This window comes from Anastrepha obliqua, chromosome 2 (assembly GCF_027943255.1).
Source record: "Anastrepha obliqua isolate idAnaObli1 chromosome 2, idAnaObli1_1.0, whole genome shotgun sequence".
Classification (NCBI taxonomy): Eukaryota; Metazoa; Arthropoda; class Insecta; order Diptera; family Tephritidae; genus Anastrepha; species Anastrepha obliqua.
This window is the reverse complement of record NC_072893.1, coordinates 22,456,913-22,583,426: the sequence shown is the minus strand read 5'-3', so window position 1 is coordinate 22,583,426 and position 126,514 is coordinate 22,456,913. Positions and strand designations below refer to the sequence as shown.

The 126,514-nt window shown below is 37.4% G+C and overlaps 6 protein-coding genes across 6 annotated transcripts; 4 read left to right on the top strand and 2 right to left on the bottom strand.

Moving 5' to 3' along the window:
- Positions 1-7,168: 7,168 nt before the first annotated feature.
- LOC129238985 (zinc finger protein ZFP2-like) lies at positions 7,169-9,277 on the top strand. Its single transcript, XM_054874240.1, has 2 exons — positions 7,169-7,720; positions 7,815-9,277. The coding sequence occupies exons 1-2, from the start codon at positions 7,280-7,282 to the stop codon at positions 9,198-9,200; spliced, it is 1,827 nt and encodes a 608-aa protein (XP_054730215.1). The 5' UTR covers positions 7,169-7,279; the 3' UTR covers positions 9,201-9,277.
- An 816-nt stretch (positions 9,278-10,093) lies between these two features.
- Positions 10,094-12,619, top strand: LOC129238976 (gastrula zinc finger protein XlCGF57.1-like). The gene is made up of 3 exons (XM_054874228.1): positions 10,094-10,700; positions 10,789-11,380; positions 11,441-12,619. The coding sequence occupies exons 1-3, from the start codon at positions 10,224-10,226 to the stop codon at positions 12,238-12,240; spliced, it is 1,869 nt and encodes a 622-aa protein (XP_054730203.1). The 5' UTR covers positions 10,094-10,223; the 3' UTR covers positions 12,241-12,619.
- A 4,429-nt stretch (positions 12,620-17,048) lies between these two features.
- LOC129239255 (platelet-activating factor acetylhydrolase IB subunit beta homolog) lies at positions 17,049-20,585 on the top strand. The gene is made up of 4 exons (XM_054874622.1): positions 17,049-17,283; positions 17,388-17,598; positions 19,564-19,686; positions 19,763-20,585. Exons 1-4 carry the CDS (start codon positions 17,222-17,224, stop codon positions 20,042-20,044), a joined length of 678 nt encoding a protein of 225 aa, XP_054730597.1. The 5' UTR covers positions 17,049-17,221; the 3' UTR covers positions 20,045-20,585.
- A 4,353-nt stretch (positions 20,586-24,938) lies between these two features.
- On the bottom strand, positions 24,939-55,633 carry LOC129237553 (transmembrane protein 41 homolog). The gene is made up of 5 exons (XM_054872370.1): positions 55,127-55,633; positions 54,938-55,062; positions 54,598-54,859; positions 38,933-39,061; positions 24,939-26,601 (listed from the first exon to the last, which is right to left on the bottom strand). Exons 2-5 carry the CDS (start codon positions 55,032-55,034, stop codon positions 26,094-26,096), a joined length of 996 nt encoding a protein of 331 aa, XP_054728345.1. The 5' UTR covers positions 55,035-55,062; positions 55,127-55,633; the 3' UTR covers positions 24,939-26,093.
- A 2,914-nt stretch (positions 55,634-58,547) lies between these two features.
- Positions 58,548-61,695, top strand: LOC129238620 (N-glycosylase/DNA lyase). Its single transcript, XM_054873701.1, has 4 exons — positions 58,548-58,738; positions 58,794-59,141; positions 60,743-60,860; positions 60,929-61,695. Exons 1-4 carry the CDS (start codon positions 58,548-58,550, stop codon positions 61,412-61,414), a joined length of 1,143 nt encoding a protein of 380 aa, XP_054729676.1. The 3' UTR covers positions 61,415-61,695.
- Positions 61,490-114,182, bottom strand: LOC129238619 (period circadian protein). Its single transcript, XM_054873700.1, has 14 exons — positions 113,854-114,182; positions 90,917-91,263; positions 83,832-83,915; positions 83,541-83,701; positions 82,374-82,499; positions 78,784-78,875; positions 76,359-76,779; positions 75,928-76,284; positions 74,553-75,865; positions 74,366-74,494; positions 74,170-74,268; positions 73,893-74,033; positions 61,728-61,937; positions 61,490-61,658 (listed from the first exon to the last, which is right to left on the bottom strand). The coding sequence occupies exons 2-13, from the start codon at positions 91,006-91,008 to the stop codon at positions 61,872-61,874; spliced, it is 3,081 nt and encodes a 1,026-aa protein (XP_054729675.1). The 5' UTR covers positions 91,009-91,263; positions 113,854-114,182; the 3' UTR covers positions 61,490-61,658; positions 61,728-61,871.
- Positions 114,183-126,514: the final 12,332 nt, after the last annotated feature.

The window sequence follows — 126,514 nt, the reverse complement described above, 5'->3', positions numbered from 1 at the left end:
GAAAAATGTACAAAAAACAAAATCGATTTTTTGAACCCGTCACACCGGGCTGCTACCTTAAGTCAAGTCATAAATTCTGCGGATCTTCTACAATGCAACTTTTTTGACTCGCCCAACTTTTGCTTTGAAACCAGAAAATGTCTAATCTTTCGTAAAAAAAATATATATTTAAATTAAATTGGATTCTAAAGCTTTAGCTGAAAATTTTTTATTCATTAAATTAAAATAAATTTTTCGAAAATTCGGAAAAATATAAAAGCATTAAATTTAATGATTGAATTAAGTCAAGTCATAAATTCTGCGGATTTTCTACAATACAACTTTTTTGACTCGCCCAACTTTTGCTTTGAAACCAAAAAATGTTTAATCTTTCGTAAAAAAAATTATTAAAATATTTAAATTAAATTGGATTCTAAAGCTTTAGCTGTGAATTATTGAACATTAAATATTACTTTAAGCCCCCGTAATGCTTAACAATTCGAACGTGCTAAGTCGGGTTACATTTTTTGTTTTTCAAACTTTTTTTGTTTTATGTTTTTTTTTTCTTTATAAATTTGGTATGTTATCTGTACCTTATTTTAGATGCATAAAGCTGAGAAATTTTATTAATAATCAGAAAAACGCGAAATTTTATTTTTATAATTTTTCTAACGTGCTAACTCGGGTTAAATTCTTTTTCAAATTTTTTTTTTTTGTTTTGTTTTTTACAAATTTAGTAAATAATAAGAAAAGCGCGAAATTTTATTTTTAAAATTTTTCTAATGTATCAACTCGGGTTAAATTCTTTTGTCAAACTATTTTTTTTTTTTGTTTTTTTGTTTTTTATAAATTTATTATGCTATCTGTACCTAATTTATGATGCATAAAGCTTACAAATTCAATAAATAGTAAGAAAAAGGCGAAATTTATTTTTATAATTTTTCTAAAATTCGACTCAATACTATGATTCAATTGTATACCTACTTACATACATACATATATGTATATGTACATATATACCTAAATTACCATTTAAATTTTGCAATTTGCTTTTTAGAAATATATTTTTGTAATATACACCCAACAACAGCGCTGAAATGATGATACGCGCGCATCCTTGTAATTAAATAAATAAATAAAAAAAAATGGTGATGAGTAGACGTTGGTCGTCATGTAAGAAATACCACATACATTTAACTGATTTATTTTAATTTAATTTATCAAATGTAATTTTCAACTGGAGATTAATTAGTACTTGTAAATCAACTGCTCCGGAGTTGAATATTTAGCTCTAATTGTACAATCCATTTATCACTAAAAACAAAAACAAAAACAAAACAAGTTTAGTTATACACACTCGTATAAGCAACTCTGTAATTATAAAAAAATCGATGATTGCACGATTCTACCAAAAACCATAGGATTACATTTGATTTATTAAAAACTAAGAAACTACATTTAATTGGTAAATAATAAATAATAATAAATAAGTCTAAAATTAATGTGACATCGTAAATAATCAAAATTTAATGGATTAGTTTATAAAATTTTAGCATAAATATATATAAATATGTATTTTTTTTACGTTAAGCCTAATAAAATGATAATATAAGGCAAATGCTATTAATACACACACACATTACGTTTGTAGTTATTTAAAAATGAAATTTGTATAATAGAAAAATAGAATAATTCAATTACACCAAACATTGGATTTATTATGTAAAATTCTAAATTAGTGGTACTCATAAAAATGTTTAGGTTATGGTTGGTTTTTTTTTTTTTTTTTTTTTTTTTTTTGTTTTCTTGTTAAACTAACGTTGCTTAGTCCAACGCTCTGCATCTTCTGTTTCACTTCAAATATGTGAAAGAAGTGACACGTGAAGTGAGTTTAAAGTACGCCGAAATATTCACCACTGCTTAACTTTACTTTAAGGGGGAAACCGGTTTAGGAGGCCAAAATTTTGGTATTTTTCGAGAATTTTTTTAAACAATGAAGGAATAATCGGAAATTGTTTAGGTTTAGAGGATATTTTATTTATATCTTTAAGTACACTTTTAAATTTTTTTAAGCTATTTTCGCGGGAGATAGTGGCGTTAGAGCGTGCTGTCCATGGACGATCGCCATCCAAGTGTCTTGCTGGTGGGAATTCCTGAAGTTGCAATTTTTCTCTGAAATCAACAGTAATTTTTTTTTATTAACAACATATTTCCTAAGAATATGAATCTAATTGTGGTAAAAAAATATTGAAAATTGCATGCTTTTGAGGCGCTTGAACACAAAGTAGTTTTTTTATACCATATTTTTCATCTATTTTGCTTAAAAAACCGTTGTAGCATACGTATAATTTAGCATTATGTATGTATTACTTTTGTAGCAATGGCAACACTGTAAATAGAGATTAGCATTACATTCTACACGATGTTATGTAATCCACAAAAGCTTGAATTCTGCAAGAATGATTATTCTTTGCATCATGGGCGCCACCTCATTATTCTTTCCATCATGGAATTCTGTAAGCAAAATCTCTATGCCTGAAGGTATAAAACAGCGCTCTCGCGTGATCGTCGTTCACTTTGCGAAAGACGTCCACTCGAGAGGTAAATCAACTAACAACAGTATAGTAGAACAGTTTTCGCTCGGGTTATTGAAATGAAATAATTTTTTTTTTGACATTTTTTTTATTTATTTAAGGCGGATTTTAAAACAAAAACAGTGAGAAGCTACGCAAACTCACACAAATGTGCACTAAAATATTAAAAAAAAAACAAAAATGTCTACTTACTAATACTACCTTGCGTCATTTTATGAGTACCCTATAATATTTAAAACTAAATATAGAGGCATACGTAAGTTTGCAATTGTGCAAAAATACAAAAATTTAGCTGTTTCTTATTTTGTATCGTTTAAAAGGACGGAAAATAATTTGTGGCCAAACAAATGTTGTCAATTTAACAAAATAAAATTACGCGAAACAGAAGCGCTTAGTTGGGAAAACACCCAGTTGTTGTTGTGGGTGTAGCAGCATAAACATTACCGATGCATTTACGGGGAATGCCGCTGGAATGACAGACAGTCCTTGGCCGGATATGAATCCGGGTAGTTCCGCTAACATAGTAGAACCGACTGTCGTGGGAACAACGTATTCCAGTAATTTCGCTTCATGCAACCAGCTTTCGGGGTAATGTGGAAAGCATTTGTTATATTCAGTCTCACAATGGTACTACAAAATATTGCGAGAGTTCATCTGCATGATTGACTCTCTTACATGTTGACTTCGGGTTCTCGCTAAAGCTGCATATTTAATGCACTGGCTGCAGAAATCTGTATGTATTAAAATATTTTGTAGTCGAACAGGTACTTTCACGCGCCTTTTTGCAGCCGTCAATAGCACTGTCCAACTACATTTAAAAGGTATGTTCAAGAAGCAAATAATTTGTGACAATTTTTACAAATTAACAAGTTTTGATGTTCATATCACCAAAAAACTTACAAAGTAGGGGCAAGTGAGAGAGCAAAATGGCATTTCATTTTGAGGGGAGCTGCAAGTTTTTATTGTATACATTTGTACTTGTAGGAATTTGAAAGTGAGAAAAACAACTGACCGCAAAGTAAAAAAAAAAACAGGAATTCAAATTTGCGAATTGAGTCAAAGTTCTAAATTTAAATAAAAAATGTGGCTAAAAAGGAGAACGTAAGTAAATATATTTTAGACACAATTTATAAAGTTTATTTGAAGTCATACAGTGTCGGACAAAACATATTGAGCTCATTCATACTTCGATGTAATTATATTTTCCTAGCGTGAAATGTCATTTCGAATATAAATTTAATACCCAGAAATTAAGACGAACTATTTATTTCTTGAATGCATAAAAAACTTAACAAATAGTTTACTTCATAAAATTATAGCATAACCATTATTTTTTATAACTTCACTACATCTTTTTGGCATGGAAGCTATTAGAATGTTGATAACGTCGAGTGGAATATCCAACCAGGCTTGTTTGGCCGCTTCAAATAGCTTCATTTTGTTCTCATTTACTCCTTGCCTGTCTATCCTCCTATTGAGTATCCCCCAGAGGTTCTCTATTGGATTGAGTTCCGGAGATTGTTATACCCGGCGAACTCTTCTCATTCCGTCTGAGTATTTCAAGTTGAATTTTGATTGATGATGAAAAAATATAGTTCTCCATCGTTTCACTGACCAGTTAATGTGCTCCAGATTCAATGTGCTCCGAATTTCAACCGCTTTAGCCGATTTTTTGTGGAAATAAAAGGCTTTTTTGCTACTCTATAACTGTACATGCTCTGCGTTGTACAGTTCAGTTGCTAACCTTTAGGTTCAGCTCTTTAACTATACTTGCTGCCGACTTATCTGGATCTTTCTTCAATTCTATCAATATTTTCGAGTCTTCGTGCTGTGTAGTACCTTTAGTCATGTCAAAAAAAAAGTCGGACATCTGGCATTATTTCGATAGTTTGGCACTTTAAAACGGGGAATCGCACAATTAATTTGCTCTCGGTAGAACAGTGCAAAGAAAGAACCAAACGTAATAAATTAAAATAATACTTCAGTCGTGTTTTGTTGAATAAAAATCAATTTAATAAACATGGGCAGACAGCTCAATTGAAGTCAGAAATTTAATTAATAGTCATCATGAAAAGGGTAAAACCGTTAGAGAAATCACAGAAATAGTAAATAAACTCTGTTCCACTGTATACGACGTGATAAAACGTTTCGAAGAAAACGAAATCCGTGGAAAATAAGAAGAAATCGGGACGACCAAAACTGTTTTCGGATGCAGATGAACGATGGATGGTGCAAAGGAATAATTATAGTTGGAGAGTTGCACGAAAAAAACCTTTCATCAACGAGATTAACCGGCATAAGAGAATAAAATTAGCAAAGCGTCATGGATTTCGAGTTCTTAAAGCACATTTTATTTGCAGATGAAAGTAAGCTTAACATATTTAGGTCAGATGAACAATCATATGTGGAGAAGACCTAATGAAGAATTGCTGGAAAAAAACCTACGTCCGACCGTCCGACAGTTAAACATGGGGATAGGCCGGTAATGGCATGAGGTTGTATGCCCGCTGCTAGTACTGGAAATTTGTACCTCATTAACGGCAATATGGAGCACAAGCAATACCTAACAATTATAAAAGAAAATTCGATCCAAAGCGCTGAAAAGTTGGGAATTAAGTACAATTTCCAGTACTATCAAGACAACAATCTCAAACATAAGACACTTGATGTCCATCTGTGGCTTATATAAAACTGCGCTAAACTACTTGAAACACCTCCACAACCTCCAGACATTAATATAATTGAACATCTGTGGGCTCATTTGGAAAACCAACTGAAAAATCATGTTATTAGAAACAAGAAAGACCTAAAAGATGCGTTGAAAGAAGAGTGGGGGAAAATACATTCCTTGACATGCAAGACTCTACTCGAATCCACGCGAAAAAGACTGAAATCTGTGAGAAAAAATAAATGCTTGCCGACTACATATTAATTATATTGTTTTTTCTCAAATATTATTTGCCTTACTCTACTTTATATAAATGTCCGAGTTCTTTTTTGTCATGTATATATATTAGGCCGGGTCGATTTGTGGGGAGGCAAAAAAATTGCCCATTGCTCTGTGAAAATCATATTCTAGGGATCAAAATAAGAAACTTTGCCGAAGGAACCATACCTCTAAAACGAATTCTGATGTCCCCCAATTTGGGTCGAACTTTTTAGTTTCTTTTCTCATGTGAAGGCCAAAAATGGGGATATTTTGAAATGATTGTATGGGGAACCCCCCAGGGGAGTTGCAGGGGGTGTGCCACTAGCATGGGTGGATCGGCCGTCCAAAGTTAGTGGGAGTCGGTCATACATTTGGACTCGATTGGAGCACTCTAAATGGGTCAAATGGGGATTTTGGGGGACATCAGAATTCGCTTTAGAGGTATGGTTCCTTCGGCAAAGTTTCTTATTTTGATCCCTAGAATACGATTTTCACAGAGCAATGAGCGATTTTTAAATCGACCCGCCCTAATATATATATATATATATATAATATATATATATATATAAGGCGCGTACACCCTTATTGGATGTTTGGCCGAGCTCATCCTCCTATTTGTGGTGTGCGTCTTGATGTTGTTCCACAAATGGAGGGGCCTACAGTTCCGACTCCGAACGGCAGATATTTTTATGAGGAGCTTTTTCATGGCAGAAATACACTCGGAGGCTTGCCATTGCCTGCCGAGGGACGGTCGCTATTAGAAACATGTTTTTCTTAATTTGGTGTTTCACCGAGATTCGAACCAACGTTCTCTCTGTGAATTCCGAATGGTAGTCACGCACGAACCCATTCGGCTACGGCGGCCGAAAGACAACTACTTTTAAATGTTAGCCGCAACTGCGCCGTAATTCGGCCATCCTGTAAACATCAATTTTGAATGACTCGCTGGAGAACTTCGGTCGGTATCTCGTGAATAACTTAAGCAATATTTTTGTCTGAATCACATAAATCTGCTGATCGATCCAATTTATGGGCAACACTCGATTCGATTAGAGGTGACATGCCTTAATGCCATAGTCATAACCGTAACCCAGGCCCATGCATTTAAGGCGGTGTCACTAAACCAACAACACTGTTCTGTACGTTTGATTGCCAAAGCAAAGTATTGAGAAACTTGAAAACATGTAATGAATTCACCTTGTTTCATTCCGAGCTGACATGGACACGGCGAATAAAAAAAACAACTCAGCTGATTTACCAACACCACCTTTAATAGATTCGCCTTGACCGTAACCGTACAGACCAATTGACTTTTGGTTTTTCGGCCTAACCATAAGCAGCTGATTGTTGATTCGCTGCATTGTGGTATGCCAAAGCCATTATATTAATGAATAAATTACTAATTACCTAGTCACGGCTCATGATGTTATGTTTTCTTTAGTTTCTGCCTTTTGGATATGAACAAATAAATGCCAATTTATGTAAATATCAGTTGTTTATGATATGCCACCCATAGTACATAGATGACAGAAAAAATCATTGTGGTTAACAACACAGTTCAAGTTATTACGTTATGGTATGCCACCTCTAATTCAATCATAAATCTGGCAGTGCTTCAAATGCAACACTGACAAATATGTATGCAGTAGTTTTCTGTCAAACAAAACAGTTGATATTTATTTATATTTTTTATCAGTAATTTTAGAAATAGGTGGAATGGAGTTTTAGTATAAATTTGTTAGAGTCAAATTGTATTGTTTAAATTTTATTTTGGCAAATGAGAGAAATAACGCATCAAAGTTGGCACTCTTTCTGTCGTACTTGTCTCCAGGAATTGGCAGAAAAGTCATCGCTATCGGGTGAAAAGTATAGACTGCATGATAGTGAGGATCTCGAGAAGCTAGTAATAGCGCACAGTTCAATGGCATTAGCGGAAGATGTTGAATTACCCGAGTTCGTATGTGATGTCTGTTATGAGAAGTTGCAGTCTTTCTACGAATTTTCTTGTAAAATTAAGCAGTCAATTTGCATATTATCGGATATACTCAAAGACAGCGATGCCAATAAAGCCATCGAAGAGAATAATATGTTGGACAGTGGTCAGGTAAATGAAGAACACCTGGAAATTAGTGATAATGGCGGTTTGAGGACAGGAACTTACTCAAGTTCACATCCAACAAAAAGTCGGGACCAACTTCAAAACATCATCGAAAACACGGTAAAGGCAGGAATAGTTGTAAAAATGTTCCACAATTTTCTGTTAAAGCTTATAAAGCAGGTTAGATTTTAATATGCTTACTCTTCATTTACAGGTTGTAAAAGATTTAAACGATCCGCTTGATTCCTATAAGGACATGAAGAATGTCTATAATGAGGAAATCTTCTATGAAATTGGAATCGGACTGCAAAGCAATATAAGCAATATAAGCGGCACTAAATCAAATGCAAAAGATTGTACCATCATAACACCAGAGTCTTCAAAGCATGAAGATGCAATAGATGATTTAGAATTTTCTACAGATTGTGAAAATTATGAGGATAGATTAGCGAGTCTAGATATTTATACACAAACGCCAGCTTTGCAGGACAAAGAGGCTGCCACCGACTGTGATAGATTAATTGTAGAACGTACGAATAAATCACCAGGGACATCAGGAAAGGGAAAGAGTGGAAAATACAGATTAAAAAATAATAAAATTTCGCCACATAAAGAAACGAAAAAAACAACAAAAGCAGTTAAAATCGTGTCAAGAAAGAAAGCCACTAAACATGGTCAGAGCGATATTAGTGGTATAGCTAAATTTCAATGTGAACAATGTCCTCGCCGTTCAGTTACGTGGGAAAATTATGAGGCTCACTTACGCACCCATCAAGGTCTCAAACCATATCTGTGCAACGAATGTGGTCACAGCTTCAATAGAGCAGCCCATTTTCGTGCCCACGTACGTGAAGTTCATGCACCTGTGACGCTACAATTTATCTGTTCCTTCGAGGGTTGCAGCAAAGTTTTCAAACGAGAAGGCTCATACAAAATGCACTACCGCCTCAAACACTCACCGGCTTATGTTAATCGCGAACCTAAGAAATATATTTGTGAGGATTGTGGAAGCACATTCAAAAATGGAACGAAATTTAAAGAACATCGTTATAAACATGCACCCGTCGAGGAATATCCATTCAAATGTAACGAGTGTGGCAAACGATATCGTTCGAAACGTACTTATAAGGAACATCAGTTGCGACATTCGGGCATAAAAAATTTTGTTTGTCCACATTGTGGCATGAGAAAAACTACACAAAATGAATTGCGTTCACATATTAACTACCATACAAAAGAGAAACAATGGCCATGTTCAAAGTGTCCAAGTGTATTCAACAGTTCAGCGAACCTGGGTATGCATGACCGTATTGTGCACAAAGGCATACGACGTTTCGCGTGTAGCTATTGCAATCAAAGTTTCGGAAAGCAAGACACTTTAAAGCATCACGAAATGCGTCACACTGGCGAAAAACCTCACGGATGTGAGTTGTGCGGTAAACGATTTATTCAAGTGGTTGCGCTACGTGCACACATGAAGACTCATAATAAACAAACCTCACGAAAGTCCATTAAAATACCAGAAAGAGAAAAGCCTGAAATACTTGCGCAAAGCGTTCTGCGATACGAAGCAGAAGGCATTGTGGTAAAAATAGATTAAAATATGTTGTTGTTATGGAAACTATAATTGTGTTTCTACAATTTTTTGTACAAATAAATTAAACATTTGTATTTGAACGACCTATTGTTGCCTGCCTCGGTCAGCTGAAAGGAAGTTTTGTTTTGGTAAATGGTCATACATTTTTTGCTAGCAGTGGGTGCAAGGCAAGGCGCATTTATTAAAAGTGATGGCACTAGACCAAAAACAATGTTTTGTACGTTTGATTGTTCCGGCAAAATATTGGAAAGGTAGAAAACAAAAAATTAATTCGCTTTGTTTATTCTGTGCTGACAGCCACATGGACACAGCCAAATAAAAAAAAAACAAATCAGCTGATTTACCAACACCATCTTTAAGACATTCGCCTTGGTGCAAGGCGAATTTATTATAAATCCACCTTAAGTTAGTGATGCCAACAATAGGTATATTTGCCTTAGTAGTACTTTCCAATAAGAAATTTGCTAAAAGAACAAAAATATAAAGTTTTCAAAAAGTACGCTTTTCATGTATCAGGCGTTATTTAAGAGCTAGAGAACTTAATGATATTACAAAACAGAAATATTCTTAGAATGAATTATTTTTATTATAATTTGATTGATCAATTTTCGGCATTTATTTCTTGAATATGATATCCGGTATATGTCCGCCGCAGCTACGAGTTACATGGTCCATTCGATCAGTCCAAATTTTTCCAACAAATCGGGCCACATGGCGTCAATGGTGACTTTAATATTTCAATAATTCGAGTGTTAAGTGAGTTGTATAGCAAGTTGGGTTTTACTTATATGTGTTTGCTGTCACCTGTAATAAATTCGCCTTGGTACGTACCGTGCGCTCAAGTTGCCATCGCTGATAAATAAGAACGTTGCCTGGTACTATTGTGGCAACACTGTTCTGCTGTTAAATATGACAACAACGCCAACATTCAGTCAAAATCGATTATCTTGAGAGAAAATTTATAATTCTGCCAGGAGTAAATTGAAAATAACAATTGTGCAACGGTTTAATTGAAAAAAAAAAACCATGAATCAATTATCACGGAATAATATGCAAGAATTTTGTCGAACCTGCCTCAGAAGTTTGCAAAAACGTCGCCGGCAAGAGAGGGAAACGACGCCCACTAATTTGGAATTGCTGACGACCTTCGGAAATGATTCTGATTCGATAAATAGTTATAATCTAAGCCTTTTGCCCCAATTGCGAAAACTATTCGTATTATTTACCTCATTGGATATCGCTGAGGAAGGTGATGAAGATGCTTATCCGCGAAGCCTCTGTCAGCTGTGCTATGACAAGATGATCGACTTTCAAGAGTTTCGCCAGTTAGCGATTAATTCAGCGGAAGTCTTGTACAAAATTGTAAACAGTTTAGATGATGATACGATAAAATCAACTGAGGAAACTGCCAACCTACAGCCGAATGAAAATCATGCAATAGCATGCAAAACAGAACTTTTAGAAAGTGGTTACCAAAATAGGGACGATGACGACGACCAGCTGGTAAGAAGCACAAAAAAACTGTAAAGTAAACTTTTTTTAACATTATATTATTGTCAACATTTTTTTGTTCCCTGCTTTTCCGCTTCAGCTTTTACCCGAACTTGCAGATTTGATGGAAACATCAATAAAAACAGAGCCGTCTATTGAAATTAATAGATCTAATATCCCTTCTTCTGAAATAATACTGCCGAACATTGATATTTCGAAAAATCCTTTCACTGCGGTTGTTAAGAACGAAATTGAATCGGAGTGTGAGGAGGAAGAAAACAATTCAATCAGTGATGATGCCGATGACGAGGAACACACGTTAAGAAATGAGACCAACACGTCCAGGAGATTGCGTAAAAATGTATCATCTACTCTCGGAGTTAGACAACGGTTTTATGGCCAGCCACGAAAACGTGACCGCAGCAAGAAGGCACTGAAGTGTCCTCGCTGTGATAAACAGGTGTACAAGCAGGTTTACTTGGATGCGCACATTCGCGCTATACATGAAGGCTATGAAAAACCATTTCTTTGTACGCAATGTGAAAAAGCATTTACACGCTACGGTCAATTACATACGCACATTGAGTCGCAACATTTATCAGAAGACAACTTTTCGTGTGACTTTAATGGTTGCGATGCTGTTTTTAAATCGAAAAATACGTGGGAGACACATAGACAAGTGGTACACACGAGTAAGTTTATAGTTTACTAATTTGCCTCATTATATTAATATTAGCTTCCCTATAATTAAGCCCTATTTCGTTGTGGCCTCCAAGAAATGTTAGAGTTTCATAATACACAGCTCAGTAACGAAATTGGAACGGATCACATTTGTCATCAGTGCTTCAAGAAGTATAGTTCCAAACGCGCTCTCACTGAGCATCTGAAACGACATGCCCAAATCAAGGATCACGTTTGCAAGGTGTGTGGTGCAGCCAAGGTGACGCGTACAGAGCTGCTAACACATATGCGCACACACAAACCCAATTTAGAAAAGTTCAAGTGCAGCATTTGCCCACAAGAATTTAATCATAAAAACGCTATATCCAGACATGTGCGAGTGGTGCACGAAGGTCAACGTCGTTTTCCTTGCAGCTATTGTCCAAAGCGTTTTGGGACCCGCAATTCGCAAGTCTGTCACGAACGTTTGCACACTGGTGAACGTCCTTTCAATTGTAAGCTATGCAACAAACGTTATGCACAGGTGGAAGGACTAAAATCACATATGAAAAGTCATGATAAGAATTTGCGTAAATATGTATGCTCATTTTGTTCGCAACGATTCATCACAAGGAAAAATCTGATAGATCACGAAAAGCGTCATCGAAGTGATAAACCGCATATATGTAATGCTTGTAGTCGAGGCTTTTTTTCGAAGGAAGATCTTCGCGTGCACAAACGGGCACATACCGATGAAGAACTACGTGAGAAGACCGAGCGGCGGAGGCGTTATGAGACGTTTCAAGAAGTTGGTGATAGTCTTGGAGAGCAGGCGACGGAATCAGCTGGTGAAGGAATTTTAGGCTATAGCAGTTCGCAGAGCAGTAACTGAAGGAGTGGATTATTTTTCATAAACATGAAGACTTTATGGAATAACTCAGCAAATTTATACGCATGTATCAATCAGTACATAGATATAGATGTGCTATATAATGCCATAAATAATTTTAGTTTTAAATATGCAGTTTGCAAAGATATATGAATTGAATCTACACAGAAAATGTACCTCAGAAAAGCTTCAGGCGAGCAAAGGGAGAAACGAGATTGTTAGTATTCTTGCTTTGTTCATTCTTGAAGATCTCATAAAATTTATTCTTGAAATTTCAATACACTTTAGCATTACTTTCAGCTAAAACTGTTTTTGTGACAACCTTTTTTTAATAAAATTGAGCCAAAAATTAAGAATCTCGGAACTGTCATTTACGACTTAACCAGTTCTTTCATATGAGCACAGAAAGGCTTATCTGCCTATTTGAGTGCGGCATATTATTATTATGTTGGGGGGGCAAAAGAAGTCTGTTATTTTTCCGGTACATGACTGTAATGATCAATATCACGTAAAGATTATCTATGTCGCAAAGTACCGATTAAACATTTTAAAGTTTATGTGCGTTGCCAAAGTGACATATCACCATAGATAATATATCACGCTAAAAAATTTGAGTTGCAGGGTGTTAACAATGGAAGTCAACAAAGAAAAAACTCGGTATATCTTAATAAAAAAATGGCAAAACTTTCCTTTACTACCACGATATATTTGAATGGGGGGCGGAGAAGAGTGGGCGTGGCACCACCCACCACGCCCATTAGAAAGAGCAAGGTCACACCATTATAACTGTGAAAGTCCCAACCTCCTAGGGTCCCTATAGAACCCCCAGGAGAAGTTTAAAAATTAGGTTTTTTTCGACCACATTTGCAGTTTGTACTGAAATACAGTTGAAGAGAAGAGAATACAGCAGTCGACAACCCAGCAAGCATTTAACTTAGGTTTTATAATTCATAGCACTTATGAAAATGTTGTTTTATCGTAAAAGTTATGAGTGCCGATGGCGAAAATTTAGGCGATTTTTATTCCAAATTTTCAGCTTTTGTAAAAATATTTGTTTTTGTAATATATATGTATATTTGAAAGCAAAAAAGCGCCGCAGGCGAAAATTTGGACTAAAAATCGCGCGATTTTTATTCCAAATTTTCAGTATTTGTAAAAATATTTGTTTTTGTATATGTATGTATATTTGTAAGCAAAAAAGCGCCGCAGGCGAAAATTTGGACTAAAAATCGCGCGATAATAATATAAGAGTTATTCTCATTTCGCTTTGTTCTTCTCTCTCTCATCGTTTGTTTGACAGTTCGCTCCTCACATTTATTCTGCACGGCATTACAAACGTTCAGAAGAACATTTGTAATAATAAAATTCTAATAGAATTTGTAGTATTATTTAGTGAAAATAGCTTTAAATCAAATCTTCAATTAATAAAGAGTGTTTATAAGTGAATTCGTTACTTTTCTGTGTTTGTATTTAAGTGAAATAAGCGTCTGTAATAGGGCATTTTTTAAAGCTTATGCAAAAAAGATGCATTTTTAACGTTAAATATTGCTATTAAATCTTAATTTTAATTTATAAAAAGTAATATAAATCAAAAGGCTGATATAGTGACTACATTTGCGTGTTATAATATTTAACTTCGGTCCACGCACTTAGACATTATAAGCAAATATATCGTGGTAGAAAAGGAAAGCACAGCCAAAAAAATAAATTGAAAAAAATTTACTTCAAAATTTTAAAGTTTGTGTGTAATTTTCAAATTTCTCAAAAATCGCGTTGATTTTTGAAATTTGTTTCTTGCATACGACGCTGAGATTCTTTCTATTTACGGTCGCCCATCGGCAGGCTTGCGATTAGTGGAGCTCATATCACACACTACAGCTACGACCGGATAGCTTGCATTTCGAAGTGCCAAAATTATAGAAAACAAAATGTCTTTGGTCATTTGACAATCAAAATTATAATATACGGGCTGCTTCCACAACTTTCGCAAGCCACGTGCCATCACTACTTGAACGTAGTTTGCGGGCTTTCGGACGTGGTCTCCTGCCTGCTCATATTCATATGATTCGACGACTTTCATTTCATCGAAAGCGAGAACACAAATCTTGTCATCATCACTAAGTTCAGACAATTGTTTCATGGAATCAATTGAAGCAGTTAGGAGACCCTCGCTTATATCAATTTTGCGATACCAGCGCTGTAGTGTAGTCTCGTGAGGAAGCGGAAATCTCTTGTCATACAAATGGTTGTATGCCGAGGTTCCGCTGCGTGCAAGCATATGGCGCTTGATATGTCTTGCCATAACCACACCAGCTTTCGATCTATAATAAATAGATTAGTATAAAATGTTTTTTGGAAATTAAAAATGAGACATACCGGGGAAAACTATTTTCCGAATTTGGCCTGCGGTAAAAATTCTTTTAAAATTATTCACTACTGCATTCGCTTCCTCCAATTGGATTCTTAAGTCCTTCGTCTCTGCTTTCAATCGCCGCATTTCCTTTTTGCGCTCGGAAATTTCTAACCTCATTGAGGAACCCACTGCAAAACTAGAAGCACGTTTGAAAATTGTTATGTTTGAAATTGTCAACGAATAAATGCTGCTTTCGTTCACTTACTCCGTTTGAGTTTCATTATCCTTGACCGACACTTTACTTACGGGTAAAGAAATAGGCAACCTAATTATACTAATTAATATATAATATAAGATTACGTTATAAAATTAATTAAATCATTATTTTATACATACTTATATGGCGTATCAAAATTTTGTTCAACGTTAGGTATTTCTTCTACCATCGCGAAATCGGAACTGCATTTCAATCATTTATTTATATTTTTTTCTTTTTTCAACATATACACTTACTGTGTTTTCATCAAAATACCGGAATCAGGTATTTGCCACTTCAAACTAGTCCTATTCAAATCATTAAAGTTGAACTTCTTATGAACTAAAAGATCACCACTTACCCTAATTGTTCAAAATCTTCCACTGGAATCGGTGGCATGTAATTTGACGTACTTGCGCGAAGGGGTGCAGGCTTGGGAATGGCTTTTGGCAACAATCGTACGGTTTGTCCCGTGTGGGCAATATCCGCCTAGGCAAAATGGTTTACACACATTACGTCTTTCCATCGTAGATCCATTCGACACGAATTGATCCATAGTTGCCGTTTTCCTTCTTCAGCGGGAACTGCAAAAAAAGGTCCTTTGCCCTTTTTAACTACTTTTGCACATACTTTACATTTTTTCATTTTGGTATATATTATTTTAATACTGATTTCAATTCAAATTTAAAAATTTCAACGTACAATCACAAATGTAAGCATACAAATGTATACATACCAATACAAACAAAGCATTTGTTCATTTTGACGTCAGCCATATCTACGGCGAAAAATTCAGCTGGGTGAATGCTGTCACCTACAATAAATCCACCTTGGCTCTGAGTGTCGCAAAGTACCGATTAAACATTGAGTATTTCTGCCATGAAAAAACTCATAAAAAGCATCTGCATTTGGAGGCGCATAAAACTGCGTGTAAAATTGTAAAATAAAAATTGTCGGTTTATTATGCAAAAATATAACTAGATAAATTTGCCTCGAACATACATACATATGTAACCAAAAGAAATGAAACCTAAGAGGAAAAGCCAAGGCGGAGTCATTAAAGTTGGTGGCACTAGACCAACAACAATGTTTCGATTGTCAAAGCAAAGTATTGGCAAAGTAAAAAACAAAGAATGAATTCGCTTTATTTCATTTTGTGCTGACAGCTATATGGTCACTGAACGAAAAAAAAAAATCAGCTGATTTACCTTCGCCTACCTTCAGTAGATTCGCCTTGGGAAAAGCTATAACGAAATATTTTGAGAAAAGCGAAGTGGTTTTGAGTTTTTCTCTTCATTTTTGATATCATATCCGAGTAGCTAACTGCCAAACTTAAGCCAAAAATCTTCTATTCTGCCATTCTGGAGTTAAAATATTTCTCTCTAATTAAATGATATGCGAGTTGTATTTTACACTGATTTCATTTGTCTCTTTCTCAGTAACTATCGCCAGGCTTATAAATAAATGAATAAATGGTGCGTACACTTCTGTTGGTTGTTTGATGTTGTTCCACAAATGCAGGGACCTACAGTTTTAAGTCGTCTCCGAACGGCAGATATTTTTTATGAGGCAGTTTTTCATGGCATCGTTAAGCTTAGCAAACAAATAGTTGATTTGGTGCATGCTGTTAGGGCTCATCTTAGCTACATAAATAAATACGCACAAAAATACAATAAATGCATTTACAAACACACACCACAAAAAAACTCCTCTCTTCTTTAAACAGCCGGATTCAAACAAAGCGCGTTCATTGAATGTGGTGGCACTAGACCAACACCATTATTTTGTACGTTTGATTGTCTCGACAAGGTATTGGCGAAGTAGAAAACAAAAAATTAATTCACCTTGTTTTATTCTGGGTTGACAGCCACATGGACACAGCGAAATAAAACAAACAAATCAGCTGATTTACCAACACCACCTTTAATGATTCGCCTTGGATTCAACTATAAGTTAAACAGGTACAACTTTCAAGTGAGTTTCTATTAAACCGAATTTATAACCAAGTGCAAATTTTTTCTTTTCCATGTGATTCATGATTCATATCCAATGAAATATTTTTAGAAGCGCCAAAAGCTTGTTTGTTTGTTTCGAAATACCCCTATATTTATATGAACTATTTGTAACTGTACCTTAAATTCAATTAGTAAAAAACAAAATACTCGCAAAAAGCCTATTGTGAACTGGCAGTAATAAGTGAAGAAGCATTGAGTAAACGTCAGTCTGATTTGCCGAAATTTCTTTTTTATAAATTGGTTAAATTAAAAAGGACGTAAAACTTTGTATTTAAAGCAATTCATACAAATTTAAAAAGTGTTTTCTTTTAATTTTAAGAAATCATAAGTAGTGTGAAAGCTTTTCCTTTAACAAGTGTGATGAACCCCTGTGCTGTACCAACGCAACGCCCAGACGTGGATGGCGACGAACGCTGGATTTGGTATGAAAATTAGCTCCCGATCTAATTGACACGCTCTACAAGCGCGTTGAATATCTCTCAGTTGCTAATCTTCTTTTTTTTTTGTTTCGTTTAATGTTTTGTAGCATTCATCGTCGCTTCATATCCGAATGTCGTGAGAAAGATCCTGACGTCATATTTCTAGGGGATTGTGTGTTAGAAACACTGCAGGATACCGAGACATGGAATCAATATTTTGCACCAATGCATTGCCTTAACTTTAGTATACGCGGCGATCGAACGGAAAATGTGTTGTGGCGCGTAGAAAATGGGGAACTGGACAATGTTAAACCCAAGGTAAGATCCTACACAAATCACAGGCCATTTTTTATATACCACTCACTTAATATAGGCTATTTCCCACTGGAATGGAAAACAACAAAAATAAAATGCATTCCGAAAACAAACACTGACCTTAGTTCTCTTGTTAATTACCGCCCAATATCTCTTCTTTCAAATATTAGTAAATTATTGGAAGATTTTTTGCTTGAAAAAATAAAACAACATATTGAAGAGAGACGTGTCTTAAGAGACTATCAATTTGGGTTCCGGCCATATCATTCAACATACCACGCACTAACTTTAATCTCTGATTTTATTTGTAGTAATTTAAATTGACGACAGGCGACGATATTAGTCAGTCTAGATTTGGAAAAAGCATTCGATACTGCTTGGGTAGAAGGAATCTTATTTAAAATGTACAGGAAGTTCAACTTCGAAAAAAATCTTTGCATAGTGTTGTATAGTTATTTAAAAGAGCGATCATTTTATGTTAATGAAGGTATATTTAATTCTTTGACAAGAGACGTTAGCTCAGGTGTGCCACAAGGTTTTTTGTTGGGGCCAATTCTCTATAACATCTTCTTAGCTGATTTCCCTGACCCACCATTAAGTTCCGAAATTAATAATTGCGATATTAAAGTGTTCATATACGCAGATGATATAATTATATTGGGATCTCACCGACGCATAACCAAAGCTAATGAAGCCGTTAACTCATACCTAAATGAATTAAATACATACTTTCACAAATGGAAGCTAAAACTAAACTTCAATAAAAGCGAAACAACTATTGTTAAAGGAATACGTAAAAACTTATATCCAAATGCTCGTAAATATGAGCCTCAAATTAAAATAAATGGATTCAACATAAAATACAAAGAACAAATCAAATACTTGGGCATAATTTTGGATAGCAAATTCACCTTTGTAAGACATATAGATTTCATTTTGACAAAAGCAAAAAAATGTTCTTTAGCTATTGTAATTTATTAAGAAGGCAGGGTGGACTATCGAACTGTATTAAAATAAATATTTACAAACAAATAATTATAATTAGCCCAATCATATCTTATGCTCATCCGATATGGTTCAACATTTCGTCGAGCCAAATGGAGAGACTCAAACAATTTGAACGATATGTTTTAAGAATTTGTAGTAGTCTTAACCGCCAACCTTACAGAAGTGGTACTTTTCGGAAAAGAGTTTCTAATAAAAGTTTATATCAAAAATGTAAAATATCACGCATAGACTTTTTCTTAATGAAATCGTCAGTAAGATTTGTTGATAAACTGACATTCATAGAAAATGAACTGATAAACAAATATCTGTCAAAGGCAAGGGAAATATCATTACCTCTAACAGAAAAACATTTATCACCAATATATTTAAAAATACTAAAAAATAATAATATGTTACATAAAAATAGTAAAGCAATATATTATCATAGGCGATACAATACTTACAACTTCAACGATGAAAATTTAGTTTACAACATTGATCAATTTATAGCCAAATAAATTATAGAAGTTTAATATACGTTATCTCCTTTTTAAGCCCTTTTTGGGAGAATATAAATAACTTTTAAAATTATGCCAAAGACATTCCAAATAATAATGATAACCTATTGTATAATCAAAAGAAAAATAAGTTTTAAACTCCTAGATAAATACAAATGTATGTTAGGATAATGCTAAATAATCTAATTGTATCATAACTTTGTAAACTCCTATGTTAAAATGATTTTGGGCAATGAAATGAAACCAATTTGGGTTCTGATTAAAAACAAAGGATGGCTAAGTTAACATGCTCTCGTTCCCTATAACCGGTATGAGAAATTATCAGACCCATACAGCGGATTGAGGGCATTGAACATTAGACAAGAAAAGCATTAATATAAAAAAATTTAGCCAACATTTACTTTAGTTCCTCTTAATGCCATTTACCACTCAATTAACCTAAATGTTTCTAATTAAAATACAGATTATTGTGTTGCATGTGGGTACAAATAACATTGAAAACAGTGCTGAACAGATAGCAGAAGGCATTGTTGAAATAGTACATAGAATACGAGCGAAACTACCGGGCACATATATCGTATTACCAGTAAGTTTTAAATAAAAATATTTCAACTACATATGCACATATGCATTCTTACATCTAATTTATTTTTTTTTTGCAGACTTTACTGCCTCGTGGCCATCTACCGAATAAGCTGAGAGAGAAAAACGCCGAAGTAAATCGAATTGTTAAGGAAAAGGTGATCGGACTGAATCAGGTGCAAACGGTTTGCATCGACAAAGGTCTGTTGCAAACAGACAATACCATTAGTCATCATGATATGTTCGATTATAAGAACTTGACGAATAGTGGAGCGAAAAAAGCCTTTGAACCGGTACACGATTTGCTTTCACAAATTTTGAATGAAAACGAACCGGAAAAAGATCTTACTCCATCGGAATAGTTGCTTGTAAAAACGGTGTTCGAACCATCGAAAGTCGCAAACTGTAGACACCGTCTTCAGCGTTACGGCAACGGCATCACAAGAATTGATTGAATAGAAAAAAGACTACAAACGCCAGACGAAAAGTTTTCTTGGCAGCTTAAAGCGGCAACTGGTCATTTTACAAATGCTCACACACTAACGCTAATTTATTTACACAAAAAAAAAAAACAAATGTCTCATTAACTAAAATATATTTTATATTATTTATTACATATATTAATTTAAAATGCATGGATTTATAATGGAACGTGTATATGTAAATTTTCCAAAGAGTATGATGGCCTCTGCGCTTGCATAAATGAAAAAGAAAATTCTCATATCTACTTTTGATAGGAATATGCTTAGAAAAGATCTCAAAATCAATTGTAGATGTGAAAAGAAGAAAACATTCCACATCACATACATGAATAAAGAAATAAAAATAAAAAATTAGCGCCACCTTACGAATTAAAAGAAAAATAATAAAAGTCATAAAAATAAATCAATATACATACATATATTTATATATATTCTTTCATATTATTTTGTCTATCTGCATCACACCATATTTGTATCTTTATTTTTTTGTTTTCTTATTAAATTATAAATTCCATAAATATACTTACTATTTTAAGTTGAAAATAAATAAAAACAAATATTTTCCATGCAGAGTTTAGTTGTTGTAACAACAGAAAAAAAACGTTCTCCATCAGTTTTTGGTAATGCTGCTGCAGTACGTACTTAGCCCCCGAGCTATATTAGCATCAGAAGCCCGAATTATCTGTGTGTGAGTAGTTATTGCTTGAGTAAATTTGTCTACAGAAATGAGTAAACAATAAGCAAATGTTGAAAAAAAGTGCGTATAGCTGCAGGCAAAGAAAGAGGGAGAGACCCGAGAGAGAATGAGAGAGAGAGGGAAAGAATATTTATCTAAATAAATCTACAACATTTGCAGAGAATAAAAATGGATAACATTTACAAAAAACGGAGAAGGGTCGACCGGTGTAGGTAAACGCCGGACACAAACCGTGGCAACAACGCGCACTACTCCGAGCGTTTATCAGCCGCACAAGCGCAGCGATTCCAGAACCGCAGCAACGGCACAAATTAGCGCAAGGCAATACCAATAAATCCGACGCCGGAATGCATAGCACTTTGTAGTACGCACAAGCATTAGCCAAGAAACGGAAATAATTGCCAAAAAATAGGCACCAAAAATATATTTCCTACAAGTTTGCACCAACAAACAAGCGCCAAAAAGTAGGTAGTGTAATTTCTTACCAGAAATTAGCAACCACTACAAAAACCCAGGAAAAATAATCTGAAATGTATCTAAGATATATATGTATAAGGTATAGCTCTCTCTCCTCCTTTGCCTCTACGTTATATATTTTTTCTCTCTCGCGGAACGAAAATGCCCAAAACGTTGCATGGCCTTGAAATTTTACTCTTCAATCTCGCTCGTTCATCGACGCCTAAGAAGTTTCACTTCAAAAATGCATTGGCTGTTAGAAACACCAGTACTCGGAGAAGCAATTAATATTAAAAAAAAAAAAGATTTAAAACTGCTGATGACAAGAGAGTTCAATAAAAATAGCGGAACTAATATATCAAACAATTGCCGCGTACACTTCTGTTAGGTGTTTGGCCGAGCTGCTCCTATTTGTGGCGTACGTCGTTTAAGTCAACTCCGAACGGCAAATGGTTTTTATGAGAAGCTTTTTTATGGTAGGGCTAGTCAGACTTTTCAAAAAAAATTTTTTAAGCAAATGCAACTTAAAGTATATCTTAAAAATATTGGGTGAAAATTTGAAGTGAATCTGCCAAATACTTTTCGAGTTATTCAACAATTAATAAAGGGCGCTCCGCAGCGTTTTGGAAGCTGCTATGACGGCTGAAGAACTATTATATGGCCCAGGAATAGATGACACAGTGTAAGCGATTAAATAATTCGTATAACTCTACATAAATCGATAACAAAACTTTCAATGCGTTTTTCTCAAAACTATGTTTTTTGAACTGGTGATCACTGCAACCTAAAACCCGCTTGGTAGATTCCAAAGAAATTTATACTGCTTTTGAAAAACATAAAAAACTCGTGCCTGATCGAATAATTTTTTTTAACCTCTTCAGGGACGAATTTCTTAAAGTGAAAAAACGTTAATTTTATTTTTAATTTTTTTACTAGTTATTCAAGCTTACATTTATAACAATTCAGTAAGATAAGAAAAATATAATAGAAAATAGTAATTTTTACAAAAAAAAAAAAAAAAAATAAGGTCCACAGGTAGAGTTCATCTATGAATGGAAAGATTTCAAAAAACCTAAACGTACACATATGTGCCGATGTCCCTGAAGAGGTTAAATTTCGATTGCTTTTAAACAATTCATTGTCGGTTTTTTTCTCGAAAATTTTAAAAATATTTCCTGAGGCCGTCATACTGTTAATTTTGAAAAAAAAAAACTTCGATCAGGCACTTGTGATGATCAACGCAAGGGCTTCTGGAGAAACGGACTCCACACAAACAGCGATAACTTTTACAATTATTATTATTATTTTTTGTTTTTTGAAATTTTGCTGAAGTCAAGTCGAAACATGATGTATTAATGCTACGTTTTTATTTTTGTAAAATAAAGCAACTGATTAGCAAAAAAAAAAAAAAATTATTGAAAATAATTTTTTCGGGCCTCTGACTACCTCTAATCCCTTAAGTCGACTCTGAACAGCAAATGGGTTTTATGAGCAGCTTTTTTATGGCAGAAAACAAGTCGGAGGCTTGCCATTCTGCCGAGGAGCGACCGCTATTAGAACATTTTTTTCTTCATTTTAATGTCTCATGGCGGTTCGAACCTACGTCTTCCAAATGGTAGTCTCCCACCAAGCCATTCGGCTACGGTGGCTGCTTTCCGAACTTTCTTTTTCTTCTTCTTGATTGACGCGATTCTGGCCGAGTTTAACAAAGCGTGTCAGTCGTTTCTTTCTTGTGATAACCGGCGCCAGTTGGAAACATCAAGTGAAGCCAAGTCTTTCTCTACCTGATCCATTTGATCCCACGCCGAGGAGGCCTTCCTTTTCCTCTGCTACCACCAGCTGGTTCTGCATCGAATACTTTCAAAGCCGAAGCGTTTGTATCCATTCCAACGACATGACCCAGCTAACGAAACCGCTGAATCTTTATTCGCTGCACTATGCCTATGTCTCTGTAAAGCTCATAAAGCTCATTGTTCTATCGCCTGCGAAACGCGCCGTCTCTAACGTGCAAAGGTACAAAAATCTAGCGCAGAATCTTTTTCTCAAACACTTCAAAGGACGCCTCATCGGATATTGTCATCGTTCACGCTCCTGCGCCATACGTCAGGACGGGCATGATGAGAGTCTTGTAGAGTGTTAGTTTTGTTCGTCGAGAGAGGACTTTACTACTCAATTTCCTACTTAGGCCAAAGTAGCAGTTGTTGGCAGGAGAGATTCTCCGTTAGATTTCAAGGCTGCACGGAAATGTCAACACAGTTTGCCATTCTCAGCTGTCAAATTGTCTGGCTATCGGCATGATGGAAAGAATAATGAGATGGCGTTTATCCTGGTACCGTTACTTTGCTCTCAGCAAATTTGACAATGAGTGACGTTGTATTAGCAGGAGTATGGCGAGATTACCGTTTTCATAACTTAAAAGGAATAAAAAATTAAATTTTCACTTTCAAAATATAACATTTTATAAGAACCAACAAATTTTCATTAACACTAAAATCTTCTCAGAGTGACTCTTTTTAACATTCCTTTGTTTAATAATACATTTCTTTGCGGTAGCTTTGAATTAAAAAAAGAAACAAACACAAAACTTAAAAATTTTCGCATTTTGGGTATAAAAAATGCACCAAATTTATCGCGGAGAGCAAATGGTTGGCAACACTGCACAACTCAGCTAATGCGCTCTCTGATGGGTGTATTTATTTTTATTTTTTATTTTTAAAAGCTTACATGATAATAAAATTATAATTAAACTAAGCAAACGCAGCGCTAGCAGCAGAGGCTTTCGGCTGGCTGGTGATGTATGTTGAATCAGATATGACGGAGTAGGTCGGTGTCCTGCAGAAATTTGTAAATATTTTTGATGTTTTCTTCAGTGGCTTCTTTTAGAAGTAGAAGGAGATCTGTCTTGCTGAAGTGGTGATGCCTTTGAGAAGCAAGTTCTGGGCAGGATACCAGTAGATGATGTACACTGACTGTTGCTTGGCACAAGGGGCAGGTGTTGGATGTATTACCCTGTAATAGGTGTACGCTAGTAATTATGGTGTGCCCAAAACGGAGTCGTGTGTATGGGGTAATTTGGTTGGTGGGTACCTATGATGGATAGGCAGGTTTTGAACGTTTGGGGTTAATGTTGGAATAATGGTGTTTATAATACGACCATTCACGAAGTAACTTAGTTTGCCTCTGTTCATGAATAAGTCGGTGTATGTCGCTAGGTAGGATGACTTCTGATGTGACTGTTGGTGTAATGGACATGTCTTTGGCATTTTTATCTGCCAGTGTGTTACCCTGGATGCCGGAGTGCACAGGTATCCACATAATTTTGATGCTACTCCGATGGGCTATTAGTATGTTTTTGATACTGTCGATTATTTTGCTTGATTTTTTGTGGTTTTTAATGGCTTGGAAGCAGGACAAACTGTCGGAGCAAATTATATATATGTTTACCCTTACTTTTGGCGCAGTATTGAACGGCTTGTAATATGGCGGTTGCTTCAGCGGTGAAAATAGAGCAGAATGGGTGTAATCTTGTTTCTATAATATCATTCTTGGGCTATCGATATCGATAGTTCTCACGCAGCTAAAGAAGCACCCGAATATCAAAGAAATAAACACGAAAAGTCATACTTTTTATTAAAGCCGTACAATTTGTATTTATTTATTTATTAATTTTATGTCTAAAGTGGTTTATAGCTTTTTTATTTCGCTATTAATACAAACTTGAATCACTTAACTCATTCAAATGGAATTTGCAATGCAGAAAAATGGTTTTCAGTTAATTTTTCATTAGCCCGCGTACACCTCAACTCTGAGAGAGCTATACATTCAATTTTAACACATCCGTGTGATAATCCAACTATTTATGGCATTTCTAAAGGTGCACAAGAGACATTTTTTAACTTATCTACATATTTACAGTTACACCATCTGTTTGAAGTTTTTGTTTTTTGCTTTACATTACAGTGATATTGGAGGGGAAAGCATTCCCTATACATCTTTCTTTACAGTACAGTGATATTGGAGGGGAAAAACATTCCACACATAGGCAAACTTTATTGGGTATTCGTGCTTTATTATTTCATTTTTGTTTTAATTCTTAGTGCATTATACCGTTAAGCATTGGAAAGAGATGTTAAGCATAGCAAATAAAAGTAAATCTAATCTAAAGCAATTCAGATAATTCATTCAACAAACGAGCGAAAACAAAATTAATTCGAATACTGCAAAGCTGTGTATGTACTAGAATTTGCATGGTTTGGAGTCAAGCAAATAAATTCATTTAATTTGAACTAACTTAAACTAGATAGCAGCTAAAATTATCATTGGAATATTACAACAAACACACATACGTACATGCATATACATACTTATGCATATGCACCTTTATGTAATATCAAACCAGCTGTACAGTTCAGCTGTACATTTACTCCCATGTAAAATTCATTGTATGTAAGTGTGTGTGTGTGTCTACAGAGCGCTAATTCGGATAAATATGTATGTATATCTTTTATTTTATATGTATATAAAAAAGCAAATAATTGGTACACATCAAACATCCTCATGGGCATCTACATCTACATACAGCCATCTATTTTTCTTTGCTGTTCTATTATTTTCTTATCTTATTCGTACAATATGAAGAACGCAGCACACTTAAAACAATCGACAATCAACCAAATAACACAAAAATCCCCAGTTGTATAACCTTTGGCGGTGAGCAATCCAGGCACGCTCCAGTCAGCCCGCCGCCCATCGAGCCAGCTCGCACAGCTAAACGCTTTACTCGATCTTCTTTTTCAGCTTTTCCTTCAGTAGTCCAGGCAGTAGTGAGACGAGTGCGCATATGGACAGCAATCCCATCGATGTCCATGAGAATGCCTCGCTGGAGCTAGTCATCTTTTGCAATGTTTTACCTGCCTGTATGGCGACGATAGAGGGTGGTGCCACACCGAAGAACGTGCCCAAAGCGAAGGTGTATACAGGCACACCGATCACGGGCGATGCCAAGTTGATGAACCAATTCGGCAAGATGGGCGTCATGCGTAGGAACAGCATATAGTTGAGCAGACTGTCCCGATGCTTTTCCACATGCTTTGACCATTCGCTTGTCTTCTTCGGCCAGAAGTGACGAATCAGTCGACGGCCAACCAAATTGGAAAGGCTGTAGCAAAGTGTTGCGCCCAGCGATGAACAGAAGCAAATGAGGAAGAGAGCGATGGGGAACTTGTAAAGGAATCCCAATAGAATGGATAGAAATAATGATCCTGGAATGGCAAATGTTTGTAGGCTGTGTGTGGAGAAAGTTAAGTTAAGGAAAACAAATCGATTTATGTATAAATGTAAATATATAAAATACTAGCAAACCCGGCACGCTTCGCTGGACAAAGACACGGCGGGTCCACGTTTTGGCATATATTTCGAGACCCTAGTCATCAATAGGTATGAAAATTACCCCGTATTAAAGCACTTATCCACAGCTTTCATTTGATATCCATATTGTACAAACACATTCTAGGGTCCACGTTTTGGCCTCTATCTCGAGACCCTAGTCACGGAGCGGATGGAAATACTCTGAACTAAAGCATTCACCAACAGCTTCCATTTGATACGCATATTGTACATACACATCCGAAGGTTACCCGGGTCCACGTTTTGACCTATATCTCGAGACCCTATCTACCAATAGGTATCCAAACTATACGGAAACCATCTTCAATACCTCCTTAACAATGTGTGTAAGTTTGGTTTAATTCGGTTTAAAGACACGGCGGGCCCACGTTTTGGCATATATTTCGAGACCCTAGTCATCAATAGGTATGAAAATTACCCCGTATTAAAGCACTTATCAACAGCTTTCATTTGATACCCATATTGTACATACACAACCAAAGGTTACCCGGGTCCACGTTTTGACCTATATCTCGAGACCCCAGTCACGGAGCGGCATGAAAAATACTCTGTACTAAAGCATTCACCAACAGCTTCAATTTGATATCCATATTGTACAAACACATTCTAGGGTCCACGTTTTGGTCTCTATCTCGAGACCCTAGTCACGGAGCGGCATGAAAAATACTCTGAACTAAAGCATTCACCAACAGCTTCCATTTGATACCCATATTGTACATACACGTCCGAAGGTTACCCGGGTCCACGTTTTGACCTATATCTTTATTCGAATTTTTCTCACCTTTTAAACCTTCCCTAGACCTCCACGAATAATTCAAGACCAAGATAAGATAAATCCGTTCAGCCGTTCTCGAGTTTTAGCGAGACTAACGAACAGCAATTCATTTTTATATATAGATATATTTTAGAAGAGTATATAAATAGGAGGTATGGCTATTTTTTTATTCATAATTGGCGCGTACACCCTTTCTGGGTTTTTGGTCGAGCTCCTTCTCCTATTTGTGGCATGCGTCTTGATGTTGTTCCACAAATGGAGGACATACAGTTTCAAGCCGACTCCGAACGGCAGATATTTTTTTTGAGGAGCTTTTTCATGGCAGAAATTCACTCGGAGGTTTGCCATTGCCTGCCGAGGGGCGACCGCTATTAGAAAAATGTTTTTCTTAATTTTGGTGTTTCACCTAGATTCGAACCTGCGTTCTCTCTAAAGCCCGAATTGTAGTCACGCACCAAGCCATTCGGCTACGGCGGCCGGGCTATTAGGTTAGATTAAAATGGTTGCCCAAGAAGTATGCACAATTGGACGAAGAATTCGACCAATAGGACGAAAGGAGAGGTGGGAATGGGATGGTTAGAAGGATGGGTTCATTATATGTGGATTATGAACGATGACTGTGTTGTCGTTGCGTTAACCGCTTTATGCTGCTGATGAAGTTCATCAGATTTATAATGTCCAGGCCTGGTATATTAGCAAGCCTAGCAAAGTAGTAAGAGCCACGATGCCTAAATCTTAGCCCCAGAAGAGCAGAGCAACTAAGGAGAAGGTGCTGAAATGACTCCACCTTATCCTCTATACAGCTGACGCAAAAAGGACTCGAGGTAATTCCAAGTCTCACAGCATACACACCTCGCAGATAGTGCCCCTTGAGGACGCCTTGAGGACGAAGCTCGAGAGCTGAGATTTTGTCAACCTAGGTAGATCGCTCGAGCGCTCCCGATGCGTACGTGGCCAGAAGGATTTTGCCACCTTACAAGTTTGTGCCCTACTTGCCCAACGCTCGCTGAGTGAGCAGGTACTCAAGGAGTTCCCAATTCTCTCGCCCAGGAGCCCAGATGAGCCTTGAGTCAAAGAATTCGGATGCAATCGAACGTCAATCCAGGCATTCCCTGACCAAAAATACACCATCATTGACCCGAGATCCTATTAAATAACCAGATTAACTTTGCGAAGGATTTTAATATGAATTTATAAAAATGTATTTATTATTATCACCTTCAATATACATCCCTACTCTATCCCTGCACCGCTCCATGTGAGTCTGTCATTGTTTTAAACAGAGCTGGAAGTCTTGTGCCGTCAGCTAAGGATGCGTACATGTCTCACGGTAACAAATGAAGTGTTTCTATAATTCACAACTGTTTACATTCCCATACAATCCCAGGTGAGGAGGGCTATCTTAAGAACAGCCAAAGCTACGGCTCCCTTACTGGGTGAAGGTATGATGTCTGGACCGGGGAAAAAATATTCAGAAGCGCTAGGCAAGAATAGAATAGAATAGGGTCGGACTCAACGCGTTCCCTTTGCTGTAACACGGCGCAAACTGAAATCATTAACTACAATGTCTTAGACTCACGATTTCTTCTGAAGCGTTCATGCCACTCGTAAACACTTTCCCAACACTTTTAAAGTTTTTGCACCAATGAATCCATTTTTAACGCAAAATTTATCGTTGTTACAAATTCAAATGCATTTTTAAAACTGTAAAAAAATCGGAAACACGTGCAGAGGAAGGATTACTCAAAAGGGCTTAACTTTCACAAATGTCAAGCTATGGGAGAAACTTAAACAGATGTGGCAATCTAACAAAAAACAAAAACGGAACTCAAATCAGTTGACTTAGAGGCACACTTGGCGGTTGTTTCGAGATCATTTTGAGCAAGGTGGTACATATATTTTTTTTATAAGCATTGTAACATAATTCTATATCCTCTAAATTACAAATCGGCATCCCTAATTTTGGGTTTTAGATCATCAAAGGAAACTTAAGGAATCGGAGTCCCTGTAACGCATACAATTATAAAAGGAACATTTGCTCATGCGAGTCCCTTGCCTCCTTCATCATCCCTTACTATTCTCGCTTCCCAATGTAGTTATCGGAGTCTAACCACCGGCGACAATTGCAGACGAAGAGCATCAGTTGCCTCGTGTGATTCGCGTTCCTCTGGCATAATTACGTTCTGGATATTGTAGCGCATTAAACTCTTATCCAGAATTGTTCTCGACAACTCAACATACATATGTATGCTCGTTATGTGAAGGTACACCGCATGACACTAACCAACTCTTCACCTACCCACTGAAGCTCATTCGCCTAAAACCCTTTTCCTTTTGGTGAAGACGTGGGTTCATGAGTACGACATGAAATTCAGACATCAGGCTAGTGAGTGGAGAGCTCTGAATGAACCAAGACAAAAAAAAACACGACGTTTTCGATAAAATGTGGAAGTGCTGCTAACGGTTTTTGTGGATTACAACGGTGCTGTACACAACAAATTTTTGACAGAAGGTTAGACAGTTAATAAGGACTATTATTTGCGCGTAATGAGACATGTACGTGAAACAATTCGTCAGAAAAGTAAGGATTTGTGGTAAAACAACCCTTGGATTTTGCAACATGATAACGCACCGTCGCCTGGTGTCACCATTATCCGTGAATTTTTGACCAAGAACAAAACGAATATCATCCAACAGCCATCGAATTCACCTGATGTGGTGTGCTGCGATTTTTGTCTGTTTTAAAAGCTGAGAAGAAGTAATGGAAAAATCAAAGACGGCTTTGAGGGTTATACCGAAAATAGAGTTCCAGAAATATTTCGCGAGCTGGATCAAACGCTTGCAAAAGTGAATTGCAGTTGATGTGGGAGGAGGTAAACTAATAAGTATTTTGTATTTCCTGAATATATTCCGGGAACTATTTGATCAAGGTGGTTGATATGGTTTGTGTCTATGATGAAAGGAAATTTCTCTCAAAAATCAGGCAATCGCTTGAATGGTCTGCACTACGGCTACTGTGAAACATTATTTCAGCATTCTAAGAGGAATAAGTACTTGGTTGAGTACTAAATGATGGAATTTCGCCTAAATGATAAATAAAATAATTTTTGAAGATCACAAATATTGGAAATATATTTTTTTTTTAATTTAAGGTTTAGGTGTGCTGAGTACTCGCACAAAGTTGGTTGTTGAAATTGAGGCGGCATTTAAACCTTATTTTAGATGAGTCAGCAAAAAATACGCGAAAACTTGTTTTCATTTAGGTTTTTTTTTTAATTTTTTTTTTCTAACGCTATAAATAAATTTAAGTATTCAGAAAATTATCATTAGAATGCATTAGTAAGTGTTCTCAAGAAATTGAAGTCAATGTCGTAAATTAACAATCAAGAGTTTATACCCATCGATGCGAATTTTCTCAAAGTAATTGCTCGTGCATATTTTACACTTTTGCAATTGTCATTGGCAATAAAATAATGAATGCATAATGAAAAGTAATCAACTTTAAGCTATAGAAACTTAATTGACAGCAAGTTGCCCTCTATTTTCATATACATACATAAGTAAAGTATAGGGTGTCATATTAACAGCTGCTCTAATGATCCTACCTATTTAATGTACTTTGATTTGAATGTGCCTTGGTTTGTGCACAAACTATTTCAAGTGAAACGAATGCCTGGTTCTGTAGAAGTAATTACAATAACTTATTCACCAATTACGAACCACTTTGCAGCTCATGGCATCGATATTTGTCCTTCTTCAGAGAGTGAAATTGTCAAAGCAAAATGTAGCAAATGCAAAGAAACGCCCTTTTCGATCACTACGATCGTAATCTTGAGAAGTTACCCGCATAACTTATTCGGGTCGGTACGGACAGATGATATGAGCTTCCAAATTCAGTACACACATTTTAACAAAATATAAACTAATAAACTTAGGTACTCATTCTAGAGTCAGATCAGTGAACGTGGGGCAAGATCATTGACTTGCCGGAGTTAAGCGTCCTTCTCACCGAAGACTGGAGCCGGTCGATGGAGTTTCTGAAACTATCAATGCCGCACCTCTCATTAGTAATGGGAGCTCAACTGCACGCTGACTATGAGGAATCCATCCAATGAGATACAATACAACTTAGGGTCTCTTTTGAAGTAGCGGCATGGATAATTACGCGATGAAGATTTTCGAACTTCTACTTTTCAGCTGACATGCGTTTGCGTGGTTGAAATGCAAAAATTTTGTATCTCACTTTCTACAAATGCTTAAGGAAGTTTAGTACCAACGCGTAGCCGCGCAGATCCTTTGCCTATATCAAGCGATAAAGGAAGAGTTTTTTGTTTTTTTTTTTTTAATCTAAAAGTGCTCCTAGGGGTTCTAATTATGATTCTAAAGTCATTAAGAGCGCACTTTGTGGAGTTCCCTCTAAGGTGTTATCATAATGTGTTTATGTATACTTTAAAATAATCCCAACAAGACACTGCTAACCACTTTAGACACCGGGTTGTTTGTGATGAGAACACCGGTTAGTTTTTTTTCAGCAGTAATTACATTGTAAACACGATGTAGAGAATACAGAAAGTGGCGCCTTTCGATAACCGCTAAATTATTTTTAGAGAATTTTACAATTGAGAGTGGACAGTACAGAAAATAAACACACCTTTGTGTGCAACTGTATGCACGTGTAGATGTATATCCTATAAGATGAGGTCCAAAATAAACAAGAGTGATGTGAAATAGGAACGGCAGGATAACTTCGAGTTTATTTATTAAAAATAGTCCCCTCTGGCCTCGATAACCTGTTTTGTGCGATGTAAAAACTTTTTGAAAGAGTGTTTCAGGTAATTAACCGCAATGCCTTTCAGGATGTCGGTACAAGCCTTTTTGATGGGACGCAAAACGTTCTCCTTTCATGGTGAAATGCAATTTTCCGAATAGGTAGAAGTCATAGGGAGCCATATCAGGTGAATACGGTGAGTGATTGATGGTTAAAATGGGATTTCTAGTCAAAAAATCAGTCACAAAAATGGATCGTTGAGATGGTGCATTATCATGCAATAAGCGCCAGCTTCCTCCTTCGCGGTATTCAGGCCGAATTCGACGAATGCGATGCAACAAACGCTTTAAAACGCCAAGACAGAAAATTGCAATAACGGTTTGGCCCGTTGGCACGAGCTCCTTGTGGACAACTTCCTTGGAATCGTAAAAACAAATGAGCATCGATTTGATTTTTGACTTCTCCAAACGCGATTTTTTGTGTGGCGGCTCGTCTAGGCCGTCCATTCGGCACTTTGACGCTTAGTTTCCGGTTCATGTTGGAAACATCACATTTCATCACCAGTTACAATGTTGTAAAAGAAGTTCTCGTCTTTTCTCGCCTCTTCAATGAGATGTTTCGAATGTTGAATTCTGAGCAATTTTTGAACCTCAGTTAACTTATGCGGAATGAAACGTGCACAGTTTCGTAAGCCCAAATGATAAGTTAAAATGCGATAAATCGATGTGTTGGAGATATTCAACTCCAATTCCATTAATTTCAACGATAATTTCAGTCCATTTTTGATAAATTTACGAACAATTCGGATGAAGGATGGATGATTACTGATTTTGGTCGGCTCGTATTTCATTGTCATTTATGTCCTCACGTCCTCATATCCTGAAACGTGTAAACCACTCATGAACTCTGGCACGAGATAGACAATCATCGCCAGGAACTTTTTTCATCAATTCAAATGTTTCGGTAAAAGTTTTACCGATTTTAAAACAAAATTTGATATTAGCTCTTTGCTCGAAAAATTCTTTTGTACCGATGACACAAACATACTGACACTTTAGATGCAATAACTTCGCTTCTACTGAACCGAATGTCACCAAGCCTTCACTGGAAGTCAGATAGGGATGTAACTTCCAACGCTCTAACTCATTAAAATGATGGCGCCATCAAAAACATTTTTATGACGCTAGTCTTGTTTATATTGGACTTCACCTTGTATATTCTTTATTCTATATTATTTTTCTACTACCGAATTTTCTCCTTCTTGACTTCCACTGTTAACATCCTGTTAACAGCAAAAAGTTTTTTTAGTGCGAAATGTCACCTTGACAACCAGTATACATTTTAAATTGTTTGATAGATACTTTACGAGACATCCATCTACCGCGAAAATAATGGATTCCTTTTCCCCAAACTAATTTAATATTGCCAAGGGGAAAGTATTCAGTTTTTTCCCGAGACTAGTACAAAAATGAGTAGCTTGCTAAGCACTTTGTAACTAATCGCAATCATAACATAAGCACTTATTCGGCACTCAGTTGCCTGGCAGGGAAGGTATTTGCGCACGCGTACATACATACAAGTGCTATTTTCAACAATTCATTCCTTCACTGTGTGCAGAAGGCATTTACTTTATAAGTAGTGCTCGTACATAATTCAAAATTGGCATTAGAGAAAAGAATTTGAGAAGAGAAAGAAGAAAAATTAAAAAAAAAGAATAGATGTTAAACAATAGTAAAGACATACTGAAAGCAGCAATAACAATATCAATGAAAGTCGAATGTGACATATGTATGTATACGAGTGTGTATAAGTACAGACGAGCACAAGCAAATTAAAATGGGGTCAAGGCAATTGCTGTTACTTGGCTAGCGTCGTATTCGGTTTACTGGCCTCAGTCGCTGTGCTGCGACGCACCTTTAAAATATAGACAATGAAACCTTTAAAAAATTGTATAATATTTGGTGAGGCGGTAGCACACATACATACACGCATACATATTCGCATATACTTAAGTGGTAATTTGGCAACTATTTGCAAAATGTTTGTAGCTCCAAGTATAATAACTTAGCAATTAAACTCTACTTATAAGTTCGGATTGAAAAATGAAAGTAAAAAAATATGTATGTATGTAAGTATATAAGAATTATTATCAAATTATTTTATATATATTATTATTATTAAACAAATTTAATTGGGATTGTCGAACGTCAATGCAGTTTACAGGTCCACGAGCGAGAAAAATTCCAGTTGCCCAATTAAAAGATTTATCCTATTAAGGGGTTATGTACAAATTATTTATTTTTTGTCTAGTTAGAGCAAATTAAAATACGAATTTTGCAACGTTCCCACGATAGTCGGTTCTATGTTACCGGACCGGTTCTATGTTACGACCCAGATTTATATTCGGCCAAGGACTGTCAATCCAGGAGCATTCCCCGTATGTAAGTATGGGGAATGTTTATGCTGCAACAACAACAACAACAACAACGACGAATTTTCAACGCTCCCACGACAGTCGGTTATATGTTACCGGTGCTTAGGTGCTACCGCCGGTCTTACCTATGTAGACACCTTCTTGAGTCAGAGCCGCCTCCCATGCACGTCAGGGCACACCTCCTCAATTACGCAGACGAGATCCAGGGCAAAACGAACAGACAAAACTGCTGGACCAGACAGTGTTTAGACAGACTGTAAACGACATTCATCGGGAGACTCTTATCAACTTCTTAAGCTACCGTAATCGGCGTCCAACTACAACCTCCACCAGATGAAGAATTCCAGGTTACCCGTGAGACCACCGTAACACTGGCACAATTACGTTCTGGATATTGTGGCAGGTTAAACTCCTACTTATCTAGAAGTGACCAAGACATACCAAACATAAATATCTTATTTTGACAATCTCCAGGCGAAGACAAATGAAAAGTTCAAATCAGCTGTTATACTGATATCATCTTGAATAGATTTGCCTTGAGTTGTATGTTACAGCTTTCAAGATAAATGTAAAAATCCAATAAAAATTTACTTTTCATCCTCGTATATGTATCAAGACGCATTCATTAAGGGGTAACACCACTGTAGAAATTTCAAAAAATTGATTTTTTTTATAAGCTTAAAAAATTCTTTGAACCTTTTAAAATACAGAACAAAAAGTTTTATACGTTACCGAAGTTTATTTCATAAATATTTTAAGCTTTTAACCAAGCGTTAGTGACTGCTACCTAACGACTTCTCCAAATTTCCAAACTTTAAACGCGTTTTTCTCAAAACACGTTTTCTGAAATTGGCACGCAGAATAACTCAAACAATTTTAAATATTTTTAATCAGGTTTTTCACTACGTCTGTATAATAACCTTCTTAAGAGAAGAGCGTAGGGGATTTTCGATAGATTAATTTAAACGATTGTTATAATTATTTAAGTGCCGCTTTTTTAGTCCAAAATAGAGTTTTTTCCTTCAAATGCTTGCTAATTCCACAAAAATAAATATTTTTTAAATCCCCTACGTGTTTCTCTAGCTATTCTTATCTAGATTAAGAAAAAAATGTTTCTTTGTTCCAGATTAAAATTTGCACCCTCTGTGCTGCGTGCCGCGGAGCTCCTTCAAGAGAAACCACATTACAAAAATGTCTCCAATGCCGCCATTTTGTAAAATTTTTCGATCAAACTTTGTAGTTTTGTATTTTAGTATATAAGTAATAACTTCCCAAATCAGAGTGATTGTTTCCCCTTTCCTTCTATACAAGAAAATTCTTTAAAAATCGTGTTTATTTTACGCGTGTACAGTGGTGTTACCCCTTAAAGGTGGTGGCACTAGACCAATAGCAATTTTTTGTAAGTTTGATTGTCACGGCACGGGGAAAACCACTTAGAGTAACAGAAAGGACAAAATATCTAGGACTTGTACTAGATAGGAAGCTAAAACGGGGCTCACAGTCGCAGACAGAGCACGCAAAGCTATGACCACGTAGTACTCCTGCGATAGGCTAATTGGGAAGAAAAATTCTGGCTGGCACTTTGGGGCATCCCGGACTGGTGGACTATGCACTCCCGCCTCTACTTGTCATTACACCATTTACGACTCTCCTACCCTCAAGGGAAGAGTGGGAACTGGACGATGTAAGACAGGGCGAGTTCATCTATGTGCATACAGATAACTCAAAGGTCGAGGGCAGAGTGGGCGGAGGTGTATATTACGAACATCTGGGAATCTCCTTCAGTTTTCGGCTCTCCGACTACTGTAGTGTCGTGCAGGCTGAACTGATGGCAATAATGAAAGCCATGGCACTGGGACAATGTGATGCGATATTTGGAAATGACATCTACATTTTCACTGACAGCCAGTCGGCGATAGAATCCCTCACAAAATAGCCGACAAACTCCAAGGTAACCATGAAATGCCGCACATCTCTTAACAAGATGGCTGAGTCATTTCACCTAAAGGTAACATGGGCCATCCTGACCATCGCGACATTGAGGGTAACTGTAGAGTCGATGAACTAGCGAGATTCAGCACCAAATTGATCGATGAGTACATAGACAATGACATAGGGATACCCTTACAAAAATGTAAGCTACTCATCCTTGAAGAAATCGTAAGGAAAGCAAACGAAAGATGGCCCGCCAACTGTGACCGACTCTGAAAGTTAAGCGTACAGAATCTTTGCTAAGCCAAAATAAACACAGTCTTACCACATTGATTTCCGTCATAAAGGGACATTGTCTAATAGGTAGGCACGCCCATAAGATGGGTATGCAAGCACATGATTTCTTTAGAAATTGCCTAGATGAGAACGAGGAAGAAACAATCTCGCACCTACTGTGCCACTGTCCTGTTCTATCCAGATGCAGGTTTACTATCCTAGGTACACAATTTTTTAATGCGTTGGAAGATCTCAGTTCTGCAGAAATCGGAGATATTCTAAAATTTTTGAAAAGCAAATACTGGTTTTAGGAGAGATAGGAGCGTGGGGAGCTTACGCGGCATCACAATGGGCTATGAGCCTGAGTGTGTCCCACAGGACAACCGCTTCAACCTAATCTAAGCCTAACCTAACCACGGAAAAGTAGAAAACAAAGAATGAATTCGCCTTGTTTTATTCTGTGCTGACAGCCACATGGACATGGTGAAAGAAAAACACAAATCTGCTGATTTACCGATACCACCTTTAATAGATTCGCCTTGTCATATACCAATGGACTAAAAAGTAGAAAATAATGTTTCTAATTTAAACGCAACGAATAAAATACATATTTTGGTATATGTTCCTAATTTTCATTTCAAGTAATTCCCCACAGACGTGAGCAGCTGATTTTGGCATTCAAATTAGCAAAGGGCAAAAACAAAATAAATGCAAATGCTGTTGCTCCAGTTGTTGCTCTTGTGCCCCCACCCTGTATGAATTCGCCTTGGCCACAAGCGATCAAACCTAGGGGTCACTGTTTTCTCAATTTTCCCTTTCTATTTGTGTTTGACGAAATAAAAATATTTTAAAGCGAAACACTTTACGCTAAACAACCAAATCAACTTTTGCCTTAGTTCGTGTGCTATATATAAAATTAGTGACACGAAATATTGGCTGAAACAATATTTTGAAATATGTATGTATGTTTGTAGGTACATTCATATGTATGTAGGTATTTAAATGTGTATGTAAGAAGATAAAGGGTGATTTTTTACCTATTATCTTTTTGAACAGTTGTATTATACAGTTGACGCACATTTCGTGTTTTGTTTCACTGTCAAACATCTTCAGTTTGGTCTATAATTTAACCATGAGTCGTCTTACAAACGAACAACGCTTGCAAATCATTGAATTTTATTATAAAAATGCGTGTTTTGTTAAGAAAGTTTACCGCGCGCTTCTTCCATTCCAGTGATGAGGCGCATTTTCACCTCAGTGGATTCGTCAATAAGCAGAATTGTCGCATTTGGGCGAATGATAATCCAAGAGTGATTGCCGAAAAACCAATGAACCCACAAAGAGTGACTGTTTGGTGCAGTTTATGGGCCGGCGGCATCATTGGGTCGTATTTTTTCCAAAATGAAGCCGATCAGGCAGTTACTGTGAATAGTGTTCACTGCTATCGTGAGATGATAACGAACTTTTTAGGCCCGAATTGGAAGATATGGATGTGGACGATATGTGGTTTCAGCAAGACGGTGCCACATGCCACACAGCACGTGTAACAATGGACTTGTTGAGAGGCGAGTTCGGTGAACATTTTATTTCACGTTCGGGACCTGTCAATTGGCCACCCAGATCGTGCGATATAACACCTTTAGATTATTTTTTGTGGGGATATGTTAAAGCTCATGTCTATTCAGACAAGCCTGCTTCAATTAACGCATTGGAAGACAACATTAAAGCATTTATATGTGAGATACCGGCCGAAACATTGGAAAGAGTATGCCAAAATTGGCCTAAGCGGATGGACCATTTGAAGCGCGGTCGCGGTCAACATTTGCTTGAAATAATCTTCAAACATTAAATTATATGGACTGTACTATCGATTTAAATTTAAATAAAAATTTCATGCATTTTTCTGAATTTTACGTGTGTTTTTTTGAAAAACTTTTCTATAGCTCTTAAAAAATCATCCTTTAGATATGAGCTGTTTTGATCAAACCATTGTAATAATTGGAGCAGCATTTCAAAAAGGATACAATACATAAGCGGTGACTACGCCAAACATCACTTCGAAGTAGTACATGTCCTTGTACCGGTCCAAAACTTTGGCTAGCATTTTAGCATCTTGAATATCACGTGGTATTTTAATATGTTGCTTTTCCGATCTGAAAATAATAGAAGGAAAAATATAAATGAAAAAAAAATTTATACAATGTGTCAGACATGCAAGAAGAGCAGGGTGAGAGAGAGAAAGAGTGAGAGAGCGATTTAGAATCGCGTGCCCGAATATATCGCATGCGAAAAAATACAAAAAAAAAAACACAGCAATCTTGTAGATGCAACAGAAGTGCCACATATACAATCAGAAGGAATAAAAACAGAAATAAAAATTTATACAAAAAATGTTTATTTACACTTTTCATTGCTTGGCACCGCCAAGTACCAGAGTGCAGCTATCAAAACATGATAAATTCTTTGAAATTTCATTTCGTTATGACGTGGCGCACGTCGAAATACGCTTTTAATTTACACACAACAGTCGTACAAATTTAAAATAATCAAAAATGTAAAGGAAATAGAGTAGAAGTGGCATTGAACAGAAACGTGACAGTCGTGTTCGCAGAGCAACGAGTATACGCTATAAATAATTTGCAGTTGTTGTTGCATTTTAATGTGACACGTGTCAAATGAATGCGGTGACTTTATATAGGGTGTTTTTTTTTTTTTATTTAGCTGCATGAGAACTATCGATGGTGTTGTTGTTGTTTTAAAAGTAATAGAAGCACCGTCAGTGTAGGGTATATCAACAGTCGTCTTCGTCTGGCTCATCTAAAGGTAGGCCCAGGAAACTTGCTGTTTCGACAAGTTGAGTCCAGAAGGAGACGGGTGTTAGATGAGTAGGTTTTAAAGGGCATGTGAAAAGGTGGTTAGTGTCGTGCGGAGTATCTTCACATGGCGGACATATGTTTGCTATGTCGGGGTCAATTCTGGATAAGTAGGAGTTTAACCTGCTACAGTATCCAGAACGTAATTGTGCCAGTGTTACGCGTGTCTCACGGGGAAGCTGGAGCTTTTCATCTGCAATAGGTGGTGGTCGGACTCCGATTACGGCATTCACAGGCAGCCGATTCTACGTTACCGGAATGACTCGGGATTTTCCCGACCAAGGTCTGCCGCCCCAGTAAATTAGCCCTGTCCAGTGAACAGAACTATCGATGTCGATAACTGTGGTTTGACAACTGAGAATGACAAACTGTGCCAGTGACATTTCTGTGCCGGAAGGTTTGGCAAGTTATCATGAAACGTTTAGCGTCAGCACAACGCTTCCAAATTGTGGAAATGTACTTTGAAAAAAAAAAAAAAAAAATTTGTTCGCGAAGTTCTTAAAGCACTGGCGGCATCATCGGTACTTATTTCTTTGGAAATGAGGAAAGAGCCGCTATCCGCTATGCTGACTGAATTTTTGTTTCGAAAAATTAATCAGCTAAAAATCGACGGCATTTGCTTCCGACAAGACGGCGCGGCTCGACTCTTATGAAGCGCTGGATTGGTCTAATCATCACGCCAGACAGTTCTGTAAGAGAATTGAAAAAGTGTTTACCGAGACAACCTGCTCTGATTTTAGCTAAGGCTAGACAATTGCAAAGGAAGTGCTCAAATGTTTCTTCCTCTTCCTCATCTCTAAAACTTGTACAATATTCATGGGAGAATACTCTTAGTCTCAAGGAATGCCTGCCAAAGAGCCAATGACCGGTGACGCAAGCCACGACCTTCGAGATATCATCTCTTGAGAGACTAAGCAATTCCTTTGTCATTCTCTTGTGTATTTGCGGCTATAGAAGCCTAGCTGTTACGCATGTATCTTCATCTTCCCATGACCTATTGGCCTCTTGGATAATTTTGTTTTTCATTATTAGTTTACTCGTGCCCATAGGCATCCCAATGGTATTTTTGTCACTGAGCAGTTGTAGAGCAGTACTTTTCTTAGCTAGCTCATCGGCTTTACAGTTTCCCTCAATATCCCTGTCCCCCGGAACCCAAATAAGGCTGCCCTTGAATACGACACTAATATCATTTAGGACTGCTCGGCATTCCTGTGCAACCTTTGATCTTAGCATATCCGCATTCATTGGCCGCTTGGCTATCCGAGAATATACATATGTATTTATAGTCGTTTTTGTTGCGGCATGCGTATTTAGATATGTAGCCACTTCTTTTATTGCTAGAAGAGCGCGGCTAACAATCGATTTATTGCAAAATCAATTTAGTGGCAAGTTTCTTTCAGAAGTGGTCCTTTTTACCAGCCCTTCTTTTGTACAATTTAACGCCTCTGTATTGCTTTCTACGGGGTTATGTTAAGTCATTGGCTTATGCCGACAAACCAGCAACTCTTGAAGTCAATATTAAATCCACCATTGACGCCAGATGGTCCAATTTGTTGGAAAAAGTTGTCGAGAATTGGACTGATCAAATGGACCATATAACTCGCAGCCGCGGCGGCCGGATTTCATATTAAAAAAAAAAAATTCCACGAAATTATCAACCAGATATAATAAAAAAATTCAACTATTTACCACATCATAAATAGTCCAGTCAAAAGAGGATTTAACTTCATAATTTTAGGAGGATGCGAGTTTATGGTTTTATTATGTAAAGCCCATCACTGTGAACTTAAATTTGAGTTTTCGGGGTCGGGGGTTGTATCCCGCGGCCGCCATCTTGGAAATAAGGGTGCAACTAGTTTTTGCGATTATCTCGTGAATTTCGAAAGTTACGAAAATTTTGTAAAATACTTTTTTGTAGATAATAATATTATCTACAACTTTCATTCAAAACTTTTTTTTGTAAAATTAATAATAAAAAAGTTATAAACAAAATTACGCGAAAAATTAAGGGATCAATTGTTTTAAAGCGTAATAACTTCTTTTTTTATAGATTTTATGGAAAATATACTTTAGAGCTTTTTTATAGAGCATTCTTTTGTGAACATTTTTGTCTATAAGTTTTTTCCGCTATCTTTATTTAGTCGTATGATTTTGAGCTGCTAAGCGGAGCAACCAACACATTAGCGAAGCGCGTACATGATTACACAGGCCGACAAAATTTAACCAACATTCAGACCCAGAAACCAGACTATATATTTCCGAAGGTTTATGATGCGCTGAATCCAAATCTGGCCTCAGAATTGCTCTATCTGCTCTGGTTTTCGAGATATCCTAACCTAAAAGTGCAAAAAACTCCATTTTTGCCCATATTTGAGGTTATGTACCCTTGCAGATGTTTTCTTTTACCAAAATTAAAGGATGGCATCTTTAAATACAAGCCTTCTTTTTTCAAATGGCGTTTTGTTTGCTCAAATATCATTTTTTTTCGCAGAGATATCGCATTTTGAAATTTTCATGTTTTGAAATTTTCCTACACCTGAAAATCGATTAAGATAACATAGACATGATATAGTCGATTACTAATTTTCTTGGGCTTGAGGGCCTGATATATATGGATTAATAGTATGTAAATTTGGAGTTTGTGGGTAAGCCTGCTTGCGGTTAAGTGGGTTACCCTGCTCGCGGTATGATAGGGGTGGTTTCTAGGGGTTAGGGCTGTGTGTGACACACTTATGGTGTGAGACAAAATTTTAAGAAAAATAAGACTCAATTCAAGAAAATTAGTAATCGACTATATCATGTCTATGTTATCTTAATCGATTTTCAGGTGTAGGAAAATTTCGAAACATGAAAATTTCAAAATGCGATATCTCTGCGAAAAAAAATGATATTTGAGCAAACAAACCGCCATTTGAAAAAAGAAGGCTTGTATTTAAAGATGCCATCCTTTAATTTTGGTAAAAGAAAACATCTGCAAGGGTACATAACCTCAAATATGGGCAAAAATGGAGTTTTTTGCACTTTTAGGTTAGGATATCTCGAAAACCAGAGCAGATAGAGCAATTCTGAGGCCAGATTTGGATTCAGCGCATCATAAACCTTCGGAAATATATAGTCTGGTTTCTGGGTCTGAATGTTGGTTAAATTTTGTCGGCCTGTGTAATCATGTACGCGCTTCGCTAATGTGTTGGTTGCTCTGCTTAGCAGCTCAAAATCATACGACTAAATAAAGATAGCGGAAAAAACTTATAGACAAAAATGTTCACAAAAGAATGCTCTATAAAAAAGCTCTAAAGTATATTTTCCATAAAATCTATAAAAAAGAAGTTATTACGCTTTAAAACAATTGATCCCTTAATTTTTCGCGTAATTTTGTTTATAACTTTTTTATTATTAATTTTATATTACAAAAAAAAGTTTTGAATGAAAGTTGTAGATAATATTATTATCTACAAAAAAGTATTTTACAAAATTTTCGTAACTTTCGAAATTCACGAGATAATCGCAAAAACTAGTTGCACCCTTATTTCCAAGATGGCGGCCGCGGGACACAACCCCCGACCCCGAAAACTCAAATTTAAGTTCACAGTGATGGGCTTTACATAATAAAACCATAAACTCGCATCCTCCTAAAATTATGAAGTTGGCTATTTTTTTCGTCTCTTTTGACTGGACTAAAAGTAAAAAAAATACATTCCAGCAAAATTTCTCTTTTGTATTATCATTTCAAGTTCTCAAGCTCTTAAAAAACACCCAATACATAACGAAATCGATTAAAATGATAATAATTTCAAATTAGTAGCGTAGTAAATGTTATCAGCCGCTACCAAATTTGTAAGGTTATTAAGGCGCCTATTATGCTATGTATATATGTATGCATGATAGTATTTTAAACTACACACTGTGGTCATTAAATGATTAAATATGGGAAATCGCAATGAGATCTGCAGAAATGAAATTAGCTTATATGTCACGTTGCCGAGTGCGCTTAAATCTGGAAAGTTTACCGAATTTTAATATTATATTATCGAACTCAGTCTGAAGATACCCAATCTTTAAAAATTGTTACTTTTATCTGCACATATACACGTAGACAGTGAAACCTCGTTATAAAGCACCTTGGTAAATCGAATTTTGATAAACATCACAAAATAGGAAAGGAGTAGGACAAAGGTAGTTCTAATGGAAGAATGGGAGAAAATCGGCTCTGATTTTAATAAAAAATTGATACAGTCAATGCCAAACCTATTGCAAGAAGTCATATATTCTGCTCAAATATGAACGAGGCTTTATTAATAAAACGGTCCAAAGGAAGACAAACTAAATATGAAACACTAATACTTTATATTGTTTTTGTTAATTAATTGTAAGTGACGACCTTTTGTCCATATGAATCAGTACTTATTTATTTTAGTAAATTTTTTATGAGCAAATTAAACATGAATACAAAATTATTAGTACTGAAATAATGCAAATGTTTTATAGAAACTATTAAATAAACAAAGGAAAAAGTTTTAGGAAAATGTAAAATTTTGTATTTTTTAAATAAAATTTTTTTTTTTTATTTTTTAAACTAAGAAAATGTAAAATTTTGTATTTATTAAATAAAGATATTTTTTTTTATAATAAAGAATTTTTTTTATATTTTAAATTTAGAAAATGTAAAATTTTGTACTTTATGAATAAACAAAAATTTTGTATTGTTTTAATTAAGAAAATGTAACATTTTGTATTTTTTAAATAAATATTTTTTAAATCAAGAAAATTTAAAATTTTATATTTTTTAAATAAAGAATTATTTTTTATGCTTTAAATATAGAAAATGTAAAATTTTTTTTTTATGAATAAACAGAAGTTTTGAATTTTTTTAATTAAGAAAATGTAACATTTTGTATTTTTTAAATAAATAATTTTTTTTATTTTTAAATTAAGAAAATGTAAAATTTTGTATTATTTAAATAAACAAATATTTTTTACTTTTTAAATCAAGAAAATTTAAAATTTTATATTTTTTAAATAAAGAATTTTTTTTTATATTTTAAATTAAGAAAATGCAAACCTTTGACTTTTATAAATAAACAAAACTTTTGTATTTTTTAAATTAAGAAAATGTAAAATTTCGTATTTTTTAAATAAACAAATATTTTTTACTTTTTAAATCAAGAAAATTTAAAATTTTATATTTTTTAAATAAAGAATTTTTTTTTATATTTTAAATTAAGAAAATGCAAACCTTTGACTTTTATAAATAAACAAAACTTTTGTATTTTTTAATTTAAGAAAATGTAAAATTTCGTATTTTTTAAATTAAGAAAATTCAAAGTTTTTTACTTTTTAAATAAACAAAATTGTTTTATTTTATTAAATAAAGAAAATGTAAAATTTTGTATTTGTTAAATAAAGAAAAATTTTGTATTTTATAAATAAACAAAAATTTTGTATTGTTTTAATTAAGAAAATGTAAAATTTTGTATTTTTTAAATAAACAAATTTTTTTTACTTTTTAAATCAAGAAAATTTAAAATTTTATATTTTTTAAATAAAGATTTTTTTATATTTTAAATAAGGAAAATGTAAAACTTTGTATTTTATAAATAAACAAAACTTTTTTATTTTTAAAATAAAGAAATTTTTTTTATTTTTTAAATTAAGAAAATTCAAAGTTTTGTATTTTTTAAATAAACAAAATTGTTTTATTTTATTAAACTAAGAAAATGTAAAATTTTGTATTTATTAAATAAAGAAATCTTTTTTTTTTTTTTTAAATTAAGAAAATTCAAAGTTTTATATTTTTTAAATAAAGATTTCTATTTTTAGTTTTTAAATTAAGAAATTTACACTTTTTTTATTTTTTAAAGTAAGAAATTTTTTTATTTTTATGTAATATATATATTGTATATTTTAATGACAACATTTATATTTTGTCATAAAAAGACGGGCAATTTTCCACTAAGCCAATTACTTTTTCGTCGTTCATTTCTGATATTCAAATTTTTATCGCAAATATCAAAACAAATGTAAAGTATTTCATAGCTGCTTACGGTTATGGCGGAAAACCGAGATTCAATAGATACATACGGCTATGGTTATGGTTACGGCGTTATGGTGCGGCCCCCATAATCGTTTATAGTGATGCCCATATATTTGATCACAACAGCTGATTGCTAGGGTTACGGTTAAGGTATGCTTCACTAATGGCAAATTTACTAAACACTGACTTTAAAGATACAATTTTCATATTGATAAACGCTGCTAGTTCTTTACTTATTAAAATATATTGAAGTGAGGACGGAATCCCCTTAATTATCTATTTAATCTCCAAACTGAGCATATCCTCAGTGCCCTATTTACGCGCCAACAAATAGTTGTATTGTGTATTGTTCTGTGTATGATTTCTTAGAACTAGAAGAAGATAAGTGAAAGGTGTTGGTGATAAGGATTTTGTGAATACAGGCATGTTTACATATTTTTCGTTATCTTGATTCTTTTGTACTTTACCCAAATTTGCTAATCAGCATAAACACAAACTATCATTTTTTTCTCCTCGATATTATGATACCCAGAAATGACACAGTTTTAGTAAATTTGCCGCGCATTGCCAGCATAGGAACCATAGTAGAAAGCTGCTACCAAACAACAACAACCATGGGACTATTATTAATTTAAAGAATATCTATTTAAATTTTGATTTGTTTTTTCTATGTTTATGTCGACCAATGCCGGTAGGGCCGGCGTAGCACATGCACCAATGGCATAGAAAAAATTAAAATCAAATTAAAGGTAATTAAATTTGCTATTTTTCGACTATTAATAATTTTCACTTTAAATTGTAAAAAATATATATAAAAAACGATTTTTGCAAATAACTGATTTATTGAAACTAATACATTCATAAAAAAAATAATACGTTAATAAATAAATTGACAAGTAAATATATAAATTTTAGACCGAAATTAGTTTTTAATCCGAATTAAGTCACAAAGTGTGTTGATTGTAATAACTTTTTCCCCGTTTTTGATGGACTTTGAAATGTCAATTTTTTTATTTTTTAAATTAAGATAATTTAAAATTTTATATTTTTTAAATATATTTTAAATTAAAAAAAAAATGTAAAATTTTATATTTTTTAAATAAAGAATTTTTTTATTTTTTAAATCAAGAAAATGTAGAACTTTGTATTTATTAAATAAAAATAATTTTTTTTGAAACTAAGAAAATGTAAAATTGTGTATATTAACACACTTTTATTAGGTCGGGTTGTATGTATGTATGTAACGGAATCTTTGAGCTTAATTTTCACTGGCTTCTAAAAATCTGATCGGCTTGAAATTTTGCATACCTATCAAGGACCGATGACAATGCAATAATTTGATAAAAGTTTTCCATTATCCTTATTAGGATTGCCAGGATTAATATTTTCTTTTTTTTACTGTGGGCAAAAAGTAAGGTGAATTTGATTGTAAAATGAAAAATCTTTATTTATTCTTGTAAATCAGTTTCTCAGGCTCCCTCCACGAAATAAGTTCTTCATCCCGATTACTTCTTCATCACGGCCGATAACTGCATAGCTTTAGACTCACAGTCGATAAGAAAGGAATTAAATATAACACGAATATATCGAATCATTTATTCACTGACTGCAATGATAACAATAATTTTCATTCATAATAAAAAAAAATAGTTTAAAGAAACTAAAAAACACGCTTTTTTGCTAATCGAACTAAAAAGTAGAAAATAAAAAATAGTTTAAAAAAACTAAAAAACACGCTTTTATTGCTAATCGAACTAAAAAGTAGAAAATAAATTTTAATGACAAAGGGGCCTATAATGAAGTAATAGCAAATCGAACGATCAGTCATAGTCAACTACCTCAGAACAAAATTATAACAAAAAGTAAGATACAAATAGAGTAATTAAAATTAGAATTAAAAGCGTGGGATGCATTTTGCTTCACTTTCATAACCTTCTGTACACAGGTAGTTGCCAATAGAATGATTGTAATATTTACTATATCAAGCATCCCACGCTTTTAACTCTAATTTTAATTACTCTATTTGTATCTTACTTTTTGTTATAATTTTGTTCTGAGGTAGTTGACTATGACTGATCGTTCGATTTGCTATTACTTCATTATAGGCCCCTTTGTCATTAAAATTTATTTTCTACTTTTTAGTTCGATTAGCAATAAAAGCGTGTTTTTTAGTTTTTTTAAACTATTTTTTATTTTTAAATAAAGAATTTTATTTTTATTTTTTAAATTAAGAAAATGTAAAACTTTGTATTTATTAAATAAAGATTTTTTTTAAACTATATTAAGAAAATGTAACAATTTGTATTTGCTAAATAAAGAATTTTTTTTTTGTATTTTTTAAATCAAGATGTTTTTTTATATTTTAAATTAAGAAAACGTATAATTTTGTATTTGTAAAATATGTAAAATTTAAACTTATTTATTTTGAATTAGCCATTGATGTTGGGAACAATATATTAAAATTTCAGACGATTCGGTTGAAAATTTTCATTTTTTTTTTGTGATAACACCAGGCCGAGATAAATGAGTTTAAAGTTTGAGGTAGAGGAGCGCGCGGACCGCTCTCTACCTAGTTAATGGGCTGTAGAAGCTATAATATTGGGAATTCCCGCATGAAAATAAAATAAATATCGAAAAAACAGAAAATCAATTTTTTGAAATTTCTAGACCACCGGGTCCCCTTAAGCGCTTACTGAGATACACATATTTCATCATAATTTGGCGAGACCACGCCCATTTTGAAAAACATTTACAAAAACAATTTCTTGTTTAGAATTCATTCTCCATATAAATTTTTAGCAATTGAATTCCAGTATTTACATAAACTAGGATCGCCCATACGTCGAAATTTCGACGTTATATAAATACGGAGAGCAAAATTTTGTCGTACTGTTTTTTAGTATTAATATTATATATAGAAGATATCACAGTTTTTGAAGCTTTCATAAGTACCGTTATATGGAAGGCGGGCTTGGGTTTGATCATAACATATTTTATCTATTTGCATAATTAAACCAGCCTGGACAGCCTGAGTAACCAGGGTATCAGTTACATAGCAAAATGTAATTTAGTTTCAGAGAAAACGATTTGCGAAACAAGTGGTTCCACTATCAGGGTTCGGCATTTTGCACTACCACTAATTTTTTATATATTATACTATATACCTATACTCGTATGCAATTGGCGCTTACCCCCGTTTTGGGTGTTTGGCCGAGCTCCTCCTGGGAGGCGCTTCTTGATGTTGTTATATATATTTTTGTTTGTATGAGGAGCTTTTTCATGGCAGAAATACACTAGCGGAGGTTTGCCATTGCCTGCTGAGGCGCGACTGCTATTAGAAAAAACTTTTCCTTCATTTTGGTGTTTCACGGAGATGCGAACCTACGTTCTCCGAGTTCCGAATGGTAGTCACGCACCAACCATTCGACTACGGTGGTCGTATCACGCTGAAAACAATAATCCGATCGCCGAAATTAAGCAGCGTCGGGCGCGGTTAGTACTTGAATGGGGGACCGCTTGGGAACTGCGCGTGTTTGTTGGCCTACACCAGACATTTTTTAGTGGTAGTTAATATAAGGGTTTCAAAATCCCTAAATGCTCAGTTTTTCAGTTGTTTAACTATTAGCTTATTGCAATAATTATTTAGTGCATGCACTATGCCCAACTGACCACTGTGCACAGGAAATGTGCACATATATACGCCTTTTAAATTTTTAAAATTATTATGGATTTATGAAATAAAATATGCATATATTATGTGTATGTATGTATGTGCAGAAATTTGTGAGCTTTAAACCAATTGACGCGGAAGAAACGATGTCTCTCATCTCTTCTATAAGAGATACTGCGCTCATAAACTAAATAAAATTCCGCCCAAATTTAAACACTTCGCAGCATGTTTCTTTTGTTGTCAAGATAGTGGAAAATATACAGATAAGCACCGAATTGAAAGTAAAAACTAAGCATGATTAAATGATGAAACTGAATGGGTTCTAAAGTGTACTTTTATTTGTGTGTATGTATGTATGTATGTATGTAAGTATCTATTTACGTCCATAATGCTCTGAATAAAAATGTATTATTGTGTATGCTTTTGAATATTTTCGCCCTTTGATTGCACCTGTGCAAACTAAACAGCGCACAGACGGATTATGTAAGTATACGTACATATGTATGTATGCATGTGTGGAACGAGGAGGAGGAGTTATATTCTATTCAAACGGTTTAGTTTTCTTACTAGTACTAAGAGAATAGAATATATATAGCTGGCAAAACCCACTTTTTGCTCCATGAAAAAAGACTTGGCGTAAATGAATTCTATTTTTAAATGTAAGAAAATACACCTGCCTAACAACATTGATAAAGGAGAAAAAACAAAACAGACTTATAAATTGAATTACTAGTTTAAAGCGAAACGCTCGTTTTACTTCATATTTCATGGTACAAACAGGGGGGAACGAAACATTTATTTATTTGGAAATTTTCCTTAGAAATTCTGCTTTTAATTACCTGAACAGGTTCAATGATGTAAGCTAATAACCCTAAATGGAGAATATGAATCTCGTTTGAACATTTGATCAAATATTGTACAATACATACATAAATATACATACAACTTATACATAAACAGGGACGCTTACTTGTACATGTCTGTAGATTTTTCACAAAAGTACCTTAATCGGTTTAGCCGTCAATCACTTATTGAATCGTTGAATTATTAACTATTCAAAAATACTTCTAATAAAATCAGATTTAATACATCAAAAGATTTAATCTAAATAAATTTAACTTTCTTTAAACAGTACTCGCATTGGGTAATTTTGTTATCTTCAGAATTTAAGGCAACTGTGCAACAATCGCTTAAACGGTTACCGCGCTAGTCAAGAAGAGCAAGAATTATCAGCCTTTTGTTCGGTGCCGTCAAAAAGATAATTAAATTAGTTCAGATCAGTTAATAATTTATTTGTGTTAAGTGTTTCCGAATGTGAAGTGGTCTCTATTACACGTTTTTCATTGCAGATATTTTTTAGGAAGTTTGATATTGCCTGCTTGCAGACGCACACTGGTAGAGCAGCTCCAAGTTCTCATACAAATACTAAATATTAGTTTGGGGAAAAATAAATCCATTATTTAAATCCATTGATAATCTATAACTCGTAAAGTATCGATCAAACAATTTAAAGTTTATGCTCGTTATCAAGGTGACATTTCACACTAAAAAAATTCCTTTGCTATTTTTTGTTTCTTCCATTCAGTTGTGCGTAACAGGGTGTTAACAATGGAAGTCAACAAAAAAAAATTCGGTACATTTTACAGTTTTCCTTTGATAAAGGGGAAAATGCAAGTCAGGCCACTGAAATTGGGAATGGCGTTTATGGTGCTGATACTGTCACAGTTAACTACATATGTATGTATGTATGTGCAATTTTGGTTTCGTCGATTCCGTTCAGGTATTTTTGACGTTAAAGAAGATGTCTATAACGTTGAAGATATCGATCAAATCACAGAAATAATCGAAGTTGATCGGCATGTTAGCAGTCTTACATCGCCGGGAGCTAAGGATCGACCATAAAACAGTTTTAAACTATTTGCGTAAAAACTTTACGCAAAAATAATTGATTTCTTTTCGCCCCAAACTAATATCTGAGTTCAAAGACATTAATAATAGCGAAAGTCACCAAAGGAATGTTCAAATTTCCGATTGAATCCTACAGCGTCCGGCAAAGGCCATAAATTTAATTTGGAAAATTACTTTTATTCAATTCAAAGTAAAAAATGTATGAAAATAATGCAAAATTAAGAATCAATTTACTTTTGCTCGATATAACCACCTTTTGACTCGACTATGGTCTTGAGACGGTCCAGAAACGAGTCGCAAGCTGCCCGAATGTGACTTGCAGATATTTTGGCCCACTAGCGGACAATGGCTTTTTTCAGCGCCTCGAGACTGGTGAATCTTTTAGTTCGGACTTTGTTCTCCAAAATGGCCCAAAGAGATTAATCCATCGGATTCGGGTCTGGTGAATTTGAGAGCCATTTTGTGGACGGTATGAAGTTCGGAGCTTACTCGAGCTTGTGTGGAAATGTCAATTACAAAGTTCATGCTCAATTAAAAAATTAATTTGTGGGAAGATTTAATTAAGTATTTTGATTAAAATAATCCAAAAATTATCGTTAATCATTTACCAAAAATCCTGACGTGATGGAGCATTTTGAAGGTCAGATTCGTTTTCAGCGCATAAAAAACTACAAGAAACAAGTACAGCCATTCTAGAAACTGAAAAAAGTTAAATTTCGCAGGCCTGTGTAATTAAATGTTGTTGTAGCAACATATGCCTTTCTCAAACATATACGGGGAATGCCGCTGGAGTGACAGTCCTTATATATATATATATAATTGGCGCGTACACCCTTTTTGGGTGTTTGGCCGAGCTCCTCCTCGTATTTGTGGTGTGCGCCTTGATGTTGTTCCACAAATGGAGGGACCTACAGTTTCAAGCCGACTCCAAACGGCAGATATTTTTATGAGGAGCTTTTTTATGGCAGAAATACACTCGGAGGTTTGCATTGCCTGCCGAGGGGCGACCGCTATTAGAAAAATCGTTTTCTTCATTTTGGTGTTTTCACCGAGATTCGAACCGACATTCTCTCTGTGAATTCCGAATGGTAGTCGCGCACCAACCGATTCGGCTACGGCGGCCGCGTCCTGTCAGTGACAGTCCTTAGCCCGATATAAATCCGGGTCGTTCCGGTAAAGATTGTCGTGGGATCGAAATAAATTAAATCACTTGGGCTTTTTTAACAACCATCTCTCTGCATTGCATAACAAGCATCACACACATGAAGCAATAATTAAAGGTGATGTAAGTAGCCTAATTTTCACCCTGTGTTAGCCATCTTGAAGCTACTTAATAAATCCGTGTTGTCCTCTTGGAAAAGCTACTTTTTATTTCAGAGCAAATTCTAAAGAAAAAGTACTCAAAAGCGTAGAAATTAAAACTTTTGCTGAAAAACTTAGCAGGTAATACTGTTTTGCCTATTCCATTTTGCTTAGACTTTCGCATCTTTCAATTCTATTGAAAGTTCTGTGAAAATCATTGTGAAAATTACATTGCATTAATTGCATTTGAAGTTTTGGGACTTTTGATAAATAGCTGCCACATAGCCACATTTAGGTACGTCTTTCGTTGCAGATTATCAATCTGATTTTTTGTTAATAACTCTTAAAATTTATATACACAGGTGTGATTAGAGCCCGTTGCTGCCACCAATACTTTGCGTTTCATCAAAAAAAAAAGAACCCAGTTTTAAATAACAGGCATTTATCCACGTAAGCATGATTTCTGTGACAAAAAATAACACTGACACTTAGCATCTTTTGACCACAGAAACATACGAGGGTTGCTATTAATATTTCTGGTCTACAAAGTTTTTAGCAGTTTGACATTTCAAAAAAAAAAAATTACTTTATCGGCTTAATATATTTAGTAATCATTTAAGTAAATTATAAGAAAAAAAAATGCCAAAGAATAAGAAAATAAACGGAAAAAAAGATTTCTTGAAGTGCTTTATTTTTAATAGCTTAAGATTTTTCGTGAAATAACATTTTAAGTAAATTAATAAAATTGAGATTTTTAGAATACTTTGTTTATATTTAAAGTACAATAAAGGATTGAGTGTTTTCCTACACTACATTTTTCTTAACAATTTTCGGGAAAGATTTTATCAAAAATGCCTGTGTTTTCTTTACTATTAATTTTCGGATTGAATCCTTTAACAGACGAAATATGCCAAAACCAAGCTATGTTTTGTACCACAAAACGTGGAGAAAAGAGAAAGTTATGTTTGTTCATGTTCCCAAAGACGAAGTGAATAGAAAAAATTGGATAAAATCATGCAGCACTTCGTTGAAGCCAGGCGAAAAAGTTTGCATGTATCACTTTTCGGCAAAGGATTTCGAGATCGGACCAGATCAGAAAAGGGCTAAATTGTATAGTGATGCTCTTCCGATGCCTATCGAAATTTTGCATTGTTGGAATGAGCCTGAGACAGCCCCTCATTTAGTTGACGCTTCTACGCAGAGTAATTTCTTTTCTATTTGAAAAGTAGTTTTACATATAGATTCCAATCCGATGCATGGTCAAAATACATATATATATGACACAAATCTATGGGAATAGTTAAGTTAAAAATATAAATAATTAAGTACCACTCATAAAATAACATAAAATTATTCTATGGCTTACAACGACCTTTTCCAATTTTTTACTACATTTTCAGAAAGGGGATAAACTTTTGCTCTTTTTTCCCTTGCTTCCAAATTGCATCAATGCATTAAGTAGCATCCGAAATCAGTTGTCAAACTTTACTTAACCTTGTGTAATTGAATCATGCATCACACATACAAATGTTAAATAGGCAAATTCTTTCCGACTGACTTTTTGAAAATTCGAAATTTAGATCACATTTATTTTCGATCCCTGTCTATAGCATCTGACATATTATATGTATGTATGTACACACGATATGTACCTTCTGCGTGGAAATGTTGGAAAAATGTGTCACAAAAAGGGCGCAACACTCAAATTTCTATAAGATATCTACATACATATGTACAAAAGCATGCATGAATCGACAAATATTTTACACATGCTAATAAATAAAACTAAACAAATAAAAGACAAGTGGCGCAAATCAATGACAAAAAGCAACACAACAATAATTTGTATGCTGATGACTTTGAAGCGATCACCCCATCGACTCGTAACAAACTACTACTACTTACTCATCCAATTCGGGAAATATCATGTATACGTAGGCCATAGCGAATAAACTCGTAATAAAGATCGCGGCCAGTATGACTAGAGATCGTTTTGTTGCATTTCTCTCATCGGCAGACATTGCCTGCTTCTGCATTTTCGGGGGGTTTTGTTTATTTTCCAAAGTAGCGGCGTTGGTCGCTGTCTGCGAGCCTACCGTTGTCATTTCATTGCCATTGGACATTAAGCGGCCGGAACCGGATTGCATGTGCTCAGTGACAGTGAGATCTGAAACCACAACCAGTACATTAAAACAAGAATATCTAAATTTTGCATTTGAACATTCTCAAAATCGCCAATTATTACCTTTTGCTATAGTTGTAGTTGTTGCTGACGCTGCGGCTGCTGTAGCTGATGTTGTTTCCGCCGCTGCTTCTAAAAACTGGGTGTTTTCAAACTCCATCAATGTAGTTGTATGAATATTCACTAGACTTTAATAAACTTATTAATTTCGATAAGTTCCTATTTTTTTAACTTTTACTTTAGGTTACATACACGTTCACAAATTGGCGATTTATTCGTTTCCCACGCACACACTGCAAAATTTATTTATTTTCTTTGTCTGTCTTCCACTTAGCTTTTTCGCTATTTGTTGACTTCCGTATTTACCTATTGCACACTTGCACACAAAAAATTTGTTGCTTTTAAGCTAATGTAATCACTGAATATGGAATAGAACGTTGTTTTTTTTTAACTGCAAGCGGAAAACTTATTGCGAAAGGAAAATATTTGCTTGTATGGCACTTGCACTTGTTCGCGTTATACATTTACTACCGTGCAGATTCTGGTATATATAGATATACGTTTGAAATCGATGTTTTTGAATTTATACTACAATTTTTTTGCACATTATTTATATGATTTAACTTCGCCTTAAGGCAATCACAAAGAATTTTATACCTAAATTTATTCTTTTGCTATTCACGTTGCGAATAAACTACAAATGATTATCGCGTAGCACAAACAAACCAAACGAAATCCAATCAACGTATGAAAAGGGAATAAAAATGTGAAAATGTGTGACTGAATGAACTTCTTCTTGTTCGTTACTGTGAACTGTACATAAATACAGGGGTGGCATTCAATGTATAATTGTCAGTTTTTAATTACAAGCAGCAGCATGTGGGCAAAGCGGCATGCAATGAATAAATTCATTTACATACTCGTATACCTTATAGCCGATACAGACGGAGTTAGTCGGTGTTAGCGGCGCAGCTAATTCTGATTAAAATTGTAGCGTGACAGACGGTTGTTACGCCAATGAGTGAGCAGCTGATTTGCTTATTGGATAGTTTTGTCAATAAAGTATGGACCGCAGACAACAAATAGGGGCATTAGCTTTCCTCATGCTAAGAAATAATTATTTACTTCTCCAGCTCAAAGCCCCCGTTGCTAGCGTTGCGTTGTCCTTTTGTTTATTTAACAATTCTATTGTTATTTAAAAAAAAATAAAAATTATTTATTTAAAAAAAATTTTGAATTTGCAATTTCTCAAATTACTCCGAAATATCAAAACAAATAATGTGATTTTGAACAGTCTTTCTTGTTCTTCTCTTTAAAAGTTCCATTATTTTTCATTCACAGTAGATATTAACTGAAATATTTCAGCAAATTTGTCATCGAAAATTCCCTAATCCGTTTAAATTATGAAAATTTAAGCTAGTTGTCGATCCACATTAGCTGCCTTTAATTCCTGAGATAATTCCGAATTAAGTCGTTAATCCCGATTAACGCCACCGTTTGCCTAGGCTATTAGGCTATTTTCCCAATGTCTGATTAAACATTTAATTCGAACATAAACGAAAGATGGATATAAAAGTGATTTCTCAAGGATTGGCTATCGAATATCTCTGTCAGTTAGCTTTTCGTAAAGCTTACGTGAAGGTGAGCTGAAAAAATGCCACAGAAAAAAAATAAAAAATTTAAGTCAGAGGCTTTTAATTATTGTAGTTAATTTATATGAAATGAAAAATTGCCCAATGTTATTGCAGGACTTTTTTAACATTTTATTCAATTGGCCAGTGATGTTAGTATTTTTTTAATCGGCGCTTTAAAATTTTTTCAGTTTATTTCTTTTCTTGTTAACTTTAAATTATAAGGAAAACAAACAAATGACAGAGTTAAGCACTCAAACCTGCAGCATAAAATACAAAAACATAAATTGTAGAAGAAATCAGCCAATATGGAGTTTTCGTGTGTTCGCCAATAAGGTTCTGTTGATTATTTTGTAAATTATCCGCAATGATCTGAAGCCACTACAAGGAAACCTAAGAGTCAAGCTACATCTGGTACCACTAAGGGCCAATAGGTCTATGTGATGGCTTTCAGCCATCCAGGTTAACTCAACCTAACCTCAATGATCGAAGTAACATAATGCCAGCTGTCTTGACCTTGGTGAATATGGAATTGTCATTTCAAGTCATCATTCGGCCAGTTACCACCGGTTTAAGGTAATACTAACTGGACATTGAGAAAACAGCCCGTAATAAAATCGTTAAAGGGTCTTCCATTTAATTTTTAACTCTGTTGGCAGTGACCACACTTATTCCACAAAAACAAGCTAAAATGTTTGAAAAGATCATCAAAGAAATCAATTCAGTCACTAGAGGTCCCCTCCATTATAGAAAAAAAAACAATTTCAAATTTGTAAAATAATAGCAAAATCAAATGGTTTCCTTTATTTCCACTGCTATCAGCTGCCAGTTTTGTTACGGTAAGCAGACAAACGGCGGCTCATGCAAAAAACTTAGTGTGAAGTGAATTGACAGATGTTCTCAAGCCAAATCTTCCGAAATCACTTTTTTCAGCTGCCTACTGATTGTGGTCCCAGAAAACTATCTAAAAAATAAAAGAAAAAAATTAAGTCAAGGTGAACAAAAAAAATAAATTGAAAATAAAGTTCATTGTGCAGATTCATAAGTAAAAACATTCTCAGCTGGTTATCACGAAATGCCCACAGCTGAGATCAGCTGATTCCAAAACGCTATTTTATGTAACTTGGCTGCATAAAAATAATTTAATTTCATAGAAAGTCATATCAAATATTCTAAAAAATAACGCCAAAATTGAAATATTTCTCAATAAAAAGCATTATTATAGCTAAGGAATATATTAAAAATATTTCTTATTATAAATTTTCCAAGCGAAAGATATTATTTTGTATTTAGTTTTTTGTCGATATTCTATTGTTTTTCATTTTGCCATAAAAAGCCAATAAGGCCAACCACTTACACGGTCACATACTTGGCTGCCTGTCAAAATCACACCAAGGGTGCCTGTCAAAGAATAGGAAGCAGACGTTTTTTTTACTTGTATACAATATGCTTAATCGATTAATGTAATTTGGCTTTAAGCCGATTTAGAAATGTATTACCTAGCAGACCGTTATTCGGCTCTGAGTGAATTTGACAGATATCCCAACGGCATTCGTTTTGTGTTTCACAAAATATAGCTTCAGCTTATTGAAACACAAAACGAATGACGTAGAATCCAAAGTTCCCCTCAATTATTTTTTTCACCATACCTTACGAGCAAACCTTTATCCTGTCAGGTACTGCTACAACCACAACAATAACAACAACAATCAAACCTGGTATCTCTCATCCAAGGCGAATTTATTACAGGTGACAGCAAACACATATAAGTAAAACCCTACATGTATTTGTTGTTGCGTTTGGTGAAACCATCACGTCAAAATCAGCAAGCAAATGTAAACATACGAATGTAAACATACCAATACATACAAACAAAGCATATCATTTTGACGTAAGCCATTCAATTCAGCTGGGTGAATGCTGTCACCTTAATAAATCCACTTTGCTCTCATCCTTGTTACGTTCCTCACGCTTGCATACTTTTTCTTTGTTCTTTTTACTTTAAATTTTACTTGAGCGCTTCGCAACACTGTTTAGTCAATATGATTAGTAAATCCCGCTCAGCTGTTCCAATTTTAGCGTTTAAACAAATATTTCGATTTAAATTTAAGCAAAGGGCGGGTGATAGCATCTCCTACTGCCCCGAAATGGACCATTGCTTCAGCGGCGAAATTGCGATACCCGAAAGCCAGGTGAATTTGGAAGTCTCCCTACTGGGTGGACAAAGTTTTCGGTTAGAGTAAGTGCTTGCAATTTGTACCGCATTATTAATTAATTATTTATTGCAGCTGGAGGAAAGTAGAACAATCAACTGCATCCAAGTTGCCAGAATTGCATGGAGTGGCCTACAATGCATTTTGGCAGTTGAGCCAAAGTGCTGCCTCTATTTTATACAAAGTGTATCCAGCGCAGGGGATGTTCAATAAGAAATCCTGCAAAAATGAGTATTTTAGAGACCTACTGCGTCGCTATTTGCGCCTGGACTTTGATTTAAATAAAAATTTGGAGAGTTGGCGTGCAGCGCACGAACACTTTGCAACTATCACGCCGCACATGAAAGCGGTGCGCGTGCTGGATCAAGAACCACTCGAGAATATATTGTCGTTTATTTGCAGTCAAAATAATCACATTAAAAGGTATGAATTCGAAGTATTGGACACTGTTTGTTTAGTTTCTTGATGAGAAAAGCCAGCCACAGTTCGGAAACGACCCGATTTCATATCTGGCCAAGGGTTGCTACTCCAGTACCATTCTCTAAACAATTATGGAGAATGGTTAGGCTGTTACATGTTATAGGATATTCGGAGTTTGTACAATTTCTTCCTGACTTATGGAACAAAAATATTAAAAAAAAAAAAAAAACATAAACTCGAAAAACATTGAAAATATTAAAAAAAAAGAAATAAAAAAACTTTAGTTCAAAAAACATTGAAAATATTAATAAAAAGAAATAACAGACCAATTTTAACTCGAAATCAATGCAAAAATAAAAACAAAAGAAATAATTATAAAAAAAATTTTAACTCGGAAAATATTGAAAATATTAAAAATATTAAAAATATTAAATATAACAAAAAAAACATTAACTCGAAAGACATAGAAAATATTAAAAAAGCAGAAATAGCAAAAAAATTGTAACTCGAAAAGCATTAACAATTTTAGAAAAGAAGAAATAACAGAAATATTTTAACTCGAAAAACATTGAAAATATTAAAAAAAGAAAAGAACAAAAAATTTCATCTCGAAAAACATTGAAAATATTAAAAAAAAGAAATCACAGAAAAATTGTAACTCGAAAAACATTGAAAATATTAAAAAAAATCATCCTGCACCACTGTAAATCTGGGGGACGTAGAGTCGATAGATTAATGATGTTGTTGTTCTTGTTTTAGCAGCTTACGATAATGACATCAATTATATGTCATTTAAATTTTATTTCATCAAAATTGGTTTAGTAGAACCGGCTATATCTGTGTCAATTGTCCATGTGAAGACCATTTTTTGAAGGCTGACAACTTTTTGAACGAACCTCGTAAGGCAAAAAAAAATTGTTTATGTTTTTTATGGTACAAAAAAAAAAAAAAAATACTCAAAACAAAAGAGACGTTACCATCTGCAGAATTTCCTAACCTCAATTTTTGGTAGTTTTTTGTAGTTTTAATTTTGTTCCAAAAAAAAATCCTGAAATAAATTTGTGAAACGAAACTGTAAACCAAACTACATCCTTACATCCCCCATATAAAGGGTGGTTAAATTTCAAGGGCCGATGTTGAATGTGAACCAGACCTAAAAGTCAACGGCACCGTTGGACTTCTGTCTTTGGGGTTATTTGAAAGAAAAGGTGTACGTCGATAAGCCAGCAACAATTCAAGAGCTAAAGGAAGAGATAATTCGGCACATTAACGGCATAGAACCTCAATTATGCCTCAGCGTTATCGAAAATTTGGACCATCGGATGGAGGTGTGCCGCCGAGTCCTATATTTTGTTCCATACGTAATTGAACCATACCAATATTATCATAATAAAGAGAAACGACAATAATTTCCTAAAAAAAATTGTATTTTTTTCAAAACCAACACGGGCCCTTGAAATTTAACCACCCTTTATATACGGGGAATTCTGCTGAAGTGACAGTCCTTGGTCGGATATAAACAACTGTCGTGGGAACGAAAAAATTAATTAGTTCCTTTGCCTTCTTATTGTTGCCATTTTCACATCCTTTACGTATCTTTATAGAATTTCAACAATGATTGACTGGTTTTGCTCCAAATATGGCCAGCGCATCGGACACTTTAACGAACGCGAGGAATATACATTCCCAACTTTAGCAGTTTTGCTGGAGAATCAAAAAGAGGTATGTATGCCGCTACTTATTAAGATTTTTTTTACTTTTTTCACAAACCCCAAATATATTCCATGCAGCTGGAACTCATGCTACGTGAAGCCAAATTTGGCTATCGTGCAAAATTCATCGCCCAGACTATTGCGAAAATTGTCGACTTCGGTGGCGATGCGTGGTTTGACAAGCTTCGCGCCATGTCCTATGCCGATGCGCGTAACGAATTGGTGCGCCTGCCTGGTATTGGTTACAAAGTTGCCGATTGCATTTGCCTTATGTCGCTGGGCCACCTGGAGGCAGTGCCTATCGACACGCACATTTATAAAATTGCACAAACTGTTTACATGCGACAACAATTGGCGAAGGTGAAGACAGTGACGCCGCGCATTTATGAAGAGATCGCAAATCATTTGCGCACAGTTTACGGCCCGTATGCGGGTTGGGCGCAAGCGGTGCTATTTTGCGCCGATTTGCAACAATTTCAGACAACAAAGCAGTCAGTTAAGACTCTCAGTCTCAAGGAGAAATCGGAGAGTTGTAGCGCAAAGCCGAAAAAGAAACGAAAATGAAAGGTTGCATGTGGTACAAGCGTTTTTTTCTTGTTTTTTAACAAATATATTCTATGTTTATTAGATTCCACTGTGTTTCGTAACAGAGTAAATTTTTTATTTTCTTCTTTTTTTTATTTTGTATAAACTTTTTGTATAAATAGTACGCCATACGCAGTATGTGTTGTCTCATTCGTTATGTCGCCTTGGAAAAATTGTGATTCTCAGCATTTAATTGCATGCCAGCCGCATTGTTTACGCTAATCTGCAATTCGGAATAAAGTAAATCATATTTTAAAAGATGTACCAAAGTGATTTTGTATGCCACACTTACACTTTATTCGTCGTACGGATTTTCTTGCAAAGTGCACTTGTATGGGGTGGTTTTTGTAAATAAAATTGCCGCTTACTAGTCGTCACGTTGCCTCAATACTTGTCGTCATCAGTTTGATGCGATGCTCACGTGCCCGACGCGTATTTAGCCATCACCATGTAACGTTTGGTCTTCTTCTGCATTGTCCATTGACTTGGAGTCGCCTTGCACCTGAAAGGAAGGCGAGAATTAAGGGAGAATTAAAACACAAATTTCATGCCAGCTGTTAAATAATTATTCTAGATTATAAGCATTACTATGTACATATATGTATGGTATGGTTAGGAAGGAAACAGATAGACTAATCATAACGTGGGTTCTCAATATGTAGAGGAATAGAACGACAATCTTTGAAACTACAGACTCTCGCCGATCTCGGATACGAAGTTCAGGGCAATGCTGATGATTTAGTCATCATGGTTAGAGGCAAATATGACTTTACTATAACTGATCGCATGCAACTAACTGTCGACATTACGCAAAACTGATGTCGGGGGAAAGGACTTTCGTTAAGGGGGGGGGGTAAGGGATAAACGCTAAAAAAAACACTTTTTCCATGAATTTATTGTAGCGAAACGGTTCAAGTCAGTTTATTAAAAGTTGTTGCATATTATAAAGTAACATTTCAAGAATATTTGATACAATTTTCATGTAAAAATATTGCAAAATGAGCGAATGAGAGCACATTTACGTAGGCGTCTTTTCAAAAATACATTTTGCAGTAGTCAGCATATCTCAGCGTAGAATCATCTGAAATCAAAAAAATCGAATAATTTAGTTAAAGTATGAGTTAAACTTCCCCCCAACGTTTATTTTGACGATTTATTTTCATTTTCAGCCATTTGGTAGTCGTTTGAAGTAAAAAGTGATTTTTGACGAAAAAATGCCGCCATTTTGTAGGTGTAAAACCACCTTAATATAAAAAAAAATGGCGAAAAAAAAACGTTGGGGGGAGGTTTTTTATATGTAAAATATGTGTGCAAAATTTCAAAAGGATCGGTTGAGTAGTTTTCAAATGCCAATGACTACGCACTTTAAAAAAAAAGGTTCGAGAAAACCGCGTTTAAAGTATTAAGTTATCTCGGCAGATGTTTGAGGCGGCTCGGCTTTATGCTCTATAACTTAAAAAGTTTTGCTCGGATTGACTTAAAATTTTAACACGGAATTTTTGAAATGTTTTACTACAATAACATGCAAAAAACAAAATCGATTTCAGTTTTCGGCTCTCCGACTACTGTAGTATCTTGCAGGCTGAACTGATGGCAATAATGAAAGCCGCGACACTGGGACAATGTGATGCGATATCTGGAAATGACATCTACATTTTCACCTTTGGTTCCAACAAGACGGCGCTACATGCCATACAGCCAACGCAACAATTGATTTATTACAGGAAACTTTTGGTGAGCGCATTATCTCGCGCCGTGGACCTGTGGCGTGGCCTCCAAGATCGTGCGATATAACACCGCTGGACTATTTCTTGTGGGGCTATGTGAAGTCGCTTGTCTACGCAGATAAGCCCGAGACGATTGACGTCTTGGAAGAGAATATTCGGCGCGTTATTGCTGACATACGGCCCCAATTGCTGCAAAAAGTGGTCGACAATTGGGCCTCTCGGCTGGAATTTATTCGAGCTAGCCGCGGCGGCCACTTGCCCGAAATCATTTTTAAAACATAACGGCAAACCCTTATCTTTATAATAAAGCTAAATTCTTGGCCATAACATTAAATTATATACGTTTTATTTCATCTTGAAAACCTAACCTCTAAAAAAACACCCTTTAATTTTTCCAGGTCAAGGTTTTATCAAGAATTACTCCCAGATATTTCATGTCCCCAGATAGAGTTAAGTCGGCATCCCCTATTTTATTGGACCCTACACTTAATTTCCTTCTTCGGGTGAAGGGTATCTCGCATGTTTTGTTCGGATTTAAGGGGGGGTAATGGATAAAAATCGAATTTTGCATGTTATTGTAGTAAAACATTTCAAAAACACCGTGTTAAAATTTTAAGTCAATCCGAGCAAAACTTTTTAAGTTATAGAGCATAAAGCCGAGCCGCCTCAAACATCTGCCGAGATAACTTAAAACTTTAAACGCGGTTTTCTCGAACCTTTTTTTTTAAAGTGCGTAGTCATTGGCATTTGAAAACTACTCAACCGATCCTTTTGAAATTTTGCACACATATTTTACATATAAAAAACCTCCCCCCAACGTTTTTTTTTCGCCATTTTTTTTTATATTAAGGTGGTTTTACACCTACAAAATGGCGGCATTTTTTCGTCAAAAATCACTTTTTACTTCAAACGACTACCAAATGGCTGAAAATGAAAATAAATCGTCAAAATAAACGTTGGGGGGAAGTTTAACTCATACTTTAACTAAATTATTCGATTTTTTTGATTTCAGATGATTCTACGCTGAGATATGTTGACTACTGCAAAATGTATTTTTGAAAAGACGCCTACGTAAATGTGCTCTCATTCGCTCATTTTGCAATATTTTTACATGAAAATTTTATCAAATATTCTTGAAATGTTACTTTATAATATGCAACAACTTTTAATAAACTGACTTGAACCGTTTCGCTACAATAAATTCATGAAAAGTGTTTTTTTTTAGCGTTTATCCCTTACCCCCCCCCTTATGTGAGAAGTTTTCTCATGACAACCATTCGCGCGCGTCCGCTGTGGTCGAATGGGTTAGTCAAGGGTTTGAAACTCACTGTCGGCACAAAATATCAACTTACGGAGAGATTAGTCTTTTTTACAGCGGTCACTAGTAGGCTAGTATTGGCATACCTCCGAGTGGCTCTCTACCGCGAAAAGGTTTTTTTATACTTAACACTCCAAGGGGCGTAGGAGCAGCTCGATCAAGCTCCCAATAGAGGATGTATGAGCCAATTATTGTATTTAATAAATTATATATACAGTGTAACATCTAACGGACACCTCCCTTGAGCGGACATTTTTTTCTATACCAAATCTTATGTATCGGAAGAAGTTACCCTCTTTTGAGTGGACACCTCTGTTGGAGGGACAAAAGCTGACTGACGATGAGCGTCCGCCCAAGGGAAGTTTCACTGTATATACTTGGAGGTTTGCACGTTTGTCATGCCGCGCTCCACGTATTTTGCGGAAGTTTTGTTTCATTTATATCAATGCATAAAGGCCGGGTTCCCATCACTACGTCGAAATGTGTGCTGAGGGACGTTCTAACTGCTTAGCAGTGCATACTATTTAGCGTTTTGTTGTTGATTTGTTGTAAATCGTAAAACATTTTCCATAACGTTTTGAGGAATGCTGCTGATTTGAGAGTCATTGGCCGGACATAAGCCCGGGTAGTTCTCATAACATTGAACCGACTGTGGTCATTGGAATAAAGGCTTGGAAGTCAGTTTTATCTTATTGGGATATATTTTCCCAAAATGTTTGAAGAATTACGATTTGGGTGTCTGGTTTATATTTTTTTTCAATGCAATAGGATAAAAAATACTTCCCAAACAATTGGCTACCGGAGTGGCAGAGCTTTGGCGGTGCATGCTTTTCCTGTCTGAAGTCCTTTAAACGTTTCACCTAACGACTTACCGGTGTATAAGCTTAAATCCGCTGATTGCTCGTAGATGGCGTTAGTGAGCATATCAAGTTACCATAGAAATGCCATATTTTTTTTTGCATGGGTTCGACACCTGTTTACATCAATCACTGCACATCATCAGTGATTTCATACAGCAACACACTTTTTTCCTTGCGTAATCATGTCTAATTTTGTGCCAAAAAAAGAGCATATGCGGGAAGCTCTACTTTTTTGCTTTAATTTGAAGAAATCGGCTGCCGAATCGCATCGAATGCTTGTGGAGGCCTATGGTGACAGTGCATTATCGGAAACAACTTGCAGAGACTGGTTTCGTCGGTTCAAAGACGGTCATTTTGACTTGAGTGACAAGAAGCGTGAAAATCGGCCCAGAAAAGTTGAGGACCATGAATTGCAGGCTCTTTTGGATGAGGACGATACCCAATCGCAAAAAATGCTTGCCGAGCAGTTAGGTGTCACTCAACCAGCCATTTCCATGCGTTTACGTGCCATGGGAAAGGTCCAAAAAGTCGGAAAATGGATACCCCATGAATTGAACGATAGACAGATGGAGCGACGCCAAAACACATGCGAAATCTTGCTGGCTAGGCATAAAAGAAAGTCGTTCCTGCGTCTTGTGGTGACTAGCGATGAAAAGTGGATATACTTTGAGAATCCTAAACGAAAAAAATCATGGGTCGATCCCGGCCAACCATCAACTTCTTCATCAAGACCTAATCGCTTTGGACGCAAGACGATGCTGTGCGTTTGGTGGGATCAGCAGGGTGTCGTTTACTATGAGCTGTTGAAACCTGGTGAAACTGCTAATTCTCATCGCTACCACCAACAACTCATCAAATTGCGCCGTGCTTTGCGTGAAAAAAGGCCTCGTTATGAACAAAGACATGAGAAGCTGATTTTCCTCCACGACAACGCCCCATCGCACACGTCAAGAATGGTCCAAAACTACTTGGAGACAATCAATTGGGAGGTGCTACCTCATCCCGCTTATTCACCAGACCTGGCCCCTTCGGACTATCATCTGTTTTCATCGATGGGTCACGCGCTCGCCGAACAGCACTTCGATTCGTACGAAGACGTCCGGAAATGGCTTGACGAGTGGTTCGCCTCGAAAGATGAAGAATTCTTTTGGCGTGGTATACACAAATTGCCCGAGAGATGGGAAAAATGTATAGCTAGCGAGGGCAAATACTTTGAATAAATTATTTTTTTGCTTTCTATAAAAAAAATGGGTTTTTTTACTAAAAAACAGCGGATTTAAGCTTATACACCGTAAGGCAACTTCTTTTGCTTTCAAGTTCTGGTATGAACATGTTAAGCGAGCTCCTCGCCACGATCCGCAACAAACCGAAATTTTAAAATTTTTTGCTCATTTGTAGTCTTGTCTTAATCGAAGACATTAACTTGACTAAAAATTTTGTGGACGAATGCTTGAAGTGCGCTTATTTTGCGATCGTAAAATCGTGCTTATTGATTTCACCGGTGGTAATAGGCCTTTATTTCTTATTTGTTTTAGTCTCAATGTTTAAACTTCCGCCAGTCAAATGAGACATATCGGCTTCATCAGACCTTGGATTTGCGGATGATATTGCGGTGGTAATAGTGATAAAACACATCCAAGATATTGAGAGGATCGCCAGCGACTCAGCAAGTAAGATCAAGGCTTGGTTGACGTCCATGAACGTGAAATTAGTTGAGCGCAAAACTGATGGGGCTGTAATAAGCAGCAGGAAGGCAGTATAATACATGAAGTCAAAAGTTGGGACTGTAACTATCGCTTCAAAACACGCCATTAACTACCTAGGCGTGATGATTGTTAGTCGTCTAAACTTTAAAACGCACCTAGAATACGCTGTGAAGAAGGTATCCAGTGTGCAGTCCTGTCTGGCATGAATAATACCAAACAATGGTGGCCCGGTAGTTATAGCAAAATAATACTTTATAGTAGAGTTGTCAGCTCCGTGCTTCTGTACGCGGCACCGATCTGGGCTGATGGAATGAACCTAAATTCTTCTTCTTAATTGGCGCGATAACCGCTTACGCGATTTTGGTCGAGTTTAACAAAGCGTACCAGTCGGTTCTTTCTCGTGCTAACCGGCGCCAATTGGACACACCAAGTGAAGCCAAGGCCTTCTCCACCTGATCTTTCCAACGCAGAGGAGGCCTTCCTCTTCCTCTACAACCACCAGCTGGTACCGCATCGAATACTTTCTGAGCCGAAGCGTTTGTATCCATTCGGATGACATGACCCATCCAACGTAGCCGCTCGATCTTTATTCGCTGCGCTATGTCTATATCCTCGTTAAGGGGTTAGGTGGGTTTCAAAATTTCAAAAAATCGATTTTTTTTTTGTCTTATTAAATAGTATAATATGTTTAAAATATTCTCCTAAAATTTCAAATTGATCCGAGTAAAATTCTACGAGATAGACCCTTCAGAAGTTCCGCCCATCAGGCCATGTCAGTGCAGCGTTTCGTTTTTAAACGCGTTTATCTCAAAACTCGATTTTTTAAGTCGGTAGTCACGATTTCTCGAAAACTTATGAACCGATCTCTTTCAAATTTTGCACACTTCTTCAAAATAACATTATCTCGTGCTTGAACGAAGGAATTTTTTTTTTCTATTCCAAGTAATTTTTCAAGGGCATGAAGGGTGCAAATTCTACTCAAAATAAGGGTTTTTTGTTTTCAACGCCGCCAAAAATGTAATTTTTGTTTTTTTTTGTTTTTGAATTTCAGATGAATCTGTCATGAGTTATCCTGACTACGCCGAGAGAACTTTTTTTTGAGGGGTCATAGGAGACGACGTGTCCACGCCTTAATTTTCAAAATTTTTCAATGAAAATTTCACAAACTACTTATAAAATATGTATCTTTTATGTGTTAAATTGATGGAATGAAATAATTATTCTGTTGATTAAATAAAAAAAAATTCATAAAAATGTACCTATTTTGAGCTTTTGAAACCCACCTAACCCCTTAAGCTCATACAGTTCATCGTTCCATCGCCTGCGATATTCGCCGTTGCCAACGTGAAAAGGTTCAAAAATCTTGCGCAGAATCTCTCTCTCAAACACTCCAAGCGTCGCTTCATCGGATGTTGTCATCGTCCAAGCTTCTGCGCCATACGTTAGGACGGGCATGATGAGAGTCTTGTAGAGTGTTAGTTTTGTTCGTCGAGAGAGGACTTTACTACTCAATTGCCTACTTAGTCCAAAGTAGCACTTGTTGGCAAGAGAGATTCTACGTTGGATTTCAAGGCTGACATTGTTATCGGTGTTGATGGTTGCTCCTTAATATACGAAGTCTTTTACAACCTCGAAATTATAACTGTCAACAGTGGCGTGGGTGCCGATACGCGAGTGCAACGACTGTTTGTTTGAAAACAGGAGGTACTTCGTTTTGTCCTCGTTCACCACCAGACCCATCCGCTTTGCCTCTTTATCCAGTTTGGAGAAGGCAGAACTAACAGCGCGGTTGTTAAGGCCGATGATGTCAATATCATCGGCATACGCCAGCAATTGTACGCTCTTATAAAATATTGTGCCTGAGCGATTAAGTTCTGCGGTTTGTACACAATAGCGAGTAACCCGTTCTGAAACCTCGTTTGGTATCAAACGGCTCGGAGAGGTCCTTCCCAATTCTGACGGTGCTGCTGGTGTTGAGCAACGTCATCATGCATAGCCGTATTAGTTTCGCTGGATACCGAGATGTCTGAATTTGGTATTCCCGCAAAACTAATGAACATAAATAGCTATGCAAAAAAACTAAAAGCCGTCTATCGGCTAAACCCTTTGCGAACAATCTGCGGCTTTCACATAATTTCTGATGTCGCATCGTTCGTCATTGACGCATCACTTAACATTTTGGCTAAAGAAATGCAGAGCTTATTTATAAGGCTATCCGAACTCGACGATAGAGCAAGGCATAAAGAAATCGCTGAAGAAGAAAGGCGTCATTCGATCGATGGAACAGGTCACCTAAGGGTAGATGGACGCATGAGATAATACCTATCCTTACAACGTTATTAGAAAGGAACCACGGGGGAACAAACACCACCTAACTTAATTCCTTTCAGGACACGGGGTATTTAGAAAATATCTCCATAGATTTGGCCATGACAGTTCACCCAACTGTCCAATCTGCACGCAGAGGGAAGATAATGTTGAACACGTCTGGTTCCAATGCTCACGCTACGCACCCAGAACCAATAAATTTCTAAGCGGAGAAATTATATGGATTGTATGCTGAAATCAGCTAATAACACAGGTCGACACTGAAAATGATTCAAGCATCGGACCCGGCCTATCTTATAGATTTTTCATCGCTGAATACGAATCTGACCTTAAAAAGTTTCCATCACGTCAAGATTTTGAGAAAAATTAGTTCAAAAAGTCAAAAACACGTGTTTTTGACCATTTTTGACCAAATGTAGTGGATGAACCTGAGGTGATGGAAGCTTCTACCTAGCCTTAAACTGAGCCTGAACCTTCAGTTATAAGATCCAAATCGAAAATACCCTGAATTAATTGTAAATTTTGATGTAGCACAATTTTTTTAACTGCTCGCGCACGATTTTCATAGGTGCAGCCATGCAGGCTAGTTAGCCTTATCATAGCGGTGCGCTGACTTGTACCTTTTACCTATCATGTTTTTAGTTATTGGGTTTGCTTAGCACGATTCGGAAGTTGTAATTTCAAAATTGAAAGTGTCGGATTCAAGATGGCGAAAATAAAAATTTAATAAAATCAAATAAAAATTTGATTTTGCAGCTTGTCTTAGAATTAAAGGAAAGGCAAAAATTGTATGTAGAATTTCGTTTGTCTAGAAATTTAGTTGTTACAGTTAGAAATATTTCTAGCTATTAGCTATATTTCTACCAAAGACACATATTTCTAACTGTTACACCTTAATTTCAAGCTAATCGCAATTCAGCTATACGGTTAGCTGGGTCAGCTAAAAATTTCTTTCAATGTTTGGTTTTATGATGCGCTGAAGACAAATATGACATCATAATTTTAAAAGGCAAAACCAATATGGTGATCTAAATTACTTTTTACTTTACGAACAACTATTGAAAGATGAAAGTATATAGTTATATTAGACTAATTTTTGAAAGTAGTAATAAAGTTTTATAATCTGACATTAGCTGGTGAACCAATATTTTAGTGCATAATAAATTTATTAAATTCACGACCCCAGAATGTGCCACGAGGAGGCTGTCAGTATTTTACACTCCACTTTTGTTTTTTTTTGTTCTTTTTTATTTTAAAAAATTTTTTTGTATGTTTTTTTTTCCTTTTTGTTTTTTTTGTTTATTAATATTCTCGCATTTGTGGTAATTTTTTGTTATTCCTTAGAAAGGAATTTCTTCCTTCTTTGTTTGAATTTTTTGAATCCACAATTTGTTCTTCAAATACAAGTTTCACGGATGCTTCTAATCTTTGTAAGTTTTCTCAAGGTTTTAAGGAATAAGAAGAAACACACAAAGGATAAAGAATTTAGTTTTGAGTACTTTCATTTTCTAAAATTTGATTTTTATTCGGCAGACTTGGGAAGGTTAATCTTTGTGACTTTCTAGAGTAATTGCAATCATCATCTTTTAATAAGCCCCAGCAGTAATCAGCAAGCATGCTAGGATTCCATTTTCCTTGATATCTTTTCTCCATAGTTTTTATATCTTGATGAAATCTCTCACCATGCTCATCGCTAACGTCTCCACAATTTTGTGGGAAAAAATCCAAATGCGAGTCAAGAAAATGTATCTTCAAGGACATGTTGCAGCCCAATCGTTCATAGTTTTTCAACATATTTGCAACTAACGTTTTGTACTTGTCAGATCGTCTGCTACCCAGAAAATTCGCGCATACTTCCTTGAATGATATCCAGGCAGCTTTTTCCTTAGCGGTGAGCTTTTTTTGAAATTCTTCATCTTTTAACACTTGGCGAATTTCTGGACCAACAAAAATGCCCTCTTTCAACTTAGCATCACTCAGATATTTAAATTTTTCTTTTAAATGTAGAAATCCTTTACCAGTTTTATCCATGGCTTTTACAAAATTTTTCATCAGGCCAAGTTTGATATGAAGTGGTGGTAAAATGATGTCATTTGAATCAACAAGAGGTTTACTTGAGACATTTTTGGCTCCTGGAATAAATTCCTTTCTCTTAGGCCACGCTTTAACTTTGTAATGCTTATCTCTTGCTCTACTGTCCCATTCGCAAAGAAAACAGCAGAACTTCGTATATCCAGTTTGCAAGCCAAGTACAATTGCTACAACTTTTAAGTCTGCCATTTGTAGTTTGAATAGTTAATACAATCTAGAAGCACTTTCATATTTTTATATGTCTCTTTCATTTTAGCAGCGTGAGCAACAGGGACAGATGGATATAAATTTCCATTAAACAGAAGAACTGCCTTTAAACTGTCTTTGGATGCGTCTATGAATAAACGCCATTCACATGGCTTATGTTCTCTTCCTAATTCCATCATAAGGCCGTCAACATCATTACAGTAGACAAGTTCACCACTCATAGAGAAATACGATTCCAAATTTCTCTGTCGCTTTCTAACGTGAGTTATAAAAGTTCCGGGTTCAAGCATGTTCCATTCTTTTAGCCGAGAACCAAGTAACTCACTCTGAAGTTTTGATAATTTCAGATCTCTAAATCATTTAGTTTTGACTGATTTATAAGAATTGGTTGATCAGAAATGGTATCAAAACACTCAGAATCGGACATTTCTTCTGGTTCTTTACAACCATCCACTGATTGTAAATAAGTACATTTATCTGTCACTAAATCGTCTTCTTGAGCAAGTTTTGGTAGTTTTGGTACAGGTAAGAGTTCACTGTGATTTTGCGGGTAAGTCACTGAAGATACATTTGGATATTCGATTTTACATTTATTCTTCCCAGAATAACCAGAAGTATTTATACTACAAAAGTAACAATTAGTAAAATGATCTATTGGTTCTTTCCATATCATTGGAGTACCAAAAGACATGGAAGGACGCTGTCCTCGTCTCCATAAAAACAAATTTGATGTACAATGATTACAGCAAAAGTTTGGAGTCCAAATTTTATCAAAATTTATTATTTTTAAACTAAAATAATATTCATATGACTCTTTAGTAGCAGGAGTTAATGTGCGCCTCTGCTTTCTTGTCATAAACTGTCCACAAATGTAACAGAATAAATTTGGATCCGTTTTACAAACTCTAGGCATAGTAAAACCTGAGGAATCAGTTAAAGTATAAAAACCAAAAAACTTATATATTTGAAAAATATCTGATGTAGGTAAAGATCAGATTCTAATATTAAGAAATTGAGATGTAGTCCTGAAAAAAACTGATGATAAAGAAACTTCGAAGATATTGATTGACCAATTTATGTTGAAGTGTCAATTAAAAATGAACTTTTTATCACAAAAGATATGTAAAGTGCAGTTCTGATAACATATATATCTAATAATTCCGAATCGTGCTAAGCAAACCCAATAACTAAAAACATGATAGGTAAAAGGTACAAGTCAGCGCACCGCTATGATAAGGCTAACTAGCCTGCATGGCTGCACCTATGAAAATCGTGCGCGAGCAGTTAAAAAAATTGTGCTACATCAAAATTTACAATTAATTCAGGGTATTTTCGATTTGGATCTTATAACTGAAGGTTCAGGCTTCAGTTTAAGGCTAGGTAGAAGCTTCCATCACCTCAGGTTCATCCACTACATTTGGTCAAAAATGGTCAAAAACACGTTTTTTTGACTTTTTGAACTAATTTTTTTCAAAATCTTGACGTGATGGAAACTTTTTAAGGTCAGATTCGTATTCAGTGATGAAAAATCTATAAGATAGGCCGGGTCCGATGCTTGAATCAGAAAAATAATCATTTTTTGTCGACCAGTGTAACTGGAAGAGAATCTGCGCGCATCTAACACAGACTCATAACGATCTAAGACGCGCAGAGTTTCGCAGGCGTCAACAATAAGAAGGAGCCTGTATGCTGCTACTATAACATGTATGCGGCACCTTTAGCTTGCTCGAGGTGGCATTTTCGAGTACCTCAGCCTTGGGAATGTAAAATAAATAATTTCATTTTTTAGGTAATTGGAAAAATCAAGCGGAATGCAGAGTTTGCGCTTGGTCTCACTCGAGGTAGAGGTGTAGAAAAATTCTACTGCCATGCTTTGCTAAACAAAAGGCTGTAAATAGTCGGCTTCAAAGGTTGATAGCTGTGCGGGATTAGTTTATTGAGGTCTTTGATGTGCATTCAAAAATGAAGGCGTAACGGAACACCTTTCGTCAGAAGAGCTGAATTGGCTGTAAGGTGCTTCTGACCTAGGGCAGAATACTATCGGAAATGTGGGTAGGCTTTTAGAAGTGGCCTACCAGAAGTACCCAGATATGAGTTCCTGCTTAAGTTCGGAAACCTTGGGATGGTGTTTGAGTTCTAGCTCGCTGATTGTTGGACTCAGTGGTATGTCATAACTATAGTGAATATCAACGAAATTGCATTACTAAGCTAAAAACATACTTTATATTTTCGATGTTTTCCCTCCTTATCGTTTTCTTGCGGGCTATCCGATCCATCGGTAGTTTTTATAAAAGATGAGTAAAAAGACGAGAAGCTGGAACCATCCATGTCGTCGCTGTTTCCATTGCTGTCTGTATTGGGCTACAAAATATAACCAGAAAAATTATATGAACTACTGGTTTAATACCAATTGGGTCTAAAAATTAAATTTCCTCCGATTTTATATAGGTACAACAAACAACCAAAAAACAAAAAAATCCAATTTCAACTTACGCACCTTCAGATCATTTGGATTGTGTTGATCCGAAACGTAATCGCCAACAACCGATGGAATTGGCGAGTCAGCTATACCCTTTTTGGAGGAATCCGAAGGTGCCTTCATAGGTGCACATATAAATTAAAAATTATAATAATAATAAATAATACGAATAATACAAAATATTCAATTTAACCAAGGCTTGAAATTCCCTCACCATATTCGAACCCGGTTCGGCCTTTATAGACGTCGCCTGCGACGATGGACGTTGGGGTTGAGCTGGTGTGATGGAATGGAAAGCGCCTTGTGTCTTCGTTGGCGTTGGAGCCAGCATAACCGGTTGACTCTGCGAGTTAATAACGCAAAATTAATACCGTTAAAATTTATTTATTTCATCCACTAACCGTTTTAAAAGCGTTCGTACTGCTCGACTGCTCTGACAACGCCAGCGAGTTGCCAATATTCGAAAAGGACATGGGCTGGTACATCATTGCCGTTGCGGGATGTGTATAGAATAGAGACGGGTGGGGATACATAAGTCCGGTCATGTATTGCAACGGCAGCGCCTGCGCCGACGTGCTTGGCATATCGGACACGACTGGCTTTGCTGGAGCTTGTGTTGCGGCAGTCGCTGTCACTGGTATGTAGTAGAAAGTCGGAAAGATGCTGTGTTGAGGTGTGAAACCGCTTTGCGCCACAGTTTGCGATGTGTGCGAAGATGTGAGACCGACCGAGAAGGGTGGCCAAAGATTAACGTTGCGCGAACAGGAGAGACCGGCGGCAGCGTACGATGTATCGCCCAGCGTCGTTTGTAGTGTACCGTAAGCTTTGTTGCTCGAACTCACCGCCAAGTTGTGATGATCTACATATTCGCGTTGCGCATCCATTACGTTCGTGTGCTGATGTTTCGGCTTGTTGGCGTCGCCTTCCCAAGAATGTGAGCCGCCTCGCTTTAGTCCATGCCCCGGTCCGCTATACTCCATCACCTTCTCGGAAACCTTCTTACTCTTCTCACCACAACGACCACGTGCCTCTCTATGTTTCTTCAGCATAAATTTCTCCATTTCATCATTGTGCTTGTTCAATAGCGATTCGGTCAATGTCACCAGCTGGGCACTGCCCGACGAGGTGCCGGTGTTGCTTGTGTTTGCAATGCTGCTCATGTGTATGTTGCTGCCGGAGGTAAAATTTCCCGACGACCCACTACCGCCACTACCTTCGAAACATTGCACCGGGCTCAGTGTATTCCGTGCATCGGCCGAAATACTGTAAGATTTCTCGTTCTTCATGGGATCGTCTTCGACGGGCGCGGTGACAGGCTTGCTGTTAAAAAAACGTTGAAGATTTTCATTATAATTCAATTGGTTGTAACTAGGCGGCGTTTCCGTTGAACTTTTGCTATCGTAGTAGTCGTGATGTGGTGATATCTCGCCCAACATTACCGAATCTCGTTCAGAGACGGTCAATTCGTTTTCATGTGGTAGTTCTAACTTGAGATCCGTGCGCGTGACCTCGTCCATTAAAGTTTCCATGAAGGAAGCTAACGCTTGACAACGACGTGAAACCTCCTGCTTTACCGTGTCCGAAGGTCTCGATATTGTTTCCTCGAGCAATTTGAGTATCTCATCTCTTATGCGCATATTGCGACTACGCACCTCATCAGAAAGCTTTGGCTTGTTGGTCGGCGCCAAATCGAAAACATTACAATGCTTCGGACCTGGAAATACATGAGTGATTGCACTAAGTGATTTGCAGCTTGCCACTCACTTTATCGCTTACCTTGAAATACTCTATGATGGCCTATAACAAATTCCAGTTTACGAGACCACGGATTTACGAAACTGGTCCACTCCGTCTCCATTAGTATATAGCAACCGTTCTGTATCAGAAAACGATACGGCTTGCTGCAGAATGAAGCGCCCGCTGTTTGTCCCTTTTTCATGACAGTTTCATAGATTTCCTTTAAAACCATCAGATCTTCTGGATGATAAAAGTCAAATATTGTACGTCCAATCAGATCTTGCGGTAAATAGCCCAACGTCGACACGGCAGCGCTATCCACATGTGAAATGATACCCGTTGCTGTGTGTCGTATTGAGAATTTCGGACTCTTGCGCGAGAGTATTTCATCTGGCACTGAAACGGGAAGTGCAATCGAGTGCGCGAATGTAAAAGAGCCAAGAAATACCAAACCAAAAATCTATACATACCAATATAGGAGCTCTTAATGGGCGTAGCACATATGACTAGCAACATATTGGTTCCATTCGAGACCAGGTTGTCGGGACGCGCTTCTTCGGGCGCTTCGCGGAATGTGAGTCCCAAACGGAATGGCTCATAGCTAACAGGGCGTCCAATGACGCCATAACCTCGAGATTTTAAGCCGCGATAACGGCGTAGCATCACACAGAAGGTGGTGCGCGCATCCTTGGGCTCGCTGTTGCGGGACTCTGCAATTGGTATGCCGGTAGTGATTTGACTAGCAAAGGTGGCACGGTCTTTAGGATGTACGAAATCGATGAATGAACGTCCCAGCCACATGTCACGTGGAAAACCGAGCACATCTGTTATGCTGGGTGTAGTGAAGAGCACGATGCCGTCATGCATTGATATGACACAGCAGAAACTCTCCTGCGATTGAGAGGGTTAGAAGGGGATAACAAAGATTAGAGGTACAGATTAAACAACAGAGATTAAAACTAGATGCTATTTTTTTTGCAACTAACTGGCACAAATAAGTTCCTGTTTCTACAATATGGGCTTTTTGCAATATTGAATGACGTAGGAAGATTTCGACGTGGCGGGTCCCATACCCAGCGCACAATCAGATATGATGGGACGCTTCGCCTTCTCACATTAGTTTGTTCTGAAACGGATGTTCGTGAGTTACCCATAGTATACTTGGGCGAAGTCCCGAATTCGCCCGTTGCTGCTTGGACTGTATGTAGAAGAATCGTCCCGGCTACTCCCAAGTGACTGGCAATCAGGTCCTTTCCCCCCTTGCGTGGACTTCTATACACGGAACCATCCATTGAGTGAAATATTCTGCGGAAGATTTTTGAACCTTTGCACGTTGGAAACGGCGAATCTTGCAAGCGATGGACAAAGCGCAGCGAATAAAGATCCAGCGGCTTCGTTGGCTGCGTCATGTCGACCGAATGGATACAAACGCTCCGGCTCTGAAAGAATTCGATGCGGTGCCAGCTGGTGGCAGCAAAGGAAGGGGAGGAAGCAGAGGAAGAGGAAGGCCTCCTCTGCGTTGGAAAGATCAGGCGGAGAAGGACTTTGCTTCACTTGGTATTTCCAACTGGAGCCGGTGAGCACGAAAAAGAAACGACTGGCGTGCTTTGGCAGACTCGGCAAAAATCGTTTAAGCGATAATCGCGCCAATTAAGAAGAAGAAGTATGAATACCCCTAATATCCCTATGGCTATTACTATCAGTAGTATCGGCAGTGCCTTTCTAAAATCTCTATAGGTGCAATCATCATCGATAGTTTTGCACAGGGGTAGGTTAGGTTAGGTAGTGCTGACTGTCTTTTAGGGGCCATAGTGTTTTCTGTCTGTGTTGTCCATCGCGAGTTTTATCAAGCCGTTCAGACTTTTGTAAGCAATATCCTTAAAGGATGAAAAATATGTTGATCCTAGGCACATTTGTCGAGTCCTACAAAGAGCAGGGCAGTGGCAAAGTAGGTGTTCCAAAGTACCTCTAGCATTTGTTTCGCTCTGGACTAATCCCATTTTGGCTGCGTGAAGTGGGACCAGACAGTGATAGGTCAGTAGATAGGTAAGTAGATGAAATGGTTGAAGTGTCAGTCTGGCACTCTTTAAGTAGTACTAAAACGCCGTTTGATACTATTATGAGACCTCCAACAGGCAGATATCTACAGCCAGCCTGAGTTGTTGATATAATGGCGAAGATTGATGGGATTTAAGTTGGCGCACTGCCCCAGGCTGTCGAAGAAAGGAGCACCCAGCGACCTTAATCGGAAATTTACAGAGAAAGTGCTCAACAACCTCCTTCTCTGAGCGGTCCCTACAGCTTCTGCAATGGGAGTTAAATGGTAACCCTAGCTTTTCCGCGTATATGTCGATCGTCCAGTGACCGGTTAACACAGCTACGAGTTTGTACTCCAACCAATATTTGGCAACCTTTCCTAGCAGTGATAAAATAAAGTTTGCAGTTTTCGTATTCCGAGTGCTTAGCATAATTTTGTCAGTTTTGCACGGGGTTGAGTGTTCCCATAACCAATGCGTTTCCAAAGCAAGTTCCTCATTTGCAGAGGGGGAACTATGACTTTGTTCACATGAAGGCTGATACTCAGGTCTGTTGAGAAACAACTGGCAACACTTATCGATATAATTTCCTATAAAAAACCCTTTAAACGAAGAAGCAACTAATTAGAGTCTTTCAAAGGATCTCCGGTTTCTTTGTACAAAACATTTTTGTTGAAAAGTATTTGAGCGACTAATAAAAAAAAAGATTTGAGCGATCAAAAATCGAAACTGGATTTCAAAGCTTTCCAAGATAATCTGCACTCCCTTGATTTATAAATATCGATATTTCTATTGCCTGAACTTAGGCACTTCTAAGAATATTTGCTAGAAAAATATTTAAGTTCATATTTCGCCTCACCTCTTTAAGTTTCTCCGCCTTGCCGGAGTTTTCCAATTTTCCTGGTGCCGATTCGCAGGTTCTTTCCGATTTTCCGCCTTGCTGTGTGATAGCTGAAAGTAAAAATATGTATGAGGGAGGATATTAACACTGTGCGACAAAAAAAAGGCTGGAGAATAGTGGGATGGGAAACAAGTTGGAACCATGTTTCTATTAATTTGGTCACCCCAACTGCTGACTCGAGAGCTGTTGTGTTGCTGTGATGGAAAAGGGAAACCACTCGACTTCCTCGATTGAAATAAATTGGTATGGGTTCTTTTAAGAGCTGTTACCAACTAAACATAACATCTTCCTATTTGCGGCGTGCATCTTGAAGTTCTTCCAAAAACGGAGGGACCTACAGTTTTAAGCCAACTCTGAGCGGTAAATGGTTTTTATGAGGAGCTTTTTCGTGGCAGAAATACACTCGGAGACTAGCCTTTGCCTGAGGAGGGGCTGACAGCTATTGGGAAACTTTTTCTATAATTTTTTTTGTTTCGTCCATGGAGACTCGAACTTAGGCACTCCCGAATGGAAGTCACACACCAACCCATTCGGCTACGGCGGCCGTTCCAGAAACGCATTCAGTGTGTTTGGGAAGTGCTTTACCAAATAAAGGGTAATAAGCGCTTCAAGAAACACTTTCTCATGTATAGAAGTTCATATCTACCTTCGGCCTACTCTTGAAAAGAAAAACTCTAATTTTCGAAAAGCAATTTCGCTGGATAAAAAGAGTAGCACTTGAGACGCTGCTGCTGCATATACAGTTCCATCTCTTTAAAAATATGCTCGTTTTTGCTATGCCTGCGCAAAGCAACAGCTTTCGTTTGCCATATCTCCATCAAAAGATGTTCACGCTTTCGGACCATAGATTTCTCTTTTTGTTTGAATTTTTCCGGATTATTTCTTTTGATGTTTGTTGACTAGCAATCAAAAATGATAATGAAAATGTAGATATTACAAAACATGCTTTCCATTTCGATTAACCTATTGGAAGAACTAGCGCAGACACAGACTTGGAAGAGTGGAACGTAAGTTTTCAAGTAGTTTTCAGCGATAACTAGTTTTTGGTTTGACAGATTTTGCATGGGTAGAAACACGAATTTTCAATCGAAAACCGCAAAATCACATAGCTGCCGGCATCATCGCAAAGCTGATCAAGAAAGGCCATTTGCGTGACTGCGGAAACTGGCGAGGAATAACTCTACTCAACGCCATCTACAAAATTGTGGCCACAATCATACAAAGCCGACTCCAATGTATCGAACGCCTTTTAAGGGACGAATAAGTTGGACATCGCTCTCATCGAAGCTCTGTTGACCAAACCAATACTCTTTGCGTCATAATAGAGCAATAAGTTGCGTGGCACACCGAGCTTTTCATGCTGTTCGTTGACTTTAAGAAGAGATTCGACACAATCAAATGACACTCAATATGGTTGGCGTTGAGTAGAAAGGGAGTTCCCGCTAAAATAATCCGCCTCATGAGAGCCCTTTACGAGAACTCCGAATTGGCAGTGCTTCACAACGGCAACATCAGCGACCCACTCACCACCAACGCAGACGTAAAGCAAGGTTGTCCCTAGTTGCCACTTCCTTCGCCATCGTCCTAGACGACGTTATGAGCCAATTGACCCTGCACTAAAGAGGCATCGTATGGAGTTTCACCAGATATCTTGAGGACGTGGACTTCGCCGATGACATCTGTCTACTCTTTCACAAATTTACTGAGATCCAAGGGAAGGCGCACACACTAGTCATGCTTGCACGCGTTATCGGGCTGAAGGTCAATATCGCCAAGATGAAGGCTATGAGAGCCAACCGCAATAAAACAAGGCAGATATTGGTTGGCGGGCACCTGGTGGAATTTGTCGAAAGCGGCTGCACTATCACAGTAGACGGCGGAGCAGATGAAGATGCCAACTGCAGGTTAAACAAAGCAACGACCGCCTTCAGGCGAATGCATGCAGTACGTGCGAGCTCGCAAATCTCCAGGCGCTCTAAACTGCTAATATTCAGCTCATGTGCGAAGTCAGTATTATTGTACGGAAGTGAAACATGGCTGGTTTCTAACACCACCATGCAGAGGCTACAATGATTTGCCAACAAATGCCTCCAGAACATCTGGCCTCATCATTCTGGCCGAATACGTCCAGCGACGACGCACTGTGGAGATCAACGATTGAGGAACCCATCCTATGGCAAATCAAGCGCAGAAAATGACGATGGATAGGTCACACGCTTAGAAACATATGAGATAAGATCATGGGAATGGCACTGGACTGGAAGCTGCTAGGGAGCATAGATCGTGGTCGGCCCTAGATTACTTGGAGAAGGGCGATGTTGTGCGAGCTAGCAGATGCCGACACCACATGGACGGCGCAAAAATAAAAGCCCAGAACCGAGCAGAGTGAAGGTAGGTAGGTAGGTGAAATGGTTGAAGTGCCAGTCTGGCACTCTTCAAGTAGCACTAAAGCGCCGTTTTGATACCATTATGAGAACCCCCAACAGGCAGATATCTACAGCCAGCCTGAGCTAATGGACAAGATTGATGGGATTTAGGTTGGCTTACTGCCCCAGGCTGTCGAAGAAAGGAGCACCCAGTGACCTTAATCTAGTCTAAGCTGTCAAACCCAGACATTTACAGAGAAAGTGCTAAACGCTTTCCCAGCTTCTGCACGGGGGTTAAATGGAAATCCTAGCTTAACCGCGTATGTGCCGATCGTCCAGTGACCGGTAAACACAGCTACAAGTTTGGAAATTGAATGGCAAGGAGACCACAGTACTTTCTCGGGCTAAAAGATGTTCCAAATCCTCTGCGCTGTCCTCGGAAATAAGTTGAGCGATTCCCTTTTAATAACAGACAGGGGGATGCCAATGAGCCAATAACCGGGTAGGAGGTCTCTGAGACCAATTCAGTCGCGTTCCTAGCAAACTAATCAGCAATTTCATTTCCCTCTATGTTCCTATGTCCCTGAAGCCAGATCAGAGAAATGTTATCTGCAAACCCAAAAGATTTGATCTTCTCCTTAAAGGAGTTTCGTTCTGCACCATGGCGTCATCAGAGCCTTGACTGTGGCTTGAATATCAGAAAAAATGTTAATATTGTCTCGCTTCCACGTTCCCTAAACATTTTGCATGCCTGCAGGATCGCAAAGACTTCTGCTTGAAAAAACTAGCAGTATTCAGCAGTTCAAAGGATATAGATAAATTGGCACGCAATTTCAAGGAAGTAGATGAATTGGCTAATTTAGAGAAAACCCTTGCTCCGAGTCCCGATTCCATCTTGGAACCGTCAGTGAAGACAGAGGTACCAGCTTCGGTGCAGATTTTCCCCTCGATCCAATCCTGCCTATTTGGAAAGATTGCCCTAGCACGACTCCAAACTCTAGTTTGCGGATAGAGAGATATGTTCGAAGTTCGGCGAAATACGGTGTTAAGTGCCCGAAAATGCTACCAGCGGAGTGAATAAGGATACGAAAAATAAAATGTTTTCGATGTCGGTCCGATCAGTGTATTGGGGTTAATTGCGTATTAAATTGGTATTTATTTTATGAGATTACTAAAACTCACTTGATAATGGTGATGGTGTGGGCAACTGCAATGAAATCTCCGACTTAGTTTGCTCGGTAGTCTCCTTCTCCAACAAGATTGACGTCTCTTTATTTTCCTTCAGGCGGCTGCATTGTGCTACAATTCCTGAATGTTTTGATTGATAAATGAATAATTGATGTACCTTCTACTCAAATATGAACGAGACGGTATCAATAAAACGGTCCGCGGATGACATATGGCAAAAATAAATTTTTGGTTTTTTTGGTAGGACTGTTATAAGCTTACATGGCAAATTTCAGCGTAATATGTCACATAGTTTGTTTTCTGTGCTACTGTAAACAAGTCAAGCTCGAGTGTGTTCTTCGAATTCTCTTTTATGACTTCAATTGTCTCAAAATGTTTTCCACGGAGCGGCAACTTGAGCTTGGGAAACAGGAAAAAGTCACATGGAGCCATATCAGGCGAATACGGTGCTTGCGGAACGATATTAACATTATTTTTGTTCAAATAATCGCGAACAAGACGTGATGTGTGAGCTCGTGCATTATCGTGATGCAAGAACCATGACTTGTTGTCCCACAATTCCTTCCTTTTAAGACGAATGTTCTCGCGCAAACGCTTTCAAACGTCTAAATAATATTCAGCGTTAACCGATTTTGCGATTTGTGCGATTTTCAAGCACAATTTCCTTTACTTTTCCGATGTTTTCGTCGTTTACTGATGTTGCTGGACGACGTTCATGAGGCAAGTTTTCAACCGATGTACGGCCCTCTTTGAACGATTTGTACCACTGGAAAACACGTGCACGCGATAGAGGAGAGTCCCCATAGGTTGTCTGCAACATTTTTAAGGCGTCTGAAGCCGAAATTTTGTTGGAATAACAAAATTTCAAACAAATTCTTTGTTCAACTTGAATTTCCATCGTTAAATTCGAAGAACACACTCGAGCTTGACTTGTTTACAGTAGCACAGAAAACAAACTATGTGACATATCACGCTGAAATTTGCCATGTAAGCTTATAACAGTTCTACTAAAAAATAAAAAATTTAGTTTTGCCAAATGTCATCCGCGGACCGTTTTATTGATACCGTCTCGTTCATATTTGAGTAGAAGTTACATATATGTGTGTGTGCACTTATACAATATTTGGAAATTGCGTACAAGAGACGAAAGTATTAATTTACCGATTGCCTTGTCACAGGCCAGCGCGATTTGCTCCTCGCTCTGTGGTTCGCTGGTATTCGGAACATCATCCTGATTTTCAAGAGTATTTGTTTGTGTTGAGCATTTCAACTTCTTCTTCTTGCGTGCCTTATCTTTGACGCGCTTAATGTGCATGTCGCTACTGTGATTTCAATGGAAAAACAAAAAAAAAAATGTTCTTTAGCGAATTGTATTGGCATGAGAATTAACGTCATAACGTCTTCTCCGAAAAAGGTTTTGGGCAAATCGATTTAGCTGATTGGGTTACATACCTGCTAGCTTGCGTTGATGGTTTGCCGCCATAGCCGCTGCTGCCGGACGAGTGGCTACCGCTGAGACGTGATTTGGAGCTGCCACTGGGGAGAAAATTTAAAACACGTAACTTATTAGTAATTATTTTTATTTTATTAGTCTAGTGAAAGATAACTGGATGTATGTATGTATGTGTGTGTGTAGAGCAAAAATCACACTTTTATTTTTCAATTCAATACAAAATATGGACATTTTTTTTATTTAATTTTTATACCTACACTGGAACACTAGCCCAACATAGATACAAGATGGCTCGCAAAAATTGTTCCAAAACGCTTCAGGGCATAGTAGCAGGAATAAGGGCCTAGAGCTCACAAAGCTTTAACACTGTATGCAGATAAAATATACTTGACTACATCTCTATACGAAACATCTGGCCCCAGCCTCACATCAGCATGGCTTCCGAAGAGTGCATAGTAGCACCACAGCACTCACCGCCATAAACACCCAGATAAACCGCGGGCTTAACTAAAACATCACTGGGAGAGGACTGTCCGAGTAGCGCTGGACCTGAAGAAGGCTTTCGACACAGTCAGCCACTCGACGCTAGATGATATTATGCAGTCGACACTCCCGCCAGAGCTGAAGACGCGGTCCGCGAATTCTCTGAGTGGTCGTCATTCGTCAGTGCTTTTTCTATACCAAATCTCTAAAGAGAGGAAGATATAGCAAGGTGTTCCGTTGGGTGGTGTCCTTTCACCCTTGCTTTTCAACTTCTATATATCGAAGCTGCCGCAGAGGGCGTCTCCCTTATCTCGTACGCTGACGATTGTACGATAATGGCGTCGGGCAATGACATTGATGGCCTGTGTGCCAAAGTAAACGATTACTCGACCCACCTTTCTCGCTTCTTCACTGCGAGGAATCTACAATTTTTCCGCGGCGGCCTTCTTTACCACCTGGACAAAGGAGGTCAAACTAGAGCTCAAGGTCAAAGTCAACGACATACCAATACCGACTGTTAACAACCCCAATATTTTGGGGTAACCTTCGATAGTTTGCTTTCCTTCTCTGCGCACACAACCGCAATTGGTACTAAGGTCCGAGAGACCCGCGTAACCTTTGCACAAGTACGTTCTGGCTACTGTAGCAGATTAGACTGCTACATATCCAGAATTGAACCCGACATACTAAATGTATGTCCAGCATGTGAAGGCACCCCGATCACCTCCATCAAACCTACTCATCTAACACACCTTTCCCTCTGGACCCAACCTTTCGAAACAGCAGGTTTCCTGGGCCTGCCATTAGATGAGCTAGACGGAAACGACCGGTAGTATGCTGCCAAGGTTTAGTATGCTGCTACAACAATAACAACAACTCAGTGCAGATACAACAATTTTCCATGCGGGGCATTTTGCCATAATGAAAACAGTATCCGAAACAGGGTCGAAAAAGTAAAAATTTAAATACTTTCGACCAGTCAGTCCGTCCTCAAAGCCTTAAACATTTAATTCAAAAGCCCTTATAGAGTGGAACAACGCACTCCACAAACTGGCGGCTCTTAACCAGGTCTTCCTGTTTTGGGTACCAGAACATGAAGGATACGAATTAAACGAGAAGGCAGACTTGTATGCCAAAAAAGGAGCGGAAGAGCCAACCTAATTTTCGGCTTTAACAAAAACAACGTAAAACAGGAAACCAAAAAATGCACCCAAATAAAAATAAAGGAATACTGGAACGACACAAACGGCTTTAATCACTTTAAAAAGTTTCTGAACTTTAATACTAACAGAACAAAATCGGCTCTAACTCTAGACAAAAAGGGCCTCAGATTACTCTGTGGAGCACTTACTTTGGTTGCAATAAACATCTCAATACAAAGGACTATCTAGCATTAGTTTATGCAGCTTCTTCTCGATGAAGAGGAGTCCATGGAACCCTTAATACAACCATTACCATTACTTTAAGATCATTCCAAATTCTTTAGCTGCTACGACTAAATGTTATGCCGTAAGATTTCTATAAATTGTGAGGTAGAGGGTGTAGTTTTTTGCTTTGGCGAGGATGTCTTTAATGGCGGAAATTTGGTTCAAATACCTTTACGAGGGTTGGATTCTAACAGAGTCATCTACGCGTGAAAAATTTGGCATTATTTAGTTTTCACTTACGAGCTTTATTTGTTCTTTCTTCAGTGAGTTGAAAAATTCAGTACGCCTAAAAGATAGAATTATGAAGCCAAACGACCTACCGCAACGCAGAATTTTTGGTGAATGGGCTCTTGGAAAGATCCACTTTTTGATCGAAAAATTGTGTTCAGCGACGAGGCTCATTTTTGTATCGTAAATAAGCAGAACTGTCGATTTTGGAGTGAAGAACAGCCTGGAGAATTGCAAGAGCTACCAATGTATCCAGAAAAGGTCACAGTTTGATGCGGTATAAAGGCTGGAGGTATCATTGGACCGTACTTCTTCAAAGATGCTGCGAATCGTAACGTAACTGTGAATGGTGAGCGCTACCGTGAAGTGATATCCAACTTTTTTTGCCCAAAATGCAAGAGCTTGACTTGCATGACATGTAGTTTCAGCAAGAGGGTGCCACATGCCACACAGCACGCGTAACAATGGACTTGTTGAGAGGCGAATTCGGTGAACATTTTATTTCACGTTCGGCACCTGTCAATTGGCCACCCAGATCGTGCGATATAACGCCTTTAGATTATTTTTTGTGGGGCTATGTTAAAGTTCATGTCTATTCAGACAAGCCTGCTTCAATTAACGCATTGGAAGACAACATTAAAACATTTATATGTGAGATACCGCCCGAAACATGGGAAAGAATATGCCAAAATTGGACTAAGCGGATGGTCGATTTGAAGCGCAGTCGCGGTCAACACTTGCATGAAATAATCTTCAAACATTAAATTATATTGGACTGTACTATGGATTTAAATTTAAATAAAAATTTCAAGCATTTTTCTGAATTTTACGTGTATTTTTTTGAAAAACTTTCCTACAGCTCTTAAAAAATCACCTTTTACACATATTTATAAATATTGCACTAAAATAGTTATTTATGGTTATCATGCAGGCATGGAAATAAATATAGGGTGCCTTTTTGAGATCGATGATTTAGATTTAGCGCTTTGCTCATTAGATAGTTTGGAATGGACTGGAATGAAAGAATTCATTATATAGTCTGTGGGCTTCTTGCCAGTTAAATCCAATGGAAGAGAATCGAGATATGGATGTTGAAGATTGTTCAGCAACACTTTGCACTACAGCAGCAATATTCTTAACAGAACGTCCAGTTTTTGGTCTGCCAGTGCTTTTTCTATACTCGACGGAACCAGTTTCTTGAACTTTTTTCACGAAGCTGTGAATTGTCGACTCATTTGCGATATGTTGTTCTTAAAGGTCGACTAATAATGAGTTTCAATAATTTTACATTGTTTTATCGTGTAAAATTGTTCATCTGTCTACTTGGCAAATGCCAAAGATGACATAAAAAGGTACCGTCTAGGAACTATTCACTACTGACATCTAGGTGCCACTTTTGAAAGATAGAAGGGTGTTTTTATTAAAAATCAATTTCGTGAATAAAATATGGCATTATTCGCGCTGCATGTCGTGACTAGCCGATGAAAAAACTAATAGCTCTAGATATCTTGTAAAAAAATTCTAAAAATAGTAAAGGACTTTGATTCAAAATTACAAGAATAATTGGCGGTTTTTATACACCGTAGGACACCTTCATAAATAATTACGCCAATTTAAGATACAATATATTATAACATGTGTTGGAGCCAACTTGCAATTTAACCATGTATAGTTTAAGTACGAAAAAAATATGAACCCTGTTTGTAACTTCTTTACTTCTTCTTCTTGTATTAATGCTTACTGTGACTCAATTCACTCCAATAAAGTTCTTCAAACGAAACGGTCGTGTTTATATATAATATTATATATTTAATTGCGCTTTTCTCTAACAACATGTGTTGCTATATAACGGCAAGAAAGTTACCATGAAAGAGCCGTTGCTAAAAAACTAACATCAGATTTGTAATCATCGACACCAATGTCGAACATACATAGTTTTCTAAGAATCTGTTGCGCCATTAAAGAGGGCGTTAAGAAAATGAATTTGCATGTCTAAAAGTCTTAAATTCAAAATAGTATAACTTTTTTTCATTCCCTAGAAGTCCCTAGAAGTCTTTTAAAAAATGGATTTTAAAGCTACAGAGTATTACTTTGCGATTCCGTTGTGGAAAATAAAAAAAAAAATTTACCTTACTCAAAAAAAATTCATAAAGATGTCCAAAATCGGCATTTCTTGACTATTTAACCACAAATTGCCCGAAAACCCCCACCGTGGATCCGCCACTGGTTTATAGGCTGCTGCCACTTGGGAATGTGTTTACAAATAAAAAAATAGTTTAAAAAAACTAAAAAACACGCTTTTATTGCTAATCGAACTAAAAAGTAGAAAATAAATTTTAATGACAAAGGGACCTATAATGAAGTAATAGCAAATCGAAGGATCAGTCATAGTCAACTACCTCAGAACAGAATTATAACAAAAATTAAGATACAAATAGAATAATTCCAATTAGAGTTAAAAGCGTGGGATGCTTGATATAGTAAATATTACAATCATTCTATTGGCAACTACCTATGTACAGAAGGTTATGAAAGTGAAGCAAAATGCATCCCACGCTTTTAACTCTAATTTGAATTACTCTATTTGTATCTTCATTTTTGTTATAATTCTGTTCTGTCCCTTTGTCATTAAAATTTAATATATTTTCTACTTTTTAGTTCGATTAGCAAAAAAGCGTGTATTTTAGTTTCTTTAAACTATTTTTTTTTTTATTATGAATGATTCGATATATTCGTGTTATATTTAATTCTTTTCTTATCGACTGTGAGTCTAAAGCTATGCAGTTATCGGCCGTGATAAAGAAGTAATCGGGATGAAGAACTTATTTCGTGGAGGGAGCCTGAGAAACTGATTTACAAGAATAAATAAAGATTTTTCATTTTACAACCAAATTTACCTTATTTTTTGCCCACAGTAAAAAAAAGAAAATATTAATCCTGGCAATCCTAATAAGGATAATGGAAAACTTTTATCAAATTATTGCATTGTCGTCGGTCCTTGATAGGTGTGCAAAATTTCACGTCGATCAGATGTTTAGAAGCCAGTGAAAATTAAGCTCAAAGATTCCGTTACATACATACATACATACATACAACCCGACCTAATAAAAGTGTGTTAAAAAGGGCTTACAGAGATTGTGTTGGTGATATATGAAAAAAAATCAACCAATTAAACTTCGTTGCTGTCTGAACAACGACTGATTGGACAAGTGTGTGAGTACATGTGAAATAATCGTGCAGAATTCGGCTGCCGAATATCCCAAGCGACGTGGCAGCCGAAATTCCCCTTACAATCAGCTTCCCCACCATGGTTAAAGAGCAAACCTTGTAAATCTATCAACCTTGAAACCAACCTATTTGGCTATACAGAGAATGGAAATGTAAACTCTGAAAGACATTATTTGCACACTGAAAAATGGTACAAAAAAAAAAATTCATTTGCATTAAAAAACAAAATTAGTACGCCCGCTGTGTAACACTCTTTATAAAGGAGAGTAACAGTATTGCCCCCGAATCGAATTGAAGTAGGCAGAGTCTTTGTTGTTGTTGAAGTGGTTGAATATTTCCACTGAAATAATCCTAATTAGTGACCAGCACCGTTTTACTACCACTTTTCTTTTTTTTTTCTTAGTCAGATTCATTTAGTGAGGTCCAAGTATAGCAGCAAATTCTTTATCTCGATGTCTGAGATCTCATTAATTTGCTGCAAGAAAGGCTCAAGAAAGGCTTTGCCGAAGGAGTGGAGTCGTTCCCTAGCTAGCCCTGGACATTACCATAAGCAGTGGAAAAGACTTTCTTTCGCCCGTTCCGCTTGACAGCTTCTGCAGATGGGATTGAAGGGGAGGTTGAGTCTGGCTGTATGCTCCTCTACTTTCCAATGGCCTGTAAGGGTTGCAGTGATGCGTGAAATGTTTGGCGGAGAACATCCTAACAGATCATTTGTCCTTTGGATTTTGTACGACGGCCATGTGTTTTTTGTTGTAATACATGTAGTTAATTGCTTCCATCTTCTTTCGGCTAAAGCATGATAGTGTGAAGCAATGGATGCTTTTAATGTGTTGAGTGGGGTGGAGCCTGCCACCGCCTCTGCTATTTCTAGTGTCGAACTTTTTCTTACTAGCTCATCCGCTATCTCATTACCCCGTATGTTCCTATGACCGGGAAACCACATCAGAGTAATTTCAAGCCGATGGCTAAGTAATTCTAGCTCCTCTCTACACTGTAAGATTAGCTTGGATGAAATGGAGTTAGAGTCTAAGGCCTTGATAGCTGCTTGACTGTCTGAAAAGTTGGCTACCCTTGCACCAACTTCATTGAAGAGTTTTAATGATTTGCATGCTTCTCTGATCGCTAGAAGTTCAGCCTGGAACACGCTTGTATAATCAGGAAGTCTAATTGACTGAGATAGGTTGAGTAGCTCTGAATGGAAGCCAGCTGCCACACCACAGTTCAACTTAGAACAGTCAGTGTATATTTCAATGTCGTATCTTCCAATTACCTTCCCTTTGTTCCATTCGGCTCTCGGTGGAAAACGTACCGTAAAGTCTCTCTGTACTCTACGTTGGACACCTAGGTATTTCGCCTGTTGGGTTAACGTAAGACTAACGCCGTTTAGTTATGCAGAGTCTTTAAATTCTCACAGAAAACTTGACCAGTTGTTTCATTTATTTGAAATGTAATTTCCATTTACGTAAATCGCACGTGAATGAAACTCAAACTAGCACTTGCAAATGAAAACGGTAACAAAGGCATAGCGCGTTAAAATCCCAAGGGGTATTTACCACACCGTACTCGTACTTTTGCACTTCCCCTACTCAGCCAGTGTGCTCTAACTCCCCATACTCTAATTGCCCTAGTAATTTTGAAATTCATAGTACAAAGTGCGTTTATGAGTAAAAATAATTTTTTTTTTGTAGAATGTAATTATTTTTTTATTTAAATCTTACCTGCGTTGCGATTGCGAGTTGCTGCAACTATTCGAATATGCAGAGTCCGAAACTTTAGTGTTGTGTGTGGATTCCGTTGATTCGCCCTCCATGTTTTTACGAGTATTTCAATTAAGTTATTTAAAAAAATATGAGCAATTGTTTTTTTTACACTTGTACTCAAGTATTTTAGTATGTATAAAGAAATACTTTTATAAAAAGTCACTGCACTTTTACGGTGTAAAAGATTTTTTTTTATTATAATAAATTTTTTTTTTAATAAATTTTTTTTTTAATTAATGTTTTTTTTTTAAATTAATATTACACTTATACCAGAGTATGATCTCTTTCTGTTCAGCTTTTGCGATCTGTGAATAAGGAGATAATTCGTTTAGTCAGAAATTACGCATGTGTTGTCTTTTAACGCATTTATTTTCTTATTATTTTCTAAGTTAAACAAATATGCGTTTGGTTAGTTTTCAAGTTATAAGCAAGTAAATGATTTGCACAAAGTTTTAGTTTCTTCTTGAAAACTTTTTTTTTTAATATGCACCTACATATATCAATTATTTTTCTTCTCCACTTTTATTAAATACTTTTTATGCCTCTCACATATTTTGGTATTCACCTCACTTGAATTTTCTTATTTATATTTTATTGCAAGTCACTGATAATTATTAAATATTTTTCATTCCTAAAATATTAAATATTTTTAACTCCTAAAATATTAAATATTTTTCACTCCTTTCCGTTGTCCGTTTGCTGTCACGAAATACTGTTCGACGGTATTTCTACGACTGAGCGCTCCTGTCGCCTCGACAATTTGTTTTATTCACAAATCTGTTATCACACTATCACGTTTCAGTGCCATCGCCATCGCCAACATCAATACCAACAAGCACCAACACCATCGGCACCTTTCGTATGTGCGCTAGGTGATGTGACCAAAAACAAACGCTTCAACGTCAGCAGCGCAGCTGGGGCCAAGGCGATTCACACATGTCTGCACGTTCTTCGTCCGTCTCTGCTTGCTTTCACACACGCACACACACACGTTGTGTGTGCTCAACGACGGCATGCCCTCCAATGCGAGCAATCAATAAGTACGCGTATGTACGTATGTTCGGTAACCATTGCAAAAACATATAAGAAGGGGTTTGTGGTGGTGTATTATTTTTAGATCAATCGGCCTTTATCTTCGTACGAGTATTGTCAACATTTATAACACGAATCTATGCATTCACTTTTTCAGAAACTCAAGTAAGGATTCGTGCTGCCTTGCTTTGTAGTTGTTTAGTGGTCAGAAAAGAAGAAGGGGGCGGGGGAAAGAGGAAAGGTGAGTGCGTACCTACTGACTGACTATTTACAAATGAAAGTGTAGATGAACCCTTGGGGGTGTGCGCTGAGTTGAATAGAATCAAGAAGGTTGTTAGATTGTATAAGAAATCAAGTGAGTTTTTACACAAAGTTGCCCTGCTTGACTCACTTTTGTGGCTTTGCAAGTTTTCTATTTGCTTTTAGCGCTTTTATTTTAAAATATAACTTTTCAATTTCTATTTTCTTTCTGAATAAATAGAAGGAGAAAAGTTTGACAGTGCACACAACGAAGTTGAGGGCTCTTAGCTTCTCACTTAAAAGAATTCATTTAAATTTACACTTGAAGGTTAAAGGATATTTTTATAGTTTTTACATATCAGCCATGAAAATAGTTGCCATAAAACATATCTGAGTGATGAACTACTACAGTGCAATTTAATGTGCTGTTGACCCAGTTGGGCTGATGAAGGTTGCTTCAAGCTTGGCTAAGGTGGCCTAAACAAGAAGTGAAGTAGCGACAAAATGCAGTACTATGAACGCGTCTGTGAAGGCATGGCTCCAAGAAAACGAACTAGAACTAGTGGATCACAAAACCGAACTAGTGCTACTAAGCAGCTGGAGAAAGGTGGAACGGGTCTCCATCGGAGTTGGAGGTCACTACATAGAGTCTAGTACACACTTAAGGTACCTCAGCGTCTTCATAGAGCACAGGCTATGATTCAAAGAACACCTCAAGCAAGCCGGACACAGAGATGCTAAGGTGTGTAACTGCCCTTCCAGAATTATGCCGCCCGTTGGCGGACCTAACCAAACATCGAGGTTACTTCTATCAGTTAGGAAGGCGGTAATGCTCTACGCAGCCGCGATTTGGGCAAAAGCTGTGCTGCCTAAATCGTCGTACACCAGAGAACTGAAAGGGGCATACAGTTTAGCTAATCTCAGAGTGTATAGGGCTTTCTGTACAGTCTCCGACGAAGGAGCTGCTGCGCTCGCTGGCAGGCTACCCATTGAGTTCGAAGTTAAAGCAGCGGAAGCAACGTGGCTTCGCCACGAACAGGGAGATTGGGATGGGAATAGGCTGGCAGAAACACACATTGATGAATGGCAACGGCAGTGAGACACAGCGCAAAGTGGAAGATGGGCGCACTCCATAATTTCAGACTTGCGAAGCTGGAGGGAACGAAAACATGGGAAACTAAGTTTCTATGCGACCCAGTTCCTTTCTGGTCACGAGTATTTCGGACAATACCTGCGCCGATCTAAACACGTCAGCGATCCATACTGCCAATTTTGTGTCGATAAAGTCGAAATGTCTCGTGCGATTCACGGAACTACGGAGACTGGTCGAATGAGTACTGAACTGCAGACTGAGCGCATATGAACGCGTTCGACAAATATTGTCTTCGCCTGAAAAGTGGGAGACTGGAAGCAACTATGTTACATAACATCAGCAATGATAAGACTGTGGCAGAATGATCAAGCCCGCGAACCCATGACTTAACTTAACTTAAACAAAATTTATCTGCCCTATGGAGGAGTCCTGCAATGTGGGTCCCGCGGGGACTGACAGGAATGAGTGGTGAGGAATCTGGTCTGCTTATTGCACGGGCTATCAGTATCTTTAGAAGATTTAACCTCCAGGTCCGCATATCAGAAAAAAAACCTGTCTAAGCTGCGATTCGGCTTCTAACTGTTGATCCTTGTAGTATCTGGCTCACTTTAATTGTTTGATCCTTGATAAGAAGTATAGGTGTCTGATGTTATGAGGGCCTGACGAGTCATCTTGTGGCAGTTCTGTTTTCGGAGTACATTAATATTTGGGCTGCATCTTCTGCTTCTGTCGGCCCAGTGTTCTATTCTCAATTGCGGGGTGTTCGAATGTGAGTAACAAATGACGTAAGCATTAAGTGAAGTCGCCGGAAGGTCCTAAGGTCCTTAGGCTAGACTAGACAGTTTTGACGTAGAATTAATGAAAACAGCACTAGGTCTCTTATCAGTCCAGATCGCCCTTTCATTGGTGCAGTGATTAGTATTATTGTCGGAGCACAACACAGGAAGCGTATCGGGGTTTCCTCTAGTTACTCCAAAATTGAGGAGGAGGTGGGTAGGGTTGATTAATTTCTCTACCAGTGTTCCGCTCTGGTCAGAATGCGACATCGTTGTCTGGCAGATTGGAATCTGCAACCATCCACAATTCCATCGGCGTTTTATAGAATCGAAGTGGTTGTTTCATCAGATCAGGAATTAGAGGGTGAAACTTGAGCCCAAGAAATAAGTAAGATATTGGGTCTCCAGGCTTAAGTGGGCCCCTCTACATTCTCTTGGATAGTGACAACCATCGTAACCTAATAAAATTACAGGAATCGATAGGCGATCGTAATGTCTAATAAAATTACAGGAATCGATAGGCGCTATCATCGGACACCGAATATCCATTGAGAGTTACACCTGTTTTAGCCTTAAAAGTTGCTTGGTGCGTCTCTGATCCATATGTTGCTCGAAGAGTCGTGTGACCTGGCATGCCAGTGTTCTCTGCTAGCACTTTGTGAACTAAAACTGCTTCGATCAATCCGATAGTAGCCTAAGCGAACCCTTAACGTCTCTTTACATGGAGACACCACCTCACAGGTTTCCTGTTCAACCACCTCAACTGTCATAAAGTTTCCTAGAATGTCAAGTATGTTAAGATTGATGTTGTTGTTGTGGTAGCAACAATACTAAGCTATGTTAAGTTTGATCGTTGTATTCAGTTGCGATCGAAAGGCAAGGCAGTCATTACCCAACAAACTGCGAGAGCATCATTCTAGGCTTCGGTTTCTATAGGAATAAAAGGAAGTAAATATTTACTCTGATAGCTAAGCGGCAATTAGGTCCCTGGACTCAATGATGGTGCATTCGGAACTGGTCAAGCAATGCCTGGTTTTACATTCGATCGCACCCGAATTCTTCAACATAAGGTTCATCTGGGTACTTGGCCATAGCGACATTGCGGGAAACTGCAAAGCTGATGAGCTGGCCAGACAAGGGACCTGTGAGGTAGTTTTCCCGCGAAAGGATCCCCTTGATAATGTGCGAAGATGGGCTTCGCGTCAACTCAGCGAGCTCTGAGCAAGTACACAAACTTGTAAGGTCGCATGTGGCTCAGAGGTGTTCGAGGAATCCTCTGAAGGATCTTCTGAAGATGGCAAAATCTCAGCGCTCAAGCTTCGTGGGCTTCCTTACAGCCCACTTTCTGCGGGGTATGCCTGCCGTGAGTCCTGGGAGTACTTCGAGTACTTTTTCCGTCCGCTGTATGGAGGTGGAATCATTTCAGCTCCTTTTCTTTAGCTGTCCTGCTCTCGTGGGACCATGTGCGTCTTAGTTTTCACTTCCTTCCTACGCCTGCTATAGGCCATGATATGAAAAATCTGTTGAACTTCATCAGCAGCATTAAGCGGATAACAGAACCGCAAATCAGTCACCGTTCGTAATCCATAAATACTCAACCCCCCTCCTTCCCCACACCCTCTTCTCTTTCCTTTCGTCCTATCGATTGCCTTCATTGTATGAACTTGATTTCTTCGTCCAAATGGGCCCACTCTCTGGGCAACCATTATAACTTAATCTAACTTAAAAGGTATTGCAATAGTGAACATCCAATCGACTGCTTCTTTAATAACTGTGCCCCTCTGCTTGGAAAAAAATATAGTGATCAGGAAGTCGTTCCATCGCAACGCCATTCAGTTGTTAGTTGAAAATTGACTTCGTTTTCACATGCACCGATTAGGTCTATCTACCCGTACTGAGGCAGATTGTCTGCTTTGTGCTGTAGATGATCGGGTATTCGGGGATATTTCGAGTACATTTTCCTTGGTCAGACAGAGACTGAGACTTTTCTGCTCTAGATTGAAACTTTTTCTGCAGTCGAGCCTTTAAAGAAATCCTCTACCCTGATATAGCGGGAAGCAGAAGCTTGGACGATGACAATATCCGATGAGGCGTCTCCTGGAGGGTTTGGGAGAAAGATTCTCTGGAAGATTTTTGGACTTTTGCACCTGTCCGACGACGAGTATCGTAAGCGATCAAACAATGAGGTGTGAGCTTTACGACGACATAGGCATAGCGCAGCACATAAAGATCCTGCGGCTTCGTTGGCTGGTCATGTCGTCCGCATGGATAGAAAAGCTCCGGCTCTGAAAGTATTCGATGCGGTACCAGCTGGTGGTACCTCCACGGCGTGGGGTCTGATGAATCAGGTGGAGAAGGATTTGGCTTCATTTGTGTGTCCAACTAGCGCCGGTTACCACATCTCGCGCGCTTTACTAAAGTCGGTCAAAATCGCGTAAGCGAAGAAGATATGGCAGGAAGGAGGCTTGATCAAGGAAATTTCTTCGCACTTGCGATTTTTTAAGAGCTAGAGAACTATATTTCTGATGCTATAGACTAATTTTTGAAAAAAAAAATTTGGAGAGGCTGGCAATGCAGAAATGATGGAATTTGAGTTTTAGACCAGGTATGTCATCGATTTATGGAGCAATGATGATTTAACATCAATGACTGAAAGTGAAGGATGGATTTGATAGACCGAATTAACATGACTGCCACACCTTCTCAACACCGATCCGTCCCCACAGAAAACCTTATACAAATCACAACCCGCACATCTGAAACTTTCCACACGCCATTCTCGTCAACTGCAGTGCCCTGTTGGTATATCTATTATTCGTTAATTTATTTGAGCTGAGAGAGCTGTACATATACATATATGTGAACAAAATCATGTTTGTTTATATTTTTTATTTCGTTCCTATGACTCAGTACCCAGCACGAGTTTCATCGAACTGCAAAAAGCCTCACGTTGGCGCAAAAGTAGCTAAACGTATCGTTGCATGAAAAATACTGGAATACCTTTTCGTTCTAGCTACCCATACTGCATACGCCAATGCACTGGCAGTGAAACTGGCCGAGCCTCAGTCGAAAAAGCGTGCGCGCTCAAAGCTCAAGCGGAACACTCACACAAATACACGGAAATTCTTTTGTGCATATTCGTAGAAATGCCATTGCACGTACAAATGCACGTGCAGCCGCATACGCTGTAGTGGCTTTACACAGCGCACGTATCCCAACCCACAGGCGGACATACACACATACACATACATACATGTGTGTATTATATTACACGCAAATGCATGAGGAACAGTGAATGCAAGCAGCGACGTTAACGTGAACGGCAACTAATCATCTGGGGCGCTTAGTAACCCAACAAACAAATATTGGCGAAAGGGGAAGAACTTGCATTGAACTACATCGAAGTGCGTGTGAGAATCAGAGAGAATTCGATATTTTTTATCGTAAAGTTGGGAATTTTTTTAGCTTAAACTTACGAGGTGTCTTCAAAAAGTATCGCCAATTTTGTGTTTTTTAAAAAACTATTTATTTATTCATTAATGCCGATTTTATCCCCTGCAAAGTAATCCCCATGAGATATTATGCACTCGTGCCAACGTTTTTTTCAATCTTCGAAGCACTTCAAAAAATAAAATCATCAAAACTTTCATGGGCCTCTTCAGCTTCGGGAACAAGAAAAAGTCAGGGGTACAGGGGGCCAGATCTGGGGAATACGGTGACTTTGGCATCATTAGTGTGTTGTTTTTGGCCAAAAAGTCGCGCACAAGCAACGATATGTGGCAGGGGCGTTATCGTGATGCAAGAGACAATTTTTGTTCTTCCACAAATCCGGGCGTTTCTGGCGGATTGTGGATTGCTTCGCGCAAATTGCGCATAACTTGCAGGTAATATTCCTTATTGACCGTTTTATCCTGTGGCAAGAACTCGACGCATGATGCACAACGCCCCTGCAATTACCCCTGCGAAGAAAACGGTAAGCAAGATTCTTACATTCGACCGAACTTGGCGCGCTTTTTTCGGTCTTGGTTCATGCGGCAGCTTCTACTGAGATGATTGAGCTTTGGTTTTCACGTCATAACCATAAACCCACGAGTCGTCACCAGTTATGACCCTCTGGGGCAAATTTGGGTCGTCGCGGACAGAGTCCAACATCTCATTAGTTCATGCGAAGCTGCTTTTGGTCGAAATTGAGCAGTTTTGGTACGAATTTTGCGGCGACCCGTCTCATGTCCAAATCATTGAAAAAATCGAATGGCACGAGCCTAGCGATATGTCTAAGTCCTCAGCAACTTCTTTAACGATGATTCGACGATTGGCCAATACCATTTTCTTCACTTCAGCATTTTTTTCGTCTGTTGTTGAAGTGCTCGAGCGTCCGGGACGCCGGCACGCTTTTCGTTGTTCACATCGTCTCGGTCTTCTGAGATAATTTTGTACCACCGATAAACGTTGCTTTGGTCTGAAGTAGCTTCTCCGTATGACACAGCCAACATTCGGAATGTATCCGCGTACTTAATCTCATTTTTAACACAAAATTTGAGGTTCTTTGATCCATCTTTTTGAATAGGTAAAAATCGAAGACAAGCCGAAACACGTGCAAGCAAAGCAGCTGTAAACAATTAACTGAACATTCAAAATGGCCGAACTCGTCGGCATGAGTGAGAGACATGAGTACCAACATATCGCCACAAAAAAATCGAAATTCGAATATACGTAACCTGCGAAAATTCAAAATTCACGATATTTTTTGAACACACCTCGTACATATGTATGTATACTCTTTTTACTTATGAGTTTCATTTGTCCTTTTCTCAGTGAGTCGAAAAATTTATCTGACGCAAAAATGGAATTAAAAAAAAAAATTATAATTCGCGCGTACTCCTCCCTTAGATGTTTGGCCGAGTTTCTCCTTCTCTTTGTGGTGTGCGTCTTAATGGAGGGACCTACAGTCAAATGGTTTTCATGAGGAGCTTTTTCATGGCAGAAATACACTCTGGGGTTTGCCATTGCCTGCTGATGGGCGACCGCTATTAGAAAAAAACTTTTTCTATTGTATTATTTGATGTTCATGCACGGAGATTCGAACCTACGCTCTTCTGCATGGTAGTCATGGTGGTGGTGGTTCGGCTACGGTGGTCGAGATGCAATTAACTCGGAACACGGGATTGAGATGGAATTATCATCATCATCATCATCATCACTTGGCGTTACTGTTCTGTGTGAATTCTGGCCTGCTGCACAAAATGTCTCCATTTGCTCCGATGCTTGGTTGATTCCTTCTTGTTGTTGACCTTAAGTTTCCCCACGTCGTCTTCTAATTCGTCAATCCATCTTGGCCTTGCTCTGCCTCTTGCTTTCGTGGCAAATGTTTTAGCGTCAATTATTTTTCGTTGAGCTCTCGTGGTGTCCATTCTCATGGTATGGCCTAGCCAATTTTGTTTTTGAGTTTTGATGAACTATGCAACATTTTCCCCTTGTATAAGTTGGTACAGTTCATGGTTCCATCTTATATGCCACTCGCCGTTGTCTTTGAAGATTAGCCTCAACATTTTTCTCTCGAATACTTCGAATTGGTTTTTGTCTTTTTTATTTATTGTCCAAGACTCCGATCCGTAGCAAAGAACTAGTCGGACTATAGATTCTAATCTAAGATGGAATTAGCTCGGGAAAATTTTCGTGGCATGGATTTATTACGTGGATTATCGAGTTAGGATTGCATTTATCAACTTACTTCCACTTTGGCTTTGAGGCAACACATTTAGCCGCTGTGAAAGGCTGGTACAACGAGTTTCGTGAAGGCACTGTTGGAATTGATTGAGACAAAACCTAAGGAATCGAGGAGCCTACTATACGCAGACTTATCTTCTAAGTGCAATATCGCTATTCTTTCGGACAGGCAAGCTGCAATCCAAGTACAGCCTTTCCACTTTGAGCGTAAACCATACAGTTACCTTAACCTGGGTCCCCGGACATCGCAACTTTGAAGAAAACGAAAAAGCGGACGAACTGGCAAGAGGGTAAACTGCCATGAATAACATTCTTGCAGAATCGGTATTCACACCACTGGCTGTAATCGAGAATGCAAATCTTTAAAATATCTACGAATCGCAGATTGTAGATGGAGGGATCAGGCAACCTACAAAGTCAGCACGAAGCCTGTTATATTCAGGAGTTGGGAGGATCTAAACAAATTCAGTGATTTTATGTTGCTCAGATCTATTAACCTATCCTTAAATTGTTTGCCCATATACTTTAGCAGCTACAAAGAGATGCTTCACCTTGTGAAAATGTACACCCTTTCTTTCCAATTTAATGATATCTGAACATCTTTTGGCGCAGAAGAGAGACCACAGACTGCTGCAGAGTCTACGAGATTGTAGATTCTAGAGTTAGCCACTGCCGAAAGATCCTTCTCCTAATGAAACTCAGAGGACCAAGAACCGCTTCTGCCCTTGATCCTCAATTAAGCGGCGAGCCTCTCCGAGAAATTGAAGGAACCAACAATGAGGTTTCCAACTTCGAACCGAGCTTAATTGCTAGCCCTTTAAGGTTCTCACGACAGTAGGTTCTACGTAACCTGAACGACCCGGATTTATACCCGGCCAAGGACTGTCACTTCAGCAGCATTTCCCGTATATCGTACGTATGGAGAATGTTTATTCTGCTATAACAACAACAGGCGTCCCTTTAAAATAAAAAAAATTATCCCTTTTTGCCATAGTTCGATTTCGAAGAAATAAGGCAGATATTTTAAAATCTATAAATAAGTAAAAATTTCGTTAGTGCCGCATATCGTTCGGTCTGCGTGGTATTCACTGTCAAGAAGCGGGCAGGTTGCATTAAAACTCTACTTTTACTTCAGAAACTCAAAACATTTAAATTGGTTGCGATTTTTAAATTTTAAGTCTAGCAGGATTTTTGGCTTATCTCTTCTTCTAAACACCTGGAAAACACCCCATATGTGCATGAGGTAAACTTTTGTAAAAAAATCTAGATTCTGAACTCAACTCAAAATTTAGCCTCAAACTCGGCCTCTTTTGTTTACTGGGTTAGCGTTGCATTTGGTTAGCGGAGAGTACGAGCACAGTTGTGGGTACTCAACACAAAGTGATGGCAATAACAGTTATAACAGTATTTATTTACATAGAAATCAACTGTTGCTCTTTGCAAAATGTGGCGATAAAGCTGCTGACTTCCTGGATAGAGAGTGTGAAGGAATGCTGAACGAGGTGTGCTTATAAAATAAATAACTATACAGACGTTATAAAACAAATGTTTTTTTTTATACATATTTACACTAAGCGAAATAGCTAAACACACGCACAAAATTATTCACACAACCACTAATTTTTCATTCGAGAAGCTGTATCTTGAGAAAAAATTAATGTAATTAAAATTGTTATTCTAAGAAAAAATACAAAAATTTATTGTTTATTTAAAACTAACATAAACTTAATAAAATTTTACTCCATGAAAAAAAAAATTAACAAAAATCAGAGAATTCTTCATATTTTTAAGCGACAAAATTATTCACAGAACTCAATTTCACAAATAAAATATTGAATTCAATGAAATTTTAATATTTAGTAGGCCTTTCTTTTTGCCTGATGACTCCATTAAGTCTATTTGGCATAGAGTTAACTAATTTTTTAGTCATATTTGGACTCAAATTTCGCAATTCCTGTTGGAGTATCTAATTTAGTCGGGTTTTTTCTAGTTGATGCTTTCCATTTCAATTCAACCCGAATAGGGGTCAGGTTCTTCGATTTCAATGTAACTCTCTGGTGAAAATAATGAGACACGTATTTTTTTGTTCGCCCGAAAATTTTTTTTTCAAGATTTATCGGCAATTTTGTTTTTTGGCTCAAAATCGATTTTTTTTAATTATATAAGAAAATTTTTTAACTTAGTCAAAAATGAACCGATTTTTATAATTTTGGATTCAAAATGATTATCATTACTTGCAGGAGCGACTTCATGTAGAAAAAATTGCAAAAAAGTAGTTGAACACTTTTTATTTTGCAAAAAAAAAAACAAAATCGAAATTTTTTCGAAATTCAATATTTCAAAAAGTGTATTTTTTTTTTTTAACTTTTTCCAAATCAAGAGGACATCTCAAACTTCAATTGAGCTGAATGCCCAGTAGCTAAATTGAGTTGTTTTTGAGTAATGAATTTTTGAGTAAAACGCCTTTTTCGCACTTTTTGTTTTTTACAAAATAAAAAATGTTCAACTACTTTTTTGCAAAATTTTCTAAATGAAGTGGCTCGTGCAAGTAATGACGATCATTTTGAACCCAGAATCATTAAAATCGGTTCAGTTTTAACTAAGTTATGAACATTTAAAAAAAAAAAAATTCTTATAAATATAAGGAAAAAAATCGATTTTGAGCCGAAGAACAAAATTGCCGATAACTCTTGAAAAAAATTTGTTTCGGGCGAACAAAAAAATACGTGTCTCATTATTTTGACCAGAGAGCAACATATTTGAGTTACATCGAAATCGAAGAACCTGACCCGAATAGCCCGGTTGAATTGAAATGGAAAGCACCAGTTATGTTAATTTTAGCGACACACCTACCGAGTCCAAACGACAAATGTTCGATGAGATTCAAGTCTGGTGTATGATCAAGTCATGATGTATGATCCACATACGCACATCGTGGACAGTATGGTTGGTATCATTATCTTGTTGAAAATAAAAGTTATTTCCTACTCACAATTTTTGCGTACTTTCATGCAGGTTTTCTTTTAAAATATTATGGTACAGATGCTAAGGATGCTAGGTTGAGTAACTTCCATTAGCAAATAAATAATTTTTAATGCGAGGAAAATAACTTTTTTGGACACTATGCCGAGAGCAACGCAGCTCTCTACTGAGGAGCGCGCTAACATTCTAACTTATAGTTATTCGGGAGTCTCAAAATAGCGCTAGTGATAATCACAATAATCCATTCGCCAGTGATAATCACAATAAATGATAAACTCGAAAATAGGCCCCAAAACTGCCAACTTACCAACAGCCGTAGAAATTGGACTCAATTTAAAACCATTTTGACGTCGACACTCGGCATAAAAGTTGCTCTAAAAAACGAGGAAGATATAATCGAGGCTACCGAATATCTAACAAAATGCATCCAGGATGCAGCGTGGTCATCCACCACTCATGTGAGTCCTCATACTCGTCCACAAAGAAATTCAAACATCGGTATTTCTCTAAGAAACAAACTGAAAGAGAAACGCCAGGCAAGAAAAATATGGCAACAAACAAGATTTCCTGAATATAAAAGCCGTTTTAACAAATTATCAAAAGAAATAAAATTATTATTGAAAGAGCAACACGATAAAGAAATGAGGCAGTTTCTATGGGGTTTGGAACCAACACACCTCACCAATTATTCCCTGTGGAAAGTCGGCAAAAAAGTACAATAAGTACCACAAAAGAGCACCGTCCTCCACTTCGTAAAAAAGATGGTTCATGGGCGAAAACCGCAATCGAGAAATCTGAGCTTTTTTCTAAATATCTAAAAGATATTTTTACACCAAACGATACTGAACCTGATCTTTGTTTTGACAGCACTGTTGCTGCCTTTTTAAACGAACCCTACCAAATGGAGTTACCGATGAAGAAGTTCACCAAAAGTGAAATAGTTAGCACTATTAAAAAGCTAAAAGATCACAAGGCACCAGGATATGATCGCATCACGGCCGAAATTCTCAAAAAACTACCTCCTGAACCCTATAATTTTATTACCCATTTGTTTAAGGGGGGATTCTACTGTAAAAATCAAATTTTCATGGATTTTGTTTTCATACTTGTATTAATTTAATTAGTAAAAAAAAGTTTAGGGTTACATAAACACAGGTCTTGAGTGTACAAAAAAATTTTTTAAATTTATTTTCATTTCAAAATGGCAGCTGTACAGCCGCTCCCCCGAAACGCCTTTTGAAATCTGCCCACACTGTCGCGCATTTAAAAAAAATCTGAAATGAAAAAAACCAAATTTTTTTTATTATATATCATTATTTTTAGTTGTTAAGCCTATTACTTGCAAAAAAAAAATTTTTTTGTAAAATTTTTGAAGTTTTTTAAAAAATCGATTTTTTTTTGTAGTCATTTTGTTATTAAAAAAGGGGTTATAAATAATAAATTTTTTCCCACCATAGCTTTACAAACTAGTCAATATTGTTAAAAATATACTATCAAAGTTTGAGCTTGATATGTTAATTTTTCACGGAGCTGTGATGTGGGCAATTTTGAAAACGTGGTTTCGAGAAAAACACGCTTAAACAATTTTTCATACTTACAGCATATGACCGTAAATCGCTCGAGCGCTCAGTTTATACCTGCTTTGTTAAAACTTTTATAACTTGAAAACTATTCAAGATTTCTTTTTAAGATTTTCATGGAACATTCTGGAGTTGTTTCTGAGTATGTTTCAACAAAAAGTAAAAAATCGATTTTTTTTAAGTTTTACAGTAGAGTCCCCCCTTAATGCGTGCTTAACCAGAAACATTTTCCCAGCTCAATGGAAAGTAGCAGAAATTAAAATGGTGCTCAAGACAGGAAAACCAGGCGATGAAGTGAAATCCTATCGCCCTATCAGTCTTCTACCAATACTGTCAAAAGTTTTTGAAAAGATCTTCCTTAAACGTTAAATGGTTTTTATCGAACGCAAACAAATAATTCCGAAACATCAGTTTGGTTTCAGGAATGAGCATTCGATAATTGAGCAAGTCCATAGACTTGTCGAAAAAATACAAACAGCGCTCGACCGAAAACAAATCTGCTCAGCAGTTTTCCTGGACATATCACAAGCCTTCGACCGAGTGTGGCACCAAGGCCTACTCTTTAAAATAAAAAAGAAATTACCACTAAATACCTATTTGCTCCTTAAATCATATCTAAACCAACGAATGTTCTACGTAAATTACGAAAATGAAATTTCCAATTTCCAACAAATTAAAGCTGGGGTCCCACAAGGCAGTATATTAGGTCCAATCCTGTACTTAATTTTTACATACGATCTGCCAAACACAAAAGGTGTACTAACTGGTACTTTTGCCGATGACATCGCTATTATGGCGACAGCAGTGGATCCCGTAGAAGCCTGTTATATGCTCCAAATAAGCATAAATAAAATCTCCAAATGGCTCCGGAGCTGGCGGTTGAAAGTAAACGAACATAAATCTCAACACGTAACCTTTACCACAAAAAGAACCACCTGCCCACAAATCAACTTAAACCGTATTCCGATTCCGCAATGTGATAGTGCTAAATATCTAGGCATTCATTTGGATAAACGAAAAGGAAAGTTCTAGGTTTAATATTCCGTAATATGTATTGGCTGCTAAACCACAAATCCACCCTCTCAATGGACAACAAACTTATCCTCTACAAATCTGTGATAAAACCAGTCTGGACTTACGGAATCCAACTGTGGGGTACTGCGTCAAATTCAAACTTGGAAATCCTGCAGCGTTTCCAGTCCAAGACTCTACGCACCCTAGTCAACGCTCCGTGGTACGTGACAAATGCCCAAATTCATCGGGACTTAGACATCCCTTCAATAAAAGAGGGTTACAAAATGTAACCAGTAAATACCGAAATCAACTTCAATCGCACCCAAATGAACTGGCCTCTACCCTCATGTCACCATCATGTGTCTTTTTCAGGTTGAAAAGAAAAACACCAATTCAGCTCGTCCAAGAGCCATCTATAAAATATTGAATTATTTATTAGAAAGAATATTTCACTGGAAATATTACTTTAATACTAAAATCAAAGCCACTCTTAAATGTAACCAAATATTTGTAAAATGTCTTCTAAGAATTGTAAGTATAGACAGAATACAAAATAAAGTTTAAAAAAAAAAAAAAAAAGTAAATCGAAATAAAAATACCATCCACAACTTTTTGAAAAAATCCTGAAGGATATGGAAAAATTAAAGCAAACGGTCCGAAGACTAAGATTGACAACGGGTGTAAGATAGAGATAAGACGGTTGGATGCCAATAAAAACATCAGCCCTAACCAAATTAGATGCGAACTTTCCTCTTAATATTATGAATAGAAGAATACGGCAAATTTTGAGTGAATATTCGAATTTAAAATATCGAAATAGACTAGCCGCACCGAAGCTTACACCACGCCACAAAGAGCTAGGCTGGAATTCACCGATATGGGATGATGAATGGCAAACCATCATTTTTAGCGTTGAAAAAAAAAAGTTATCACAATGGAACTCATGATTGTCAGAAGTAGTGGAGAGAAATTCGCCAGCTACGACAAACGCGTCACTCCCGAAACTTCCATAGTGGCTCTCTTATGACCTGTGTGACGTGGCGTGCTTTAGCTACCGTGGCAAGACCCCCCAATTTGTCTTATTTCGCATAAGATGTACGCAGAAAACTACGTAGGGACCTTAGATGAATTTTTTTTTGATTTTTACCGAAGAATTTCACGGAGAGGCGTGAACGTATCAACAGGACAATGTTCCAATCCACAGTGCTGAGCGTACATAGCAGTTTTTCGAGTCCTGCGCTGAAGTGAGTCCAGACCTAATTCCATAGAAGAACCTCCTGCAGTATTCTTAGTAAGCCAGTTTGTCAAGGGCGGACGCAAGTTTATTAATCTATTGCACCTTAAAAAGGCTATTCAATAGGAATAAGCAAAAACAGTCCTTAGTGTCCGTCAGGCACTCGTAAATTCGATGCTACAACGACTAGTATTAGCTACAATAAAACCCGGAGGACATGGAAGCTGTTAAATGTAATTGAATATTGTTTTCTTCAGATTCATTGTTTTCTCAGGTTTAATATTAGTTTTGTCTCATTTTCCCTTATTTCCTTTTAGGCCCCTGAAAATTAGTAAATTTTTACTTTAAAAAGCTGAAATAAATCCTTTGACATTTTTTTAATCTTATTCTTAGTTTTGTTTTCTTCGCCTATGCCGAATGGTAAACAGATTTAACCTCTGCTTAGTTTATTACAAATCGAGTATTTCAATAATTGTGTCCCACATGCCGGATGGAGCTCAATACCCTGTCTCACCAAGCACCACTATACTCAGATATCTCTTTAGGTAAAAGAAAAATTGAAAGAAAAATGACAAGCCAGAGAAACATGGCAAAGAAGCAGACACTCTGAGGTAAAAAAAAAACACTTAACTTACTTACTGAAGAACTCAAAAAACTCTTTAAAAAAGAACACTACTTTCAGCTCCAGAACTATTTCAGCTTCATGAACTATTTCAAACTTCTATAAAAAGAATGTGAAATTTAAAAAGGCCAACTCTAGCATAGTCATCCATCAAAATGGAAACTAACAAATGGGCTAAAACAGATCTCGAAAAGGCAAACACATTTGCTCGTCACTTGACCCGAGCGTTCTGCCCCAATGAAATCGAACCCTCTCAAGGACTGTTTAATAAGTAAAAGATATCTTACATAGAACACACGCACCAGATTGACTCACCGATAAAAAAAATTCTCAAAAAATGAAGTTAAGGAAGCGATAAAAAAACTTAATAAAAATGAGGCACCTGGATATGACCTCATAACGGGAGAGTTACTAAAAGAACTTCCAGAAGAAGGACTCACTTTCCTTACGTACATCTGATTTTGCTCCACCTCAAAGGAAAGTAGCTCAAGTAAAAATGATCCTCAAACCAGGAGAAAGCGCTGAACAAGTCGAATAATATAAGCCCATCAGCCTATTGCCTCTAAAGTAATGGAATCCCTTTTCCTCAAAAGATTGATGTCTATAATTGAAGACCGAATCCCAATCTCAAATCACCAATTGGGTTTCAGGAAAAATCAGAGTACCATCGAACAAGTACACAGACTCGTTAATAATATTCACCAAGTATTTGAACAAAAAAAAATTACACAGTGGTTTTTTTCGATATTCGAGTCTTTGACCGCGTTCGGCATGATGGCTTACTCTATAAAATAAAAGACTCTCTACCAATAAACTATTACTACTAATAAACGGTACTATGATCAGAAAGTACCGGGAATGTTTAAATAAATCAAAACATAGTTAAATTTCAGCCAAATTTATTTTATCTCCTTCAAAATATGACCCGTCTGAAGCAACGCTCATGTCCCAACGTTTAACCCAGTCCTGCATGCACCTGTATTAGGCCGACGAAGGGATGGCCTTCAGCTCCTTCCTCGCATTTGATCTCTTCTATCGACTGAAATCTCCCTCCACGAAGTGGTAACTTCAACTTGGGAAACGAAAGGAAGTCGCACGGGGCCATATCAGGTGAATACGGTGCTTGCACGATGGTATTTACTTCGGGTTTTGTCAAATAATCCAGCACAATTCGGGCTCGGTGCGATGGCGCGTTATCATCATGCAAAATCCAAGAATTGTTTGCCCACATTTCTGGCCGGCCAGGCAAACACTAATGATCCGATGGAAAGTGACAGATGTGTGTCTTACAGTCCTGCCAACATAAGAAAAAAAAAAATATGGACCGGTACCCACGTGCGAGGTTCGTTAAAATTAAACATTCCCGGTACTTTTTGATCATAGGGTATTTACTAAGTCTTTTCTCGAAAATTGATATTTCTTTGTCAAACAAGGTGAAGAACAGTTTGAACTAAGTGAAAGTTCAGCTGGTGTACCCCAAGGGAGTATTATGGGCCCCATCCTATACTTGCTATATGCATAGGATCTACAACCTTCTGAAGTAATAATAGTCGGAACTTTCTCGAATGATACTGCCGTACTCACAATTAACTCCCATCCTCATGTGGCACCCAAAAACTACTGAAAACGACTTGATAACTCATTGGCTGAAAGAATGGCACATTAAACCAAACGAGACAAAATCTTTTCAAGTGACTTTTACCCTAAATCGAAAAACTTGCCCACCCGTTAGGCTCAATAACAAAATCATTCCCCAAATCAACGTCACAAAATATCTCGGCATGCATCTTGAAAGCAAACGTACATGGAAACCCCACATGTTCACCAAACGGAAGGCTCTAGGAATAAAACTCAGAAGTCTACAGGGTCCGGCACTCGAAGTGTAGCTAATTAAAAAGGCCATAAATTTAGTTTGGAAAATTACTTTCATTCAATTCAAAGTAAAAAGTAAGTGAAAATAATACGAAATTAAGAATCAATTTACTTTTGCTCGATATGACCACCTTTTGCCTTGACTATGGCCTTGAGAAGGTCCAGAAACGAATCGCAAGCTGTCCGAATGTGACTTGCAGGTGTTTTGGCCAACTTGCGGACAATGGCTTTTCCAAGGCCTTCCTTCCCGGAGAAGGACTTCTTCTTCCTCTGCTTCTACCAGGTGGTACCGCATTGGATACTTTCAGACCCGGAATACTGTCATGACCTAGTCAGCGGAGCCGTTGAATCTATGCCTAGGTCGCGCCCTGCGCCGATGGGTAGTTCTTTAAGCATCTTCCAAGCGGAAATGTATGCCATCTGTTTATGTGCAGAGATTAACTTAGACAGGAACTTACGGCGGCACTGAAGGCTTTGTCTTTTCAGCGAGATTAAGCCTTTACTGGTCCTTGAGTGTATCGAGAAACTGAATCTCTTAGGAGTTAACAATCACATCCGCCTAATTTGGGTCCCAAGACACAAGGGTATAACTGGGAACGATGTAGCGGACGCATCGGCAAGAGAAGATGTGGCCACGTCATTAATAAGATTCGAGCCTTTCCTTGCTACGCTTTCCAAGCTTAAGAGTGAAGAGCTAAAGCTAAGGGTGCTTAGCTAGCACCACACTATGGGGCTATGTCAGCCGAAATCTTTACTGGGCGGTACAACCAAAAGAGGTTTAAAAAACTCAAAACTCTTCTCAAGGATAAACTGAGATTGCTCACGGGCATTCTTACAGGCTATTGCAGACTACGAAGTCATCTACAGATGATCGGGATTTGGTCTACCGACTCTTGTAATTTCTGCGCCCAATCTCAGGAGACTTCAATGAAACCCCTTCTCCTTGAATGCAGCACTATAGCGCGGAGAAGGTTGGGACATCTTGTTCACTCCCAGCCAAAAGAAAGGCACATATGCCCAGTCCAACCCAGCTCTATCTTAAGTTTAATAAGGGAACTGGGGAACTGGGCATGTGTTGAGATGAGTTTCCATATGAGTTTATTGCTCTTATCGCTGCTTGACTGTCGCGGAATATACATATTTATTTTGGAGTTACTCGAAGTCTCTGCAATTGCTAATTCTGCAGCTTTTTCTACAGCAAAGGCTTTTGCTTGAAAGATACTGCAGTGGTCAGTTGCGCAATAGATCCCTGCACCTTTATAAGGAATACGCATTGTGAATATAAGTCAAATTGTACTACAAATGCACAATTTCCATGCACGAGTATCTTGACCCCACCACCATCTGAGGGATTGAGCCCAGCAAACACTGTTTTCGTATTTTCACGGATGGCTCCAAGACCGAGCACGGTTCCGGTTCTGGTGTCTACTTGGAATTCAGCAGGACAAAACTACTCTTTGCTCTTGGAATGTACGCATCTGTGATTCAAGCGGAGAAGTATGCCGTTCAAGAAGTAATGAACTTTCTTGTGGAAACCAGGCTGAATGGGTTACTTCAACCCACAAGCGACTTTGGCAGGTTGACAGAGATTGCAGATGAACAAAACTGATGTTACCTCCATGTCCGACAAACTATCGCAGATTCTCCCATCATTAAGCAGAAGAGACTGCACTCAGTTGGGTGGGTTGATGACGACCCACTTTCTATGGGCGAAGCACATGGAAAAGGTAGGCATCTCAGAGAGGGCACTCTGCGCAGTATGTGGAGAGGAGGATGAGACGGCGGACCACTTTCTCTGCGCCTCCCCGGCCTTCGTTCGAATCAGGCATGAGGTCTTTAGCACTGATGTGTTAAGAAGCGAGCACCTTGGCTCCTTGGCACCACAAAATCTACTCAGATTTCTTCGGAGGTCGAGTAGTTGTTGTCTGAGTGCTGTACTTGCTGAAATAGAAATTGAAATTTGAAGAGGTCGAGCCATGGAGCACCAGGAGATTTGGTGGCTCCTAAAACACTCAGGCTAAAAAGCCCATTGTATTTAGAGCTATGGAAAGAGGGTAGATAGTCAAGGAGGGAAGGACAAAAGTATCAGGGAAAGAGATAGGAAAGAATAGAGACAGAGATAAAGGTAGTTAGTCCTATGAGAATTCTCCAGATTCTTTGGCAAATCTGCAAATATCCTCCAGTTTTAGAGAACGAATATTACTCGTTCTCAAGACATTGGAACACAAAACTCGTAGCCTTGCTCTAGGACACTCACAGAGAAAGTGCTCAGTGCTATCCGCCTCCTCCAAGCACGACAGGCAAATTGGATCCTCAATGATTCCAATGGTGATCATATGCTGACCCCATGGGTTGTGTCCTGAAATGATACCGACCATCAACCGAACGTCTTTCCTTCCAAGTTTTAGTAGAAAGTTTGACAGTTTTTTGTTCGGACTTGTCACAAAACACTTTGCAGTGCTGCAGTGTTCCAGACCGGACCATCGCTCTTTATGTAGATTGCCTACATAATCGCTGATCCGATTCATGATTCCTGCGGAACTGATTACGATTATTGGCTCTGGCCTTTGTGGGGGAACCGCTGATCCACGGTTGGCCAATTCATCGGCAATTTCGTTTCCTTGAACACCGGAGTGTCCTGGAACCCATATAAGTACAAGCTGTACTTGCTAGTTGTCCCGACGAAAAAAAAAATGGGATTAAGATTGCTTTAGAGCGCCTTCGAGGTCTGAGCTGCTCGTACGCTGAAAATTCCAAGCCTTTAGCTCATTGAGAACACAAATTTAAGTTAACTGCAAAGTTTTATTCAGAATTCACGCGCACGAAAGTGACCTAAAGAAAATGTTTTTAAAATCGCCAGTGTAGGCATAGTGTTAGCTGTCAAGCGGTATACTCATTTAAAATTCTATAATTAAATTTACCCATTCAAAAGTGTATTTTTTTTGTTCTTTAGCGCAGTATTTGTCTGTAACTAAATTGCAAGTCATATTCCGCGTGATTTTTATATAACGCAAGGAAATTTATATTTTATTACACAGGCCGGCGAAATTTAACTTTTTTCAGTTTCTAGAATGGCTGTACTTGTTTCTTGTAGTTTTTTATGCGCTGAAAACGAATCTGACCTTCAAAATGCTCCATCACGTCAGGATTTTTGGTAAATGAAGCCTAAAAGGTCAAAAAATGGCCATTTTAGCCATTTTTGATAATTTTTTTTTGGGATAGAAATTTTTTTTTTTCAATTTTCGACGAAAAGGTCGCATAGTACAACTCTTTAGCTTTAAAACCCTTTTTTTTTAAATTATTGTACGATTTTTTAAAAAAAAGTTATGACATTTTGAAATTAACAGTTTCAGTTACGCCAATAGACGTTATACCCAACGTATACGTAACTGAAACTGTTAATTTCAAAATGTCATAACTTTTTTTTAAAAAATCGTACAATAATTTAAAAAAATGGGTTTTAAAGCTAAAGAGTTGTACTATGCGACTTTTTCGTCGAAAATTGAAAAAAAAAATTTCTATCCCAAAAAAAATTATCAAAAATGGCTAAAATGGCCATTTTTTGACCTTTTAGGCTTCATAGTTAATAATTATTTTTTGATTTTATGAAAAATGTTTCTTGTGTTAAATAAAGCCTCAGTTTTTATAACGTTCAACGTATTTATAATTTTAACTGCGCACTCCAATACCTCTCGTCCCCAGCGACGCTCGCCCGTCGAGCGGCTCCGTCCCCAAAGGGTTAATAACTTTATTTTACTGAATTTTTTTTTTTTCAAAATTTGTTTCATTTGAGGTGAATATTGTTTCTTATTTTTTTAAAGTATGTTAGTTTAGATATAATAAAATTAATTCAAATCTATTTTAAATGTAGCAAAAACTGTTTTAAATTTAAGATAAAAACGCAGAGCAAATTTATATTTTATTTTGAATAATTTTATTGTGCTGAATTTTTTTTTTTTTTATTTATTTCATGGAAATTTTGTTTTTCAAAATTTATTTCATGCAAATTTTTTTTAGTTTATATGTTTCATGCGAATTTTCAAATGTGAGGTGAATACTGTGTTTTTTTTTTCAAAAATATTTTAATTTAAAGACATTAAAATTAATTCAAATCTTTTTTAAATTTAGCAAAATCTGTTTTAAAATTAAGATAAAAACGCAAAGCAGCTTTATATTTTATTTTGAATAATTTTATTTTGTTCAATTTGTTTTGTTTCAAAATTTGTGTCATGGGAAGTTTTTTTAGTTTATTTATTTCATGCGCAAATTCAAATGTGAGGTGAATACTGTTTTTGTTTTTTCTTTTCAAAAGTATGTTAATCTAAAGATATGAAAATTAATTCAAATCTATTTTAAATTTAATAATTTATTTTTTAAATTTAAGGTAAAAACGCAAAATTTATATTTTATTTTCAATAATTTCATTATGCTGAATTTTTTGTTCAAAATTTATTTCATGCAAATTGTTTTTTAGTTTATTTGTTTCATGCGCATTTTCAAATAGGTATTTTTTTCAAAAATATTTTGATTTAAAAATATTAAAATGAATTCAAATTTATTTAAAATTTAGCAAAATCTGTTTTAAATTTAATATAAAACACAAACATTTTTTAATTATATAATTTAATTTTTTTACCTTTTCTCAAGTGCTCATTTATATAACTCAAATATAATATTTTATGATTATTTTATATTTTCGCATCACTTCATTATACATACGTACACAAAATTTGTATTTTTCCCTTGCACTTTCCCTCAATAATGTTTCAATAACACTTTTTCTTAAATTCACTTTGCTTGCACAAAAATTTTCACTTGAGCATCTGAACAATATTTTGCATTAAACAAATATTAGCAAAATATTAAATCGCGTAGTTTTGTTGTACGTTCAATGCCATTCAAGTGCAGCTCGGTTGCTCATTGTCATTTTACTGCAAATATGCAAGCATGTATGCGTGTGTGTGTGTGGGTCTATTCGTAGCTGAACCGTTTTCACATGCGCCAACAACTTGTCACCGGAGAATTCATAAAAGCACTGAAATGCCAGCAAAACGTTTCCATAATATTTGACTCAATTCGCAAATAGCGTTAGACGTATTGGTGCTGCCACAAACAAACAACTGTTGAATGAGTGCGAGTGCTATTTGAATGGACAGCCAGCAGCCAGCTAAATATGTAGATATATGAAAAATGCACTCAGAGCAAATGGTGTAAGTTATTTTTATTCTGACGCGCATAAATTTTTGAAAGCAGTTGCGGATACGCGAACGAACTGCATCTAGTGGACGCGAGGGTTACTATTAGCGTAGAATATATTCCGGGATCCAGCAACAGTAGGGCCGGTTATTCTTACAGAAGCCATAATTGTTGAGCTTGAACTGAGAATAAAATGTTTTAAATCGGTTTATGACCAGATTGGATTAAAATTGAAGAAAGGCACTGGACCAAAACGAGTGAGCAAAAAGCGAAAATATTTGCTGAACACCTTGCGGAAACCTTTAGCCCAAATGACGGCTACGATTTAATCGAAGCAACAAGCAAAAGTTTGCATGAATGCGCTGTTCACATTACTCCAGCTACCAGCCAAAAGAAGTTGGCAAAGAAATCAATAAAATGAAGCTGAAAAAGTCTCCTGGTTTTCATTTAATACCCGCTGAAGTGCCACGAAAACACCCAATGAACTGCCTAATTTACTTGACGTTCGCTTTTTGTTTTTCGTCGGGACAGACTAGCAAGTACAGCACTCAGGCACAATTAAGTCCATTGTACTACACCTGAATTCCCTTTTTAATTTTCTTTAAATCTACTTGACCTCCGAAGAAATCTGAGTAGATCTTGTGGTGCCAAGGAGCCAAGGTGGTCCCTTCTTAACTCAAAGTCCTCAAACCTGATTCGAGCGAAGGCGGGGCAGATGCTCAGGAAGCGGTCCACCGTATCATCCTCCTCTCCACATGCTGTGCAGAGTGCACTGTTTGAGATCCCTACCTTTTCCATGTGCTTTGCTCATAGAAAGTGACCCGTCATCTGTCCAACCAGCCTCCTACAGTCCTCTCTGCTTAGTGAAAGGACTAACTGCGACAGTCGGTCGCACATGACAGGTAACATCAGTTTAATTCATCTGCAGCCTGTCTCAGCCTGCGAAGCTCGCTTGTAGGTTAGAGTAACCCGTTTACTAACCGTGGCTTTGATGGCTGCAGAAGAGAGTGGTAGAACGGGCTCCGGGCCAAGGAGCTTACTTAATAAGTGCTTGAGCTTGAGATATATGCCATTATACTAGAAATTCACGGAAGTTATAATGATACCCAAGTCTGGAAAATCTCGTAACGAAGTCTCTAATTTTTTCAAAAATACTGCTAGCATAATTCTGCCAGGTGCTTTCGTCATATCTCGATGACAGGTACTTTTGCGTTAAATACGAAAATGTCTATTCTGTTAAAAAAAAAAAAATAAGCGCCGGCGTACCACAAGGGAACATCTTGGACCCTCTGCTGTATCTCCTCTACACACAAGACCTACCATCGGCAAACCAATATGTAACTGCAACATTTGCAAATCGCCAGTGCTGCTACTGAGCTTCAAGATCTTATCAACCAGACTGTTTCCTTGGCCAAAAAGTGGAAAATTCAACTAAACAAGAAAAAAAATACTGAATACAAATCAATCTTATGCCAATGAAGCCGAGGAAAGGAAAGGAAAGCGCACGTAAAAAAGAAACGCGACGAGCTCGATTTGAAATTCAAAAAAAACGAGTACATTACCTAATTGGGCGGCATTCTTCGACTTTATCAACTTTCAACAAATTACTTATATGCAAACAAATCTTAAAGCCTGTCTGTGGACCTATGGCATCCGATTCTGAGGATATGCAAGCAAAAAGTACATCACCTCCATTCAACGTCTGCAGAACGAGGTTCCTCGAAATATAGTAAATGACCCATCCTGCATATGAAACAGTGATCTTCACCGTGATCTCGGCATGTTAACTGTCACTGAGGTGATGAAACAATTTGCCACAGCTCACAAACAGCGTCTACAAAACCATGTCAACATGACTGCGTCTAGCTTATTTCAGCTGAATATTACGCAAGGACGGCTAAAGCGCATAAAATTTGCTGTTAAAACCCAGTTACTCTTAAATCATTGGGCAGTCCTCTAATTCAGAATTGGCTGGACAACGCAAGCTAATCCATAGCAATATTTAGGCGCACATTTTCTGGAGAGACATTTGACCATTTCGCCATTGTGGACTACTGCCAACATTTATTTGACTCGCAGGTCGAAAATACACATAAATAGGTCCATGGTTGAAAAAAATCATATCCATCCACATGATTGAGATTTGGTCTACGGAGTCTTGCTGTTTTTTGCGATTAATCTCAGGAGACTCCAATGCACCTTCTTCTGGATCGCAGCGCTATAGTGAGGAGAAGGTTAACACATCTTGGCTAATTGCAGCCAGAAGAAAGGCACACACGCTCAATCCAGCCCAGCTCTATCCTGAGCTTAATAAGGGAACTGAGTCTGGATGAGGTACTGTGATGAGTAGAATTATCAAAGGACCATGAAGTCGAAGTGAAAACCTCTTATAAAATCTATCTATCTATCTAAGTTTGTGTGTGGTGAAATTTTCTAGAGAATTTCGTTAGAGGAACGATATCAGTCGTAGTTCCCTATCCTAACATGTTCCTTGGGTAGTAGAACGCACACCTTCCATTTGGTTGCTCAAGAATACCAAGTAGGTGTCGAGTGGCTAAGTGGGCTTTGTTAATAGTCTTCCCAATATCGGTTAGTCTACCCAGGTATTTGCTCTCACTGCGCATAAGAGACTGCAGACAACTTGCCAGACTCGTGGCCGGCTTCTGGAAATAAGACGAAAATTATGGTTCAATAGATTTATTCTTTACACTTCTTCTCCCTTGGCGTGATAACCGCTTACGCGATTTGGGTCGGGAGGATGGTCCCATATATAAAAGTCTTTGAAGTGGAAAAAGCACCTGATTGGAATTCGCTTGGGAGCGGTCAGGACGATTCCTCTGAATATGGTCCAAGCAGCTCACAACTTCCGGGCTTCGATTCCAAATATCCACTCGAGAGCAAGCTAATGTGAGAAGGCGAAGCAATCCAGGATATTTGGTTGTGAGCTCCTTCTTTCTTTACACACTTTGCGGGGCTCGAAGAGCGATGCAACCTCAAGCTCAACATTTAAACTTTTGAAGTGACATCAAGTTTTTGTGAGGACAAAGAATGTGAGACATGTGAACGCGTGTTGTTCGGTACTAACAGACATTTGGCTAGGGTATGCGGGACTAACTGTATTTAACACTTTTCGCCAATAGCTGAACTCCGTTGATGAGCGAAAGAACGCAAAACCAAGTTAAAATTATTGGAATGGTTGGTTGAAGTAGTGATTTACCAGGAATCCAATTAATGTTTCCGCACCATTTTGCTGCCACATCCTCGCTGCCAACAAGTGATGCGATTACCCCTTCGCGATTATATCCAGTCTGTGCGATTGAGAAACCTAATTAGGCTGTTTACTTCTAATCCAGCCAGCTCTTGACGGTTTTCAAAAAGCGGTTTGCCAAGGGTTAACATCCTCGCCTTGCATAGGGCAGGGCCTTCACAGAGGAAATTGAAGATATGATAGTTTCCTTTTGCTCCGGTTGATTACAACTATGGCAGTATATATTATAAGGGATACCCATTTTAGTTGCCTGCTTTCCTATGGATCAGAAGCCGGTTATCACTGCCGTAAGTCTGTAGGCATCCCGTCGTTTCATATTTGCCAATGTTGATGTTTGTTTGTGGTTGTAGGTGGACCAGAAAAGGTGGGAATAGAATACTGGAATGGATGTGGATTGGTCACACTTTACGCAAAGAAGCCGGTAAAATAGCGAAGAAGGTAATGGAATAGAATCCACTCACAGTGAGAAGAAGAGCGCCTGTCAGGCCAAAGAAAGCTGGAAAAGAGCTGTGCATTGCGAGACGGCTTAACTCGGGTTAAGTTGGAAGTAGGGGTGAAGATGTTATCCCCAGAAATCGGACGAGATGGCGCGTTGGTGCTGTGGGTGTCCTGCCAGGGTGTCCCGCTAGGAACTCACGGAATCAATGATGATGGTCTTTTGTGTCCCCTTCTACTGACTTTGCAGGTTGTCTAATGTCTCCATCTACAAACCGTGATGCGTAGATATTTTGAAAAGATTGCCTTCTTGATTGTTTGATCCCCCCATCTACAATTCGTGATTCGAGGATATTTTGAGGAGATTGCAATCTTGATTGTAGCCAATGGTGTGAATACCGATTCTGCAAGAATGTTACTCACGGCAGAACCCCCCATTGGCAGTTCGTCCGCTTTTTCGTTTCCTTCAATGTTCCGTTGCCTCGGAATCCAGATTAAGTTAAAGGTTTACGCTCAAGGTGGTAAAGCTATTCCTGCTTTGTTCTACCAGTTTAGAGGTTGTTGTAGCCAAATTCAGTGCTTGGATTGCAGTTTGGCTATCCGAAAGAACAGCGATATTGCACTTAAAAGAGAAGTTCATGGAATGGTACATCTGACATGAAAATGAGATAATCACAATAAATGTTTTGTACTAAGTCGCAATGCAGTGAGCACTTAAAAGACATCAAATGTTACCATTATACCGCAAGCCGGCACACTATTGTTGGCTTTATAGCGAGTTGTATTCCTCTAAGCGAGTACCCCCGTGGAAGTGGTATATAGACTCGACTTTGTGTTAATTTTTTTATGTAAACCAGACTGCTTCTCCGACCGGTGCCGTAGCCGAATGGGTTTGTGCGTGACTACCATTCGGAGTACGTAGGCTCGATCTGCTGTTCGGAGGCGTTTTAAAACTGTAGGTCCCTGCATTTGTGGAACAACATCAAGACGTAAACCACAAATAGGAGGAGGAGCTCGGCCAAACACCTAACAGAAGTGTACGCGCGAATTATTTACTTCTTTTAAACTGATTCTCAGCGATTTTGATCTCATGAAACTCCAGAGAAGCAACTCCGCTGGAGCAAGTTAATCACTCCATACCTTGACTTACTTCAAGCGCACATAAAAATATATCAGCAGATCTTCACTATTAACACTTTTTGACGCCAAGCACACGTAGAAGCGATATATCAGCGCGAATATTGTGCCGACGTCGCGGTGAGAATTTCTTTTAGTGTTCGTAAATGTGTTACACAAGCACGACGGCGCTACTCTATGCATCAATATTAACTCAAATTGCCAGCGCGCACGTTACGACAATTCCAACAAATGCCGCCTTCGGCTGTGCCACCTCGCCGACACACTTAAGTCACGTCTTGTCACACGTGAGTTTGAGTGAGAATTTTGTTGTTTTGTTGTTTTGCTGTGTTATTGTTTTGTTTACTGCGAACGTGTTCTCATTTGTAGCTGCTCCATTATGCATTCCGGTATTCGTAAATAATCGTAGCTATACACACGCACACACACACACTTTGCACTTTTAATGTGCAATTCATGAAAACGAATGGTTGCCGAGATAGATAAACAGGCACGATGTGGTGAGGTAAGCGGCAAAGTCCATTGAAGAAGCTTTCAAAGTTAACCAATCGTTTTAGAGAAGAGTGAGCGATAGGTCAGGTCAAGCAGCAAACTGACAAATATCAACAGAATGCCTTTAGCAAAGTGGTTGCGCCACTACTTAGCGCGAAAACTTGCCGGGCTATGCTATTTGCAGTTTTTATTGCTTTTTTTTTGCGAAAGTAATTTATTTGAACGCTGAAGTTTGTTTACGCTCGCAGTGGTAGAACTTTAGAACTTTGGGTTTAATTCTTTGTAAGTATGCAACTAGCAGACTCACGCTGGCTAAAAAAAAAGTACAAAAGCACACCAACCCTGCAGAGAAATCCAGTGTTGTGAAATTGGTTCGGTTCTTTGGAATTTAGGACTACGACTAGTGCGCGTTGAGAGAAGCTGACAGAGAAGCTGTTTCGTATAAGCAATCGCCGAATTTTATACGACGATGGCCCAAGTAGTGTCAGAGCAGCCTCTTAGGATACAGCTGAGGCTGCTCTTCCTCAGCGAAGTAATACTTCGGCTTATATGGGTTTCGAGACATAGATATATTGACGGAAATTGCAAGGCCGATGAGCTAGCAAGAAAGGGTACTAATCTTCCACTGCTTGCAAATAGAGGCAATAGTGGAATTCCTATGGTAACTTGCAGATTAAGGATAAAAAATAATATTATCCCGGCTTTTACTCTATTACAGTCTCGCATCATGAGCCCGTATTGGTTCGTAATTGGTGAATTCGGTCTAGTTCTGAACCAGAAATGTGTTCCACTAGTTAAAAGTTTTCCTGCCGGGACGAGACGATGATTTAGGATTTGAGCGAGTATTAGAGAGCTTTGCGTTAGCTTATTATACTCTTGTAGTTGTTGTTTTTTTAAGTTCACCCACTAGAAATGCAATTTCAGCGTCTTGTGCGCGTACAAATTTAATTAAGAATTGGCTTTACACACATTTGCTCGAGTATGTGAGTGTGCGTGCGAATTCGTGTAGGCAAATAAGGCGACCGGTCGCTGAAGCTTTTGTTATAATTTCTTGTTTTCAGAGACGCACAACCCGAGGCGCCTTTTGTATGGAAAATTTATATTGCAAAAAAGTTGGGATTTCGTATACCAAAGTTCACTCCATAACTGGCCTATATGAATCTGTATTTTCATATGAAAGGGCAAATCTACAAAATAGAGATACAAAATTTTATGGAAATCAGAATGCTTAGCCTTCATAACCCATTTTTCTCCACCTACGAGTACATATACGCGGTCGACGTAGCTGAGTGGGTTAGTGCGTGACTATCATTCGGAAGTGCAAAGGTTCGAATCTACGTACATCATCATTATCATCAATACTCCTTTGTCTCTGTTGCGGAGCATAGGGCCAAAGTAAAATTTTTCCATTTTGTGCGATTCCCGGATATATTTTTCACTTGCTGCCAGGTCATTGTTTTGTCTACGGCTTTGTAATCCTCTTCGATGCTGCGTCGTTAAGAGCCCGTAGGTCTGCCTCTTCTGCGCTGTCCTTCGGGGTTCCAGTGCAGCGCTTGTTTGTGGATTTCAGTGCCACCTTTCCGGGTATGGCCAAGCCATTCCCATTTACGTTCTCTTATTTCATTTGTGATTGGTTTTTGATGGCATCGTCAATGCAATTCGGTGTTAGATATCCAGTTGTCTGGCCAGCAGATACGTAGAATGCGTCTCAAGCAGCGGTTCACGAACACTTGAAGATTCTGTATAATTTCCGCATGTTTCACAGGCGTAGAGCAGAATCTCCGCACATGAATGAGAAAAAAGTTTGGCCAATATTTTATTTTATACGTAATTGAGCCATACCAATATTATCATAATAAAGAAAAATGATAATAATTTAAAAAAAAATTGTATTTCATTCAAAATCAACACCGGCCCTTAAAACTTAACCACCCTTTATATCTAACATATATATGTTCAACCATCCGAAAAATTGAAAATTTCGAATGACAATGAAAGCAGTGACGATGAAAGCGATATCGAAAGTACCGAATATTATTTTTTTAACATTCAAGAATATAGTAACGCCTTTCAAATTTTAAAATAAACAGAAAATAAAACAAGTTTAATTGTTTTTGTCTTTTAAATTTTATGGACTAATAGACCATTCCTGGGTCATTACATTGAATTATTTTTCCTGGAAGGAAGTTGGATGTCCAAAATTATCGCCCTATCTGCAAAATCTCTAGTATACTAAACTCTTTGAAAAACTGGTTCATGATTTGATTTTCTTCCAAATTTCAGATCTCATATCGCCTTATCAGCAAGGCTTTCTTAAGGGTAGATCTACTGTTACGAATTTATATTTATTCGCAAATTTTGTCTTAAAACAATTTGAAACAGGCCAACAATGGAGTGTCATATTCACCGAGTTTTCAAAAGCATTCGACAGAGTCAGCCATAGTATTTAAGTAAGTCCAAGTTCAATTGGTCTTCACTCTACCTTACTTAACCCAAGAGTACGTAGTCGGGGACTTTAGGTCCCCCAAGATTAGTTTTTCTTTAATAACTTCGTAAATAATTTCTTTCTCTCTTTTTCCCTTTAGGTAGTCGAGTTTTATTTTAAATCCTGTATAAAAACTTATTAGTGGCATTCTATTATTAATTTATTTATAATTACATATAAGGCAAGTTTTTCGTTTGGAGGACTTAATTGACTTTATGTTATAAAGCAGACTCCGTACTCTATGGGTTAAGTGGTTTGCATCTTATTTCACAGATGGAACTTAACCCATTCCATCCCATTGTACTCGCTTGAGTACGGAAAAAGCATCTTTTTCGAAACGACGTCAAAAGCCAACGCTTACAAATTTTTAAATGTACTCGCCACTTTATAATACAGAGCAATGTCGAAAAGGAATACACATGTTTCTCCTTCTTTTTTTTGAGTCCTGTTATCCGTTATTCACTTGTCTTTGCGTGCACCTTTGCTATTTTTCTTGTTTTCATGGTTTAGTTTGCAATAAGCTCTCTGTTTGACAAAATCTAAGTTATCACGGAAAAAGTTCAGTGTTGTAATATTCATAATACATATAATTTGTATACTTTATACCAAAAAAAAAGAAAAAAGTTGTGGAAAAGTGCATTTCGGTAGGTTTAAATTCTAGTGTACTCGCATGGGTACAGTGGGAACATTCATATATATTTTGTGTGCATATTTCATGTAGATTTGGTAATGGATGTAAAAAAATTTTACGGAAAGAGGTTTCATAAACTTTCTGCGGCCACCGACTATATTGAATCAAGCGACCGTAGTCACTTCGACTTCGCTATTATACCGCTAAATACCCACTGTGACACAGATGAGGAGGACATTGAAGAGGATAATATATTGCGTGATGATATTCCAACCTTGGAATCGTATTTTTCGATTCTTCTTTACGTCATATGACCTTCTTAGAATTTTGAAAGAACAAGGATTTAAGGCTACTGGGACTGTTCGTGAACGGCGGACAAAAAAATGTCCTCTGAAAACGAACAAAGAAGTACAAAAGAAGCAACGGTCTCCCCGTTTGATTTTATGTAAGTTTATCATAATGATTTATTTGAATAGTTGTTTTGTATCAAATTTTGTAGGTTTTCTGACTCAGGAATACTTTTTGTGACGTGGAATGACAATAGCGTTGTGACAGTGGGAACAAACTTTGATAGAATTGAACCTTTACATACCGTCAAACGATGGTCAAGACAAGAGAGGCGCAAGGTGAATGCCCATCAGCCGAAGTTGATAGCGGAATACAACTCAGGAATGCGAGGAGTTGACCTCCACGACCAAGCTTTGAATACTTACAATATAAAGTTTAGAGGAAAGAAATGGTGGTGGCCTCTTTTCACCACAATGATAAGCTCGTGCGTAGTAAACGCATGGAAGCTTTATAAAATGGCAAGTAAGAGTCAATGCGACTTGTTGCAATACCAACGTGAAATTGTGCGATTTTATTTACGCAATTATAATATCCGGGACATATCTTCAAAACGATCGACAACGGCATCAATAGCTGGTTCCTCATATAACCATTTTCCCGAAAGGATATCGAATCAGCTGAGGTGCAGGGAGTGCCACCAAAGAATTCGATGGATTTGCGAGTTATGCAATGTAGCCCTTTGCGTAGAGAGAGAATGTTTCAAAAACTTCCATACTGTTAACCGAACTAATAACCAAGGAAGTCTTTGAAAGTGTCTTTTTATTTAATACTCCATATTTTTATATACAGGCAATGTATATACATATTATCCCATTGTACTCGATTGGGTACAGCCTAAAAAATGCATTTCTTTGATTTTTTTTTCGTGTTTTTTTTTTTTTAAGGAGCTTAATTACACTATTTCAGTAAACGTTTTATAAACGCATTTAAAGAAAAATTGTTTTATATAAGGTTGGGATTTAATGGGTTAATTCGTTCGTATAAACAGTATAAAATCTGATGCCATCGAAGCTATCTCAGGTGCACCTGAAGGTAGTCATCTCGGGCCACTATTGTTGTTAATCTTTGTTAATGATATTCAGATGGCATGAAAACTTACAGTTGCTTTCTGGACGTAGCTGACTGCATGAGACTTCAAGAGTCTTAACAAGATTGGAAGCTTGGTGTGATGATAACTCTTTACGTCTTAATACTGGTGAATGTCAGCACTTGTCCTTCAGTAGACGTTGCGTAGAAAGTTGCGATTGATTTCGATTATACGTTGAACACTACCCCACTCACAAACATTCATGAGAGGCTTGGAGTAATATTTACATCAAAATGTCATTTTCAAAACATATAGACTTTATTACTGCCAAGTCTAGTTCTATGCACGGCTTTGTAGCAAGGAATTCAAAGGAGTTTCAAGATCTTTCTACGCAGAAGGACTTATATTCTCTTGTTAGATCAAACCTCGTATATTGCAGCATTATCTAAGATCCATTCCATATGGGTTCATCTTTAAGAATTGATAAGGTTCAGAAACGTTTCAGTAGAGTTGCCATTCACTTCCTTCGTTGACCTTCATGGCCTGCCATGAAAAAGCTTTTCATAAAAAACCATTTGCCGTTCGGAGGCCGCTCAAAATAGTATTATATATAAATGTAACGGTGTAACTGATATAAATGAGATTTACTTCCTGGCAACAAACCATTCACTTCTAAAAAATATTTTCTAAAACTAGCCCGAAATGGGTTTGGTTAGTAACAGAGAGAACCATTTTAAAATAAGGCAATTTTTAGCGAAGTTGAGGGCTCAAATAGCCATTGAATGGAGCAAAAATTAGGTATTTGGCAGAGCTCCTCCTCCAATTTGTGGTGTGCATTTTGGTGGTATCCTACAAATGGAGAAACCTATTATATTATCGTAAAAACGTCAATGTTATTTAACAATAATTAACCTATCCGACCGCAGCCTTGCTTGAGAGAAGTCTTCCATGTTTATAGGATTACCAGCAGTGTTCTTTTCGTAAAGGCCGTTCCAAAAATGATTGTTGTGCCAGAAACAATCGATGCTGTGCCTCATATTGAAGAATGCAAGAGCCATCCCTCGGCATTAGTGGGACCAACATACTTTTACCATAATATTGCATGAGCATTTGGCCGTCAAGAAGATTTATTCTCGTTGGATACCGCATAATTTGGCAATTGTCCAAAAAAGGACTCGTGTCGATTGGCGTAAAGAAATAGTGAAGAAATTCAGCCATCGTAGTTCAAAGCACGACTTACAGATGACTTATCTTGGATCTATGCGCATGAGCCGGAAACAAAACAATGATCGACAGTATGAGTGTTGTAAGACGAGCTTTTTCTAACAAAAGTTGTTCGCACCTCAAATGGTCGGCGGTCTTTCGGAAAATAAGGCTATATCGCAAATGTACCGCTAGAGCAACTTAAAACAGTCAATTCTCAATGGTACGCAACCATTTCTTTGCCACAATTTTTGGGAGAATTAAAGAAAACCAACCAACCGAATCATCCTTCATCCAGGTAATGCGAGCTCTCGCTTATCGACTCACACAAGAGAGTTTTTGAGCACACAAAAGATCCATTTTACAACCCTGATTAGCACTTAATGATTTTTTTCCCTAAACATCGAAAATAAAATATTTTTTTCAATGTAATAAAGAAGCTGTTGAAAACATCTCGGTTTAGGTTAGGTTAGGTTAGCCTGGTTGGCAATAAGCCGCGCATAGACCTTTTGGTCCCTAGCGATACCAGATGGAGACCGACCTCTATGAATACCTGAAGTAGACATCATGTAGGATGTCAGCGCTTTTAGCGAATCTAAGTAGGGCTGGGAGCTCCGCTTTAGAGACGTCTTCCAGACCCTCAAACAGTGGGGATCCCAGGCATTTTAGTCGCGTTTGTAGTAATGCCGGACAAGCGCACAGAAGCTGTTCTAAAGTTTCCTCAACATCCTCTCTGCATTTCCTGCATTTGTCCGTGTTAGCAATCCCTATCTTGTACGCATATGCAGCCAGTAGATTGTGGCCTGTTAGCATACCTATGATAGTTCTGCATTCCTTTCGCGAGAGCGTAAGTACGAATGGAGTCAGTTTTTTGTCGTTAGTTCTACACATGACTTTTGCTGTTTTGCATGTGGTCAAGTTAGTCCACCTAGCTTCCACTTGCCTTTTCATGTGGTCGTCCATTTCATTGTATATTGTGTTTAGCGGTTTTGGTATGTCGTTCTCTTGATCAAATGGTAGTCTCACAGCACTTTTTGCTATCTCATCTACTATTTCGTTCCCCATAATGCCTTTGTGACCAGGTACCCAGTAGATATGCAGCCTATTGTTTCCGGCTAGCCTTTCTATGGCCTCCCTGCTCCGTCGAACTTTTTTGGACTTA

Coding starts and splice junctions, on each gene's coding strand:
- LOC129238985 (XM_054874240.1), top strand. CDS start 7,280: ATGAGAGAAATAACGCATCAAAGTTGGCACTCTTTCTGTCGTACTTGT. Junction 7,721..7,814: donor AAAACATCATCGAAAACACG/GTAAAGGCAGGA, acceptor CTTCATTTACAG/GTTGTAAAAGATTTAAACGA.
- LOC129238976 (XM_054874228.1), top strand. CDS start 10,224: ATGAATCAATTATCACGGAATAATATGCAAGAATTTTGTCGAACCTGC. Junction 10,701..10,788: donor ACGATGACGACGACCAGCTG/GTAAGAAGCACA, acceptor TTTCCGCTTCAG/CTTTTACCCGAACTTGCAGA. Junction 11,381..11,440: donor TAGACAAGTGGTACACACGA/GTAAGTTTATAG, acceptor CCTATAATTAAG/CCCTATTTCGTTGTGGCCTC.
- LOC129239255 (XM_054874622.1), top strand. CDS start 17,222: ATGAACCCCTGTGCTGTACCAACGCAACGCCCAGACGTGGATGGCGAC. Junction 17,284..17,387: donor GGCGACGAACGCTGGATTTG/GTATGAAAATTA, acceptor AATGTTTTGTAG/CATTCATCGTCGCTTCATAT. Junction 17,599..19,563: donor TGGACAATGTTAAACCCAAG/GTAAGATCCTAC, acceptor ATTAAAATACAG/ATTATTGTGTTGCATGTGGG.
- LOC129237553 (XM_054872370.1), bottom strand. CDS start 55,034: ATGGAGTTTGAAAACACCCAGTTTTTAGAAGCAGCGGCGGAAACAACA. Junction 54,860..54,937: donor AACTACAACTATAGCAAAAG/GTAATAATTGGC, acceptor TTGTGGTTTCAG/ATCTCACTGTCACTGAGCAC. Junction 26,602..38,932: donor GTAGTCACCGCTTATGTATT/GTATCCTTTTTG, acceptor CTCCACACACAG/CCTACAAACATTTGCCATTC.
- LOC129238620 (XM_054873701.1), top strand. CDS start 58,548: ATGATTAGTAAATCCCGCTCAGCTGTTCCAATTTTAGCGTTTAAACAA. Junction 58,739..58,793: donor CTGGGTGGACAAAGTTTTCG/GTTAGAGTAAGT, acceptor TATTTATTGCAG/CTGGAGGAAAGTAGAACAAT. Junction 59,142..60,742: donor CAAAATAATCACATTAAAAG/GTATGAATTCGA, acceptor GTATCTTTATAG/AATTTCAACAATGATTGACT.
- LOC129238619 (XM_054873700.1), bottom strand. CDS start 91,008: ATGGAGGGCGAATCAACGGAATCCACACACAACACTAAAGTTTCGGAC. Junction 83,702..83,831: donor CCATCAACGCAAGCTAGCAG/GTATGTAACCCA, acceptor TTGAAATCACAG/TAGCGACATGCACATTAAGC. Junction 76,285..76,358: donor CATTAAGAGCTCCTATATTG/GTATGTATAGAT, acceptor TTCCCGTTTCAG/TGCCAGATGAAATACTCTCG.